This window comes from Vulpes lagopus, chromosome 16 (assembly GCF_018345385.1).
Source record: "Vulpes lagopus strain Blue_001 chromosome 16, ASM1834538v1, whole genome shotgun sequence".
Classification (NCBI taxonomy): domain Eukaryota; kingdom Metazoa; phylum Chordata; class Mammalia; order Carnivora; family Canidae; genus Vulpes; species Vulpes lagopus.
Window position 1 is genome coordinate 55,636,428 of NC_054839.1, and position 136,330 is coordinate 55,772,757.

Here is a 136,330-nt window from a genome sequence, read left to right on the forward strand (position 1 = left end):
TAACCCCACGCAACCACCTGGAGCACCGGCCCTTCCCCCCGCCCCACCCCAAAAAATGTCCCAAAAAGTATGCAAGGAAATGCAAGGGTTGCTTCCCGGCTCCGCTGGCAGGCAGGTGGGACTCTGGCTCTGCTCTTCCCGTGTCTCCGCGTGCGCTCTCGCTCGGCTTCCAAGCCCGCTAGCCTCACGCACCAGCATCTGCCCTTCCCTCGGGGTCACCCCCCAGCCTTGCAAGCCGCGCCTTGAGCCTGCGTAATCCCCACCCCCACCCCCAGCTCCTTACGTTGATCCTTCTCACTCAACTTCTTTTAACTTTTTATTTTGAAGAAGCTGCAGACTCAGCCAGAAGTTGCAAGACATTTAAATTTTCATCATCGTTTCCCCGAGGGAAGGGCTGGAGCCTTACTTCCTTGGTCTCCCTTCCCTGGAAGTCCCTTGGCCCTGTGGCCAGGACACAACCTGAGCAAAGGAGCGATTGGACAGGAGACTGGAAATTTATGAAGGTTTGGGGTCTTTCTTGGAAGCAGAATGATTTTCTATGTATAAATGCATCTGCATAGGGGTCTATTTATAGCGTGTCCTCAGAAGATCATGTTGAAAAGGTAGAGAGCTCTCTCTGAACATCCAAGTTTTTCATTATGGGCCTTTTTTTTTTTTTTTAATCATCGCCGAGTGTGGTACGGGATGAGTTCTGTTTTCCCTTTCTATTGTCTTATTTGTAATACCTGACATTGGCCTCTTCAACAGCTTGTGAAGGTACCGGTTGGTCCTGCTAAGCCTCCAAGAAGAACTCAGATAGAAGTTCATTTTGATAACTCTCCCCCGGGCCTTCCACATCCAGCTTAGGAGTAATGGATCAAAACTCAGCCTGAAAATAATTTTAAAAGGGAAAAAACGACTTTGGTTTTCATTTGCGACAGAGCAATAAGGAAAGGCAGCGCCCTGACTCGAGGAAGTTACCGGATGAAGAAAATCTAATGGAGATCCGAGTCGTGTGCTTAAGCAGTTTGTAAACTCTGGAGAAAGAGCCTTTGGTGAAGTAAACCAAATAATGGGTTTAGTTGTTTTGTTTTTTTTTTAACTCTAAGGGTTTTTTGTTTGTTAAGATTTTATTTATTTATTCATGAGAGACCCAGAGAGAGGCAGAGACACAGGCAGAGGGAGAAGCAGGCCCCATGCAGGGAGCCCGATGTGGGACTCGATCCCGGGACCCCAGGGTCACAGCCTGAACCCAAGGCAGACGCTCCACCCCCGACCCCTCAGGGCGCCCCAATAATTGGTTTACTAAAGGAATCTCACATACAACTAACCTGGCATTTCCTGTGCACGGCCTAGAGCATCCAGGCTTCGTTTCTGGATGAGAAGATGGACTGTCCACCCCCACGCCCCACCCGGGGGCCGGTGTAGCAGGCCCGGAGCCTTGTCCCTTCCCTGCCCCACTGGAACCCCAAATCTGAAGGGTAAGAACAGCAAGTAGAGGCTGACAGGAGGTTGCACGGCTCTGAAGTCTCCTTGTGCTGAGAGCCCGAGAAGGACCTCTCAAAACACTCACTCCCCACATGTATGGATTTTTTTCAGGGAAAAAGGGCTTGTGACTATAAAAGCATTTATATACTCATTTCAAAGAAGCTGGAAAATTAAGATAAGCGTAAAGGGACAAAATCACTTCTAATTCTATCATCCAGAAATAATCGGTTAACTTTTTAGTGTATTTCTTCCCAGTTTTTATGTGCGTGCGTTTACTTACACAAACATCTTAATATCACATACAAAGCTGGACCCACACTACACATATAGTGCAGGATCCTGCTTTCTTCTGTGTCCTAAAATAACCTTGACTGCAAATAACACCAGCTGTACGATATTCCATTATATGGGCATATGGGTTTGTTCATTCATTCTCCTATTTTGATCACGTCATTGTTTCCCACATTTTTAATGATAGGTGACGCCGTAAGGAGTAATGGATCAAAACTAAGTAAGGAAAAATATCCTTGCTCCTAAATCTATCCTCGCTCTTAAATCTATGCCTTTGCTCTCCCCCGACTCTTCCCTCGAACTGGTCTCTGGAAGTAGGATTAGCAGGCGAAAGCAAGGGAACACGTTCTGGGCTCTTGCTGTGTATTACGTGCTGAGCGGCGCCCCAGGACATTTGTACCACTCACCCTTCCAGGGTGTCCCGCAATCCCACACCAAGCGCATGCGGGAGGCTGTGTGCCGAGCTGAAAGTTCCCAGCTTACAAAATAGTCAGCAGCACAGGGGCTTTGACCGCTTCCTCACATGATGTAGCCAGATCAGAAAAGACTGGAAAATTTGCAAGGCGAATACAAAATAAATTAAATAAATAAATAAATAAATAAATAAATAAATAAATAAATAATAATAATAATAACCTAACAAGTAGCCCAGAGCCTTTCCCAGCTCATAGAGTACCTTGGCACAAATTAGAAAAAGTCACACCTTCCCCGAGACACTTTGCTGCCATCTGCCAGGGAATCATCACACGAAATGTCAAATCCACGCTGCCTGCCCCCGAGATGCCTGTCACCGCAGGTCACACGCACAGCAGAACCTGTCCCACCTTCCCAAGCCCACGCTCCTCCCTCTCCTCCCTTTCTACCACCGACCCCCCTGCACCAGCCAGGCCCTGCTCGGTGAGAAAACCCCAGAGGTCCCCTCCTAGCTGCCTGAAAATGACGATTGCCCCCAAGGTGTCTGCTTTCACAGGTGTCCCCGCCTCGATTTCCTGAGCTCGGAGGTTGCTCCATTTAGACGTCCCAGCAGCGCCTCGGGTTTGTCAGAGGAGACAAATCTCATTCTCTCTGCCCCACTTCTCTGCCTCTCTGGGGATGCTTATCATCTTGGGGTTGTCAACAAATCATCCCTTCCCTTCACACCCCACCACTGAGCTGTTGCCAGCTTCTGATTAGTCCCCCTTCCCGTCCCTCCCCTGCGCCACTCTCTCTGCCTCCCTTGAATCCATTAACCCCAATCAGGACATTAACAAGCACAGGTTATGGAAAATTACTCCGGCTTCTGATAGCCGTCAGGTTCACCGTTTCCACCTCCACTCAGTGAACACATGGGATGCTTACAAAATCCCCTGCCCTCCTCTCCACTCCCCCACTTCCAATTTGTCTGTATTAGAGCTTAGAATGGAAAACAGCACTAGGCCATGAAGCACCCAGAGGCAAGAAATAAACGGGGGCGGGGGGGGGGTCACTGCCCTTGGCAAATAGACTCTCCAAGTGTATACATAATCAGAAGGTCCTGCAGATGTCGGCCAACAGAGCCAAGACCCACTGAGGGGGGGGGCAGGGAGGAGGTGATCTCCCCAGGTCCACTCTCAAATGCTGCCAGAACTGGACAAAGCCTTTACAAGTAAAGCCTCCATTTTCCACCTGCAACTCTGTGATTTTGGCTTTCGAGCTTCTGGTGGCAATCCTAATGCAGATGACATTCCCCAAACTAACCTGGGGTTCTGGGGCGGTAGCAGACACACCCAAGGGCTCACTGTTTCCATCTTAAAATCTGAGCACGGGGACTTGAGACTGCTGGCCAAAGAGCTTGGGCCTCAGAGAAAACCTGCTACTGCTCAACCCCCAGTTTGTCCAAACCCCTCTTTTGGGAACTTCCCCTTGGGAAGTCTGGAGAGAAGCCGGGAGGGCAGCCCGAGCTGGCAGGAGCTGCTGTCCTGAGCACTGATCAATGTTTTGCAGCTTGTGACAATAACCAATCCTCTCTCCTCTGTCTCTAATGAGGAGAAAGTTACGGGGAAGAAAAAGGATGGATAGTAAAGGATTTGGACTTGCCCGGAAAGGGGTCTGGGAAGATTTAATCTATGTCATATCTGCTAGGAGTATCTTTCTTTAGGACAGGTGCTGGGCACACCTGACAGTTTTAGGGGGTAGCTGGGCATGTCCGAAAGACCATGTGACTCAGAGTCTGGGTCACTTCGTTATCATTAAGCCTAGAGACTGAGAGTTCAGCCACTTGGGTGATCCATCAACCATGCCTACATAAAAAGCCCCAATTAGGGGCACCTAGGGTTGAGCAGCTGCCTTCGGGCTCCCCATAGGGAGCCTGCTCTCCCTCTGCCTGTGTCTCTGCCTCTCTCTGTGTGTCTCTTGTGAATAAATAAATAAATAAATAAATAAATAAAGCCCCAACGAAAACTAAGATGAGCTTCTCTGGTTGGCAATATTCAATGCTTATTGTCACACACCAACACTGGGAGGGTGACACATCCTGATTCCGTGGAGAGAGAAGGCGATGGAAGTTTGGCACTTGGAACCCTCCCAGACTTTGCCCCATGTGTCTCTTCCTTTGAGTGACTTCATTCTGTCTCCTTTCCCTGTAATAAACCCTAACCATGGTACTGCAGCTTTCACGGAGTCCTGTGGGTCCTTCTGGGACAGCATCAGACCTGAGGGTGGTTCCAGCAAGCCCCTCAAGCTTGCAGTTGGGGCTTAGGGACTGTGCCTTCCAACTTCGCAGGTTGGCTAACTTTGGGCAAACGGGCTAAAAAAGTATAATGTGATCTGGGTTGGCCCAAAAGGAAGCCTTATGACAAAGTTGCCACATTCTGAGGATGAGCTTGTGAGGCCATCTTGAGAGACCTGTTAAAACATTCTCTTCTTCCTACAAAAAAAGTGTGCTTGCTGCTGACCCCAGGCAGAGGGCCAGGCCAGAAGATTCTCAAAGCCCCTCAAATCCAGGGAATCCCATCCTGGGGTAGATCTCCCTCCATGCTTAAACTTCCAGAGATTTCCCAGCACATTGACAATGCAATCCAAACTTCTTACCTGATGTGTGTGTGCGTGTGTGTGATTCCCCAACTAAACTGTAAATCATCTAGGCCACTGCTGGCATATAAGAGACACACTATAAATGTTGACTGAATAAATGAATGGCTTGAATAAAAAGAATATAAAAAAATGTTTATTTTGCCAGCAGGATTTTATTTCTGGCTTACTTTTTATTATTTTTTTATTGAGATGGGATTCACATACCATAAAATTCTGTCTTTTACGGCTGAGAGGGTTTTAGTACATTCACAAAGTGAGGCGACCATCACCACGATTTATCTGGCTTGATTCTAGTCCGTTCCTCCTGCCTCTCCACCGCGGGATTCTAAGGAGGGCTGCCAACCCTAATACCCCACGAGCATCCACCATCAGGAGGGCATCGGGCCCAGGCGACACCGAATTCCTCCCCAGGAACTTTGCAACAGAAATTAGGAAAGGCCTTCCCTCTTGATTGGAGAAGCTGGGCAGAATGAACTTGGGGCTGGGAGTGCCCAGATGCCTTGGAAGCAGCTGGCCTGCAGGGGATGAGAATAAATCTGACTGTGTGACAGAGAGAGAGAGAGAGAGAGAGAGAGAGAGCACTGGTTCTGGTTGTTCTTGAGGCCAGCCACACTACCCCACTTCCCACAGTTGGGTTATATAAGCCTGTGATTCCCTTGGGCCCCAACTAGTTCCAGTGGCTTTCTGTAACTTGGAGCCTAAGGTGTCCCTTAGGACAATACAGTCCTTGTCCGGCTCACACCGCCCCTCAGCACGTTTATTGAGCACTTACTGGGTGCAGGGCGCTGGCCTTGGAGCACATCATGTGGGGCCACGGCAGGTGCGGCGAGACAGAGATGTGCAGAGCCGAGTAGGACCCCTGTCCCTGGCGCAAGGCAGACCTTGGAAGTGACATCTGAGTCAAGACCTGAAGTTAGACAGGAATAAGCATCAGCAGACGGGTACACATGACACGGAAGGGGAGTCCGAAGAGCTTCCCGGTGGCTGGAAAGGTGGGGGAAGCTCCGAGAAGGACACCACATTGGAAGGAAGCCTGGTAGGATGGGTAAGAGGCGGATATTTGGAGGAAGGGCCCAAGAGCGTTTCAGGAGAGGGGACACAGAGTAAAGGCAGACACAGGACCCCGTGAGCAGCTGACGGGGTAGGTTGTGACTGGGAGTAGAGGAGAAAGAGGAGCCAAACGTGCCGGCAGTGGGGACGCTGGTGCTAACGGCGAGGCCGACCGGTGGCCGCCCGCCTCGCCCGGGGCCCAGCCCTTGACACGCACGTTCTGATCTCATCTTCACGATGCCGTGAGGCCGGTCCTATTATTAATCCCAAACTAGAGTCCAGGAAACTGAGGAACCGATGAAGTGATGTCCGTAAACAACACCTGAATGACATTTTAAAAATAAGGAACCAAGCAGAGGCCTGGGAAAGCTTGAGGTCACTTCTGCACAGACGGAGTGTCGGCTGCCCACCGGGGCGAAGCCCAGCCCTGACCTTGGGTTTGACGTGTCGCTGCCAGGTGGCAATAGCCTTACCTACATTTTCTTCATGAGTACACGACAAAGGGCAAAATCCCCGGTGTCTAAGATCGGGATACGGTACCTCGGCTGCTCCCCCCGGCCACCGTGCCTGTCACTCTGTGACAGAAGGAAATTAGATTTTTCCGATAAGCTTTGTTTTCCACAAAGCTATGTGCGATGATTACTGAGGACCCTGTGGTCTTCTAGGTGTTTGCAAATTGATTTTTTTGATGATTTGTTCCAGTGATTTTCCAAGTGTTCAGTGTTTTTCCAAGTTATGCAGCTTTACAACGTGGGGGAGTTAAATTCTGAGTTTGCCTTCCCTTTCCTGTATTAATATGAAGCTTTAGTGTTGTGATCATGGAAGATGTTTCCTGCGTGCAGCATCTCCCTCCGAGGAGCCATACGTGCCAGTCCACAGGACTGCAAGTCTACATGTGGATGGACATACAGCAACCTTCAGGCGGACGCCCTCAGACTTTATGGCCATATGCAAAACTGGAAGCGTACGGAGAACCTGTGGCTGCTGCAAATATCCCAAATAAAGATCCTCACTTTCTAGAAATGTGTATATGACGAATTTTTTAAAACCTCCAAATCTGTTATGACTGCGCTCATGCAGGCATTCTGTGGACACCGACCAAAAGCCAGATACAACAAAACTTAAAAACTCATCTTTTCTGCACCCAATGCCTTTCCCTGAAGCCAGGATTTGGAAAGAGTGGTGTCTGACCAGGATGCCGTGCAGAGATTCCACCTTTTTATGGATAAATCTAAAGTCCAAGACCAAGAAATCAGAGGAATAAAATCCCAGATCCAGTGCTTCATGACTAACACCAGGCGCTCAGTTAAATGACTACTAAGGACCTTTGCACCTCAAGCGGTCACTGAATCTAAAGACCGATTATGAGTATTAGTCATGAAGATCATGGCAAAATGTTTTGCAAAGATGCAAAGCTTTAAAAACACAGAATATAACTCAAACAACCATCTCCCCCACAAACTCCTTCATTTTATTAAGCATGTCCTTAAGAAGTGCCTACTATGGGGGAGGCTGGTTGGCTTAGTTGATAGCGGCTGATTCCTGATTTTGGCTCAGATCATGACCTCAGGGTCATGGGATGGAGCCCTGCACCAGGCTCCATCCCCAAACAGGGAGTCTGTTGAAGATTCTCTCTCTCCCTGCCCCCAGCTCTCTCCCATTCTCTAAAATAAACCCATTTTAGAAGAAAAAAAAAAAAAAGAGTACCTATTACACTCTGAGTCTCAACTATCATAGGCATCTGAAGAAAGCTTTTGTCAAATCCATGAGCCCCAAAATCTAGTTTATGGGAATGAATTATTCATAGGATGAGTACACTTGACAGCCTTCGTGTGAATGGAACTCACTTACTAGATAAAAGCAAATTTTGAAACAAACAAAAAAAGCCTCACAACTCCTCACTGGCAGGCCTCTCCATCAGCAACCCTCCCCCCCACCCCCCACCCATTTAGACCCAGGAGCCCGGAGGACTACCTGCATTATCCTTTGTTTCCCTAAACTGTAAATAAACCTGCAATAAGTGCCTTTATTAAATTCTCTGCTAAGAATTTATCATCAGTCTCCTACCGGGCCCCTGGCTGATAGAGGCATAATAACATTATCCAGTAACAAAATAAGGATTAAATCGAAAAAGGCATGTAAAGCATGTAGCCTGGCTCATAGCAAGCCCTCGATGGACATTACCTAGCAGGATGATGATCGGGCTTTTTATTTTCCTATCAGTCCTGTCCTACTTGATTTCCATAGCCGCGCATCACCGGCTCAGGGTGAAATCTCTCCTCCCAGCCCTTTTAGTAGGAATTTTGAAATAAAGGCCTGTTTCCGCCTCCTAAGTGTCTCTTGGTTTTGCGCCCCTGAGGGTGGATCCCCATAAGGGACCTCACAAGGAGAGCAGATCGCAGAGTCACTGGGGCTCCAAGGCTCTCTTGGTGCTGGTGGCAGTCTGGGAGCAAGGGGGTGGGTGAGGCTTCCAGACCCAGGGAGGGTGGGTGGCCTGCGGGCGCCCCGGGAGGGCGCGGAGGGCGACTGCTTGGGGGTGGCCGGCGACCTAAACCTTGCGCCGCACGGGATGCGCTTCTGGGGCAACAGCTGGAAGGCGCCTGGCGACGGGACTCCTGGTTCCAGTTCAGCGGATCGCGAGTTCTGCGAGGTTAGACTCGGCGTGTGGGATGCAGCAGGTCGGCGGCGGCTCCGCAGTGACCTCCCCGCGCCCCGCCGCCCGCGTCCCTAACCGGTTAGGGAGGCTCTTCCGCTGGCGAGCGCTGCACCTGCGCCGACCCGAGGCCCTCACCGCCTGGCCTCGCGCAGCCCGGGAACCTCCGACGTCCCCAGATGCGTCTTTTCTGCCTTTTTTTTTTTTTTTTTTTTTTTTTCAAAGAAGAGCCCTTCGCGGCCATTGGCTCCGGACCCACCGAGCAGGGAGCGGTCCCAGCAGTGCAACGTGTGTGAGCACCGCGCGCGACCCGTTGTCTTCGCCGCGGTTTAATCCCCTCCCCCGTTTCAAAAGCTGCCTTTCTTAAAAAACTAAAATAAAATAATAAAATAAAATAAAATAAAATAAAATAAAATAAAATAAAATAAATAAAATAAAATAAAATAAATAAAATAAAATAAATAAAATAAAATAAATAAAGTAAAATAAATAAAATAAAAATAAAATAAATAAATAAAATTAAATTAAAATAAATAAAATAAATAAATAAAATAAAAATAAAATAAATAAATAAATAAAATAAATAAATAAAATAAAATTAAAATAAATAAAATAAATAAATAAAATAAAAATAAAATAAAATAAAAATAAACAAATAAAAATAAATATAAATAAATAAAATTAAATAAAATAAATAAATAAAATAAAAATAAAAATAATTAAATAAAAATAAAATTAAATAAATAAAATTTTTTTAAAAAGCTGCCTTTCTCCCCGCCGGCCGCGCCGGCTCTGGGGAGGGAGGCCCCGCGGCCCTTCGAGGCCCGGGCTTCCCTGCTGCTCTGAAATTGGGAGATCGGTTTTTCTTTAAAAATAAATAAAAATAAAACATAAAAATCAAAATCAAAAGAAAAAATAGCCTTCTTTTGGGGAAGGAAGGCGTAAATTGGGTTGTTTAGGGTTTGTTTATTTTTTTCCTAAAAGGTTTGGCGTTCCCACACCGGGAGTCGAACCCGGGCCGCCTGGGTGAAAACCAGGAATCCTAACCGCTAGACCATGTGGGAGACGACGAGCGAGGCGGCCGGCGGAGGTAAGTTGAGTCGCTCGCGGCGGCTTCCGCCCGCCCTCCTCGCCGGGCGGCCGGCGTCAGGCCCGCTTCTGCGCCTGCGGGGAGCCCGAGGCCGCCGTAACCCCTTCCGCTCCCCGCCCGCCCTCGCGTCCTCCCGGAGCGCACCGCCGCCCGTTCTAGACGCCGCGTCCGCCCCGCCCCCCGCGATCGGAGGGTCGGAGTCCGGGTTCCGGGGATCCCGCAGAGCGCGCGGGCCGGGCTGTGAGGCGGACTCGGGGGGAAGCCGGGGAGCCGCGCGGCCGTCGTCCCCCGCCGCAGCCGAGGCCACCGCGGGGCGCGGCCCGGAGCCCGGAGCCCGGCCTCACCCCCACCCACACCCGGGGGCCCGGGCAGGTTCCCGCTGCGTCTCCAGCCCGCGGGGTCACCTCGGGGCGCGGCCCAGCACCCCGAGCCCGGCCACCCCCACCCCCACCCCCCCGGGGGGCCCGGGCAGGTTCCCGCTGCGTCTCCAGCCCGCGGGGTCACGTCGGGGCAAGGCCCGGCCTCCTCTCCCCTCCCCTCCCCTCCGCTCCCCTCCCCTCCCCTCCCCTCCCCTCCCCTCCCTTCCCCACCTCCCCTCCCCTCCCCTCCCCCACCTCCCCTCCCCACCTCCCCTCCCCTCCCCTCCCTCCCCACCTCCCCTCCCCACCTCCCCTCCCCTCCCCTCCCCACCCTCCCCTCCCCTCCCCTCCCCTCCCCTCCCCACCCTACCCTCCCCTCCCCTCCCCTCCCCTCCCCACCCCCACCCCGGGGGCCCGGGCAGGTTCCCGCTGCGTCTCCGGGGCCAGCCTCGGCGGCCTGGAAGCCCGGAGCATCCCGGGGTCTCGGGGACCCAACGGCAAAGGCAGGTTCGCGCCGCCCGAGCAGGCGACGGGGGGGTCTGCGAATGGAGCGGAGGAGCCCGCGGAAGCCCCCGGGTCGGCGGAGCCCTTGGCGGGGAGCGCGGGGCCCTCGGGGCTGGGCGGGCGCACAGAGCCCTCGGGGTGCGGGGTCCCTAAGGCCGCCGGTGTGGCCCCGAGGAAGCGCCCCGGGGGGGGGCCCTAACCCAAGCCCCCGGGAGCTTGATGGGCTCCGAAGAAACACGAGCACCTGGCGCCGGCGGCCTGGCCCTGCAGGGCACCTGGGACACCTGTCGCCTGTGCCCTCCCTGCACCTTTGAGCAGCTTCGGACGCTGGGGTTTGTAATCAGTGAAAGACCCTGGTCGTCCTTGGGGGGGGGGGACATCTGAGGACACGAAAGGCTGCAAAACAAACCTCATGGTGGACGGAAGGCCTTAGCACCCCGCGGTTCTCCACCAAGGGCTGAGGTTTCCCGTGTGGCCTTTCAGGTCCTGTGGCCGCTGGATGACAGTCTTTTTGAAAAAGCCATTTGCAAGTTCTTAAAAGTCACCGAGGTAACCCGCACATTGCACGGACACCATCTTCACATAGAACGAGAATGCCACTCCATTGGGGTTGCTTCCCGGCCCCAAGCTAAAATCTGCTCCGTTTTTCCCCTTGCCACTGGGGACAAATGTGGGCAGTCACGGAAAGCCCTGGGGTCACTTTAGATAATAAAGCAGGGTTGCAGGACACAGGCTTTCCAGCAACTCAGTCTTCCTTCTAGAGAGTTCTGTCCCTCCAGCCCAGCGTAAGCATGACTTCAGGCTGGGAGCACTGGGCTCCTCTCAGCTCAGCAAGGCCACCTGTGGGCTTCCCGCCCTGCGCTCAGTGACATCCCACTGGTAGCCTGCAGCCCGGGGTGGCCATGCTGGGACTGTGACACCACAGGAGCCAAGGGGAGCTGGTGTGCGGCTAAAGAAGAGCGGGGCGCTGCTTAAATATTTACGCACACCGCACTGGGCCCCGTTCACTGGGGGGGGAACAGGGTGCCATCCACTTCGCGTTTCATTTCCTTCTGAGAGTCCCGAGGCCCCCCAAGATCGCAGTGTAGGGAGAGCGAGAGAACGGGGGACCTGCCACTTCCCGCTGGCCTGGTGATGACCGAGGTGGCCGTCCTGCTGCCCGGGCCTGAATGGGTTCTAGGGGCGACTCTCTTTCTCAGTGGCTCTCTGTGGCTTCACCTGGGGCTTCCGTGCTTGGGGCCCTTGGACAGTAGCTCCCAGGAGGCCAGCAGTGTTCCCCCGGCGTGGCTCTTTCTCTAGTGGTACCAGGATCTGCAGTGGCAGTTTAACTGCAGGTTCCAAATCAGAACTTCTGGGAGCAGGGCCTGGCAGTCTGAATTTTAACAAGCCCCGCCCCCTGCGATGATGCGGATGCCACCACCGGACTGTGAGAGACACTGAACAACATGACTGTGAGTTCCCTAAAACTGTAAGTCTCTAAAAGACCATGATCCCTAAAGCACGATGTCCATCATTTCCCTTTCCTGCTCGAAAACCTGAAAAAAAATGGCTTGTAGTTGCCTGTGGAGGATGTGAAAGGTGAAATGAAATGGGGGTCACTTATGTCAAGGCCATTAAGGAGGCGGGCCCTACGCACGTGGAACCACACACACTTTTGAACTGGGCCAAAGTGCAAATATTCTAAGGACTGAGCCCCAATACCTGCTACCGTAAGGAGGTTCACTTAGTGACAGACTCAGCAACCAATTCTATTCCGTTAAGACTAGCTTTCTGCCACCAATACCAATAAAAACTTCTTCGTAAAAAAATAAATAAATAAAATAAAAATTAAAAAAAAAATTATTTGTAAGCAATGTATATAGGCAGGGCCCGTGGGGGGCTCAGTCCGTTAAGCATCTGCCTTCAGCTCAGGTCGTGATCCCAGGGTCCTGGGGCCCTGTGTCAGACTCAGCGGGGAGTCTGCTTCTCCTCCTCCCTGGGACCCTCTCCTTCTGACCCTCCCTCCCTGCCCCCGACTCATGTTCACACTCTCAAATGCATAAAATCTTAAATATATATACAAGCATTCCATTTTTGCTTTAAAAACCCCTGACTTTTGCTCCCTAGTGGAACACTCTTTGGTTTGCCACCCAAGTCTGTGTACCCTAAATTGCAATTCTTTGATCCCAAATAAACACTCTTGCTTAATTATTGCCTCCTGTCAATTTTAGGATGACATGTAAGATCTAGATTCCCTGGCCAAGCCTTCCACACTCTCCATAATCCAGCCCTCCCATACCTGCTAATCCTCCCGCGCCCCTCTTCAGAGACCACTTTCCAGATCACCCTACTGGTCCCACGAGCTTTCCCGCCTGGTCCCTTCGCTCCACCTGTCTGTGTACTGCCCTCCCCACTCTTCTTTCCACATCTGACCCCAACTCCAAGGACATTTCACCCCAACGAATCCGCCTTGGACCCTCCTGGTCACAAGTCACTCCCGTTTCCTCTGAATCCCAAAGCGCAGGCCTTTAAAAAGTGGTGAAGTGCACTGAAATGCCTTGCCACCCTTACTACTTGAGCTATTTACTAGCAAAGTCCATGAATAAAAATTGGACTCCATAATCCCCCTGGGAACCCAGTCCTGCACTCAATCATCCTACCAAATAGTCCTTCCTTTTAACCAACTTAAATGCTTCCTGCCGTACTTCTATGTGAAAGCTGCCCCCTTTTAACCACCAGCGTGAACAAAATGTTCCTGGGAGGAAGAAAAAAACACACACACAAATTTTTGAAGTTTAGCCAGACCAGTAAGCGAGCTGCATTTCTTTAGTTCCGCACACACTAAAAAAGCCTCCTTGTTGACACAAGGAACAGCTATTCCTGTTCCCATGCGTCCAAGGCCGCCTCTCCCCGGCCTCATTTGATACTGGGAAAAAGCCCCAAACATATTGTACTCGCCGGGCATCTCTATCAGCCCAAGTGCTGGGTGCGATTCGGGGCCCTGCCTGCCAGTCGTGCAGGCGTCAGGACGGTTTCCATTTCAGTGGGCTCGGGACATACCCTTTCTAAGGGCGCCAATTAAACCCCGCTCTCCCGGGGAGCGATCCCAGCCTAGGGCACGAAGTCAACCCCGAAGCTCTTTTGGGTAACAGCACCTGCCCCTGCTGACCAGTTGGGGTGAGTTCATCTTCATGGCCTAACACTAGGTTCAGTTTCTAAAACTGGATCTGAGCTCAGGAGGCCACTGGGATGACGGAGTTTCCTCGGGGCTGGTTTAGGTTCTCTCACTCTGCCCTTCACCTTACCCCAAATCTAGCGACTCCTACTCATCCCGTGACTCAGGGCCAATACCCTTGAACTCCTGAAAACGGGCTAGTGCTGTTCCGCGCACACACGCCACGAACCCTGGGGCTGGTGGCCCGCAAACTCCTGATGGCTGAGTCTGGTCCTCATCCTGTTGTATTCCCAGCTTTCTAGCACAGGCCTTGGCCCATGGAACCATTTATCGAATGAATCAGTCTCCTAAAATATCTTTGCTTTTTTTGGGGGGGGGGGGGTGGGAGACCTTCCTTATGTAAAGGTGACTTCTTCCCCTTAAATCAACAAATAACAGGAGGAACCTATTCTTCTTGGGTCAGGCAAGAACACCTGCACAGCATATCTTTCCTGACATGTCCTGACATATCAGTGGTTGCTGACTTGATTCACTTATTCATTCGGGAGCCAGTCAATGAGCCCCAGGGGCATAGCCTTGGTTCCGACACAGCACAGAGGTGGCAAGGCAACTCCGGGTCTCAGGGAGCCATCGTTTCAGGCAGGATGGAAACCACGCGGCTGTTCTGCGAACCCCCTTCCCCACCTCACGGGTGCTCTCGTTTCTTCCCTAATGCCTTCCTTTCGTCCACTTTGCTCACAGAAGACAGGCAGAGCTTTGGCAGACCGTCCTCATACTCGCCTGTCTGTTGGCTCCTGCCAGGGACCAGCCCTGGGACAGAGAGACAGAGCCCTTCTCCTCCTCCTGGAGAACCCCCCTCCAGAGTGGTGCGAGTCCAGGTGCCCCAAGGCCTGGCACTGACAGAACGTGGCCGGCCTTGGCATGTGGCAGCCGCCCAGATACTGAAAGTACGGCCCTCTGAGGCCCTCGCTTAGACCTTTACTTCGCCACTGAAGTGCTAGGTGGGCATCGAGTTGTGTGGGGGCTGAGAACTCTTTCTGGTTCCTTTCTGAGCTTCCCACCAGCAGTTCTGCCTTGAGTGAGCTTCCTAAGCTCATTTTCCCTTTTCCCTGTGAGATAATCTGTCTCAATTACCATCAGTAGATCCACAGCCAGGAGTGATGTCAAATCCAGTGTCCATCGTGGCACCCGGTATGTATCGGCGGTGCTGGATATAAAAATAATACCCGTCACATGGACGAGCCACTACGTGCCACATAATTCTAAACACTTTAGTGTGGGAACAATTGAATTGTCACGACGACTCGCTGCGATTAATATTACACCCATTTTACAGATTAGAAAACAAACACAGGAAGGTCAAGTGATTTGCTTAGTCTTACGACGTATAAAGGGAAGAAGCAGAATTCAAGAATTCCAGTTTTAGGATATGTGCTGCCGAAGGGAGGGCGAATTCAAGAATTCCAGCATCTGAACTCTTAATATCAAACCGACTCTCCTATTATACGTAGTGCATAGGGGGCTGCCACCGGCGATACTAATGACGGCGACGCCTTCAGCAAGAATGATGACTTACATCCTGAGCCCCGATGGCATCTTCAGGGGAGAGTCAAGATGCTATGGGCTCTTCTTAAACCAATGAAAATAAGTATTTCATGACCTAAGACTTCACAGATGCTGACACGGGCCCAGAGATGACTCTCCGGGGTGCCTTCTCGCTCATCATCTTCCCATTTTCAGGTTTTACCACCTTCACAAAAAATAACGTGTTTCCTCTCTCAGGATGAGAAATCTCAGAACCTTCTCCCCTAACCTCTACTCAGAATCATTGCTCACTGTTGGTTGGTCGACTCATGCAGCCACCAACCTAGGCACGAAGATTCGTGAGGCCTGAGACCTCCTGCCCTTCCGAGGCCACGACCTGCTGACCTGCTTGACCTCCGCACACGGGTGACGGATGAGCACCTCCAACTGAACAGGTTTAGAAACTGAGCTCGTGAGCATCCGCCACCCCCACTCCCCGCAACCTTCTGCTGTCTTTCCCGTTTCCGTTAATGGCAGCAACATGCTCCCAGTTGCTCTGGCCGAAACTCCTAGAATCACCCTTGATTCCATTCTCTCTCTTTGTCTCTTTTTCTCCAGCTGATCCCTTGGGAAATCCTGTTGGCTCCATCACGAAACCATATCCAGAATCTGATCACCTCTCCCCATTCCTCTGGCCCAAGCCTCCAACATCTGTCACGTGGACCACTGGGATAGTCTCACTCCTGCTTCGGCCCACAAGCTCCCCATCCCACAGCCTCGTCTCAACACTGCAGCCTCAGGGCTGCTTTTAAAGATTTATTTATTTTTTTGAAAGGTGGAGCCTGATGGAGGTGGAGAGGATCTCCAGCACACTCCCCCACAAGCGAGAACCCGATGTGGGGCTCCACGCAGGCCTCGGTCTTATGACCCTGAGATCATGACCCTGAGCTGAAAGGAGGCTTAATGGACTGAGCCACCCCAGCGCCCCTGAGCGCTTCTTTTAAAACAAATCAGATCATGTCACTTCTCTCTCCACAACCCTCCAGTGGCTTCCCCATTGCACACAGAAGTCAAAATCCCAACAATGACCGACAAGCCCCTCCATGGCAACCGTCCCCTCCCATTAATTATCCCCTCCCATCAGCCAAAAGCATTTGGATCCAGCCATGCTACTCTCTTGTCATCTTCACATCCTCCAGATATGCTGCAGCCTCAGGACCTTTGCACTTGTGCAGGGAGGAAAGCGCTTTCTGTAGCAGGGGAATATCTTCATAACTTGCTTCGTGACCCCACTCTCGGATCCGGTAGAAATGATCTTCTCAGTGAGACCTTCTCCATCCACCCTATCACAAATTTCAGTAGCCTGCCTTTTCCTGCTTTACATTCTCTCATGAAGACCTACTGGCACTTGATATACTATGTGTTTTATGTATTTCTTTATTTATCTTGTTCATTGCCTTTCCTCTCAGGGTGCAAACACTTCTGTAGTTTTGATCACTGATATATCCCCGCCTTGAGCAAAACTGAGAATTTAGTGGGCATTCAGTAAATATTTATTGGGCGAATGCACGAATGAAGACGGTTGCACAGATGAGTGCACGGAAGGGCGCTCTGAGTGGTCAGGACAAGAACCACCATGAGAATTAAGAGGTAAAAGGTCACTTCTGGAAAAGGCAATCACAAAAATGTCAAAAACTACATAGAATCTGAGCTGGGCTTTTAAAAATAAGGAAACTTTGGGGGCAGCCCAGGTTGCTCAGGGGTTTAGTGCTGCTTTAGGCCCAGGGCGTGGTCCTGGAGACCCAGGACCGAGTCCCGCATCGGGCTGCCTGCATGGAGCCTGCTTCTCCCTCTGCCTGTGTCTCTGCCTCTCTCTCTTCTCTCTGTGTCTCTCCTGAATAAATAAATAAAATATGTTTTTAAAAAATAAGGAACCTTTGGGCAGGTGCGGGTAGTGGGGAGAGAGCATGAAGAATGTAACATGAGCAAGATGCTGGAAGCAAATACATGCAGGACACACTTGCGCATGGCCGGTGTCCCTGGAACTAAGGTTCCCGGGGAGGACAGCTCCAAAAAGTTAGGATGAGGTGATCGAGGAAGCTTTGCATGTAAGCCAAAGAGCTGGGGCTTCCACAGGGAGCCCTCCTCCCCACTTCATTTGTCAACATCATCATCATACTTGGTTTTGCACCCATGGCATGTCAAACACCTGATGTGACAGTAAGGCACGAGGAAAGGAGATTTAAGGGTTTCTTCTACCCAAACATCTGGAGGCTGGAATGAGGACTTCTGGCAATGCACATAGCAGAGATATAAAAAAGAAAGAAGAAAAAGAAAGAAGAAAGAAAGAAAGAAAGAAAGAAAGAAAGAAAGAAAGAAAGAGAGAGAGGAAAGAAAGAAAGAAAGAAAGAGAGAGAGGAAAGAAAGAAAGAAAGAAAGAAAGAAAGAAAGAAAAGAAAGAAAGAAAGAAAGAAAGAAAGAAAGAAAGAAAGAAAGAAAGAAAGAAAGAAAAAGAAAAAGGAAAAAAAGAAAACTCAAGAACAAAACGATATGATTTTCCTGTACTGCCTTTAGGCATCTAGGGCTGAGACTCAGCAGATGAGAAAGCAGGCTAAGTAAGTATTGCCCCAAATCTTGAAACAAATGTGATTTTCAGAGGGGCACTCAGTAGAACGTATAATTAACTTCCATGCCGCCGATAGACAGTTCCCAACCATTAGACTCCGTTGAACCACGAGATCTTTCTTTGGAGCCACTCTTAGGATAATAAAACTTTTATAAAGAGGCTTGGGACGTACTACTAAGTACAGGGTAAGTCAACTACTGATTACTGACCCAAGAGGAGTTGAATTTCTCCTTACCCATCCTTTAAAATTAAAAAGCTATCCAGGCCACATCAGAGAGGCACCGTGTCCTAGTGCCTGTTCCGTTGGAGCCCATGCTGTTACCGCCCTACCCAAAAGGAGACCCTCAACAGCATTTCCTAGTGACCCTCAAAAAGCAAACTCCCACCGGCATTGCTGTTAATCTATCTTTTTCTGTTATTTCTCTGGGTCAGATGCCAAGCAAAGGACAAACGATGCTTGTTGAAGTAGAGACAGAAACACAAGGGGGCCGCTACGCAGCAGGTGAGGCCAAAAAAGCAGCAGCAGCCCTCCTGTGGAAGCCAAGGTAAGAGCAACCGAAGGAGAAAAGCAAAGGCTATTTGTTCAGAGCTTGCTGGAGGAAGGTTGTCAGGCCAAGTTGTCACTAGCATTTTGGCAGAGATTCCAAGGCAGGCGGAGGACTGGGAATGTTTTATAGTGACACAGAGGGAAGGCTGCAGGAGTGCCCTGATTGGAGGCTGTTGCCACGGGTCAGCTGGAGTCAGCCTAACTAGAAGTGGCTCATCCTATGTGACTGGGTAGGGGGTACATATTTAGCTTTCTCTGATTTATCCTTAGCTGGAAAAGGAGATAAAATAGGGAAGCTGTCACTTATGAATCAAGTCCCGGCCATTTGGGGCTGATTGCGACAGAGGTTAGTGTTCAGCTTCCTGGATTGTTACTAGAGATAGCAGTCAGTCACCCATCCTGCAAGCCTGACCCGCAGCAGGCTGCCTTCCTGGGTGTCTTATTGTAGAGCCTGGGCTGTTTCCCAGGCAGGCCGCTGCAGGGTGTCACAGTCTCTGATGCCCAAGAGGGTTAGTATCTCCAGCAGTTTCAAAGCACCTCTTCAGGCCAAGACACATAAGCCAGCTACTTCTCACTCCTTCCTTCTGCTTTGCAGACCGATCCCTCACCTAAGGCTCAGCAACACAGACTCTTGCCTTCATTCTGCTGGAACCATCCCTCCTACCCTGCATGAGCAAGAGCTCTCCTTCACACTCAAAACCACTTGGAAATCACCCGATGACAAGCCTCCCCAGAAGGTTCCAGTTCCCCTTCTTGCTGAAATGTTCACGGGCCATTTACTTGTTTCCAGGCACTTGTCCTTATCGTTTGGTGTTAACCTAAACAGCGGTGACTGTGTCCTTCTTCCAAGACTGTCCAGGGCCTGGAACAGTGCCACACCCAGAGTGGTATAGAGTAAATGAATGGCTCTGATGGTTCATGACCTTTGCCTTAGGAGAGCGGAAGGCAATTCCAGTCCACCAGTCAGGGCAGTTACTGGTAACTTAACTTGAGGGGGCATCTTTCTCTCCTCAGGCCCTCTTCTTGTTAAATTTAGAAACACAGCAAAGGCATTTCAGAAGTGTGTGCGTCCTCTATGTTTAGGGGAAAGAAATTTTCCAGCTCTGTTTGAGAAGTAATTATTTATTTATTTTTGTATTATTATATACATAATATTTAGCATATATATTTTAAGCATATCATATATTATGTGTATATAATCCAACTACTGATTCAACTCAATTCTCACTTAAGGCAACTATTACAGTAAAAGTCATAAGACAATATTAATGAAATAGGCCCTTTCCCATAATCCAAAATGACAAAAGAAACTGGTAGGTAGGATAAAGGCTGATAGAACGGCACCCTGTTATAACAATGCCCATTACCTAGATCCAGATTGATGTCTGATTAGCATTTATTTAATATTATTTAATATTATTATACTATTATATTAGTATATATTATATTACCATTATCCACCAGTGAAGTCTGATGTGGCATGAGCTTTTGTCCAATTTCTGGTACCAGCTTCTAAAAGAATTCCATTCAATTAAAATAAATGGAGATTGAAAAGAAAATGTGTATTATTAAACTTTCAGATACTGACATAGTCGAAGTCAGTCCCTGCCATTTTGAAACAGCAACAATACATGGACTAGTGCCCTCTATTGAGATATTTGTCCAATTTCTCTAGGTCCAAATTTTGACTTCAAAAAGCACAGTGAGGAGGGCCATTATTTATAAATACCAAGTCTCCAAAACTCTAAAACTGCTCTGGTGATTATATAAGTTCTGAGATTTTGCTCTCTGTTCTCTTTGTCTCCTCTGAAATCCTCCCTCGGATACAGAAACCTCCCTGGAATTCAGCCAAAGACCAGAAAGAATACAAATAATAAATACCACTTCTCATTTGCATTATGCTTTACAGCTTATAAATCAGCTTATATACAATGAAGTCATGTGGGCCACAAATTATGGGTGAAATATAATCAAACATCTGTGGTGTTCTATCTCTTAAAGGGTATCTGTCATTATCGGGGTGTGGACAGACATGGGTATTGCACAAGCCTATGACAAGCTCATAAAATTGTATGCAATCTAATAAAGTTGCCGGTGGGCCTATCTCTCTGGATCATGTGAACATGTTTCTTCCTGCCTCCATCCAGCATACTCCACAAAATAGGCCAGGTAATTAATTGCACGTGGTACCAAGCAATAATACAGGATGTCCAAGTCAACTGTCCCCGGCTGCTCCCTTCCCCGACCTAAAGATACTAAGTTCAAGTCAATGCTAGAGACTCTTGAGGCGATTGCCCAACTACCCTCAGGTAATGAATTATCTCCTCCCATTTTCTAACCTCTAGTTAAATAGGCTTTTTAAAAATCCCATGCAGGGGGTACGTGGGAGGCTCAGTCGGGTAAGAATGCGACTCTTGGATTTGGCTCAGGTCCTGATATGGCTCATGGGATCAAGCCCTGCATCAGGCTCTGTGCTCAGTGGGAATCAACAGCAGGAATCTGCTTGGATATTCTCTCCCTCTGCCTCTTCCCCCACTCTCTTTCTCTCTCTCAAATAAATCTTTTTTAAAATAAATAAACAAAAATAAAAATCATGTACTGGTTATTTCTATCTTCTGCTATGTGATGCTAGGGTGTCATTCCGTAGCCATGCTCCCTTTGCCAGCTGGCTCCCTGTTTGGCTCTGTAAGTAGGGGGCACTAGAAGGAAATAAGGAGGTGGTCTGTGTCCAGTTCTCGAATGTGACCATGACCGCATGACACGCATTATCGTAGCAGCAGCAACTGCTTCTAATGCTCCCAGAACCAGCCTCATCACCACCACCCCTCCCTGCTCAGAGGCACCCATGTTAACTGGCCAGCATCCCCTCATCAGAGATCTGAGTACAAGCTCCAGTCTCCCTTTTAAGCTCCCAAGGAACCAAGACCAACCAAGCGGATCTTGCCCAGTCTAGAAGTCTGGGCCTTCCACCAAGCTTCTAAGTTTCAAAAACTCCCAGCCTCATACTTTTGTTACCCTAGCCCTAGGGGTGATGGCTGTAGTTCTTACCTCTGTGACACCTCAGCGTCTCTAATACCTGGCTGGCGACCCTTCACATTAAGTTCTTTATAAAAATACCTGCTATGGTTCCTGTCTCCTGATTGGATTCTGACTGATGCAAGTCCGGTGAAGTCCTATCAATGCTTTAAGAACACTAGTGCTGTTGCTATCTTCCAGGAGGTCTTTATCTCTACTAATTCATTCTCCAAGGCCAGGAACTAGTCCTCAATTTGGCAGAATCAGAATTGACAATGGAAGGAGACAAAAGCAAATCAAGGGCAGCCCCGGTGGCTCAGTGGTTTAGTGCCACCTTCAGCCCAGGGCCTGATCCTGGAGACCCGGAATTGAGTCCCATGTCAGGCTCCCTGCATGAAGCCTGCTTCTCTCTCTTCCTCTGTCTCTGCCTCTCTCTGTGTTTCTCATGAATAAATAAAATCTTTAAAAAAAACAAAAGCAAATCAATCCCTCGTGTCACTGTCACAAGGAAAGAGACATCCAAGTCAGCATGACCACAAGTTAGCCAGCCACAGTTGCATGGGAGCCAGAAGACACAAAACTCCTGGATCAGAGACAAAGGGCTTTCTATTCATGGCGATAGTAGTAGCCAGAGTGTCAGTATTTCCACTGGTACCTCAAGCGCCAACTCTCACGTGACACCGAGAAGAGGGCTAGGTGGCACCTGCTTATGTAGTGGGTTGAGTTGGAGGAGAACCCTACATTCAGGGAACCTAATTCTTTTATAATGTGCAGTAAGCATACTTGCCCAGTGCTCCAGAGCTAAGAGGTCTTTTAAGGTTAGCTGCCATACAAACAGTCTTGTAAAGACAGTCTAGAAAAAAAGAAACACAAGACACCCTGGGGGAAACCCAGCATTCATCTGAAACTTGCATGTAAACACATAATTACATAAGAATAACTAGTTGTGTAATTGAATTGCTTATGTTTCCACACCAGCCATTTGTCTACAGGACCTAGAACAGTTGGATCTTTGGGCCAGGGTCTCTCCTTTCCTAGTGTCAATATGTCTCTTCCAATCAATTTTTGTAAACTATAGGCTATCAGTCCCTTTTCTCCTTGAGATAGACGCAGCTTGGATATATATCGTCACTCTGGTCCTGTTCTGGCCAGTAACAAAAGCATCCTGTCTCTATAAAATGAACACACTTTCCAGATGTTGTCACCCCATTGTAAGATGACTATATGGAGAGGGCCATCATGTTTGCAAGTAGTTAAAAATTACCTTATTCCCCTTTGGTACCATCAGCCCCAATCCCAAAATCTACCTCAGAGATCTAGTTTGAACATAAAATTGCATTCTGCTGTTTTTTGTTATATTTCCTTAAGGAAATGCATCTTCTATCTATAGATCATATCTTTGTAACACACACTGGCTGGTAGAAGTGTAGGAAAAAGTAACACCAAAGATATTAGCCGACTGAGATTCTTGACTTCCTACATCAACCGCAAACATGAGATTATAGCTGGTGCCCGACATCTATAAGAAGTACTTAATAAACCGTAGTGGTACCGTCAGGACTCAGGCAAGTAACAGAAACCAAGGAGTATAGTCATGCACGACAGGGAATTAATTTATCATTAGAATAAGAGAGTGTCTTCTAGAAACCCACAGGCAGGAATGCAGTCAATTTGGGAATGCCCACCCTGCCCTTGCAGCTGTTTGTATATGTGACTCCATTCATTCAGCTACTACGTGCCAGGCCCAATGTTTGTGGCTGGACCACAAGAGGAAACACAAACTGATCCACCCCTTTACAGCCTAAGTCCCAGGGCTTACAGTCTAGTAGAGGGAGACAAATCAAGTTATCACACAAGTAGATATACAAAGGCAACTGTGGTGATGCTGAGAAGGGCAGGTACGTGGTGCTGAGTGTGTAAAGGAGGACCTGACCTACTTAGGGAGGTTAGGAAAGGCTTTCTGAGGAAGTGACTGCTGAGGAGAGATCTAAGTTTAAGCAAGCAACAGCATGACACTGGGGAAAAAGAAGAGCTTTCCAGGTCTGGAGAAGAGAAAAGGCCTCCTGGCAGGACAAAAGCATGGCAAGGCACAAGGGCCTGAGCTCCGTGGCTGCAAAGTAGATGAAGGTCCCCGCCCAAGGTCACAATAAATATTACCAGGGTCAAAGCACAGGGATTTCCACCCAGATCTGCACCACTCCTCAGCTATTTTCATTCTGCCACGCCTCCCCAACCAGCAAACATCTTTCTACTCGAAACTCTTCTTAGGGATAGAGGTTCACCAATTAATGCTGACTCCCAAGAAAATCGCCATGTAGAACAGGAATAAGAAATGCAAAGGCTCAAGCCGGAGAAACCTGAGACCTTGCCACAGAATTGTTGCTTTGAGCGAGACCAATCTGGAATTGAGAAGTCTTGGGGAAGATCTATGTCAGTAGTATTCAAAGTGTGGTCCATGGGGCACCTGGGTGGCTCATTGAGCGTCTGCCTTCGGCTCAGGGCTCAGACGTGATCCTGGGGTCCCAGGATCAAGTTTCACATGGGGCTTCCCGCAGGGAGCCTGCTTCTCCCTCTGCCTATGTCTCTGCCTTTTTCGCTGTCTCTCTGAATAAATAAAATACAATCTTAAAAAAAAAAAAAAAAGTGTGGTACCTGGACTAGCAAAAGCAGCATCTCCTGGGAACTTAATAGAATCGTGAATTCTCAGGCCCAACCAGAGAACTATGAGTCAGAAATGGGGCGGGGGGGGGGGGGGGGAGGTCCCAGCAATCTGTATTTTAATCGGAAAGACGCCCAGCAGGGGCTTCTACTGCACACACAGTGGTCTACATCAGTGCTTCCCAAACCTTCAGACCACATTAATCACCTGGGGAACTTGTTAAAATATTCCTGAGCTACAACCTATTATCTACAAAACCCAGAATCACAGGTAGAAACTTATATTCAGACAATCAGCTGGGTTTGGGAGTCCCTGCTTGATACCAAATAATAGTGACTGACACAGTGAACAATTAATTTTCAAATGCCATTTTTCCTTCCTAGGTGATTAAGGGTAATAAATACCGGGCTCTACAAGTCTGATTCAGTACCTAATGTGATTGATACTTTCTTGTTTTGACTTGATATCTCATTTGATGTTTTTTGATGAATATCTCATCTCACAGTTTCCTATCATCACATCCACCAAAAACTGTATGAGATCTAACGAGTGCCTACCAAATTCAAACCTTGTTATTTTAGTTATGGTCTAAAAATCTGTTCTCGAATATGTCCCCATGATTCAAAATATCCAAAAGAATGCACCCAAGCCTTGGAATACAAATATGTATCTAATTCAGAACTTTTTCTTTTTCCTGCCTCTGCAAGGAAGTAGATGTTCTATTACAGTGATTCAGCATTGTTTCAAATATATGTACAAATAAATATGGGAGGAATTGAGCCGATATTGTCTAAAAACAAAAAACAGAAAATACTTTCAGAGCTGAAAGTACAGATATTACCATAGATTCATTTTAATGCAATAACATTCTCAAGAATTTTCCCATTTTAGAATTCTTCGATATTCTGGAATTTATACAATTCATTTGCAAATAATACTGACTGGTCTATTGTAGAGAATTTTACATGTTCTCAGACAAGGTAATAACATATGACTTCTCTCAAGATAGAAGAAGGCCACAGTCCAGTGAGAAAGGACCAAAAAAAAATCAGCAGTCACTGTGACATAAAAAAAGGCCCCAATTATTGGTTATCTTAAGGTAGTTTAGTGGTTAGAACCAGCAATCTTTGTGTAAAATCAAAATTTGTGAAGTGGCTGCTGCTACCACTCCAGTAAGACATGGAATCAATTTCAGTGGTTTTTAAAACATGGCAAAGAACATGGGAAGAAAATGCAGCCTGGATTAAATAAATGTCCATTAAGATATTAAAAAGAAATCACTCTGAAATTAATAATGGATTATTTCCCATTACATGTTATCATCTTCAAAAAAAGAAAAACAGAAACCCTTCTATAGAGCACAGAATCTAGAAGGCAGAATCAAGAAGGTAAACTGTTTTTTTTTTAAGATTTTATTTATTCATGAGAGAGAGAGAGAGAGAAAGAGAGGCAGAGACACAGGCAGAGGGGGAAGCAGGCTCCATGCTGGGAGCCCGACGCAGGACTCGATCCCGGTACTCCAGGATCGTGCCCTCGGCGGAAGGCAGGCGCCAAACCGCTGAGCCACCCAGGGACCCCGGTAAACTGTTTTTTTAAAGATTTTATTTATTTGAGAGAGACAGAGATAGTAAGAGAGAACACGAGTGGGGAAGAGAGGGAGAAGCAGGTTCCCCAGTAGGCAGGGAGCCTGATGTGGGGCTCAGTCCCAAGACCCAGGGATCATGACCTGAGCTGAAGGTAAATGCTTAACCAACTGAGCCACCCAGGTGCCCCCAAAAGGTAAACCATTTTATCTGTAAAAATAAAGGGACTAGAACAGCAAAATAAGTTTAAGTTCCTCTTCTACATTTTTATAGAATAAGGAATTAAGTCACAGATCCTTATCTCATACTATATGCAAAATAGATTAAAGATCAAAATACAATATCACAAAACTATAAGAAAACATATACTTATATGTTTTAGGATAACACAAAGCCATCCCAGAAAAAGTAGCAGAACAAACTTCTCCCCAAATAAAAATGCTAGTAAGAGACTGCAATACTTAACAAAAGATTAAGATCCATAATAGAGTATGTATACAAATCAGAAAGAAAAAAAAAACAAGCAATCAATAGGAAATAAGGAATTAGAACACACAATTCACAGAATGCAATGGCCAAAAAAAAAAGGGAGGAGAAATGTTTGGCCTCTAGTCTCAGGAAAATGCAAAAAAAAAAAAAAAGAAAGAAAAAAAAAGAAAAAGATGCCATTATCTCACCTGACAGAGTAACAAAATTACTCTACTTGCTGTTTGGGGACGTTCTCATTCCTCAACAAGGTTATCTAAGTACAACCTGTTACATGTTGAAAGGTCCAACACTAAGGACCTGCTACTGCTCTGGACCAGTATCTGCTGATGGGACCAACTCCTGGGGTAGGAGTATTTGAAGGAAAGGCACATCCACCCCCACCCCCTGTCCCTGAGGCCACGTGGGATACAGAAGGGGAAGCCTGGGCACCACCTCTTCCTTCTCTTAGAGTTTCATATCCTCTTCAGGCATCTGAATGTAAAGCGGACTCCGTGAACTCTGAGGAAATGTCAAAAAAAATTTTTAACTTTAAAGCCTTAAAGTCTTACAGCACCTGGTGTATTTCATGCATCAGCAAAACCAGTAAAAAGATTAGTAAGAGCGTGGATAAAAAGAACCTCTTGTGAACCTGTCAAGGAATAATTTTCAAAAGTTGGAAACAACACAGTAAACATAGGTCAAAGATTTCATTTCTTACCAAAGAATCCCAAAGGGTGACAAAAGACAATACCAGAAAAGGATAAGGGGAATAAGATTACAAAGTCAAATGATCAATGTCCTACAAGGCTAAACAATTATGACATCCTTTCTACCAGAGAAAATGAACAGGTCATTCTAAAATAAAAATCACATGCGGCTTATCGATATTGTACAAGTTAACACCAGACGTTACACAGTCTGGGCCCTAATCAATCAGTCAAACAAAAAGGGTCAGTTAACCATTAGATGGATTTGTTAGATACTGCTCTAGTACAGTGACTTCCCAAACATTTTAGTCTGAGGACTCCTTCACACTCTTAAAAGTTACTGAGATCTCCAAGAGCCTTTGTTCATGTGGGTTCTATTTGTTAATATACATAGCATTAGAAATTAAAACAAAATTTAAGCATATTAAATCACTTAAAAACAACAAACCATTTACATATTGACATAACTTTTTTTTAATCTCTATTTTCTAATACAAAAAATATTAGTGAGCTGAATGGCATCATTTTACAGTTTTCCAGATCACTGGCATTTCAAAATAATAATTTATTGATGACATTAATTCAATAATTACAAGATTACAAAGACTATAACAGGCATAACTAAAGATAGCTAGTAAGAGTACTGAGAACAACCTGAGTTAAGCTCTAAAAACTCATGTATGTTTATCCTCAATCTACCACTTTTGAAAATTCTAGATCACACACGAATACCCAAGGACACTTCCCATTAGCTGTCACATATTATATAGCATCACATATTATATAGCCTTTGGAAAACTCTATCCAGTCATAAAAAGAATGAGAGTGAAAAAGGCAAATAATGTCCTATAATTATGACAATAGTTTGAATTTCACAGACCCCCCTCTAAATTTAGGGTACACTTTGGGAACCAATGATCTTGTAGGACACTGAAAGGGTATACAGGAATCTATTTTCCTTATTTCAAGTTTCGATATGTTTTCTAAACATATTTTTAATAATGTAATTTAACATAGCCTTTTAAAGGCATTTGACCTGTGAGCCCAAGACTCCTACAGAAATACTCATAAACACACACACACATATGCACACACAGAGTATCACTGTAAATTCTGTAGTGTTCACTGCAGTCTCATTAACATTGGAGAAAAACTGGAAACAAATTTCCCCACAGGGGAATGATTTACAAAGTGAAAGTGCATATATATGCATATGTGCATATATTTACATATATAAAAATATTCATGACATACTGTCAAGTGAAAAATTTGCAAAGCAATATCTATTGGCCACCTCATCACAAAATTTATATAAGCATATTTAGGTATTTGTAAATATATGTATTTTAAAGGTCTGGAAATACACACCAAACTATTAGCAGTGATACCTCTGGGTAATAGGATAAGAATAGTCCAGGGCAAAACAAACCTTTTTTATCTTATATACGACTGGATTATTTGAATTCCTACAATGAGCATATCGCTCTTGTCATAAAAAAACAAGATGAACAAGGCAACTGAGAAACACAGTGACTAAATACAGCACAGTATCCTGAACTTAATCATCAGAAAGGACACAATGGAAGACTGGAGAAATCCAAGTAAAGCCTATAGTTGAGTTCTACAAATTAAATAAAAATATAAAAATAACCAGAAAAATGTATAGACACTAAACTGCAAATACTTGACCCAGGCAATGGTGGTATTGCCCTCAAATAGCCAGAGATAAAGACTGCTGGAAACCACAATAATGGAAACTTTCACACAATCTACGAAAAGGGAAAACTATTATAGGTTGTCCTGGGGGTGCACAGAGACACATTCAAGTCAACAGGTACAAAAGACCAAGAGAAGACCCAGAAAGCGTTCCAAACACTAGCCACAGGTTGTGTTTCACAAGGGTACACTGCACTGCGGGGCACAGTCTAGGGCAACAGCGATCAAGAACAGAAATTTCAATTCAGGTATGTTCTGCATATGTCTTCTTTATTACTCCATTTACTCACATTTACTAGTTTTCTCCTCTCCCAATTTGAAATAATCAATTCGTACGCACCTCCCAAGAAGCCCCCAGCTATGCTAACAGGAGACTGTTTTGGAGCAAGTCTGCCCTCGGAAGCTCCAGCTTCCACATAGTAGAAGGGGCTTCTCTTCTCCCAGAGCGACCAATCAGTCCACATCAGCCTTGCGTATGGGGCAAATAGTTACTGGACAAAGGAAGTCAATAGGGCAGCTTTCTTTTTTTTTTTTTTTTTTTTAAAGATTTATTTTTATTTATTTATGATAGTCACAGAGAGAGAGGCAGAGACACAGGCAGAGGGAGAAGCAGGCTCCATGCACCGGGAGCCGGACGTGGGATTCGATCCCGGGTCTCCAGGATCGCGCCCTGGGCCAAAGGCAGGCGCTAAACCGCTGCGCCACCCAGGGATCCCAATAGGGCAGCTTTCAAATGCATATTAAATATGTGGCAAAACCTGCCCTGGTCTGTTCCTTCAGCAGGAACAGTCTGTTTCTATCTTCCTCCACTCCATTCTCACAACAGTAGTGGCCACAAGCTCTACTACAGCTGGCACTGCCATTTTCACAATTAAATGAAGATATAGCATCCATTTCAGAATTTAAAAGGTCTACTTCTTCATGGAGAAAAGGAAGGTGATAATAGTAAATACAACAAAGGAGTTGAGCAAATATTAAATATGTCCAAAATATATTTTTCTAATTTGGCATTTGTGATAAACAAGGTACGAAATGAAATACACATGATCTCAACTATGTTATCTTAACAAGTTATAAAATTTAATTTGTCTGATTGGATAGCTGATGGTCTTAAGGAATTATTAATTGTAAAGATATGGTGGGGATTTTTTTCAAGTCCTTATCTTCTAGAGACATATTCTGAATTATACAGGAATAAAGTAGTAAGATGCCCAGGCATTTGCTTCAAAATAATCTCAGGTGGGGTGGGGAGGAATAGGTGAGTTATAGATGAAAATAAGACTGTCCACAGATTGATAAAGCATCAAAGCTGCTATCTGATAGTTGGGAAGAGGGGTATCATTACATGACGCTCTATACTTTTACATAGGTTTGAAATTCTCCAAAATGAAATGCTTTCTAAAAAGCCATAAGAAAGGAGAATTTTTTTAAAAGATGCTTACTCTAAAACAGAATATAATGAAGAAATTAAGTTAAAAGTAGATTAAAACAGCTCTTTTTATGTCTCTTTATGCTTCAAATTCCTTGAAGTGGTATTCTAAAAAAAGTGAAGATTACAACAGGGAAGGAGTACAAGATAGAGGGTAATATTGGGGTGCCAGTGGTTTTGAGAAACTCGTAAGTTCCCCACAGTGGTTCTTAAAATGTGGTCCTCTAGACAAACCTCAAAAGCATCACCCATAAACCTGTTAGCAATGCGAATTCACAGGCCACATGCCAACCTCCTTAATTATAATTTTTAGGGGGTAGGGCCCTGCAACCTGGATTTAACAAGCCCTGCTGGTGATTCTGATGTCCATTAAAGGTCGGGAACCACAATAAAGCTGATCAGACTGATAAAAAGCAAGAGTGGAAAGCCTCAGCCCAAACCGGCCCAAGGGACAACCGAAAGGTAAAAGCAATCCCAAGGATACACTAAGCTGAGTGTACACGTGACAGAAAGGTGGACGCCTCCAGCTGTGACCATCAAGTCTTAACCTTGCCCACCTCCAAAACCAAATGGTTGGTGGGAGTGGGAGAGCTCTGCCCTGGAGAGAAGAGGTCTATCCTCAGAATAAGAGGTGAAGGTGAGGATGGGACAAGAGCAGAGATCTGCCCACTTCCCATCCATGTACTCCAAACAGTCTGCGTGAACAAGTCCCCATTTCTCAGTCAAGGTAAACGTCTTTTTTTTTTTTTTTAATATTTTATTTATTTGAGAGAGAGAGAGTACAAGCAGGGGGAACGGCAGGCAGAGGCAGAGGGAGAAGCAGGCAACCCTCAGAGCAGGGAGCCCAACGTGGGGCTCAATCCCAGAACCCCAGGGTCATGACCCGAGCCAAAGGCAGACGCTTGACCGATGGAGCCACCCAGGTGCCCCGGTAAATGTCTTTTGGAGAAGAAGGCTCATACCAATGTGGGGAAAATCCACACCCAATCACCAATTTATTAATCAAGTGAATCTCATATGTAAGAATGATCCTTTAAAGAAAACAAATAGCGTAAAGATAATTAGTAAACTGAACAAATTAAAACGATGGAGTTGGCAATGGAGAATACAAGTAATTGAAGGAATAGAAAATAACGTGGAAATTCCAACTGATATCCTCAGAAACGTAAGGATACCACATCTAAGAAAAAAGCAGTTAGGCCAAGAAAGCCATCTTGAATATTTAAAAAAAATTACTAAACTTAAAATGAAACAGAAGCTAAAATACTAATGTAATGGACATGCCTGAAGAGGGAATCAGTGATCTGGACATTAATATCTGAAGAAGTCTTCCAGAACAGAGCAAAAAGCCCAAGACAAAACATAAATGTCCAGTGACAGAAGATCAAGGCAGGAGGTCCCACACTCAAAAAGAGTTCCGGGAAAATGAAAGAGATAAAATGGAAAGAAAATCATTGAAGAAACCATTTTAGAAACTGTTCTTCATCCAAGAATGGTACAATTCTACAGAGTGAAAGGACCATGGGGTGTGACAAATGTCCCACACACCTAGACACATAATGGTAAAACTTCTAGAGCTCCAAGCATAAAAAGAAAATCCTAAAAGCTTTTCAATGACAGAAAAACAGGTTTTTATCAATAAGTAAAAAGAAAAGGTGAGAGAATTAGATTGGTGTCTGATTTTTTGAATCAGCAATACTGGATGCTAACAGACCATCACATGAATGCTTCGAAATTCTGAAGGGAAAGGATTTTGAACTTAACACCCTAAACTCAATTAAATAAAAAATTCAAATGGAGGATTCAAACTGATGGATTAATTACCTGATGATACACCGCAGTAAACCAAAAAACTAATCTTGGGATGAAAGAAAAAGCAGTGAGAAGGAAACAGTAATACTTGTATTTGTCTAAATAACTACGCATACTATTAAAACACACGCAAACACACACCAAGGTAAGAGAAATGAATCTGAAATAAATCCCACACGATGACAGAAGATGTCCAGGAAGGGAAAGGAAAGTGCTACGATGCTAACAGAGAGAAATGGAAGATAGGGCCACTGTATCTACAGACTCAGAGAAAAAGATAACCACTAAAGGAACAGCAATAGGTTTAATTGTCTCCGAAGCACTAGAAAGAAAAATGAAGAGAGAAAAACAACAATCATGCCACTGAAATGCTGAAATAAGATACAAAAAAAAAAAAAAATGCTAGGACGGTCCCTCCAAACATTTCAACAATTTCAATTAATATAAGTGGATTAAATTCCCCAGAGGCTATTAGACTGAACTCCCAAAAAGCTGTTTTGACTACATTAATTGAGGGAAAATAGGTCAATGCAGAGAGTACTGAGGACAAGAGTATTTCACAGTTATAAAAGGCACAACTCACCACAAGTCATCATATGCTTCCTTTTACATTCAGAAATCAGTTTGTTATACGAACAGCTGGACAGGAATGTAGATGGTATGAACAATTAACAAGCTAAATCCAAAAAAACCTTGTATCCAAGGGCAGGCACCCTTCCCCCTGAAAACACTCACAGAATATTTACAAATATTGACTGTGTATTTCATAAAGTAGAAACCACATAGGCTATATGGTGCTTAGAATTTTTAAATGCACTTGAAGAATTCCTGGGTTAAATATAAAGGCAAATGAATCTGAAATTACCCAATAGAAATAACTGACAGTCACTAGAGCTCAAGACGGCCAGATATAGACAAGGCAATACTCAGAAGAGCAGTTTCAGTCTTAAATACATTTATTAGAAAACAAGAGAAATTGAAAATAAAACTTTGTACAATATACTCTAAAGCAGTGATTGTGAACATCCCTGGAGTTATGGGGGTCTGTGAAAGCAGCCTAGGAGTCTGAATTCATTTAGGTATTTAAAGCCTATGGAATTTGCATGCCAGCCTATGATAAAACTGCAGAGTAAGTCAGATTTTAGGATATCAACCCAGTGTGTAACGCTGGTTACTTCATCCTGATGAGATGAATTGGGTTAAGAGTCACAGCTATGAATAATGTAAAAATTAAACTGAATTCCTTAAAGTCAGGCAAGCCTCATTCATTTTTCTATTTTTAATCCATGTATACTGGTAGCACATAAGTAAGCACTCAACAGTGTTACATAAATTGAATTAAGTAATGTGCTAGACAGATAATTTTCTAAAACATGGGATTCATTGCAGGAGGAGAGTCAAACAGAATAAAAAGGTCTGTATGGTGGGGCAGCCCAGGTGGCTCAGCAGTTTAGTGCTGCCTTCAGCCTGGGGCATGATCCTGGAGACCCAGGATTGAGTCCTAGTCGGGCTCCCTGCATGGAGCCTGCTTCTCCCTCTGCCTGTGTCTCTGCCTCTCTGTCTCTCATAAATTAAAAAAATCTTAAAAGAAAAAAAAAGTCTGTATGGCAGTTACAAAGTTGGGAAACACTGACCTAAATATGAATTTTGATCTTTGGTCTGTAGTATCATAGCGTTATATGCCAGGTGTTCCAGGATTCTGGATAGGATCTTATAAATATAGGAACAAGAGATCTTTCTTCAGGGCTGCCATCAGCTTTCTTGCTTGCCTTTTTCTTGCAGGCAAGACTCATGGACTTCAATAATCACAATGTCAGAAAAAATTCAATTTTTCAACCACATCAGATTAATTTTCTTTTAAATTTAAAAAAGGAAGGCTCCAGTTCTAGCTAGCACAAGCGACTAGGACATAAGATCAAAACCTCTGGTATTGGGACACCTGGGTGGCTCAGTGGTTAAACATCTGCTTTCGGCTCAGGGCGTGGTCCCGGGGTCCCAGGATCAAGTCTCGCCTCCGGCTTCCTGCAGGGAGCCTGCTTCTCCCTCTGCCTGTGTCTCTGCCTCTCTCTCTGTGTCCCTCATGAATAAATAAATAAAATCTTAAAAAAAAACAAACTCTGGTATTAAAAAGACTCAAAAAATATGTTTATCTAAAAACATTTTAAAAGGGTTCAATTAAGAAATATGCTCAGTTTTAAATCTTAAAACTGAGGTTTTACATTATTTCACGAACTACAGTTTTTGCTACAAATTAGATGGACCTCATCAAGTACCATGCTTTACATTTGAGAAATTAAAAAGGTCCAATTCTGAACCATACCAAAAAGAAGCACTTTCAGTGAATCTAAACATACACAGAGGCCTTATCGACATTAATATTCCAAGCATTAAGTATTTGAACTACTTAAATTGTGTCAATAGGTGAATTTCCCAATGTCCTTGGAAATAAACTGGGAAATTTTAAGTTTCAAGACCTTTTGAGTATATTAATTTGATATGGTTTATAATTTAAATAATCCCCCTTGCTACAGTTAAAGGATGATTCTCGTTTTCCTGCATTTAGATGAAATGACGGGGCAGGTCGGGTGGCCTAGTGGTTTAGCGCTGCCTTCAGCCCAGGGTGTGATTCTGGAGACCCGGGATCGAGTCCCACATCGGGCTCCCAGCATGGAGCCTGCTTCTTCCTCTGCCTGTGTCTCTGTCTCTCTCTCTCTCTGTGTCTCTCATGAATAAATAAATAAAATCTTTAAAAAATAATAAAAAAAAATAAAGACAAAATGACTGTACTTCTCTCCGTAACCTACAGCTTTGTTCAATTATGTTTGCTGAATTAAACATTTTTAAGGTCTTTTTCTTTACTACTAACCCAATACCTTCAATTTTTGACTGGTCCCACAGCAGACTTCCTTACCTGACAGCAATAATACAAATAAATATAAGTAAAAATTAGAACTCTACCAGCAAATATTAGGCAAACCCCAACAATAGAGACAGAGTCTTAAAACCAGTTATGTATTTATTTGCATAGATTCAAAGGAAAGAATTAAAAATCCAACATAATATTTCATAAGGTTTACAATTATTAATCCAGTTGTTTGTTTTTTTTTTAAAAAAGGTTTTCCTCCACTAACTTTAGGATGGGCCTATTTCACATGAGTGCTGGTACCTATACATCTTTAGTTTTTGCAGAATTAGTATTAAGTCCAAAAAAGTCCTTTTTGATGATGTACCGAACACACTGTAAAATCACATTTCTTTCATGTCGAATGTCTGGAGCTAAAAGCTAAAAAACAATAAATAAAATGATTAGCTGGTAAATAAAATATATCCAGGAAACACAATCTAAAATATTATATGTACCTTCTCCATATAAAGAATACAGAATAAAGATATATATTTATAATAACTTATATTTATAAGATATATAAATATATATTTAAATCATTTCACTAAAAAAATAATGCAAGAACATTTCCTCTTAACTTACACCAAGACCATCTAGTTTTTAGATACTCCTTTGTCTCTGCCTCTCTCTCTCTCTGTATGTCTATCATAAATGAATGAATAAATCTCAAAAAAAAAAAAAAAGAAAGAAAAAAAAAGTTCTACAAGTCTAGTAAAAATTTTGGAATATTTTTCTATTACCCTTAGTATGAAAGAACTGGATCTTTGAACAGCTTCATGTCCATTACTTAGAATCAAAAGATGTGCTGCTTCCTCTTAAAATGTGAAGAAATAAGATTTTTCAGCACATCACACTGAGAATAAAGCCAATAATGCACAAAATAAACACATAAAAACCTCTTCCTCCTTTTAGTCTGCCATTGTACTTAGCTGTGCTTTCAATGAAAACTTTAAAAATGTCAGTACACCTCAATACATATTTCCTTATCAATTAAATCTACAGATGCTTTCATTTTTAACAGTTTTAAAAAGTGTAATGATTCCACATTTACTAAACATCAGCTATATGCCAAATGCAGCTTCAAAATTAAGATGCACAAATGAGTCTCCAAGGAATAAAGGTCTTTGGTGACGTTAAAAAGCATGCATGCATGAACCCATGCAGAAACCCAGTGGCTCTGGCTTCATCACCTGAGAAGAAAAGAGAGATCAGAATGTAAAGAAAAGTCACTTACCATTTCCAGGAGATATGGATGGTGTGTCCTTGGTTCAAATAAGGTATGATAGTTGTGATAATCTTTTTTCCTCTTAGGGTTTGTCTTTTTAAAACTTTTCTTTGGGCTCCTATAGTTTTTAACAGTCACTTTAACATTGTTCCTTGATCTCTTAGGAGTATTGTTATGAAGAACCTCATCTTCCACCAGAATGTCTGCTTCAGTCTTAATGGGAGCTTCTAAATGTGATGAGAACAAATACAAAAACAATAAAAAAACAGGTAAACTTCAAAAAAGTCATAATACTTTTTTGAAGTAGTAGCCATAATCCCAGTAGCCATAATCCTGGCTACTTATTAATAAAAGCTAGGCATTTTCAATGCAGTACAGTATTTTTCAGATTGGAAATATAACTGCCAATAATTGAAGAGATTACCACAAAGAGCTGCAGGAAGTGATCTTGATGAAGGAAATAGTATCAGATGGAAACTTGCATCTACCCAAAGGAATGAAGAGTGTCAGAAACCGTCAATATATGGATAAATACAAAAAGACATTTTTTTCTGATTTGAAAAAGGTTTTAAAGATAACTGACTACTCTAAGCAAAAATAGAAACAATGTATGTGGGATTCATAACACCTATAAGAAAATCTGATAACAAGATCATAAAGGAAGGGAAGAGGAAAATGTAAGTATATTGCTATAAAATTCTTAAATTACATATATGAAATGGTATAATACTACTGAAAGTATATTGTGATAAACTGAAGCTACATACTATATATAGACCAACTCCTAAAAAGCCAAAGAGATTCAACAAATAAACCCATATTTACACTGCCCTAATAATAAGACAGCATAAATCCAAAGGCAAGAAAGAAGGAAAATAGAACAAAGACAAAAAGAAACAGCCATATCAATAATTACAATATATATAAATAATTTAAACATCCCACTTAAAAGGGTGAGTGGTCAGACTGGGGGAAGAGAGAGTGTGGGGAACGAGATCAACTACATAATGTCTACAAGAAACCAACCTTAAATTGTTGGCTGTTCTTGCTTTGCACAAACAGAACGGAGATGAAATCTCAGTTATCAAGGAAGTATGAAGCAAAGACTGTCTGTGACCAGACACAGATTAAAAGCAGATAACTCCATTATTGAATTCTACAAATAAGACAAAATGGTAGCAATCCTACACAAAGCCTTAAAAAAGAGGTGGAGGAAATAGATTCCACTCATACCAAATCCAGACAAAGTCATGATAAGAAAAACACATCCTTCATGACCATGGAGGTAAATATCTTTAACAAATAAATTAAGATAGTTAATAAATATCTTTTATAAATTATTAGTAAAAGACCAAGTAGATTTTATTTCAGGAATAAAGGTTGGTTTGATACCTGAAAATCAATCAATGTATTTCACCATATTAAGAAGAATAAAGAAAAGAACCATACGATTAGTTGAAAACTGACAAGTTTTAAGGGTCTCCTCCTCTCACTCCTAAAATGGTTATTCTGTATTTCTGACAAGGTGATATGATATAAGAATTCAATTCTAGAAGGTGAGAGACTGGGTTCAATTGCCTGGACAAGAGTATAGGAATCTAATCATATCCCTCAAAACCTTCAACACCCAAGTATTACATAAGACCCAATGTGATAACTACCTTTGAAACAAAGTACAGGGTAAGTCTTAGAAGCATAAATCCTAGTCCCAAACTGTTAGGTTCAAGTTCTAGTTTCATCATATACTAGTTGTGATCTTCAGGCAAGTTACTTATCTCTGCCTAAATATCCTCACAAATAATGGCACCTGCTACATGAAGTTACTGTGATAACTAAATGAGTAAAGCACATAAAACAGGACCTGACCCAGAATCAACACTATATAAAGAATTTGCTATGACAGGGGTGCCTGGGTGGCTCAGTCAGTTAAGCATCTGACTCTTGATTTCAGCTCATGATCTCAGGGTTGTATGACTGAGCCCCCAAGCCAGGTTCTACACAGCATGGAGCCTGCTTGAGATTCGCTCTCCCTCTCTACCCAACTCAAGTGCACATCATGCACACTCTCTATCTCAAAAAAAAAAATAATAATAATAATAATTTGCTATAATGATAGTGGTTTTGATGTGCCCTCAAAGTGATAGAAAAAAGAAAAAAAAATCAGAAATGTAACCATAAAAGGAGCAAAGAATTCAAGTGGTTTATAGAGTTCAAAACTATGAGAATAATAACAAAAGGCAAAAAGAAAAGACAGAGTTCTACTTTCTATTATTCCCTTCCCCTTCAAGTATTGGTCTTCCAATCCAGGAATATAAAAGTCAAATGAATCAGAGCTTACACTGTCAATTTTCTGCTAAGGAACAAGGAACCAGAACCATTTATATTTTTCTTGAGGCTCACAACATTTCCCAGCTTAGTATCATATTTTAATGCAATGTTTATCAATCCAAATAAATTTAAAATATAAGCACTGCACTTTTCCAAACCTGTAAATCCTACTTTTTGGCATGTGGCCTTTAAACATGAGTTTTCAATGGAGGACCTCCAGTCACAGCCCAAATCATTTCGAAAAAACAACAATTTTGGAGAGCTATAAAACTGTGCTTAACTTCTAACATGGCAAAACAAAAACAAAAAACTAACATGTAAAATCTGGAAGAGATTTCAAACTACTTGATTTGGAAATATTACTCATTGAAATTTTCTTTCCTATGTGTAGCTTTTTTTGAAATCCCCAAAGCCAAGCATAGCCTCTTGTTTTGTTTCAGTCTTCCTTGTTTAAAACTGTTTCTGGAAAAAAAGCACAATTCATGTTTAAAATCCTCTATATACCTGTATTAACTTCTAAGTTGAGATAGATATTAACTAAGATGATACAATTGTTTAAATCTGTGAGGAATCAGAATGCTCCCCTGCATTTAAAATCCACTTAAGTAAGGAGCCTTCTAGATGCTATTTCATGGCTCAGAGAAAGCCCACTTTATTTCTTTGGTTTATTTCTTCCAAAGTCCCTATGTGTCAATATGCTATCCTACAGCCCAGAATTTACAATGGAAGTTGGAAACTTGCTAGTGACCTGGATGGCTTAATAAAGCTGAATTCAAACTACATAAAATAATTCTTAGGCCTTAGGAATGTGAAGCAAAGGCTTTTTCCTTCAGGCAGTGCATTTTAGACAATCAGTAAAAATAAATTCATATAAGATAAAATTTATCTTTTAATAGACAATATCTTGTTATCTTTAAGAAAAGGCTATGCATTTCTGTTCAGGAAGACAGTAAATGTAACACAGAGAACGCCTAAAACGAAAGTTGGTGTTTAAGATTTTTCAGTCCCAAACCTAGGCTTTACAACAGCTCTGCCACATACTAACTTTGCAAAGAAGTTAAGCTTAAGGTTCCATAAATGAAGGAGTGGAATCTCAAAGATCCCTCCCAGTTTCCTTTCTTTCTTCTAATTTAAAAATGGTGGCAGCCTCAAAATTAAGACACAAGAATGAAAGTATTAAATGTTTCATCTTAAGAGAAAGAGAGAGAGAAGAGAGCATTAGTGCAACTTGTTTTTATAAGATTCAGTAATCTGGTAATAGCTTTCATTGCTATCACCTGTCATAAATACAAGCGATAAGCAAGAAATATAATATGTGTTTAAAGAATAACTCCATCTTCATATCAGTGTACTGGAAACAAGAGTAAAGAAATAAATACTGTTTTTCTTAAAATTAAAATAAAAACAAGAAGAGGCAACCATCAGTTAAGAAATACTCTGATAAGGCCAAAGTAGTTTGTATTTCAAAATTCAAGTAGCTTTTAACCAGCTACCACAGTAAACCACGGTCCATTAAAAAAAGAAGAAAAATCCCTATGTTACGGATACATCTAAACATTATCCTTCATATTAAATCCCAACTCTTTCTCCTTCAACATCTTCCAACTACAGAGTGATTATCTCTAGTTTAATCAACATTAAAAGTGCTGCCATCTTCATCCAATTACACTCAAATCTTCCTTTCTTTTTACACATTCACTTGCAGACCCTGTACTCTTATCTTCAGTACAGCTCCTACTGTGATTACACATCTTGTACAGAGACACATACACAGGAATTCTCTCATGGTTGGTAAAGCCCAAATAAATTCACCATGCAGAGCCAGGTTTCCAACAGAAGTACACAGACTTATTCATTAAACAAATGCTGATTATTTATATGAACCTTGGGTTTATAATTGATACATTAGATCAATAACATAATAACTCTTTTAGGTGACCCTAAAAGACGCTACATTGAGCTGGTTTATTATCATCTTTAAAGGTTAGACATGTATCCTGTACATCACTGACTCCTCAGAAAAAACCTTGAAGGAATTCCATTTTATCCAGTCTTTGAAACATACAGGCTAACTCAACCACAAGCACAGAGTTATGTGTTCTCCAAATGAGGCAATTTATGTAAATATGCTCTATAAAAAATAACGTTCTATATACATGTAAGGAATTCTACCATCCACTTTGTCAGAAAGGACCTCTATTCATCTACCAAAGGTGCTATAAACATGTTAAGACAAGAATTGAGAGTAAGAAACAACAAATTAACTTTCTTTGCTGTATCTTTTAGAATTGTCTTTGATTCCATTAATGGCATATTATCTCTTCCCCTTCCTATTCTGTCACTGTATTATTTTTGCCCTTTTCTCCCAGACTAACAACACATTTCCTCATTTCTCCAGCTTTCCTTTATCCCATGCTAACATCACTTCTGAATCAAATGAAAAATATGAAGATTAAATAAACAATGCTCTTGATACATTTTGTCCTCAGAAAGACATACATGTAATGATGCTACTGATGCACACTATACATCAAATTCAAAGAGCAATAAAACAAACCTATCAACTGAGGCCATGACTTACCTTCTGGCTCACTCTCTGACCCTGAGAGACTACCATAGCTGCTCATTAGTGAGCACAGGGCTGGTGTCACTTCCTTGGGTATGACCGTACTTTGTGGTTTCTCCTCTTTATCAGATTCTGAAAAAAAAAAAAAGAGGAATGAAATAAAACAGTATACCAAAAACATCCACCACCATAAAAAAGAAAGCTGACAGGTCCCCTACTCCTTATATGTTAGTGAAAAGAAAGTAATTTCTGATCATTTCCTTAATCTTTCCCAAAAACAAAATTCAGGAAACTTGAAATTTTTTCCTTGGTTTATTTACATCTTCATGGTCAGAGAAGCTACTTGCCCCAAAGAGACGACAGAAGGCCAATGGAAGCTATATACAGCTTAGTTACTTACCATGCTTCACACGTTATGGAATTTGAGCCTTCTCTAAGTTAATTATACAGTCTTGGCTAATTAATTTATTTTACCTTATTAGGCTATTATGCTATTAATTAATTTTATTAGGTAATAGGAAGGCCAAGGTCAGAAATTTATTTAACTTCACTGGATTAGGAATAAATAATAAAAAAATATCTACTTTTCTTGTTTTTAAGACTAAGTTTTGAGGGCACAAATAAAATTTAACCATTCTATATATAAAAGCTTAGTCAAAGACTTATGCTGAAATGAATTCACCCAAAGTTTTTATTATTTAGAACTTCTAAGAACTTAAGTAAACAAGCCAAGCCAAAGAACTTATTAGCAAGTACCAAAGAGCCTGCCAAAGGTAAAGCATTTGATCAGAGCCCATGGAGCCTAGTTGTAGCCTCAGGACACCAACTATTACATTTGTTTTTGGCAGCTCTAAAAATGTATTACATTTAGTCTAAACAATCAATAAAAAATAAAGCCTGACTGAAGAATGAAGACAGGAAGTAACCTGTCTATGTAATGTACCGGCTCAACCCCCAAGTAATATGAAACATTTCAAGACAGCATTGAACATTCACCAAGTCAGTCTAGGGGAAAACAAAACATGCTAGTAGAAATTGGGGCTATACTTCTATGTGAATATGGAACTACACATACTGGTGGATGAAGTTAAATCCCCTCTTCTCCACCCATCCACCCTACCGAGCACCATACCCTCCAAAAACTGCTCGTCAATTTTAAGGTAACTTCTCATCTTTTCTTATGAATTAATAAAGAGAAAGAAAAATATGCAGTTTAAATACAAATTACTAGTGGACTAAACAGAATCTACAAAATATTAATATGGAGACTGTTCATCTCATTGTTTATTTTTTTTTCATCTCATTGTTTAAATGATGATAAGCCAAACTATTATTTCTTTCTAAGACTCAAAGAGAGGTACTGAAAAGCACAATATAGTTGACTATAATGCTCTTAAAAGAATGAGTTTGTTTATTTTTTTTTTAATTTTTTATTTATTTATGATAGGAACACAGTGAGAGAGAGAGGCAGAGACACAGGCAGAGGGAGAAGCAGGCTCCATGCACCGGGAGCCCGACGTGGGACTCGATCCCGGATCTCCAGGATCGCGCCCTGGGCCAAAGGCAGGCGCCAAACCGCTGCGCCACCCAGGGATCCCGAATGAGTTTGTTTAATCCTTATGAGGTATCATTTTCACTATTAATTACAGATGATGAAACTGAAATTCAGAGAATCTGAGTAACTTTTTCTTCAGGTAATAAAATTATACAACAATTGGATCAAAGTTAAATCGGGGCTGATTCCAAGTTCCAATTCTTAACTAATGGGCTAGAATATCTCCTACAGATACATAAAGTCCTCTTATTAAAATGAAGCCATCTGGGGGATGCCTGGGCGGCTCAGAGGATTAGCGCCGCCTTCAGCCCAGGGCGTGATCCTGGAAACCCAGGATCGAGTCCCAAATCAGGCTCCCTGCATGGAGCCTGCTTCTCCCTCTCCCTGTGTCTCTGCCTCTCTCTCTCGGTCTCTCACAAATAAATAAATAAAATCTTAAAAAAAAATAAAAATAAAGCCATCGTACCAAAATGTCTCTATGGTCAATAAAAATGCTAATAAATGTCTTCTTCCAGCTATGGTGGCATTTCTCCGTTCCCTGTTACAGCAAAACGATAAACAACTATCTGAAGTACTTAGATGTGAACAAGTACAAGCTATAGGAGAGAAAAGGCTTGGCTTTGTTCAGTACTGTATCCTTAGAGCCTAGAACAGTACCTAAGTGCTGAACAAATATTTGAAGAACAAACTGCTGCATGAATGAGTAAAGACGAGTTCAAAAAGGCTAACTGGTATTGAACGATAGGGCTAGGAAAAGGTGGAGCCCAACACAAACCTAGTTCTGTCTGGATTCAAAGCTCATTTTTTTTTTCTTTTCTTTAATAACATGATTCCATTTTTATTTTTAAAAATAATATACACATGATAAAAAAATATTAAAAGGATATACAACAAAATGTGAGCAGTGGCTGTCTCTGTAGATTAAGAACATAGGGGTTTTTTTAAATGCTCTTCAGTTTTTGTTTTTATAATCAGAACATAACAGAAAAACACTGGAAAATAAACTCTGAAGGAAAATATTTCCTCGCAATTCAAGAAGTGGAGAGCAAGGCTTTAATTGGCCTACATATCACCTCTTTCCCTGTCTTTTTTAAATAACTTTTTATTTGAAACAATTTTAGATTTACACAAATGTTGCAAAGATAGTACAGAGAACTTCCAAGTACCCTACCATCCAGCTTCCCCCTTATATAAGCATGACACATTATCGTAGCTACCAAATAAATTAACATTGGTATAATACTACCAAAACTACAGACTATATTGTAATTTCACTAGTTTTTCCAGTAATACCCTTTGCTTGTTTCAGGATCCAATCCATATCACATTATACATTTAGTTATCGTGACTCCTTATCTGTGTCTTCCCCAAATCTGTGATCAGTACTTCTTTGTCTTTAATGAACTTTAATGAACAAAGTTCACTTTTGAAGACTACTGGTCAGTTGTAGAATGGCCCTTAGCTAGGGTCTGTCTTATGTTTTTTTGATGATTACATGGAGGCTATGGATTTTAGGTAGTGCCCTTCTCATCACATCATATCAGGAGTCCATGACATCAACATGGCTTATTACTAGTAATGTTAACCTTGATCTCTTGGTGGTCTGCCTGCTTTGCTATATAAAGTTACAATTTTTTTGTATTATTGTTTTTTAAAATGATTAAGTTTAGCCCATACTCAAGGGGAAGGGAATTAATTAAGCTCCCGCCTCTTGGAGTAAGGAATAGCAAAGAAATTTAGACATATGTTAAAACCACCACAGTAACTAATATTTAGGGGGAGATACTTTGAAACTATATAAATACTCTGTTTTACCTTAAAGATTTGCCACTAATTTTACCACTCATCAGTGGATCTTGGCTGAAATAATTATTACTGTGGTGTTTTAATGGTGACTTTTTATTTCCTTCACTTCTACAATTATTTATTAGAATTCTTCGTAAGATCCATCCCTTCTTCCTTATTTTTTATTTATATCAGTATGGATTCATGGATATTTATTTTATTCTTTGGGTTATAATCTATTGTTATTTATTTTGTGGTTTGAATTATTCCAACTTTGGCCATTGGGAGCATTTTCCAGTTGGTCCCTATATACTTCTGACATGTTCACAATTCTGATGCTTTCTTGAGCACTTTCCTACCTTCTGGCACTATTAAGATGCTCTAGGTTCACTTTGTATTTTCTCTGTCCCAGCTCTACAATCGATCATTTCTCCAAAAGGCCCTAATTTCTTCAATTGGAGAATGGTAAAACCACAATCTGGATATGTGGTGTATTCATTATCAGGACTGTCACAAAGTTCACTATACTTGAGTACCTCCCCATGGGTAAGAGTTAGGACTTCACACAAGTGAACAAATGCTCTCCTAGGCTGCTCTCCCTCAGTTATGTTTCAGGAATGACCTGTAATAACACTTTGAAAAGAGGTTATCAGTCGTTTTGGCCCTATCAAAACATCCTTTTTAGTGACTTTTCATCTGGAAAAAAAAAAAAAAAAAAAAGGCTGTTCCCAAAGTCCCTTGGATCTACTAGCAGTTCAAATACAGGCATTTTCAACAGCTGGAAAGATTTATGCTGAAGGCACTGTACTGGCTGACAAAATAAGACTCCAGAAAATTCACTCACTTTTTAACAAAAACAGTCAAAACCCCTCTCTAAATGAAAAATGCCAGTATAAAGATGGGAGCAATGAAGATGATAAAATCAGACTTTAAAATGATTACAAAATACCAGCTCAAATAATTTCTCTTACTGTTAAAACCTTAGCAATACCTCTCTATCTCATACATACATATCATATGCCCTCTGACCAAATATATAAATGTATTAATCTAAAATTTATCAACGGACTATGATTTTTTGAAGTCAGAGAGACTTCTCTGAATTATAATACTGGACAAGCAGAATGTAGCACCTCAAGTAAATCCCTACTGAAATGAAAAGAGAGAAAAAAAATACATCTTTTTTTAAGGCCTGCCTAAGTACAAACACTAGTTATAAAAGCTTCCCATCCAGCTTCTTTCTACAACTTATTTACTTGCCTCTCCCCCTTTATCCCCCTACTCTATCTTGTTGCCTTTATGAAGTAAAACACAATTACATGCTCTAGCCTCAAGAAGATTTCTAGATACCCTAAAGAAAAAGCAATCTGTTGAAAAAGTCACCCTAAAAAAAATGGAAACCTTGCTTTCTGCACCCCGATGTTTATAGCAGCAATGTCCACAATAGCCAAACTGTGGAAGGAGCCAAGGTGTCCATCGAAAGATGAATGGATAAAGAAGCTGTGGTCTATGTATACAATGGAATATTCCTCAGCCATTAGAAACGACAAATACCCACCATTTGCTTAGACATGGATAGAACGGGAGGGTATTATGCTGAGTGAAGTAAGTCAATTGGAGAAGGACATTGTATGTTCTCATTCATTTGGGGAATATAAATAATAGTGAAAGGGTATGTAAGGCAAGGGAGAAGAAATGTGTGGGAAATATCAGAAAGGGAGACAGAACATAAAGACTCCTAACTCTGGGAAACGAACTAGGGGTGGTGGAAGGGGAGGAGGGTGGGGGGTGGGGGTGAATGGGTGACGGGCACCGAGGGGGGCACTTGACGGGATGAGCCCTGGGTGCTATTCAGTATGTTGGTAAATTGAACACCAATAAAAAATAAATTTATCTTTTTTTCTTTTTTCTTTTTTCCTTTTTTTTAAAGGTTAGAATTCACTTACTAGTCCTTCCTCCTGTTCTCCCTTCATTGAATCTTCCCTTCCAGCAAGTTCATAACAAATATAATGCTTCTGCTATCATCTTGTTAGATGAGTGGTGGGCCACTACCTCAATGATGGATTTTTTTTTTTTTTTCAATTTATTTATTTATGATAGTCATACAGAGAGAGAGGCAGAGACACAGGCAGAGGGAGTAAACTGAACACCAATAAAAAATAAATTTATTATAAAAAAATTAAAATAAATAAATTAACTAATTTAATTAAATTAAATTTTAAAAAAAGAAACCTTGCTTTATGGTTTCCAACTCTCAAAAACAAACATTAACAATGAACATTCACGACAGCTAATATGCTGGCTTATTCTTATTTTAACATCTATCTTTTAAATACCAGAAGCCCACCTCACTTAATGTCAGTGCAGACACTGACATCCTCCAGTGGGTTCTATGACAATAGCTATATTTATACTATAATGAATGACTAACAAATTGTATCTTTTGTGTTCAGTGGATGCTGAGGCACTTCAGTCAGTGATGCTTGATGTACATTAGTGAGCAGCTCTTCTCTTTCTAGCTCAGACAATGCTTATTAAAACCACGGGTCAGGAAAAACATAAAACATGCTGCATTTACATTTAAACAACAGCAACAAAATAAACATAGTCCTAACTAATGAGATACCAAAAAAAGATTTAAAACAACAACATTGTGAGGACACTAGTTAACAGAACATACAAGGAACTAAAAAAAAATGGTGCCATTAAGAACATCTAGTGAAAACAGGCCATATTCAAAACTGATAAACTGGGAGACTCCAAATGACAGGCTTTCCCTTTGAAGCAGTATCAATCCCCAGTTTAAAGCACCTAATTAATGAGAGTTCACTTACTACCAACTATCACAAAAAATACTAATTTTCTAAGCATGATCTGGTCTGTAAATATCCTGAAAAACTATTGTCTTATTTAAATGTGAATGCTGATATCTAGATAAGGTTCTGAGGTCCCACACCCCCCTACCCCCCATCCAAAAAGGAAAGAAATGTAAGGCATTGGAACATTTTCATTTTAAAAGTGAAATCAGGGATCCTGGGTGGCGCAGCGGTTTAGCACCTGCCTTTGGCCCAGGGCGCAATCCTGGAGACCTGGGATCGAATCCCACGTCAGGCTCCCGGTGCATGGAGACTGCTTCTCCCTCTGCCTATGTCTCTGCCTCTCTCTCTCTCTCTGTGACTATCATAAATAAATAAAAAATTTAAAAAAATAAATAAATAAAATAAAAGTGAAATCAGTGATGAAAAGTACTAACTGCCACCTTAGAGCATGAACAGGGTCAGATCATTACAATGCTGCCCCACTGACAACAACCCTGAATAATGAACACAACTGATCTTAATGCTGGCTCGCTCTGGCCTAAGAAGGAAGTTGCCTCCAAACAAGAGATCAGAGAGTAGGCATGCTGGGAATATTTGGGCATGTGGAAAAATGGTACACATAGTTTTTTGTAGCTATACCTGGAGTGAAAAGTTGAAGAACCAACCAAACTATTGATTTGGGAAATGTAAATATCCGGAAGAAATTCCAGGTAAAGGATGACATGAATTTCAATGAAATCTTTTCTACAAAATTAAGTTACCCTAACTTGATCTTTTTTTTATTTCCTTAAAGAATATTATTTTAAAAAAAGAAAAAATAGTAATATTATAAATCTATAACTTACTTGTAAGATTTTTACATTCACGACTTACATAATTATCTTTGGCCCTCAATATAGGTAAAGGTCTCCACACTGACACCAAAACAAAATTACTTGAGGTCTCTCATATCATTACTCCTAGGAATGTGACTAAACACTTTCTATCACGAGGATGAAAGATACTACTGTTTCTCACATCTAAAGTATCTCCTGAAGACCTAGATACAGGCTTAATAGAGCAAAATATATAATCATCTTTTTGTTGGTATTTCACCAGATTACCATATATTGAAATACTGCTTTAAAAATGAGAAACAGGGACACCCAAGTGGCTCAGTGGTTGAGCTTCTGCCTTCAGCTCAGGGCATGATCCTGAAGTCCTGGGATGGAGTTCCACATCAGGCTCCCCACAGAGAGCTTACTTCTCCCCCTATCTATGTCTCTGCCTCTCTCCATGTGTCTCTCATGAATAAATAAATAAAATATTTTTAAAAATAAATAAAAATAAAAATGAGAAACAGGGGTGCCTGGGTGGTTCAGTTGGTTAAGTGTCTGCCTTCAGCTCAGGTCATGATCTCAGGGTCCTGGGATCTAGCCCTGTCTCAGGTTCCCTGCTCAGCAAGGAGCCTGCTTCCTCCTCTCACTCTGCCTCTATGCTCTCCCTATCTCTTTCTCAAATAAATAAATAAAATATTTTTTAAAATAAAAAATAAAAATGAGAAAACAGAGAGGGGCCTAGCTGGTTCAATCAATAGAACATGTGACTCTTGATCTAGGGTTGGGAATTTGAGCCCCATGTTGGGTGCAGAGATTTATTTTTTTTTAAATATTTTATTTATTTATTCATGAGAGACACACAGAGAGAGAGGCAGAGACAGAGGCAGAGGGAGAAGCAGGCTCCATGCAGGGAGCCCGACGCGGGACTCGATCCTGGGTCTCCAGAATTACTCCCTGGGCCGAAGGCGGTGCTAAACTGCTGAGCCACCAGAGCTGTCCCAAGAGATTATTTTTTTTAAAAAAAGAGAGCAAGAGAGAAAGAGAGAGGAAGAAAACAGAATTACCCATCTACCAAAGCTAACAGAATGATGACTTCAACATTAGAGTCCCTTGAATGTTCATTTAGAGAACTATATGGAGAGTTACATAATTTTCAAATTAGTAACTTACTAATTATAACAGTATTCTTTGTATCTGTGTTTCAAGTATTCTAATGACATGAAAGTTCATATTTGGATATAGATGGTTTTAATCATCAAGGTCATACACTGTAAATCTGAAAAAGTGTGGACTAACATCTTTTGAAGGAAAAAAAAATCAGTGCCCAAGAGTAATCTTGGCCCCAAACATCATCTGCCTTTTCTTTGCTATCAGCAAGGATAAAAAGATGCCTTTTCTAAACTCTCTCCCACATCTCAACTATCCTAGGCTCATACAGTATTTTTTTTAGATAAATTCAAACTTCACATTTAGAAGAAGCATAGTGTCTAGTGGAATCAGACTCCTAAATTCAAACAGCTGGGCTAAGGTAAATTATTTACCGTGTGTCTCTCAGTTCTAAAATGCAAGTAGCAGGACACCTGGGTGGCTCAGTTGTTGAGCGTCTGCCTTCGGCTCAGGGCAGGATCCTAGGTCCGGGGATTGAGTCCCGCACTGGGCTCCCTTCAAGGAGCCTGCTTCTCCCTCTCTCTCTGTACCTCTCATGAATGAATAAATAAAATCTTAAAAAAAATAAATAAAACACAAGTAGCAACAGTATATATGTACTGTAAAAGATCTGATGAGGAAACACATAACTTACTTGTAAGATTTTTACATTCATGACTTACATAATTATCTTTGGCCCTCAATATAGGTAAAGCATGTAGAACACCATTAGTACCTTACTCAATAAGTATTAGTTGGTGTTAAAATAATTTTTTTTTTTAAATTTTTTTTTTATTTATTTATGATAGTCACAGAGAGAGAGAGAGAGAGAGAGGCAGAGACACAGGCAGAGGGAGAAGCAGGCTCCATGCACCGGGAGCCTGACGTGGGATTCGATCCTGGGTCTCCAGGTTCGCGCCCTGGGCCAAAGGCAGGCGCCAAACCGCTGCGCCACCCAGGGATCCCTAAAATAATTATTATTATTCTAACTAAATTATAAGTTGTTATTCTTAGCCAAGATCCTTTCCATCTTAATTCCGTCATTGAATTAGTTATCTCATTTCTTGCCATCCGTAAGTTTAATAATTTGCCATATGTTTATCATAGAAGCCACTATCTTCCAAGCTAAACAGAGCCTGCTAGCATCGGTCCACTCACTTATATCCTTTCTTTGCAGAAGAGAAAACACATTCAGTAAGATAAAGCCTCATAATGTTATTGGAAGGAAAGGTAGTAGAAATATTTACATCTACATTTACATTTTGCGGAAGGGAAAACGGAGCCTCAGAGGCTGGATGATATCTATGTGGTTAGCAGCATTTTGGTCCTTTAATTTTTCAACTTATTAAGGCAGAGTAAGGGAATTCAAAGCTAATATAAATATATTCTATATGCTGAGGAAGAACAGTATCAATTATAATGAAACAGTATTATTTACTCAGATCTTATTCATGCTCAGCAGCATAAATGATAACTGGCTTCCGTTGAAAAGCTTCATAGGTGGGGAAAAATTAACCTAATTGAGCAAATTTGAATCTATAGCATCAATATATTGAAAACAATCTCTTTTTTTAAAGACTTACTTATTTTAGAGAGAGAGCACGGGAGTGGAGGGTGGTGGGCAGGAGGGAAACAAAGGGAGGGAGAGAGAGAGAGAGCATCCCAAGCAAACTCCTCACTGAGCATAGAGCCTGACATGGGGCTCCATCTCATGACCTGATCATGACCTGAGCCAAAATCAAGAGTCGGATGCTTAACTGACAGAGTAACTAACCCATACACGCCCATACAAAACAATCTGAAAACAATTTCCAAGGTTACACCATACAATGGGGGCACCTGGGTAGCTCAGTTCGTTAAGTGTCTGCCTTCAGTTCAGGTCATGATCCCAGAGACCTGGGATCAAGCCCCACGCCAGGCTCTCTGCTCAGCGAAGAGTCTGCTTCTCCCTCTCATTCTACCTCTGTACTCTCCCTCTCTAATAAATAAAATATTTTTAAAAAGAGTATACCATACTATGAAAATTAGCCAATAAATATAATTTTTACCATATCCTGCCTGCTTCACACACTCATTCCCCAAGATTCAGAAAAGATATCCTGAAATGAGGGTTTTGACAAGACACTTCTTTTTTTTCTTTTTTTTTTTTTTGACAAGACACTTCTATTACAAATAAAAACGAGAGCATTATCCTATTTTTTTTTACATATTTGTCATTAAACTCTCCACAAATGTTCTATGCATTTGTAAACAGGCGGCTTTCCTGTTTAGCTTACCAGAATCAGTGTTTACTAAAACACCCAGAGGGTCTGCATTTGCTTCAGGTGGATCTTCAGGTTTCGAATCACGCAAGCAATTGCCAGATCCAATGGCCGCTTTCTGTCCAACACGGTCATTTTTCCATTTGTGATGCCTGCCGGGACTTCTGATCTTTGCCATCTGTGAATGTCTGGACATCCCCTTCATCTTGCTGGAGTGAGAAAAATGCAACTCTTAATATGAAAGGCAATGACCTCTCAAGAAAAACCTAAAAAATACTGACCACAAAAGAAATTTAGCTGCCGTATCAATCATTTGTAGCCTAGTACATTAAAGAAATCAAAATAAATAAACTCGATGGCTTCCAAAGACAGAGAACTTTATGGTAGATCTTTAAAAGAATAATACACCACAATATATTATACTTTTATCAATTCTGAGATGCACATTTCCTCCCGTATTTTAACCCCCCTGAAAATGGTCCACGTTGTATGATGAACAGCAGGTGAATTTAATGGGCAGAATTCTTTCATTCTGATTGTACATAAAAGTGTTATTTAGTTAACTTTCATCTATTCATTCTCTAAGAGTCTTAAAGTTTCTAACGCATTTACAAATACTCTGCCTTGTTTGATCTTCATAACAACTCTTTGAAATAGATTCGACAGGTAACTATTCTCTTTACAGGATAAACTTAAAGATTATAAACTGAGCACAATTTCACAGCTACTTCAAATCAAGTGCCCTCTCAACAACTATAATTACTCCTCTTAGGAGAACAAATGCTTATATGAGCATATTCTAGGGTAAACTAGGTGTAGGAAAAAATTTCAAAAAAAAAGGTTCATTATACAATCTCAGTAGACAACAATACAAGGTATCCTTTGGTAGGGCTGAGTTTTCATAAAAATACATGTTTTTTTTCTCATTTGTCATTTATCAGCAGAATTTTTTTCTTCATTAATAATGGAAGCTGCAGTTAGAAATACAGAAATTAGGACTCTGGGTTTAAATCCCAATTTTGCCACTTACTAGCTGTGCCTCTTGGACAATATTAATATCCAATATTAATGTTTGTTTACTCTCATTTGTAGAAAGGGAATCTTAGAGACATAGATTTAATATAAAGTGCCACAATGAGTCCTTAATAAATGGTAATTATTACTATAACATTCTCTAAAAATTTGCTAAACCAACATATTCAGTTAGTATTTGTATAATCCAAAGGTTCTTAATCCTTTTTAGGGTGGCCATAACCCTTACAAGTCTTGTTCCAAAAAGTCATATATATACTCCAAATTTTGCAGAAAGCCATAGACCAATTTCCAATGTTCCAACCATGGAAGGTAGGCCTCAACAATGTCATCACAGGTAAAACAAGTAGTTTCTGCCTCTGGCCCACCGGCTCCATGAGGATAATGCTTTCGTTAGACGCCATTCACAGATGCCTTCCCTGTTTCCTGCTCCAATGGCACCTGACCACAGATGGCTTTTAAATGATCATCTTTAAGGTATTCACTAATAAGCAATGAGTTAGAATGACATTTTTAAAAGATTTTTTTAAAGTAATCTCTACACCCAACATGGGGCTAGAACTCACAACCCCAAGATCAAAAGTCTCATGCCATACTGACTAAGCCAGCCAGGTGCCCCTAGAATGACCTTTAACTGATCAGATCAGTAAGACTTCGTTGAAAGTGGTATATCTGGTATTTGCACTACCCCTACCTTTGAGGGAGGAGTTCCTTTACACCGTTGCTTGACAATCATTTAAAAGGAAAAGTTTATTTAATCAACACTTAAAAATACTTATACAAAGTACAGATTTACATGAATGTGAAGTGGAGAGATTAAGGAATAATTATAACTAAAAAGCTAACAGGGAAGTAGAATATCAAAAAATTATTCATTCAGTTAATCCAAAAGAAGGCAAGGGGGGCACCTGAGTGGCTCAGCTGGTTAAGCGCTGAACTCTTGATCGCCACTCAGGTTTTGGTCTCAGGGTCATGAGTTCAAGATTCATGCTGGGGCTGGTCATGGAGCTTCCTCAAAACAGTAACAACAAACAAAAGAAGGCAAGGAAGGAAATAAAAGAAAAAAATAGGACATGTTAAAAAAAGGATAATGGGAGTAATGGGAGAGTGAAACCCAACTATATTAATTACTTTAAATTTCATGAAAAGATAAAGATCATGGACTTAGATAATAAAAAATAAAACCAGATTATATATTCTCTAAGAAATATACTTTTTTTTTTAAGAAATATACTTTTAAATACACACATATGAAAGTCTAAAAGGAAAAGGTGGAAAACTATCCTTTCCCTAGGTACCATATTGCCACCAGTCCCAAGTCAGGTGACTGCTTTCCAGAGGATCTTTTTTGGACTCTATTCTGTTCTATTTACCTATCCTTGGACAATACCACACTACTTCCATCTCTTTCTTAGCTGTCCAGATCCTTTGGATTTTCATATAAATCTTAAACTTATTAATACTAACCCCTTCCACTACCTACAAAATAAAACAAAATTAAACTAAACTAAACTAGCTGGGGTTTTGACTAGGATCAATTTGGAAAAATAATCATATAGAGTCTTCTAGTCCATGAACATTATGCATATCCCTCCATTTACTAGGTCTTTATTTTTCTGAGCAACATTTTACATCTTTTAGTATAGAAATATTACAGGTCTTTTATTAGATGCATTCCTAGGTATTTGATATTTTGATAGTATTGTCAATAGTATCTTCTAAATTTTCATTTTCTAATTGTTGTTAGCATGTAGAAATGCAATGGATGTTTTTTTAAATAGTGACTTTATATATATTTAGCACCCTTGCTAAATTCACTTTATTAACTCTAATTACAGATGTTTGGATTTTTTTTTTTTTTTTTTTTTTTTACATATACAGTCATGCTGACTCTTAACAAAGGACAGTTAATTCTTCCTTTTCTTTTTTTTTTTGAAAGATTTTATTTATCTTATTTATTTAAGACCCTAGAGAAACCAAGATACCTAAAGGATCAAGCTGTTTCTAAGTACTTTAGCTGTGTTCCTAGAAAAAAGTCCAAAAATATTTTTAGTAGGGATGATGCCTGTGTGGCTCAGTGGTTTAGCATCTGCCTTTGGCTCAGGTGTGATCTCAGGGACCTGGGATCAAGTCCTGCATCAGGCTTCCCCCACTGGGAGCCTGCTTCTCCCTCTCTGCCTATGTCTCTGCCTCTCTTGATATGTCTCTTGTGAACAAATAAAATCTTTAAAAAAAATTTTTGTAGAAATATGAAAATATGCAACAAGTTCCTAATGTCTAGTATCCAATAAAAAATTACCAGGCCTGAAAAATAAGGCAGAAAAATATGACCCATGATAAAGACAAAAATCAATCAAAACTAATCTAGAACTGACACAAATATTAGAATGAACAGAAAAATAAAAGTTATAACTATATTCCAAAATGTTCAAAAATTAAGTAGAGACATGAAAGATATTTTTAAAAGATCCAAAGCAAACTTAAGATGAAAACTGCAATGTCTATGATGAAAAAAGGCAAAATATACACCAAGAGGTTAATGAAAGATAAGATACTGCATAAGAAAAGATAAATGAACATAAAGGCATAGCTATAGAAACTATCCAAAATGAGACAAAGGGAAAAAAGAATTTTAAAAAGTAAGAAGAGCATTACCAAGCTAAGGGACAAATTTAAGCAGCCTAATATGAATCTAAATGGAGTCTCAGAACATGAGAGACTCCTAACTCTGGGAAACGAACGGGGGGGGGGGGGGGGGGGGGGGTGGTGGAAGGGGAGGTGGGCGGGGGGTGGGGGTGACTGGGTGACAGGCACTTGATGGGATGAGCACTCGATGTTATTCTATATGTTGGCAAATTGAACACCAATAAAAAAATAAATTTATATTAAAAATAAATAAATGGAATCTCTGAAGGGCAGAGATAGAAAAAAATATTTGAAGAAGTTATGATCAAAATTCTTCCAAAATTGATAGAAATCATAAACTCATTTACACCAAGAATTTCAACAAATCCTAAGCACAAGAAACATGAAGAAAATGATGCAAAGGCACGTCATTATCAAATTGTTTAAGCCAGTGATAAAGAAGAAATATTAAAGTAGCCAGCAAAAAAAAGCATTTTATGTAAAGGAACCAAATAATGATAACAGCAGATTTCTTTGGAAACAATGCAAATGAAAAGACAATGGAGCAAAATCTTTAAAGTTAATTAAAAAAGCAAAAACTAACTAACTAAAACTAACCAAAAAAATCTGTTAAACTAGAATTGTGTATTGAAGAAAAATATCTTTCAAAAAGGACAGCAAAGAAAGATCTTTTTCAACACACAAAGCTGAAGGAATTCACCTCCAACAGATTCTCACTACAAAACATCAAAGAGTCTTTTAGGCAAAAGGAAAATGCTATCAGATGAAAAGATGGATCAACACTAACGAATGAAGTGTACAGAAATGGTTAACTATGTAGGTATCCCAGCCTTCAGCCAGGCTAGATTAGTCATCAGCTAACCAATCCCCAGCTGTGACTGACCCTTGTCAAGATCAGCAGATATGTCTAACTGAACCCCAGCTGACCCTAGATGTCTGAGTAATTAATACTTACTACTATATAGGGGGAGGGGGAGAGGATACTCATTAAGAGAGTAAAAAGGAAAGTCACAAATTATGAGGGTATATTTGCAATATATATGCTCTACTCAAGAAAGGATTTGTGTCCTAAGTTAATAACTCCTAGAAATCAAGAAAAGCAATCCAATTAAGAACTGGTCAAAAAACTTGAACTGGCACTTCATGAGAAAATAACAAAATGCTAATAAGCATATAAAAAGGTGCCCAACATCACTAGTCAAGAGAGAAATGGTAGGACATGAGGAAAAGGTGCAACCAAGCATTAACCAAAGAGACAGAGCAATTAGATGCACAATCAGTAGGAGTGTAAATTGGTACAACTGTTATGGAAAACTGTTTGGCTTTATCTATTAAACCTAAATATATAGATGCCCAATGATCCAGCATATACATATATATGGGTGTGTGTGTATATATAGATACATATACACATATATATATGACCAGTAAAAATGGGTACTTATGTCTCCAAAAGACATGTAAAAGAATGTTCATCGCAGTTTTATTCCTTATAACCCAAGCTGGAAACAACCCAAATGTCCAACAGTAGAATGGATATTCTCAAAAATGAGTTCTTCACGAAAATAAGAACAGTTTAGAGCTATACACAGTATGGATGAATACGACAAAACAATTCCAAATTACAGAAATCACAAACCAAAGAATATACATTATATGATTCTACTTATATAAGGTTCCAGAGCATGCAAAATAAATCTATGATGACAGAAATCAGAAAAGAGGTCATCTTTGTGGGGAAGCAATAAACTAGAGACAGCCAAAGAAAGAGTTATGAGGTAAAGCCTCTGCCTGTGTCTCTACCTCTCTCTGTGTGTCTCTCATGAATAAATAAACAAAATCTCTTTAAAATCTTTCAGTAAAAAAGTGGAAAAAAATTCTATGAAGGTGAGGGATTGGGAAAAATAGGGTGTCTCACTCATTGCTAGCAGGAGAGTTAACTATGATAGTTATTTGGCAGTTAGCCATTAATATTACAAATACACATACGTCAGGGGCACCTCAGTGGCTCAGTCAGTTAAGCTTCTGACTCTTGATTTCAGCTCAGGTCATGGTCTCAGAGTTGTGGGATCGAGCCCCCATTAGGTCCCGCACTCAGCAGGGAGTCTATTTGGGATCTCTCTCCCCTCTTCCCCATGTTCTCTCTCCCTCTCGCTCTCTAATAAATAAATAAATCTTAAAAAAAAAAATAGTAAATTGAATTTAAATTAAAAAAAAAAAATACCCGTACATCTTTTGACTCAGCAAATCCACTTCTAGGAATCCATCCTCAGAAATACTTGTATCTGTGTAAAATGTATGTACAGGGTAATAATGACAAATTTTTATTAGTAAAATATTGGTAAGAACTTATGTATCTGCCAATAGGAAATTAATTTAAAAAAAAAACCCTGGGCAGCCCCGGTGGCGCAGCGGTTTAAGTGCCGCATGCAGCCCGGGGTGTGATCCTGGAGACCCAGGATCAAGTCCCGCGTCGGGCTCCCTACATGGAGCCTGCTTCTCCCTCTGCCTGTGTCTCTGCCTCTGCCTCTCTCTGTCTCTGTCTCTCTCTCTCTCTCTGTGTCTGTCATAGAATAAATAAAATCTTATAAATAAATGAATGAATGAATGAATGAAAATTAAAAAAAAAAAAAAGCCTGTGGGAATCCTTAGGGTTCTACACATCCTTGAAGAATGAGGACACTAGTTATGCATTAATATCTCCAACTATATCATTTGGCTAAAAAAATAAAATGTAAAATAATGTCAAAAAAGGGGGAAAAAAGACTATTATCTGATGTGCTGTATGCAAATGAAGTATCTCTGGAAGGATAAAATGGGTTGTCCCTGGGAAGAACTATTAGCTAGGAAACAAAGACAAAAAATTTATTAGCAATAGATCTTTCTGAAAACCACACTTAAAAATATAAAGAAATTTGAAGTAAAAAACATAAAAGCAAAGATTTTAGAATTAGGAGTGTAAAATTTTAGGATTTTGTTATATTCTCTTGTTTATTATTTATTTGTAAGAATACTCATTTAAAATAAGCATAGAGGGCAGCCCAGGTGGCTCAGCGGCTTAGCGCTGCCTTCAGCCCAGGGTGTGATCCTGGAGACCCGGGATAGAGTCCCACATCGGACTCCCTGCATGGAGCCTGCTTCTCCCTCTGCCTGTGTCTCTGTCTGTCTCTCTCTCTCTGTCTCTCATGAATAAATAAATAAAATCTTTAAAAAATAATAAAACAAAATAAACATGGAGAATGCAAGCAATTTTAAGGAACTTACCCATACTGTGTTGTTGTCAAAACTGCTCCTCTCTTTTCCTTTTCAAGTTTTAACTTTTTCTTTCTTTCAATATTGGCCAGTGTTGGGTAGTTTCTAGAAAATAGTAAGTCGATTATAAAAGGGTTTTAAGAGTACAAATTTAATTAAGCAATCAAACAATTACTGCATTTAGCAAATTTTATTTAATTAATGACTAATATAATAAATCATTTTAAACCTTTAATTCTTTCTAGAATTTTTTTTAAAGGAAAAAAGTATACTGTGACAATGCTACTCAAAATATAAACCAGATTTCAGTCCACAAGCTTTGCTACCAGTCTGTGAGGTGAGGCACTTACACTAGAATTTGAATCAAATAGATCATAAAATAAAATGTGCTCAAACTGATAGTTCATTTATATGCCATGTACCCATAAATACTATTAAAAACGTAAGTCTATGCAACTACTTATTCAAATACATACTAGGTACACCCAAATTTACCAAAATGAGGAAGAAAAAGTTCACAAAAAAAGTAGTCTGATAGAAGGATAAGAAAAGCACACAAGGGCAGCCCCGGTGGCCTAGCGGTTTAGTGCCACCTTTGGCCCAGGGCATGATCCTGGAGACCCAGGATCGAGTCCTGTGTCGGGCTCCCTGCATGGAGCCTGCTTTTCCCTCTGCCTGTGTCTCTGCTTCTCTCTCTCTTTCTCTCTCTCTCTCTCTCATGAATAAATAAAATCTTAAAAAAAAAAAAAGCACACAAATAACTATAACAAAGATCAAAATATAATATAAGCACCCCAAAGAGTATAAACACTAGAACGTGGGAGGAAAAGATTTTCTCTAGCTGGAGAAAACCAGAAATTCAGAAAAGGAAGGAAGGAAGGAAGGAAGGAAGGAAGGAAGGAAGGAAGGAAGGAAGGAAGGAAGTCGGTCTTACATGGTTTTAATAAATAGAAATTAGATGGAAAACTTCCATGTTCTTTTTTTTTTTTTTTAAGATTTTATTTATTTATGAGAGACACAGAGAGGGGCAGAGACACAAGCAAAGGGAGAAGCAGGCTCCCTGAGGGGAACCTGATGCAGGACTCGATTCTAGGACCCCGGGATCATAACCTGAGCCAAAGGCAAATGCTCAACCACTGAGCCACTCAGGCATCCCAAAGCTTCTGTGTTCTAAGCAGAGCAAACAATACAAACAAACCAAGGCCCCAGAAGGTGCACAAAATATCCAGGGAATGGCAAGTGGTTCATTTTATGTAAAACAGTTATAAGCAATCAGACAGAAAGGGAGCCTAAGGCCATTAAATGTCCTTGAATAGGAGATTAGAAAATTTATATTTAATTCAGTGGCAATGGGGAGCCACTGAAAGTTATGAACAGGGAGAGCTATGTACAAGGCAGTGATTAAGATTAAATCTGACAGCAGTGTGCAAGGTGAATTGCTCTGACAAAGCTTTCTTTATTCCTTGGCACAGCTGTGTGGTGATGCGAGCACCAAACGTTGGTGGTGGGGGGAACAGATCCTAGGAGTATAAGAAAGCACAAAGGGAGGGGAAACACAGACAGCCCTCTCTACCACTCAGCTTGGGGGGTCATCAGAGTAAGTTTTAAGAAAGATCAACAAACTGTATTCTCCCATTGTTACTAGGACACTGTTTCCACCCCCTTCTTTTTCCTTCTTAACATTTGCATTGCTGACTTGAATGGCACAGACAATATGAAGCCTTTGGGTTGACCACACTGGAAGATAAGCATAGAAATGACATTGAGTAAGTGGTGAAATAATTAGGGAAAAAAGGCAATGAATTTCAATGAGGACAGTGCAAAGCAATCCAGCCAAGATCTATCCAGCCAAGAAAAGTAAACTCCATAAATAAAAGATGATGAATATACAAGCTATAAATAAACATAAGAGGAAAAGATCAAGGTCATAGGAGATAAAAATCTGACGGCCAGTCAGCACCATATGACTGGACTTTTGGAAAGCAAACATAATCTAAGGTTATGTGAAATGGAGTCTGGCACATGTACAAGTGTGAAATCTTCCTCTCCCAAGACTCAAAAGTGGTCAGAAACTCTCAGCGCACTGTGTTCAGTTTTGTGCTTCTAAACTGAAAAGGAATGTTAAGGAAAAATAAAACTTGGAAGGGATTCAGAAGAGACTCAAAGATGATTAACAGCATGAAAACTAAAACCTCTGAGGAAAGATGAAAGGAACTGGAACTATCTGCAGCCTTTAAAAGAGGAAGAGAAGTGACAATAAATGCTCTTACAGAAAGGATGGTAGCCAGCTGGTTTCAATCTGAAGACAGAAATATGCAGAAGCAGAAATGGTGAGAAAAAGTGATGACTTTCACAGGCCCCACACTGTCTAGGCGTGTAACTCACAGCTACTCAACACCCTTCACCTCTCCGAAATGCACTTATTCTTACTACTAGGGTCTCCAACATTTTTCTTCTGAGTATTGAAGACCCTAAACATGTTGAGCCACATGCTGAACAATAAAGATCTGCTACTACGGTGTACAATGTACAAGTGAGCAGATGCTACCTAAGTGCTTACCAATGGTAAGAAATCTAAGTGTTATAGCAAGTGGATTTAATGTGAGATCTAAGAAAGAATTCCTTAAACAAGACATCAAGGATGTTTTGCAAATTCCTTTGGTGGAAATATTTTAGAACAGCTCACTTTCTCTTTCTGGCCAATTAAAGTAACACTTCCTAAAAGGTAAGGGATCTTTCGATATCCCTTGCAAAGCAAAGAGATGTCATTTTTCAGTGCTTAAATTATAAAACCCTCTTCCAAATGTACACCATTCTTATTTACATAGAACCTAGAGACTAAAAACTAGGAAAAACAAAGGCCTGCCTTTCCACTGCCTTTGTGGAAAGCAAATGATCTAAAAGAGAAAGAAACTAGAAACACAAGACCTTGTTACATATTAAAAAACAAAACAAAACAAAACAAAAAAGCAAAAACCACCACCCAACCAGAAAGCCCTTTCCAGCAACACAATAGTAAAATATAACACAAAGAAAAGTCTGGAGCTTTGATAAACAAAAAAAACAAAACAAAACGTAGTTAAGGTTCCTAAAGTACACCTGAAATAAGTCCAAAGACTGTTAAGGAAAAAAATCACAAACTGTCTTACATTACACAATTACATACAGACAAAATAGTTCAGTGTCTCCTGTTAGAGAATGGGTATTATGAACTTATAAAACCCGTGACAAGTGCTATTTTCACAGCTGGTTTCTCTGCTTTTACCTGCAAAATCACTTTTTCCCTGTACTTCCATCTCTCCCCAGTACTCCCCAAGGAACTGACCCTGAAACCATATGTCTTTTCTCCTTCTCCTCCTTCTTTCATGTCTTCCCAACTCCTTGCCCTCCCCTTGCCTAAGCCTTAAGCCTTCAGTGACAATCCTTAAGCACTACCATTGATAAACGGGCAAAACTCTGCCAACTGTGATCTTAGCACATACCATTTTGGTTACATTATACTCTGACTCTTTCCCTCTCAAATCACCACCCGTTTATTGACTTTTCCCCTAGGATGATTCTCCATAAAACCACAATCCCCCTACTGGCGTTGACCCACAACTGCTTCAACACCAGCTATACCACTGTATTTTTATTTCAAAGTCTTTCTACATTTCAAAAAGACATAGTATTTTTTAGAAGCCTACCCCCTCTGTTGGAATTCTGAAAGAAACTGGGGATACAATTTTAAAGGATTTGCTTGGCACCACAATAAATATTGAAAAATGTATCACAAAACTACTCCACCTAGTGGACTCATATTTACTGTAAAATATGTTTCAGCGTTTCTAGCAAACTTCTACCACTGTTATCTGTAACGCCAAATCATACAGCATTTGTACCTCACGGGTCCGGAATTAAGAAAGAATCACTCCTGGCAGGGTGAGGTGGGGTGAGGGGTGGGCTGAAAGTGGTTAGTAGAAAGCCTTAAAGCTTTTAATTAAACACAACGGGCATCTCTGGATTTGGCTAGCTAAAGGAATAAAAAAGCAAAGATGTGTTTTCTTTAAAGACAGAGGACAAAACACCAAGTAAATCTTTAGCATTTTCTTCCAACTCTAAAACCCCTACTATATGAAAGTCTTTAACAAGGTTTTCTAACACAGCAGTTACTTACATACAGACCTTATCTTTCCTGCACGTTAAAGAATATAATGCTTCCCTCAGAAGGTGGCACTCAGATAAAATTCAAGACATGAGGGCTATTCTGCTACATCAACATGAAATTTATTCTTTTTAGGCTTCAAATAACATTTTTTTAACTGAATGATAGATATTTAGACAGCAAATATAGTTTTATAATGGGTTTTTAAAAATCTGCTAGTGGAGAGAATGTTAATATATTGTTGAGAAATCTATCCAATGTGCCAAAAGAGAAATGTCTCCCATGCTTTTTATTGATAAAGTACATTTATAGAAATAACGTATGGGCATGTTAAAGCAAAAGAACTTCAGAAACAAGATCTGGAATAACCTCAGGGGAATCAGCAAGTGCCAAGTGATGATTTCAGAGCACAATATTAACAAGGCAACATCACAGGTACAAGTAAACTTCATCCCAAATTGTCACCCTCACCCAATTTCCTCATTCTCTTTAAACATCTCTAAATTTCATAGATCTGTAACTTCATTTATTTGCTTCAAAGGTTTTTGCCCATTCCTCTTCCGAGAGATTTCTATCCACTATCACAGTATACCTTCAGTCTACATTCTAGAAACTAGAACTACACTCCACCCTATCCCCCATGTCTTCACCTATCTTACATAAAAATCATCACTAATAAGCATATTAAATCCCTGCTCAAGTTTTATCCTTTATTGGGGCACCTGGGTGGCTCAGTGGCTGAGCGTCTGCATTCGGCTCAGGTCATGATCCTGGGGTCCTGAGATCAAGTCCCGCATCAGGCTCTCCACAGGCAGCCTGCTTCTCCCTCTGTCTATGTCTCTGCCTCTGTGTGTGTGTGTCTCTCATGAATAAATAAATTAAATCTTTAAAAAAAAAAAAGTTTATCCTTTATTCAAGATAGACCTGCTTCCAAATACCACTTAAGAGTTTTGAAAAACAATGAGCTTTAAACTTTGCCACCAAGCAATGAGGCACACTGTCTATTCTCCCCCTGTTCCTTAACAATTTTGTTTGGGAAGTTCCATCAGCTCTATTGTCACCAAAGGTGACCAAGCAACCAATGAGAGCTACAGGACGTCTCCTGGTTGGATCTAAAAAACAAAGCTATTGTTGTCCCAATGAAAAGAGGCAAACTCAGCTTAGTGTGCCTTTTGCCTTTTTCTCATCTCCTGCCTAGAATGAGGGCTTAATATTTGCATATGCAGGAATCTCCTTGTGGACATTAAGACAAAAGCCACTTATTAAGGAACAACAAGCAAGAAAATGTGCCTAATGGTATTGCTATGCAGCAACAGTAGCCTTGGACTTTTTTCTACTTGGGAAAATAGACCCCTTTGTACTAAACTAAGGTAGTAAACTCATTGTTTCATTTCCTGAAACAGATCCTAACTGATACAAGCACCACTGCATCCTAGCCATCCTCTAATCTGAGTGCTGTCCAAGCCCGACTAGGAATATCTTGATTTAAAAACTTGCTTCCTGGGCAGCCCAGGTGGCTCAGTGGTTTAGTGCCGCCTTCAGCCCAGGATCTGATCCTGGGGCCCTGGGATTGAATCCCACATTGGGCTCCCTGCATGGAACCTGCTTCTCCCTCTGCCTGTGTCTCTGCCTCTCTCTCTCTGTGTCTCATGAATAAATAAATAAAATCTTTAAAAAAATTAAAAAGAAAAAACTTGCCTCCTAGAAGCAGTTTTTTTATAAAGTTAAATATATGCATCTTATGAAGTCATACATATACTTACTATGACAAAACAATCCCACTCCCAGGTATTTACCCAAATAAAAAAAAAAAGCCTAAATAAAACAGAAACCTGTCTATCAATGTTTACAAAAGTTTTACTCATACTCATCATATACTGGTAACATCCCAAATGTCCCTCAGTTGGGAAATAAATGCACAACTGTTACATCCACATAATGGAACAGAATAGTAACATATAAACAGTATCTTTGTATGTTCCGTAAAGATATGAATATAGGAGCAAGAAAAAGATCAGTGGTTGTCAGGGGCTACAGCTGGGGGTAGAAGGGAATTTTGGGGGGTTAATGGAACAGTCCTATATCTAGATTGTGGTAGTGATTACATTATATACATCTGCCAGAATTATGTATTAAAAACGATGGATTTCACTATATGTACAACATACCTTAAAATAAATGGGGAGGACAGTGGGTGGGCACTATCCCTCCTACAAGAAGTCTTGCAAAACAAATTAGTAGCCCTGCCTTCCAAAGATTTCAAGTACCCCTTGACCAGACATTATTACCCCTTCATGGCTAAAATTAATGCTTGAGTTGCCTGTGGCCTCATGGCTACCTCATATACGCTGATCTTATATCTCACATTAGGGTAAGAGTCTTAAAGGCAAGTGTCTACTCCTATATGTTTTTGGTGACCTCATTCATATATAACAAAATCCTTGCCTTTTCAAATACTGAATGTTTATCTCTAATTTTTATGCTAAACGACTGTCAAATTAGTCAAAGATATTATACATTAACATAAGGTATCATAACAAACATGTTGTAATTTACATTAACATAACAAATTCAAAGTTCCTAAGATTTCTCACTAATTTTAGAAAATCAAATTAGCCTTCTATCAAAGCTTTTACACTTGCTACCTAAGCTGGGTTCTGTTTTCAAATATTAATATACCTTAAATTTCTCTAGCCAGTGCTTTTTTCCTTTAAAGCACTTTTTACACAAAACCACAAGAGGGCATAGTTCATAGTTCATATGGGGAATGCTACTTTAGAAAGTAATGCATTCAAACAGATCAATTTGGTTTGCCTAGTGATGGTCTGTCCTATGTGGTGAGAATTTAATATTTAAAACAACAGCAGTTTAAGAACCATTAGCTATTATTACTGATTTCCAACCACAATTATTAATCAGATCAATATACCTTTACTCTTCTTTAAAAACAACAAAGGTAAAAAAAATAAAAAATAAAATGACCAATGTATCATTTGAAACATGAATTAAAAACTTTGAGTCTCAACAAGATATCTACAACCACTTACTTGGGTATGTCAAAATAGAATTACATCCATAAAAAAAAATTATACCATAATAAAAACATTTTCAAGCCCCATTTACCTATACCAACATTTACAAGCATCCCTTCAATCTGTGGCACCAAGGAATATAAACAGTCACATAAAAAATAATTCTTATATTTCTAAGACTATAACTTAGATTTTTTTAAAAAAAGACACATATGCAAAGTTCATTAACAGGATCATTAAGGCCATCCATACTAAAGTAGCAGATGGAAAAGGATAACAAGATATTCCTTTAGCCAGAAAAAAAAACCCTCTAGCAGCATGATTTCAGCTAGTCTAAGGGCAAAACTCATTAGATGGAGTGGGTAAGATTTTCTAGAAGCTAGAGCATGAGCAACTGAGGCTGAAAGGTCAAAAAACCTATTTGGTTTTGGGATATGCTAAATAACGAGTCTGGCTAGAACAAAGAACTCTTATGAACAAATAATGTAGGAATAATCAGAAAAGACATGTTAAGCCCACATTACAGAATCCTGACTGCCAGTTTAAAGGAGCTGTTTTCACTGGCATTTCAGTTGGCTAAAATAAATAGTTTAATGACTTTATTTTTAAATATTATACTACTTAGTTAATAGTCACCTATGTAACTAAGAAATATATGCCTACTGAAGATCTAATTTTGCACAATAAAGAACAAATACAAAGAAAACAACAACATTCTCATCAGTCAAGCCAGTTCCTTAAGTGTGATAGCACTGCTGAGTATTTGTGCGAAAAGAACACTTCAACTGAGTGATTTTCTTGAACAGCACTTAGCAACTGAGCCAGAGCTGAGATTTTGCCAGTTAGGTGCAATGAAGGATGAACGAATAAGGGAGCTGGCATATTGACCAAAGAAGCTGAACTGAGTGAAACTGGGTAGAGAGAGGTGCCTTGGGGCTCAGTCGGTTGAGCATCAGACTCTTGGTTTTCGGCTCAGATCATGATCCCATAGGTCATGAGATCAAGCCCCAAGTGGGGCTTCGCATTCAGTAGGGAGTCTGCTTGAAGATTCTCTCCCTCCCCCCATTCATGCATGCACATGCGCATGCTCTTTCTAAAATAAATGAATTTTTATTTTTTATTTTTAATAAAGATTTTATTATTTATTCATGAGAGACACACACACCCCCACACAGAGAGAGAGAGAGAGACAGAGAGAGAGAGAGAGAGGCAGAGACATAGGCAGAGGGAGAAGCAGTCTCCATGCAGGGAACCTGACATGGAACTCAATCCCAGGACTCCAGGATCACGCCCTGGGCCAAAGGCAGGTGCTAAACCACTGAAGCCAGGGATCCCCAAATCTTTTTTTTTTTTTTTTAATAAACAAACAGGGTAGGGAGTTAAAGACAGAAGCAGATGACAGAAAGGGGTAAGATATCAGAGGTCTCAAATAGTCCAAGAACACACAGAGGCGATAGTGAGAGCTAGACAGAATGGAAGTTATGATCAGAGAGAAGTATGCCCAGAGGAATCTGGCTGGCTCAGTTGGTAGAGGATGTTCGTAATCAGGGTTGTGAGTTCAAGCCCCACACTGGGTGTAGAGATTACTTAAAAAATAAAAAAACTTAAAAAAAAATTTTTTTTAGAAAGAGGAGTATGCCTAACTTTAAAATTTCCATTGCAAAAAGTCCAGAATAATAGGATCCAGACTGTGATCATGAAGTAAGCAGCTAAAATTGCATAGAAGTGAAAGACACCATAAATCCGCATATAAAAAGGTCCTGAATGAAATATTGTAGCTATGAGTTTCAAAAAGTCAGGGGAATTCCAAGTATACAAGCTTCTGTTGGAGCATCTACTATGTATGCCAAGGGCAGATGGCAAAGGCAACTGCAACCCACTGCAACCCATCTTGTTACCAATCACGGGGGAGGCTGTTTGAACTGCAGAGAAATAAACAAACAAACTGCAGAGAGCTGTGTAGTCAGAGGGCAGGAAATTCAAAGAAGGGTGAAGGAGCAATGATCTCCATCCACATCAAGGAGGCCCTAGGTGTCACAAAATCAGTCACTCTTTGTTCTTGTTTTAGTTCACCTTTCCACAGCAAACTACACTGCTACTACTAAACCACATCTTCCTTCTTGAAATCCTCCCCTCTACTGGCTTCCATGGCATGTCATTTTCTTAGTTTTCTTCTACCTCTCTCTTGGCAGTATTACTGGTTTTTTACTCTGGTAGGCTGTCTTCTCCTTTAACTCCATCCTCTCTCTGTGGGGAATGTCTTTACATTTCCAATTTCATGATTTAAAAATATCTATCCAGCCCAGTCTGGTCCAAGTCTCAATGTCTATGGAACATCTTAAGTAAGTATCTCAGAATCTCCTTATATTCAACAATGTCTAAAATCAATACCTCCAAACCCTCTTTCAGGATTCAGCTCTCAGAGGTACTCATATCAGGAACTTGGAAGTCTCCTCAAAACCTCTTTCCTCCTCAACCTCATTATCATTTAATGCCAAATAGTGCCCATTTATCTCCCAAATGTTCTATAGCCACCTAGTTCTTTCTGTCCACACCACCACCATCTTTTAAATTCTTTTTTTTTTTTTTTTTAATTTATGATAGTCACAGAGAGAGAGAGAGAGAGAGAGAGAGAGAGAGAGAGGCAGAGACACAGGCGGAGGGAGAAGCAGGCTCCATGCACCGGGAGCCCGATGTGGGATTCGATCCCGGGTCTCCAGGATCGCGCCCTGGGCCAAAGGCAGGCGCCAAACCGCTGCGCCACCCAGGGATCCCCTCACACCACCACCATCTTTTAAAAAACTTCTATCATGTCTTACCTATACTCAAGTTCCTAGAACATCTGACACCACACTATGCTCTCCTTCATCTTTTCCTAGTTAGATCTGAGCTCAGATCTAACACCACACTATGCTCTCCTTCATCTTTTCCTAGTTAGATCTGAGCTCAGCTCAACCTTCCTATGCCAAGGAATACTGCACTCCTCCAGACTACATGAGATCCTTCTCTTATATGCTGAGAAGGAGGGAAGGATTGTGAGAGAGTGAAACAGCTAGACTTGTAGAACAGAGTCGTTGAAGGTGGGGATCATTAATAGCAGTCTAATTTTCCCAGAGTTCAGGATTCAATTTATACAGCCACTACAGAGAAGAGAACCAAAGCTGGCAAATCAGAAACTCGGACCTTTCCTACTGCTTTAAGTGAACTCAAGACTTGAGAGATTGAACAACTAAACTAAGTTTTGCTTAATTTCTTAGTTGCTTTATAATCTTTGCTGACTGGCAACCATTGTCATCCTCCCCAAAAGAACTAAACATTCATAAGAGGGGCCTGGCAGCTGAGCCACTGATCAAAGTCAAAACTAGGTAGCAAGGAGAATAGCGTAGTGTTTTTAGCAGTTAGGTCACTTCCATCCCAGTTAATAGAACACTGTCAGCATCCGCTCTTCGAAAACTTAAGTGTCAGACAGGAAATGGGAGTTAATTCTTCTTGTTTATTATTCCTCTGTGTAAAATAATAAAAAGATATAACCAACTGACAAAAACAAAAAAGCAAAGCAAAAAAACATATAAAGAGTTGTGAGGAAAATAAACTGTATCTATAAAGAAGCCAGTTAAAGGGAGCGAGGTGCTTCAATATGCCTTGCTTCAGAATTCTTAAGTCAAGCCATATTGTGGTCCTGACTATTCTGCTAAGTTTGACCATGCAATTGGCTAAACTCCCTTCAAGTCGAAATTCAAGTCTTCCTACCCTGCACCCTTTAACAGAAATCCAATCGACAAATATTTATTCTCTACACCCTAAATTCCAGGCGCAGTGCAAAGTGCAGCAGAACCAAAGATGTCCAAGCCTAGGGTTAACTATGATACAATGCAACAGATGCTAAAGTTGTATTCAAAAGCTACATAGTCACAAATGAGGTAGTAAATAGTATCTTAGGGTAGGGTGGTCTGTGGATTGGCAGCCAATCCACACACAATCCACACACTGATGCCAGAGTATAAATCAACTATGTTACTAAGTAAAATATTTAGATCAGCTACCATCTTTTTCCTAGCAAGATTTTTCTCTCAATAAAAAAAGTAATGTTTAAATTTACATTCTGGTACAAGTTCCTTATCTTATTACTGACAAGCACTCTGGCAGCACCAAGATAAAGAAAATAAAGATTAAGGAGAGAGTGACAAATCAGGTGACATTTAAGACTAGTATTTCAAGATAGCAGTAGTCTGCCACGGAAATACAGAGAAAAGGCATTCTAGTACACCCTATTTCTGATGGCCTGAACTTCTTCATTTGTTAGCCAAAGATGTGACTGAAACTCTATTAAATCAACCGAGTCCATGCTAACTGGCTAGACTCGACTTGCTTAAAAATTAAACTCTTCTGCGGGTCCTTTCACCCTCATCCATCTCTGCACACAGTATTCATAACTGATACTTATATATACGTCAACTAAATTCTGTTTGTTCTCAGTTGGTTCTAAATCTTTATGTTTATGCTTGCCTCCCTCAAAATTACCTTTAATTTAATTTAATTTAATTAATTTAATTACAGCTTTAAAGGGCAGTAACTAACTTTTTCACCTAATGGTATAACACCTGCCACAACACTATATATATAAGTGGATTTAAACTAAAAATGTAAGATACTATGGATAGACCTAGAGGGGAATTATGGTAAGTAGAGTAAGTCGGAAAGAGAAAGACAAAAACCATTATGATCTCACATATGTGAAATCTGAAAAATAAAACAGGCTAAATAATAAACAAAAAGCAGAGTAAAACCAATAGATACAGAGTACAAACTGATGATTACTAGACAGAAGAAGGTGGGAAATGGGCCAAATGGCTGAAGGGGAGCGGGAGACACAGGCTTCCAGTTATGGAATGAATAAGTCACTGGGATAAAAGGCTCAGCATAAGAATATGGTCAATTGGAATATGGTCAACTGGAATATTACACCAGTGTTGTACAGTGACAGACTGCAGATACACTCGTGGTGAGCACAGCTTACCATATAGACTTGTGGAATTACTATGCTGTATACCTGAAACTAATATGACATTGTATGTCAACTATACTCAAATACTTTTCAAAAACACAAAAATATATATTGTAAGAGGCTTAAAAGTGAGAAAGTGCTGTATAAAAGCATTAAGATGCGCTGCCATGTCTTTCATTGTACATTTACTCACAACCTCATGTTGGACCCAAGGCACGTATAAATGAACGAATAAAACATGTCATGTTTTATTGTTTGCTGGGCATCTGATCAAGCTTATCTGACTCACATATTGAAGACTTTGAGGATGATGACTGTGGTGATAATACCTATAATTTTACTAACATCTTCATAAAGTCCATATGGTTTCAAGTTATTTGTTACAAACAAAAATGTTGAATTTAAAAATAAACTAAAAAGTTAAATTAAGAACAAAGTAAAAATTTGACTTGCCAGTCAAGAGTTCTAAGTATTTTTCTTGACCTTGGAAGATAACCATCCTTTCTTCATCTCAGGCTCTCCTCATTTTTTTAATTCCAGAAAAACATCATTTGACTTAAAAATGCATCTCACTATTCTAATAGTTCTACCTAGTTTCGGCTTCAGGACGAGCTGTCATATTCCTTTTTAATAAGACAGTAAAATAGTGTCCTACTGGGATTTTTCCTGAGGATATTCAAGCTAGACATCTATTAAACTTTCTTCTCTGATAAGCATAAAGCTACAAGACACCTGGTAAGGCTCAAATTTCTTAGACATTACTTATAGAAAAAAATTCCTGGTCTTTTAAAATTAAGGATAAACCCATGTATCATTGCTATATTCCCTATACCTAGCATACTTCAGTCGTTCAACAAATTTTTGTTGGAAAAAAAAAAAAAAGAAAAACATAGTAAAGTATTATGTATTGTTTTCATAAGAGTACCCGCTCATTAAAAAAAAAAAAAAAAAAAAAAAGAGTGCCCACTCATTATTGCCTGAGCACTGAACATCTAACAAAGGTGGCATGCAGGAGCTCCCTCAAAGAGTAGAGTACAGTCCCATTATGACTGGTTATTTACAAAGAATTCTTACTAGGTTCTCTTAAAACTTATTCAATAATAGCCTCATGTAATATAGCTCACAGCCCATTCCCTAGTACCAACATTATAAGGGAATTCAATGACTACACTAATAAAAATTGTATACTTCTTTTTAAAACATCAAGTAACAACCTCAAATTCACTATATACCAAGTCTGAAGAACAGCAAAATTAGTACTAGTCATTTTCAGAGGAATATTTGTAATGTTAAAAAAAAAAAAACCAAATTTAAAAAAAAAAAAATTTCCTTTTTCAAATCACTCATTAGGCCAGAATGGTCATTATTTGGAAGTATTCAGCCTTGCCACAGTAAAAGAAAAGTTATTTCACTAGTTCTGAACTCTTGACTCACTTCCTTCTTTCTTCTCTCCATCTTGCAATCTCCTCTGGAGTGTCTAACTTGATCTTCTTCATACCAGGAGCATGCATCTAGGGAGAAAAAGCCTGCTGAACATCAGGAAGCATATTGTATGTATTGGTTTTTTTTTTAACTTTTTGTTTTTTAAGTAGACTCCATGCCCACATGGGGCTTGAACTCACAACCCTGAGATCAAGAGTCACATGTTGTACTGACTGACTCACTCAGGTGCACCCATATTATATGTTTCTGATAAATTTCAAGTATCATGGGTGATGATGGAGACTCTGTACTCAACATTAAATTTACTAGCAGAGAAAATTTTAAAACTAAGTAAGCGGGTTTTACCCATCCATTATGACTTCTCCTTTAAAGGAAAAGGAATAATTTCTTGAGTGTTTAGATTGGTGCAACTGATAAAGAGAAAAGGAGTAACATAACTTTGGTTACGAAGTAGGTATATGACCATTTCTCAACTGACATCAAATACACAAATGAATAATCTAACCAACCAAAACTGATTGAGGTAGCTGAAGAAATAATGATACACAGAATGATTTGAAGCAGCACCATGCAGTAAAACAAGCATAGAATTTGTGGTCAAGAAAATCAAGTACAATAATCAGTTCTAAGGCCCTGGTTAAGTCATTTTTTTAAAACCTATTAACTCTGGCCAACATTTACCTGATATTTCACATAGTGGTTCATGAAGATAAAATTGAATACAAAGTACAAAGTATTCATGAATGTTACTTATTATTAGGCTATATAAATGAAGAGCTGTGAGGATAACAAATCAATGAAATAAAAAGCATGAATTTTTTTAGGAAAAAAAACAAAAATGCAACAAGAACTTACATTTCTCCAATGGAATTGGACAATCTTCTCATGTGCACTAAAAGAACAATCTACTTCAGGACACTGCAAGAATTTAAAAATATATATACGTTCAATATATTCCATATTAAATTTACCCTACTACTACATATTCAAACATAATCTCGTTGAATTACATAGTTATCCCATCTATGTGCTGTTATCATCCCATACTTATGTCAACAGCAAAACAAAAAGCACTCCAAATCGGGACTGTATTTAAAAAGGAATGATATTCACAAAGCATCCAGTACAGCAACATATCATTTACTTCTCCCTAAATGCAGGACATCGGCAATGTTACAAAATTTTTTTGATTCTGTAAGTTGAAGGAGCATTTTTATAAACTGAACCTTTCCAAATTAAGAACAATTTGATTAAAAGAAATTTTTAAGTACTTAATAAGGTCCAAACCATCCTTTGAGAGTGATGGGCCATGGCAAATTACACAGTGTGATTAAATGGTCAAGGGTAGCCTTAAAGCAGAAAAACCACACAAAGGTGCATAGAGCACCTGGAGGTGAGGCCCAGGACTCTTACAAAGCAGAAGTGATACACACACAGCTGTCAGACCTCTCTTCTTTGCTGCCATCTAGCCTCTTCCTGAAGTAGTGGGCTCCCCACCCTCACACCCCAAATCCTAGGGTCATTGTCTCAATTTATCAAGTCATCAAACAACTTTTCTATGAAAACTATAAACTTTTAAGGAAAAAAAGTTCAGAATTTCTACCAAATATACCCATTTTGCTAAATAAATTTCAGGACAGGGGCAGCCCAGTGGCTCAAGCGGTTTAGTGCCGCCTTCAGCCCAGGGCATGATCCTGGAGACCCGGGATCAAGTGCCACGTCGGACTCCCTGCACGGAGCCTGCTTCTCCCTCTGCCCGTGTCTCTGACTCTATGTGTCTCTCATGAATAAATAAATAAAATCTTAAAAATAAATTAATTAATTAATTTCAGGACAACCAATAAAAACCTACTTTCATGTGTTCAGACATGTGTTTATCATACTTTTCTTGATTTTTAAAACCACGATCACAGGTATCACAAAAACAATGAAAAACTGGTTCCTTTCTTTTCTGCAAACAAAAACAGAGAAGCATTAGGCTTTTAATAAAAAAATTTTAACCAAGAACAAAAATATAACCATCCTTCCAGTAGTATGTACTTTGATTTTTCATATTAACCCCTGTATGTGGGAGAAACTTCTGAATACATTTCTAATGAAGGGATAATTCTGTTTACTTTATTTTTAGGAAATGTATTAAGAAAAGCCAGGCATGATAAAGAAATTTTAGAGCCACCGGGGTGGCTCAGTGGTTGACCATCTGCCTTTGGCTCAGGTTGTGATCCCAGGGTCCAAGGACTGAGTGCTGCATCAGGTTCCCTGCAAGGAACCTGCTTCTCCCTCTGCCTGTGTCTCTGCCTCTCTTTGTGTCTCTCATGAATAAATAAAGTTTTTAAAAAAAATTTTTTTTAACAGAGTAGAACTAATACAATCTGTGAATAGATTTCAAATTGGTAATCTAATTAAGAGCACAGCATATGAGGATGCCTGGGTGGCTCAGTCAGTTAATTGTCTGCCTTCAGCTCAGGTCATGATCCCGGGGTCCTGGAATCTAGCCCCACATCAGGCTTCCTGCTCCATGAGGAGCTGGCTTCTCCCTCTCCTTCTGCCTGCCGCTCCCCCTGCTTGTGTGCTCTCTCAGTCTCTGTTAAATGAATAAATAAAATATTTAAAAGAAAATAAAAGAATCATTTAGTAAAGGTCAGTTATTTATTCCCAATTTGCTATTTTTATGCTTAAACAAAAAACAAAAAAGATTACAATGACACACTATAGAGGAAACCGTCTTCCATTGTTTAATGCTGGGATTATGTTAATACATTATACACGCACAATATTTTGTTAGTGTTACTCAGTTTTCATGCCAAAACGAAGGACATAATTTCAAGCTGTAGACTTTATTCAACTCATCCTAAATTAATGACATTTTATTTTTTAGATTTTATTTTTAAGTAATCTCTACACCCAACGTGAGGCTCAAATTTACAATGCCAAGATCAAGAGTCACATGCTGTACCAACTGAGCCAGCCAGGCACCCTGACATTTATATACCTTAAAACAGACCAGATTCATCAGCTTCATCAGAATAAAGGAAGCTGGGTGGCTCAGTTCATAATATAGGGTCCTGGGATCAAGCCCTGAGTCAGGCTCCCTTCTCAGTAGGGAGTATACCTCTCCTTCTTCATCTGCCTCTATGCCCACTCATGCTCTCTCTTTCTCTCTTTTAAAAATACATTTAATTTTAATTGAATTTGAAACAAAAAAAAAAGAAACCGCTGCAAATATTTTTTTTGATCACAGAAATATTTGTTCCTCAAATATCCCTGTGACAAAACAAAAAAGATTATAAAAAATAAAAGATTTGCGTCATTGTAATTTGTTCTTAACTCCATGTTTTCAATTTTACAGGAGAAAAAGTCTGGATTTCCATCCTTCTCCCTAAATTCCATCCTTCTTCCCTCAATTCTCTAATTATGTGTGTGTGTACGTATATATACATATTTTTTTTTAGTTTACCAAGGTTTGATAACATTTACATTTACTTGTAATCATAATTCTCAATTTATTCAAGAAAATATACTGAAATGGACTATTTTCTGCTTCTACAATTTCTTCATTTATTTCTCAAAAAGATTTTGCTTCAAGTTTTTACTTAAAGCTAAGATCCTTAAAGATCCCATTATAGTTAAGGCCTCACTGTGTCAATTATGGACGCAAAACACTGAGACAGTTATGATAGAAACACAAGGAATAAAACAGTGACTTAGGGACCCAAGTGTCACATTCAAGAATATCTTTAAAAATACCTTTTTTTTCTGTTTTCTACTGGGAGGGAGGTTGACATCAGTGAACTTTGCATCATATTTTCGTGGAAAATAAGAATGATTAACTAAAAAACAAAAAGAAACCTGTAAATATTTGCAACTATACAATTTTTAAATTTTATTTGTTCTAACATGTCACAAATACTTGAGTAAAAACTGCTGCTTTTAAGAAGAAAAGTAGTTCAAATTAACAAAGATTAAGACTAGTCTACCAAATAAGTATTTTTCAAGTAAATACGTTGTTACATATTTACATGTAACAATTTACACGTCCATACATGCTTTAGGTGTCAAAGTAAAGAAAGAAATGGCCACTCAAACCTGATAAAATTTGTTACAGTTATTTCAAACATTAGAAAGGTAAATAATAAAATTCCAATACAGCACTTTCAGCATCAACTTTACAGCAGGAAAACAGAGTTGTGAAATACATTTTCTCCCACGTTCTTTCCTCTCTTATTGCCAAGACCCAACTCTGAAACCTTATCTTTCACCTAGGTTACCAGCACAGGCTTCCAGACTGTCTTCTAGTTCGCAAGCCCTCTCTTCCAACAGACTCTACACATTTTCACCACAAAAATAATCCTCCAATGGTCACAATCCTGGAAAACCTATAAATGGCTTCCCAGAGCCCTTTAATGAGATCCCAGTTTATTTTCTCATCCTACTCTTCCCCCATACCCTCCACTTACTTTGCTTCACTCACACAAGAACAGAGCAGTTCTCAGAACTCCCCTTGTATTCACACCTCTTTGCCCCTACCTAAAAAGTATCTCTTCCTAAACCCTACACATCTCCCAACGCACTTGTTCCAAGAGCCTTCCCCAAATTCCTCCACATGCCTCCATCACCAGTCATGCTGTGCTGTGACTTATATTTATGAACCCGTCTCACCGGACTCAGGACTGTCTTAGAACATTCATATTCCCGGCATTTGGCAAGCAGTAAACACTGATTTGGATTCGAGCTGATGTAAATTAAAGCTCATGCAGAATTGGAGAAGGGTTTTAAGTGAACGATCTTGTGGCTTTAACTATGCCCTATATGCTGTTGACACCCAAATTCACAGTTCCAGACACCAATCTCCCCTGAAAAGTACAACCTAACAGCCTCTTCGATATCTCCATTTGACACCAACATATTCCAAGCTCAACTCCTGGGTCTTCCTTCCAAATCTGTTCCATTCCCATCCTTCCGCTTGTTTGGGGAAACAAAAAACAAAAAAAAAACTTTGTTATTCTTGTCTTGACCTCACACCTTACATCTGATCCTGGAGCAAACCGTGTTGGCCCTTTCCTCCCCTCCAAACAGATCTAGAATCCAACACTTTCATCCATCCCCCGAGCTCCACCCTGGTGGTCCGAGTCCCCAGTATCTCTCACTTGGGTAACTCCAATACCTTCCTAACTCCTTTCCCTTTAGATCAATAACCCTTAGCAGCCACATTAATCCTTCTAAAATGTAAATCAAGTCACGTCACTCCCTTGCACCACCCCTATCACAAGAGCAAAAAGTCAAAGTCCCACGTCTACAAGGCCCTAGCAGGTCGGCCCTCTTCCCCGATCTTCTACAGTTCTGTCCCCAGGCTTGTTCCTCTTGGCTTCGGTTCTGATCTACAGCTCCCGCCTCCAAGTCTTTGCACTTGCACTTCATTCTGCCTGCATCCCTATTCCCCCAGATGTCATCCACAAATGTATCCCTCACCTCCCTGTGGCCTTTGCTCCGAAGCTGACTCTTCACGACTGACACTTATTTTATTTATTCTTTTTTTTTTTAAAACGACTGACACTTAAAACTGCACTCCCTATCATTCCCCTTTGGCTCTCCATCTCGCCATGGCCCTCACTGCCTTCTAATACACACTGCTTTTATTCCGTCTTCCTCGGCCAGGAAACGTGAAGCTCCATAAAGGTAAGGATTTTTGTTATGTTTCGATCACTGCTATATCCCCAGTTCCTGCTACACAGCTGGAGTTCGATAAATAAGTCCTGAACAGGGGATGCCCGGGTGGCTCAGCGGTTTAGCGCCTGCCTTTGACCCAGGGCGTGACCCTGGAGACCCGGGATGGAGTCCCACGTCGGGCTCCCTGCATGGAGCCTGCTTCTCCCTCTGCCTGTGTCTCTGCCTCTCTGTGTCTCTGTGTGTGTGTGTGTGTCTCATGAATAAATAAACAAAATCTTTAAAAAGAAAAAATAAATAAATAACTCCTGAACCGGACTGAATAGGCGGGGAAAACGTTACTGTACCACAAATTGTGAGACGTTGATGAGCAGACAGACTCCAGGACTGCAGGACAGAATCAGAAGTAGAGAAGAGGAAAAAGGGGAAAGTGGGAGAGGAAGGAAGGGGAGAAAAGGAAAGTAAAGGGTGGTAAGGAGGGGGCGGGGGCAACAGCCTACCCGGAGTCTTCTGATGCCCCCGAAAAGCACCAGACGACTGTCTCCAGTACCATGATGTGGAAGCCTGGAAGTTCCAGGACGGCTGACCGTTGAGGGGAGGCTGAGCATCAAGGGGGTACTGGGCGTCGAAGGGAGGCTGCGCCCCGGGGAGAATCTGGGCGTCGAAGGGAGGAGGCGCCTCGGGGAGCGCCTGGGTCTCCCGGGAGGGCCGCCCCTCCGAGGAAGGCTCCGACCCTCCCAGAGAAGGCGACGACGAAGGCGGCGGCGGCGGCGGCGGCAGCATTGCCCAGAGCATCCAGTTGTCCCGCAGCGAGGCAGGGTCGCTCAGAGGCCCCAGCGCCGGGGTCAGCTCGGACGACGGAAACCAGCCCGCAGAAGCCACGGAGTCGCGAGCCGGCTCAGCCATGCCTCCCGCCAGGCAGCGAGCCGAGCGTGCGAATGCGGAACGGGCTTTAGGCGTCACTTCCGCTTTTCGCGACTTGCGCGGCTCCGCCAACCACAGGCTGCTACGTCATCGGCAGGCGCCGGAAAAAGGCGTGCGGCAAGTGCGGCGCGGGGAGCCGGGGCTGCCTCTTGGCCAGCGGGAGTCTGTGTGGTGAGAGTCGTAGGGCCGGACGGGTGTCCGCCCCCGCGGATGGCGAGGGATCTGATCGGGCCGGCGCTGCCGCCCGGCTTCAAGGCTCGCGGGACAGCGGAGGAGGAGGAGGAGCGAGACCGCAGCCCCGGTGAGCGGCGGCGCCTGACGCTGCCCGCCTGCCCGCCCCTTCCCGGGCCCGCCGTGAAGAGATGTCCGAGGCCTCAAAGGGCGGAGCAGGGGCAAGTGGGCGCGGCCGACCGCAGCTAACCTGGCTTCTCCAGCGGTAGCGGGAGGCGGAGGGGCGGGGGGGGGGGGGCGGAGAGGGGGGCGGGGAGATGCTGGGAATCGTTACGACGATGATGTCTTACTTAGCTCCTGATGGGCTGGAGCCTCTGCTGACGATCCGTACACACTGTCGCTTCATCCTCCTAGCGACTGCGTCAGGTGGTTATTATATGTGTAAGATGATATCGTTAGGAAGTTAGATTGTTGTTATTTCCATGCCACACACGGGGACCCCGAGGCCCGACCGCCGGGGCTCCTAACCTCCGTGCCCTTTGCCTTCCGGGGTCCTTGCAGAAGATGCTCTGCAGAAGATGCTCCGACCCGCCCTCCTAGCCCCTCTTCCTGTCTTTGAATCCGACACCACAGTCCAGTGCTGAAACCAGGCCCGAGTTGCTCTAGGCTCTTTCCGGCCTCGCTCCGCTTCTTGACACTCTCAGCCAGACTCCTACCCCGATCTCCAAGGCCCAGCGTGAATGTCAGCAAAGGCCTCAGGGAAGCTTTTCCAAACTCTCCCAAGAATTGACACGCCTTCCTTTTTTTTTTTTTTTTTCCCCTCCCCATGGGGTTTTCTTCTACTTAATTTTTTTTTAAAGATTTTATTTATTTATTCATGAAAGACACAGAGAGATGGAGAGAGAGATGCAGAGACACAGGCAGAGGGAGAAGCAGGCCCCATGCAGGGAGCCCGACGTGGGAGTCGATCCCGGGTCCCCAGGATCACGCCCTGGGTCAAAGGCAGGTGCTAAACCGCTGAACCACCCGGGGATTCCCCTTAACACACTTTTAAAAAATGACTTGTGTCATATCTTCCTGCACCGTTTACAGTAGGATCCTCTCGCTGTAACACACAGAGTGGGCACTTGCTATTTGCCAAATAAACGCTTCCTATCTATCTCCTTTAATGTTTGTTCTAATTTGCAGACTGGTTTTGACACCAAAGTTGGAAAAGAGTAAAGCCGAAAGAGTAACCCTCCCGTTTTTCTTTTCTTTTCTTTTTTTAAGATTTTATTTATTCATGAGAGACACGGAGGGAGAAGCAGGCTCCATGCAGGGAACCGTATGCAGAACTCGATCCCAGGACCCCGGGATCACGCCCTGAGCCAAAGGCAGATGCTCAACCTCTGAGCCCCCCAGGCGTCCCTACCCTTTTATTTCTTAATTTATTTTCATCCTTTGATGAAGGGGGGCATGTTTCCACCTAGAGCTTTTTTTTTTTTTTTTCCCAGATCTCCTTTCTGTCATAAGGGCTATAAAGTCATGTTTTTTACTTTTTGCAAGGAAGAATCCGTTTAACTCAAGTTGAAGAAAAGTGGGGTTAGCCAGGTTTTTTTGGTTGGGTTTCTACATGCATGTTGTTTTGGATTCACCGTATTTCCTGATTTTTAAACCAAGGCAGGATTTGCAGGTAAATAACCACTATTTCCCAAATAGGTACTTCTATTTGATTCGCTTCCATTATTCTACAGCATTTATTTCAGGTACTCCTTTCTCTGTCCATTCTTGTTGCTTTTGTGCATTCCTTGTCTTCTCACCCCCCATGTTCAACACTTAACACTGTGTGTATGTACCCTCCACTATCTTTTTTTTTTTTAAGATTTTATTTATTTGAGAGAGAGAGAATGAGTGAGTGCTGGTGTGCGTGCAGGCAGGGGGAGGGGCAGAGGGAGAAGCAGGCTCTTCACTGAGCAGGGAGCCCAAGGAGAGGCTCAATCCCAAAACCATGAGATCATGATGCAAGCTGAAGGCAGCTCCCTAGCCAGCTGAGCTACTCAGGTGCCCCCCTTCCCCAATCCTAACCAAGTTTTACCCCCGCCTGGCACATAAAAGATCCTTGGTAGATATTTGTTGGCTTCACTTCTTCACCAAGCACAAATTCTTGCACACAGCCTGTCATTTTTAACACAAAATATGCCCCCTGCTGTAATTCCATTCCCTTCATAACCTCCTGGAATTCTGATCCTAAAACTGTTGCCCAAAAAATGTTTGAGATTTTTTTTTTCTCATTATGCTTCTGTCTGGTTTCTTAAGAAGTTTATGAGTACCAGTATCCTTGAAACGCACTCTGTGACACCCTAGACGTTCCCTTTGTGCTATTCTCCAGTCACTACCTGCCTCCCCATCCCTTTTTCCACCAGAGGGTAATTACTATCTTGACTTATGATTAGTTTTGTGTGCTTTAAGTAAATGGAAAAATACAAAGATGAACTCTTTTGCAACTGGCTTCATATTTTGGCATAACGTTATTTTGTGAGATCCATCATGTTGATGAATTATTGTGGTGGTTATTACAGATCGTTTATTGTCAGAGCTACCCAGCAGTGTATTAGGGGGATTTTCTGCAATTTCCTTACCTAGTTTACTCTCATGGACATTTGAGTAGTTTCCCCTTTTTGGCAGTTAATAAAGTGCTGTTATGCATCACAGTACACGTCTTTCAGTGAACACATGGTGCATTCCTTTTGAAATTTTTGGATCATTGGATATGCATATATTCTGTTTTAGTGGACACTGTCAGTTTCCAAAGGAGTACCAGTTTGCACTCATTCCATGTTCTCACTTAGTTGTTTCTGTCTTTTTAATCTGATGCTTTGCAGCAGTATCTCCTGGTAGTTTTAATTTGCAGTTCTCTGATAACAAATGAAGTTGACTGCCTTTTTCAGATGTTTTTTGGGAAATGTGGATGTGTGTCAGTCTTTGTTCATTTTTCCACTGATTTGTCTGTCTTTCCTTACTGACCTGTTGGGTTTGTTATATATTCTTAACGGGTCTTCAGTCATGCGTGTTGCAAATATCTACTCTAATTCTGTGGCTTACCTTTTCACTTTCTCATTAGTAGGTTTTGATGAACAGAAGTTCTTAATTTTAGCACATTTTGATTTTTAGTTTGTTTTCTCTTATAGTTAGAGCCTTTTGTATCCTATTTATTTATCTGCGAGAGAGTGGGTGAAGTGATGGCTCGTGGCTCCTTTAAGGCTACAGAGTTGTTCTTCATTCTGTCCTACCAGTGTTATTGTTTTAGCCTTCACATATTTGCAGTCCATCTGGAATGCATAGTTGTGTGTGGTGTGAGGTAGGGGTGAAGATTTATTTTTTTCCTCACAGATATCTAATTGATCCATCACCCTCCCTTCTCCACTATACTATAATGTCACCTTTATAAATCATGTGACCATGTATGTGCATCTAGTTTTTTTCCTTTTCATTCTGATAAAATATACATAACATTTGCCATGCTAACCATTTTTAAGTGTATCGTTCATCATTAAGTACATTCACTCTGTGCAACCATCACCACTATCCATTTCCAAAACATTTTTCCTCTTGTAAAACTGAAGCTCTGTACCCATTAAACAGTGAGTCCCTGTTCCCACTTCCTCCAGCCTCTGGCAGCCACCATTCTACTTTCTGTCTCGTGAATTTAACAACTCTAGGTCTTTCATGTAAGTGGAATCATACAGTATCTATCTTTTTGTGTTTGGCTTCTTTCACTTACCATAATGTCTTCAGGGTTCATCAATGTTGTAGCACGTGCCAAAATTTCCCTCAGGTGGGGATTCTTAAGCTCAACCAGATATCTGCCCGTGTTCTGCATACTCAGCTACCTCTCTGAAAGAGCTCACTGACAGAGTTCAGAGGAGGGAATGAGCACACAGGTCTGAGATGGAACAAATTAACTTTATTCAAATAGTCTAGAATATTGAATGCTGAGGAATGTCCCCTCAGATCATGGGGAAGATGTTTTCTCAAGACCAGTCCTTATACTCACTCCTACAACTGCTTTGTGGAAGCTAAGTGGAGCCTTAACTATTTTGACTCCAACTCCAGATTCCTCATGTACAATGACCTTCACCTCCACTAATTTCAGCTGTATTTGGAATCATACACTGGACTCTTTCATCTCTGAAAACTTAAGTTCAAATTTCATTCAGAGCAGGAACCCGTTATTCAGCCATCATTCTCACTCAGTTATTCCCTTTATACTTGGTTTTTTATTTTTGTTTTTTAACGTCATTGAGATATGCAGTCTCTGCCCTCTGTGTTGGTCTCCTTCTTTTAATCACTTCTGCCCCTGCATGACTTAGACTTCACGAGCCATCACTTCATCCACCCTCTTGCAGTATTTTCAACTGCTTTACCCATTAGGTATCTGTTAAACCTGTCTGGCCAAACCCCAGCTCTGGATGAATCCAAATGTTGGCCTCTTGTGAGCCTACAGCTAGCCTTCCAAAGCTGCTGGAAAAAACTTCAGACCTCCACAGGCTAATGTTATTAAAAATTATAATCTCCTCCCTACGTGGGTTCTCAGCTCTGCCCAGCAATCCTCAAAGGCTTCTCACATGCAGCCCTCTTCCCCCGTTATCAACCATGTTTTCTTAAAAGCCTCTTTCTCTTTCTTAGACTATCTCTCCCTCTACTTTGCTGAGCGGATAAATGCCATCTTAAAAGAACTTCCTCGATTTTCTGTCACTATGCCTAAAACTTGCATGAATCTTTTTGGTCTTCCTTTTGATTACTGTAGAAAAGATGCACTGCCTTCCTTTAAGGTTAATCCTTCATTTTTACTCTGAATCCCTTCGCTCATTTATTCTCAGGGCTCCTAGCCCATGGCATGTGACCAAAGCATTCCAATCTTTCCCGTCTTTACGAAAACTCTACTTCACATCCCCCTGTAGCTAGTGTTCTCTCTCTGGATCCTCTCCATTTTCTCCTTACCTTTTGTGTTGTAGCCTCTTAACCCACTACATTCTGGCTACTGTTCTTGGCAGTCCACTGAGAATGTTGTCACCAATTCCACTGCGGTAATAAATGAAGACCACCCAACAATTGTTTTTTAGCACATTTTGCTAAGTCCAAGGCACTCTTTTGAGTCCTGACCTTACTTGACCTCACAGCAAGCAATCTAACCCCATGAATCCCTCCTTTCTATCCATTCTTGGCTCCAGTTCCCTGGTTACATTTCAGTTTTTCTACATGTGCTAGGCCCTTATGCTTCCAGGTTCTTGGAGATGCTTTTGCCTCTGTCTGGACTGCCTTTCCTCCAATTCTCACCTCTTTTATCCAGGTAACTCACTTGAATCTTTCAGCCCCATCCCAACCATCACTTTTTCTAGAAAGCATTCTCTGACATAAGTAACTATTCCTTGCAAAAGACTGGGTTGGGTTCTCCTTATTGATATTTCTGTGCCTAATCTCGTCACAGGATCAGCAATCTTTTCCTATAAAGGACCAGATAGTAAATATTTTAGGCTTCGCAGGATAACAGGCAAAATCAAGATTAGTGTGAAAGTACAATAAGAGAGGAAACAAATTTCCATAAATTTTTATTGTTGAAATTCAAAACAAGGGATCTTGGGTTGCTCAGTTGGTTAAGCATCTGCCTTCGGCTCAGATCATGATCCCAGGGTCCTGGGATTGAACCCTGCATTGGGCTCCCTGCTCACAGGGGAGCCTGCTTCTCCGTCTTTCCTTCCCTCTGCCTCTCCCCATTGTTCATGCGCGCTCTCTCTCTCTCTCTCTCTCTCTCTCTCTCAAATAAAATCTTAAAAAAAAAAAAAAGATTCAAAACATAAAGGAATACAATTTCATTGTAAATAATCTAATGAGAAGAATGGTGGGAATAACATTTTGTTTAATTGGGGTTCTAAGTTGGTGTTCTCTATTATTACAATCCATTCCTGATCTGTAATGAGGGTTGTTTTTTTATTGTTGTTTTTTAGAGACAGCACAAACGTGTATGTGTGCACCCATACACATGAGGATGGGGGAGGGAAGGGATAGAGGGAGAGGGGGCACAAGGAGAGGGAGAGAAAGAATCCTAAGCAGGCTCCAAGTCCAGTGCAAACCCAATGCAGGGCTGAATCTCACAACCCTGCAATCCTGATCCAAGTGGAAATCTATAGAGTCAGGTGCCAGGTACTTAACCAATGGAGCCATGCAGGTGCCCCTGTAATGAGGTTTTATGTACTATACTGAGTACATTTTTTTCTGTGCATAATTTTGTGTTACAGATACTACAGGGGACAAATAATGAAATATAAGGCATAACTCCTATTTTCATGGAATTTATTATTTATTTGTAAAATTATCACTGCAGTGGGAGAGCTACTTTTATAATTATAGGATAGCATTACTGTTTTAGGACAGAGATGAACTAGTTCATTACAAATGCCTAAAATAATTCTGAGACCATTTATACACCTCTAAAGAAGGATACCTATAAAAAAGTGAAGCCAAGTATGCCCTTAGTTTTATTAGATAAAGTCTATTGTGTGGCTTATATCAACTTGTATTTTCAATATTCTTTTTCCTTTTTAGGTCACTGACTCTTAGTATTCTGTTACTTCAGTATGTGTATAAAAATTACTTCTTTTGATTCAACTTAAGTGGAATTTCACTCTTTTACATTATTTTTCCTGTGATCATTTTGAAAAAATAAGGCTTTGCATTCTTCTCAGATGAGTTTTATCTTCATCTATGTAAGTGTTCTTTTTATGTACCCCACTTGTTCCTTTAAAAATTTAAGGCAAATTAATCTGTTAGTTATAATACCAAGGACAGCATATATTTAGACCATTTAGCCTTGTAATCATTTGAACTATATAAAAGAATAGTACATTTTTTCTTTTTTTTTTCAGGTTTTATTTTTTAAGTAAATGATGCCCAACATGGGGTTTGAACCTAGAACCCCAAGATCAAAAGATGGGTGATCTCTAGACTGAGCAGCCAGGCACCCTATAAAATCTCTTCTTGATCCAAACCAACCCAAAATTAGCCAGTTAGTGTCAAATTGACAAATTACATTGGTAAGAGTTTCATATAAGAAAAGATGGAAGCAAAAGAGAATATATATATTCTCTTTAATATGTAGAGTGAAGAGGAAGATGTAAGAACCAATCACTGTGGAAGGGAAATGTAATTCCTCCAGTCTTTTTGATGATAAACTGTGACCTCTAGAATTTTGAAGAAAGGGGTATTTGTGGAAGGTGGTATCCTCCCCTTCTTACTATAGTCTAAAAGGTGTTTTCTCTGGCAATTAATATAAACAAAGAGATAATTAGAAATTGGTAAAGACATTATTCATTACACTTGCAAATCAGGTATGATCTCCATGTATAGTTGGGAAACACATACTATCTATTCAATCTTTTTTTTTTTTTTTTAAGATTTTATTTATTTAACCATGAGAGACACAGACAGGCAGAGGAAGAAGTAGGCTCCTTGCAGGAAGCCTGATGAAGCACTCAATTCCAGGACCCTGGGATCACAACCTGAGCCAAAGGCAGACACTCAACCACTGAGCTGGTTGAGTGAACAGAAATTGGAGATACAGATCCTATCCCTTAATTCTTAATGTTTTCCTCTATTTGCTGTCTAATCTTTTCTAGGCGTGCTATATTACTAGTTTAGCATGTTCTAAAATTCCTACCTTTATTTAATGATGTATAGAAGAATATTGAAAAAAATGCATCAAGTTTTTTAAGATAAAAGTTTGGATTTTTAAGCCAATTTACTGTGAATTGTGTATATGTTCTATAGAAATAAATCCAGAGGAGATAGGAAAAAAATGTTCAGAAATAGACCAGGTGTTCCAAAACTGGCCCTAACTTTTCCCCTGAGCTTTATACCAGTTTACCCAAGTACCACTGATACTGCCACTGACATGTTTAGTAAGCATGTTAAAATATTGAAAAACAAACTCTTGGGGTGCCTTGCTTCTTCTGAGTCAGAAGAGCTTGCAACTCTTAATCTCAGGGTTATGAGTTCAAATCCCATGTTGAGTATAGAGATTATTTAAATAAATAAACTTTAAAAAGAAAAAGATGTGGAAAACAAACTCTTGACTTTTCCTCCAAACCTACTTCCCTCTTAGTCTTCCACGTATTAGAGAAGAGCATTACATAGAGAAAAGGCTGGAGTCCAAGATGGCAGAGGAGTAGGAGAACTTAGTTTCTTCTGGTCCTACGAATTCAACTAGGTAGCCATCAAATCATTCTGAACACTTGCAAACTCAGCTGAGGATAGAATAGCTGCAACTCTACAAGTAGCAAAGCTACCACTTTTCTGCAGGAAGGACAAGACAGATAAACTCACTTCAAAAAAGAGAACATGAGGCAGTAATGACTGCCAGACACCTAATCATTATGGATGTAAGTAAGATGTTGGAACTAGAGTTCAGAATAACAATTATAAAGATACTAGCTGGGCTTGAAGAAAGCATGGAAGACACTAGAGAATCCCTTCCTGGAGAAATAAAAGAACTAAAATCTAATTAAGTCTAAATCAAAAAGGCTATTAATGAGATGCAATAAAAAAAATGGAGGCTCTAACTGCTAGGATAAATGAGGCAGGAGAGAGGATTAATGATATAGAGGGTAAAAGTGGAGACAATGGTGGAGAATAAAGAAGCCAAGAAAAAGATAAACAACTACTGGATCACGAGGGGAGAATTCGAGAGATAAGTGATACCATGAAGTGAAACAATATTAGAATAAATGGGGTTCCAGAAGAAGAGGAAAGGGGGGGAAAAGATAATATTGGAGCAAATTATAATGAAAAACTTCCCCAACCTGGGGAAGGAAACATTCAAGTCCAAGAAGTACAGAGAACCCCCCCCCCTCAAAATCAGTAAAAATAGGTCAACACCCTGACATATAATAGTGAAACTTGCAAATCTCAGAGACAAAGAGAAAATCCTGAAAGCAGACAAGAGACCCATAACCTACAAGGGTAGAAACATTAGCTGCTAGCAGAACTATCCACAGAGATGTGGCAGGCCAGAGAGGACTGGCATGATATATTCAGGGTGTTAAATAAGGAAAAATATGCAACCAGGAATACTTTATCCAGCTAGGATCTCATTCAAGATAGAAGGAGAGAGAAAAAGCTTCCAAGAGAAACAAAAGGATTTGTGATCAATCAGCCCCACAAGAAATATTTAAAAGGATCCTTTAAGCAAAGAGAAAGCCCAAAAGTAACAGACCAGAAAGGAACAGAGACAATATACAGAAACAGTGACTACGGGTAATACAATGGCACTAAATTCATATCTTTCAATAGTTACTCTTAACGTAAATGGGCTAAATGTCCCAATCAAAAGACACAGGGTATCAGATTGGATAAAAAAGCAAGAACCATTGATAGGCCATCTGCAAGAGATTTGCTTTAAACTCACCTCCAGAATTAAAGTGAGGGGGTGGAAAACCATACTAATTTATCATAATGGATATCAAAAGAAAGCTGAACTGGCAATCCTTATTTCAGACAAATTAGATTTTAAACCAAAGACTCTAATAAGAGATGAGGAAGGATACTATATCATAATTAAAGAGTCTACCCAACGAGAAGATCTAACAATTATAAATATGTATGCCCCTAAAATGGGAGCAGCCAATTATATAAGCCAATTAATAACAAAATTAAGAAACACATCAATTAAAATACAATTGTAGTAGTGGACCTTAATGCCCCACTCACTGCAGTGGACAGATCATCTAAGTAAAAGATCAACAAGGAAACAAGGGCTTTGAGTGACACACTGGACCTGTGGACTTCACAGATACATTCAGAGCATTCCATCCTACAGCAACAGAATACGTATTCTTCTCAAGTGCACATGGAACATTCTCCAGAATAGACCACATTCTGGGTCACAACTCCGATCTTAACTGGTACCAAAAGATTAGGATCATTCCCTGCATATTTTCAGACCACAATGCTTTGAAACTAGAACTCAATCACAAGAAGAAATTTGGAAAGTACTCAAATACGTGTAAACTAAAGAGCATCCTACTAAGAATGAAAGGGCCAACCAGGAAATTAAAGATTTTTAAAAATTCATGGAAACATGAAAATGAAAATACAACTGTTCAAAACCTTTGGGAAGAATCAAAGGCAGTCCTAAAAGGGAAGTATATAGCAATACAACCCTTTCTCAAGAAACAAGAAAGGTCTCAAAAACACAGCCTAACTTTACATCTAAAAGAACTGGAGATGGGACACCTAGGCGGCTCAGCGGTTGGACACCTGCCTTTGGCTCAGGGCGTGATCCCAGGATCCGAGATCAAGTCCCACATCAGGCTCCCTGCAGGGAGCCTGCTTCTCCCTCTGCCTGTATCTCTCCCTCTATCTCTCAGTCTGTGTCTCTCGTGAATAAATAAATCTTTTTAAAAATAAATAAAGGAACTGGAGAAAGAACAGCAAATAAGCCCAGCAGGAGAAGAGAATTGATAAAACTTGAAGCAGAAATCAATGAAATAGAAACCAAAAGAATAGATCAACGAAACTAGGAGCTGGTTCTTTGAAAGAATTAATAAAATTGATAAACCCCTGGCCAGACTTATCAAAAAAGAAAAGAGAAAGGACCCAAATAAAATCATGAATGAAAGAAGAGAGAGCACAAACACCAAAGAAATATAAACGATTGTAAGAACTATATGCCATACAAACAATTATAAGCAACTATATGCAACAAATTAGGCAATCTGAAAGGAATGGATGCATTCCTAGAGATGTGTAAACTACCTAAACTGAAACAGGAAGAAATAGAAAACTTGAACAAACTCATAACCAGCAAGGAAATTGAAGTAATCAAAAATCTCCCAACAAATAAGAGTCCAGGACCAGATGGCTTCCCAGGGGAATTCTATCAAATATTTAGGGAATTCGTACCTCTTCTTCTGAAACTGTTTCAAAAAATAGAAATGGAAAGGAAATTTCCAAACTTGTTTTATGAGGCCAGCACTACCTTGATCCCAAAACCAGACGAAAACCCCACCAAAAAGAATTAAAGACAATATCTCTGATAAACATGAATACAAAAATTCTCATAAAAAAAATTTCTCATCAAGACACTAGTCAATAGGATCCAACAGTACATTGAAAGGATTATTCACCACGACCAAGTGGGATTTATTCCTGGGCTGCAAGTGTGGTTCAACATCCGCAAATCAATCCATGTAATATACTACATTAGTAAAAGAAAGGAAAAGAACTACATGATCCTTTCAATCAATGCATAAAAAGCATTTGACAAAGTACAGCATCCTTTCTTGATTAAAATTCTTCACAGTGTAGGAATAGAGGGAACCTACCCTAATATAAATGCCATCTACGAAAAGCACACAGCAAATATCATTCTCAATGGGGAAAAAACAGTTTTCACCCTAAGGTCAGGCAGGGATGTCCACTATCACAACTGTTGTTCAGTATAGTACTAGAAGTTCTAGCCTCTGGAGCACCTGGGTAGCTCAGTCCGGTGGGTGTTTTCTTTCAGCTCAGATCATAATCCCAGGTGTTGGGATCAAGCCCACATCAGGCTCTGTGCTCAGCAGGAAACCTGTTGCTCCCTCTCCTGCTTGCTGCTCCCCCTACTTGTGCTCATGCTCTCTCCTTCTCTTTGTCAAATAAATAAGATAATGCTAAAAAACTAAGAAATAGAAGACCTAGCCTCAGCAATCAGACAACAAAAAGAAAGAAAAGGCATCCATATTGGTAAAGAAGTCAAACTCACTCTTCACAAATGACATGATACTCTGTGGAAAACCTAAAAGACTCCACTCCAAAATTGCTAGAATTTATACAGGAATTTAGCAAAGTAGCAGGATATAAAATCAATGCACAGAAATCCATTGCGTTCCTATAGACTAACAATGAGACAGAAAGTGAAATGAAGGCATCAGTCCCATTTACAATTACACCCGAAACCATAAGATACTTAGGAATAAAGAAGCAAAAAATCTGTACTCAGAAAACTATAGAATGCTCATGAAAGGAATTGAGGAAGACACAAAGAAATGGAAAAGCCTTCTATGCTCATGGATGAGAAGAACCAATATTGTCAAAATGTGTATGGTACCTAGAGTGATCCATACATTCACTGCAATCCATACCAAAATACCATCAACTTTTTTCACAGAGCTGGAACAAATAATCCTAAAATTTGTATGAAACCAGAAAAGATCACAAATAGCCAAAGGAACGTTGAAAAAGAAAACTAAAATCGGTGGCATCACAGTCCCTGGACTTTAAGCTCTATTACAAAGCTGCAGTCTTAGGGACGCCTGGGTGGCTCAGGGGTTGAGCATCTGCCTTCAGCTCAGGGTGTGATCCCGGAATCCCAGGATCGAGTTCCACATCGAGCTCCGTGCATGGAGCCTGCTTCTGCCTGTGTCTCTGCCTCTCTCTCTGTGTCTCTCATGAATAAATAAATAAAATCTTAAAAAAAAAAAAAAGCTGCAGTCATCAAGACAGTAAAATACTGGCCCAAAAACAGACACACAGATCAATGGGACAGAATAGAGAACCCAGAAACGGACCCTCAACTCTGTGGTCAACTAATCTTTGACAAAGCAGAAAGCATAACCAATGGAAAAAAGTCTCTTCAACTGGTGTTGGAAAAATTGGACAGCCACACGCAGAAGAGTCAAACTGGACCATTTTCTCATACCATACACAAAAATAGAATCAAAATGGATGAAAGGCCTAAAATGTGAGAGGAATCCAAAAAAGCAACTCAGATTATGTCTCTCCAGAATTAAAACCTCTCAGTGACTACCTGTTATTAAAGCCCAGACTCCTTACCACATCTCATATCAGTATGTATTGAGTGCTTACTATATTCCACCTACTGTGTTAGATGCTTTGCATGTGTTAACATAATCTTCACAATGGACTTGTTATATTGGAAATATTAACTCCATTTTATAGAAGAGTATATTGGAAATATTATTAACTCCATTTTATAGATCAAGAGTATGTTATGGGCTCCTGGGTGGCTCAGTTGGTTGAGCAACCATCTCTTGGTTTCAGCTCAGGTCGTGATCTCAGGGTTGTGAGAACAAGCCCCATGTCCGATTCCTGCTCAGTGTGGGGTGGGAGGTGTCTGCTTCAGATTCTCCCTCTCCCTTCCCCTCGCTGTGTGTGTACGCACACGGGCTCTCTGTCTCTCTCTCTCAAATAAATAAATAAATCTTAAAGAAAGAGATAGAAAGAAAAGAAAGATCACACAGCTGGTTACCAGCTAAGCTGGAATTCAAAGCCAAGGAGTCTGACTCCAAAGCATACAGTCTGGCCCCTTTAAACTATCCCAACTTCATCTTGTTTTGCTAACTTGACTTTAGCCACACAAGTCTTTTTGTCCTTCAAGCATATCAAGCTTGTTTTCTCCATAGGACTTTTGCAATTGCTATTTCTCCATCTAGAATGTTCTTCCCTCAGATTGTTGGATGGCCACTGTCATCTCACCATATAAGTCTTCATTCAAATGTTGTTTTTTTCTGAGAGGCCTTCCCTGACATCTGTCTTTAAAATTATTTTCCCACATATTCACGGTCCCTCTTTATATTTGCTTACTTTTTATGTTGTTTTTGTGGAAGTATTTACTCAGCAAGTATTTGTTGGATGGATGAATGTTGACTGTTTGCTGAATGTTGTTTAGTATAGTGACTAAGGGTATAGTCTCTGAAATCACACTCCTGGATTCATATCACAACTCTCCTATTTAATTGTGTGATGTTGAGCAAGTTGCTCTCTGCCTCAGGTTCCTCATTTCAAAGATAGAAATTATGACACTTCCCTAATAGAGTTGTTAGAATCAAATAAATTGATGGTTAATGCATGTGAATCTATTTTTTTTTTAAGTAGGCTCCACACCCAACATGGAGCCCAACACAGGGCTTGAACTCATGACCGTGGGGATCCCTGGGTGGCTCAGCAGTTTGGCGCCTGCCTTTGGTCCAGGGCGTGATCCTGGGATCCCGGATCGAGTCCCACATGGGGCTCCTTGCATGGAGCCTGCTTCTCCTCTGCCTGTGTCTCTGCCTCTCTCTCTCTCTCTCTCTCTCTCTCTCTCTCTCTCTCTCTCTCTGTCTTAACTCATGAATAAATAAATGATAATGAAAAATATCAGAAAAAAACGTATGTCAGCGAGGGGGTTCATTGAAATAGTTGTGGCTAGTTAGGACTTATACAAGAAATTTTCTTTAGTTGCAGGACCAGCTCTGCCCCCTAATTATAAAAGCAGTAGCTCGGAGTCCTCAGACAGCGATGAAGACAGTAGTTCATTGTACGAAGAAGAAAATCAGGAATCTGAAGAAGATGACACTGGTCCAACGGCAAGGTCAGTCACTTAAATGATAAACCAAGCTCCAAACCTAGTATTCGTTGGCTGGATCAGGTAGCCAGTCAGAGAACACCATATCTGTATTTTTACTGCATGGGAAGAAATCCTTTCATACAGTATTGCCTCGTTGAGCTATACATTGGAGAAAGAAATTTATTCTAGTAGTAGATAGCTGTAGAGATACCTAGAATTTCAATTAAATTCTTAGAGAAAGGATTTTCCTGAAGGTATTACTGAAGTGACTACATATTCTAAGTAAACCAGAGCATTTCTTTTAAAAAATGTTAATGCAGTAGATGGTTCTTGCTTAAGTAGATGATTGGTTTCCCTCTAACTACCTTACTTACTGTAGGTACATGTAAATAAGTGAAATCTTTGTTTAGTATTGGGTAGTTTTTTTGGTTGCATTTTAAAGATCTTAAGAGAGAAATAGCAACTTAAAACTCTTCCTGAATGAGATTAAAATCCAGGGTCATTATCTTTTTTGTTCAAAAACTTATAGCAAGTAGACTGTCTGAAACCTCAGCAAGTAGAATCTTTAACAATGTAGAAAATACAGAAAAGTGATACAGTATTCCTGGTATAGAGAATTAACCAATCTCTATCCTCGGCCAAAAATAAATTCCAGGAAAAGGTTAGTATAAGATCTACTGTGGTATCCATTTGTTCTTATTGGGCAAGATTAATTTATTGTTCCAGTATTTATACAACTAGTTGGAGTTAATGCTTCCTTTAAAACCTAAAACTTCTCTGTGAAATAATTTGCATAAAATTGCACTACTGTGTTTTTAGAAAACAGAGGAGAAATCAAGATGATGATGATGATGATGATGAAGGATTTTTTGGACCAGCTCTTCCTCCTGGATTTAAAAAACAGGATGATTCTCCTCCAAGGTGATAACGTAAAATAAATAGTTCAAGCCTGTCTCTTCTAAATATTTCAGTTAGTGCTTGTTAATTCATTAAAGAGTTATCTGAAATTGTTGTTTAACTTACAAATTTATATAACATTTGAAATGCATAGGAAAAAAGTAGTCATTTCTTATAACAAAAATGGTTATTTAATTGCATATAAATACTTCTATAGTTTATAAAAACTTCCGTATCTCTTAGTTGATGCTCACAAGAGTGTTTTGTAGTAGACTGATTGGAATGTTCTCCTCCTTCTCCTTTTTTTTTTAGAGAATTTTTTTTAAGATTTAATTTATTTATTCATGAGAGACACAGAGAGAGAAGTAGAGACAGGCAGAGGGAGAAGCAGGCTCCATGCAGGGAGCCCGATGTGGGACTCGATCCCGGGTCTCCAGGATCACGCCCTGGGCAGAAGGAGGTGCTAAACTGCTGCGCCATCCGGGCTGCCCCCCCCTTTTTTTTAAATAGATAAGGTTTTGCACACATAGTGACTGGTAGACCTGGGGCTGGAATCGTGGTATTTGACTTTAAAATCAGATGCTGTCTTAGTTACTTCATGATAGAAGAAGCAATTCCTTTGTGCCCCATTAAACAATTTGACTTCTCTGTACTTCAAATTTGCCATCTGAAAAATAGGTTAACAAGTAGCTTTCAAAATTATTGTGATGATCGAGATTTCGTATTTATATATATATACATACGTGTGTGTATGTCTCTTTCATCATGCCTGGCCCCAAGTATATAGTCTTCTTCTCAGACTTGTACTTTTTTTTAAAAAGATTTTATTTATTTGTTCATGAGAGACACAGAGAGAAAGCAGAGACATAGACAGAGGGAGAAGCAGGCTCCCTGCGGGGAGCAGGATGTGGGACTCCATCCCAGAATCCTGGGATCATGCCCCGAGCTGAAGGCAGACCCTCAACCACTCAGCCACGCAGGCATCCCTACACATTTTAAATCTTTTTTTTTTTTTAAATAATTTTTTTTTATTTATTTATGATAGTCACACAGAGAGAGAGAGAGAGAGAGAGAGAGGCAGAGACACAGGCAGAGGGAGAAGCAGGCTCCATGCACCGGGAGCCCGACGTGGGACTCGATCCCGGGTCTCCAGGATCGCGCCCTGGGCCAAAGGCAGGCACCAAACCGCTGCGCCACCCAGGGATCCCCCTACACATTTTAATATTCAAACTTTATAATTGCATTTGTCAGCTCCAATTTTCACATGACTTTAGTCCTTTTAGAATTAATAGGGAAGACTACTGATTTTGTATGGCCCCCAAGCCAAGAATAATCTTTAAAGGGTCATTTAAAAAACAAAGACAGGCATGCCTAAGAGACCCATAAATGGCCCTCAAAGCCTAAAATGTCCTATCTGGCCTTTTGCAGAAAATTTGCTGACTGCCAGGGCATAACATTCAAGAAAGCACATTATTAGATGCACAGCAGTTTCTTTCTTGAGAGTTATACTTTGGCTATTAAATGGCCAGGATCAGAACCCACACCTGCTGACTCTCAGTACTGTTTTTCCTCTGCCAGGAACCTCGTCTGTGAGGCTCTAGTTGAACACAGGGCAACCTGGAAAATTCAGCTCAGTGCCATGTTGGTTGGTAATACTGGCACAGTGATGCCTCTGGGAAAAACACATATGAAAGAAAGGACCAAGAAACTTGAAAGCACGGAAGAGAGTAGAAAATATCTGGTTTCTATTGTTTTTTCCCTGATGTAAGGCTTTCTCTTTTTAAGACCCAGATTTTAGATACTACTCCCATTTGGAGTGATGTCAGTTCCCTCAGAAATGTGGCAGTAGGTCAGCTTGAAAAAAAATGAACTTTGGCATCACGGAGACCAGGGTTCAAACTCTAGCTCTGCCACTTACTCATCTGTGATGTCCTTGGGCATTATTTTGCTCACCTGGAAAATGGAGTGACTTACCCCAACTAGGGTTGTTTGGAGGAAACAGAGAGGTGCTCTGGTTGACGTGTGTTTAGCACAGCACCTTTTCCCTTGTCTGGAGGTCTCTTACATGACTTATGTTCATTCTTGTACACCTCCACGTCATTATTAAACTACTAGTGAGGACAGCGTTTAGGTTTTTATACTACCATGGCACAGGTAACCATAAATTGCCAACATCTGTTGTCTGCGTGCACTGTTTATGTTTTTAGAAGTCAGTTTCTAATTAAGGAGTTCTGACCATTTTCCCCCTAAAGAGTGTGTTGGTGGACAGTGACTATCAAAAGTGAAAGCCTATTTTCCCCCTAAAGAGTGTGTTGGTGGACAGTGACTATCAAAAGTGAAAGCCGGGCTCCTGGGTGGCTCAGTGGTTGAGTGTCTGCCTTTGGCTCAGGTCGTGATCCCGAAGTGCTGGGATCAAGTCCCACATCAGGCTCCCCACAGGGACCTGCCTTTCCCTCTGCCTGTGTCTCTGCCTCTCTGCCTCCCTCTCTGTGTCTCTCATGAATAAATACATAAAATCCTAAAAAAAAAAAAAAAAAAAAAAAACCTGAAAGGCAAGGCACAAAATAGAAAAAGATCTCCACGGGCTGTAATTCTTAATAAGGGCTTTTATTATTTTTTTTCTTAATAAGGGCTTTTTAAAAAATTGTTATTTTTATTTAATGTAGTTCTTTTAGGAAGTGGGTTTAACACTACTGCCACAAAGATTGAAAATTACTGGCTTAGTATCTTAGCATTGACTAACAACTAGAAAGTAAAAATGAGAAAATCAGATATTTTTAAGATACTACTAAGTGGAAAAATAGGTTATAAAAAAATAATATGTTAAATAAAATTCTCATTTTCAACATTTGTTATTATTTGGCTTTTTGTTATATTTGTGAACTTCTGTTCTAAAAACTGCTTTTTGAAGTCAGGGAGAATGGTAATGGTACATTTTATTTTTCAGGCCGTTAATAGGTCCTGCATTACCACCCGGTTTTATTAAATCTACACAGAAAAGTGACAAAGGCAGAGAAGATCCAGGACAACAAGTATCATCATATTTCAACTCTGAGGTTTGGAAAATTTCTGATTAAAGAATAAGATGTAGCAAACTCAAGACTTTATAGAATAACTATTATTGTTCTATATTATTATATTCTATATTATATTCTATATTATTATAGAATAATAACTGTAATCACTTAGTTCAAATGTAACAAATATGCAGTCCTATTCACATTAATCTAGGATTGTAAGGTAGATAGATGAAATCAAAAGCTTGTCCCAGAACTGAGATGTTAGACAAATAACAAAGCAATAACATGTTGACAAAGGTGTTACCTATTTGTGCTTCTCATCCTTGAAGAGAAGCTTTAAAGTGCTAGGAAATAGAACATGATGAAAAGTTTACGAAATTGTGATTTGACCTGAAAAAGAGAAAGCTGAGGAATTTGTTGACAATGATCTTTGCTATAAAATTAGCTCTTACCTCTACAGCTCTGGTGCCTGTATATAACAAAGCTGGGAGTTAAGTCATTTTATGAAAAGATAGGTCAAATGATTTTAGAGTCAAATATGAAAGCTGTTTTCTTGTTAGAGGCCTGGCCCTTAACAATAGCTGAGATTTGTAGAGTACTTTATAACTTGTAATGCTTTTTCCCCATATATGGAGAGATATTATTTTTATCTTTTCTATGTAATAGATATGATCCACCATCTTACAGATGCTAAAAATGATAAAAATTAGGTAACTTACCCAAGATTGAAATTTGTACTTATCAAAGCCAAGTCTTAAACCTAGTTTGTTTTTTTTGTTTTTTTTGTTTTTAAGATTTTGTTTTAAGTAATCTCTACGCTCAACTCAGGCTTGAATCCACAACCTCAAAATCAAGGTCACTCACTCTACCAACTGAACCAGCCAGCACCCCTTAAACCAAGTTCTTAAGACTTTAGATCACCTGTCCAGCCTGTTATTCTACAGTAGCTTCTTGTATGTTCATCTCTACTGAGAATTCAGCAGTTACACTGAGGTTGTTACTAAGAAAAATATAATGCAGGCGGTAAGACCATATACTTCAGAGTCATTTACTCCTTCCTTAGAGATTTATAGAGCACCTACAGTGTATCAGGCACATAGTCACAGAAGTGAATCGGCCAACAAATCTTGTTCCTACCTTCAAAAGACATTCATAATCCAGCCATTTCTGCGACCACCCTAGTCTAAGTCAATATCAGTCATATTTCACCTGTTTTATTGATCTTGATACTGTAGCCCTTGTTTTTATGCTACCTCTTCTCAACACAGCAGCTACAGTGGCCCGGATAAAATGGAGTCAGATTGTGTCACTCACACTCAAAACCAAACCCTGGGGCCCCTGGATGGCTTAGTCAATAGAGCATGCAGCTCTTGATCTCAGGGCCATAACTTTGAGCCCCCTGTTGAGCGTAGAAATTACTTAAAAAAGAAAAAAATGATGGGCAGCCCGGGTGGCTCAGCGTTTTAGCACCACCTTCAGCCCAGGGCCTGATCCTAGAGACCCGGGATCAAGTCCCACGTCGGGCTCCCTGCATGGAGCCTGCTTCTCTCTCTGCCTATGTCTCTACCTCTCTCTGTGTGTCTCTCATGAATAAATAAGTAAAAGTAAAAAAAGGTAAAAAAAAAAAAGAAAAAAAGAAAAAAGCCAGAGCCCTTATGGGGCCCTCTACAATCTGGTCTCCTTTAGCTCCTGATTTTGTCTCTTACTTTAATCTGACCACGCTGTGCTACTTGCTGTACCTCCTCCCACACACAGAGAGGTTCCTACCCCTGAGTTTTTATACCTGCTAAGCCTCTCCAAAATGGCCTTCCCTTGATATCTATGTGGCTTGCCTCCCAGAACTTCAGTTTTTGGCTGACATGTCACTTTAATGAGGTCATTTCTGACCTCCTAATTCAGAATTGCTAACTCTTCCCCTGATTCCCATCTCCTTCCCTCCTTTAATTTTCTCCAGAGCATCTATCACTACCTCAAACACCATTTATTTTACTACTTCTTTGTGTTTATTGTGGACCTCTCCCCACCATAATGTAAATTTGTTGAGGACAGAGACTTTTGTCTTCTTTCTAGTAGACATTCAGAAGTATTTGTTTAATGAATGAATGAATAAATAAATAAATTAGACATACTCCCAGCTAATCACACCTGCAACATAGTGGGGAATGCAGACATTAAACAAACATCTAACATTATGAGTGATTCAAAAGGTGAGACCAAATACAGTGGAACTATGGCAGATGACTCAAAACTAATCTGAAGAAACAAGAAAGTCTGTCTCTGAGAAAATGTCTAAATTAAAGATTGATGAGTTGGAAATATCTCAGCAAAGAGGGCAGGAAAAATTGTTCCAGAAAATACAGATAGCTTCTCTGAAGGCAAAGAGTGTGGAGAGGGAGAGTTAGAGTTTAAGAAGTCCAATGTGGGGACACCTGGGTGGCTCAGCAGTTAAAGTGCCTGCCTTAAGTTGAGGGCGTGTTCCTGGAATCCCGGGATCGAGTCCCACATCGAGCTCCCTGCACGGAGCCTGCTTCTCCCTCTGCCTGTGTCTCTGCCTCTCTCTCTCTCTCTCTCTCTATATATATATATATATATATCATTAATAAATAAAATCTTAAAAAAAAAAGAAGAAGAATTCCAGTGTGGTTGGAGTGGAGAGAAAGGAGAGAGAAGGCAAGAGCCACTTGAGCTTTGAATCCTGGGTAAGCTTAGTTTCATGTCAGTATCACGCCAGTTGTTATACTTACCTTAGCGTGTGGTTGCAAGGATTAAATCAGAACAGTAGGTATTCAACCTGTAATAGCTCTCATCATTGTCATTATTCTTACCATCTTCACTCCTCATGCCATGAGAGTATCTTTGAAAAATTTAGTCTAAGGAATCCTTCCAGCAAGGTTGCTAAATACAAGAATAAATTACCAGGGAACTAACCTCCAGGCACACGGAAGACTGAACTGACATGGTCCTATGGTCATGCTCCCATCTCCCTGCCACAAACACAAAGAAACACAAGGGGAAAGTAGCAACAAAGCTAATATACAGCAAAGCTCAAAAGAAAGAAAGGAAAGTCCACAGGTATTAGTGACATTGAGAGAATTCAAAGCTAGAGCAGTAAACACAAGCTGATGTGGCAGAGGACCAGGGCAGTTTTAGGGAAGCCAGCCATAAATCCTAGAGTTGGGCTTGGGGACCAGAGCTGTAACTTTAGCTGTGAAGGCAGAGGAGAGGGAATTGAGGTCTCTGGATAAAACCTATAGCCTCAAAGTTCCACTCTGTCTGCAAAAGAATGCTGGAGACGTAAAACCCACAGCCCTTGGAAAGTGGGCAGGAAGTTTCATGCTCTCCATAACCTACTTTCAGGTGATTCCCAATATGTCTGTCTATCGCCTCACACAGAGAGGGGCAGGGAAGTGGGGAAAGAAGGAGAAATATGGTAAAATGTTAGCAGCTGATGAATTTGGGTGAGGAAACATGGGTGTTAGTAGTGAACTACATTTTCCAAAACATTTGCCAAAGGTGTAGCATAATTCACCTTGACTCATGCTTGGAATTTTGTCCTAGCTCACCTAGACAGCAAATGGATAGTTTATGCAATTCCCTGGTGGTATCTATCCTATATTTTCTACTTCCCTTAGCAAAAGGTGAGGGGTTACAACAAGGCAGGGACTATATCATTGTAAACCTGTTACAGGTATACTTGGCTCTGAATTATTTGCTTTATAATTTCCCTCTAAACCTTTTTCAAAAGATACTTTTTTGTTTTCATGTTTTCCTTTCTCGAAGAGGGGCTTCTCTTAGTTTCTCATTCACAACATATCCCCCTATATAAAGACATGCAATACTAATAGTCAACATCTGTTGAGCAATTACTGTAAGGCTGACACTGCAAAGGACAATGTAAACATATATTTGTTGTTTACATGACTTAATTATATTCCCAGGCCAACACAATTTTAATCGAAACAACAGTCCTGGGAAATGGTGTGTCAGCTAGAAAGCTTTTAGCTGCAAATAACAGAAAATCCTACTCAAGGGCAGCCCAGGTGGCCCAGCAGTTTAGTGCTGCCTTCAGCCCAGGGTGTGGTCCTGGAGACCCGGGATCGAGTCCCACATCGGGCTCCCTGCATGGAGCCTGCTTCTCCCTCTGCCTGTGTCTCTGCCTCTCTCTCTCTCTGTGTCTGTCATGAATAAATAAATAAAATCTTTAAAAAAAAATCCTACTCAAAATGGAACTTTGTCTTAACCTCTATAGTTAGCAAATGGTTGTTTATATAACTGCTGGGGTGATATATAATCTACATTCACAAAATAAGGAAAATGTGTTTCATATGTAACAAAAGGTGTAGAACTAGGGTCATTCTAGATTGGTGAATTGAGCAGCTAAATGATACCCAAGACTGCAGCTTTTTTTTTTTTTTTTTTTTTTTTGCGGCTTTTTTTTTTACTTTCTTCTCTGTCAGCTACAATATGTCAGTTCCTCTTAGGTGACCTTTTGTTATACCAGGAAGCCTGTCAAAGCTCTGAGATTCACACACACATGCCAGTGTCCAGATGCATGAGGGAATGATCCTACCCTGTGCCCCTTTTGTAGAGAAAGGAACACCTTTGCAGGTTTCCTATAGACCTCTTCTCGTGTTTCTTTAGCCAGATATGGATCACATGCCCATCCCTTGGCCAGTCAGGTAGGCAAGAGGAATTTGACCAAATTGATTGGCTTAGAATTATCAACATTTTCCCCCAGGAGCTAGGGAAGTTCCCAGGTTCCTAAGAAAGATGTGGCTCCAAAGAGGATGAACAAAACATGAGGTTCTCTTTAAAAATAGAGCAGTTACTGGTTGGAACTGTTATAATCCTGATCTAAAAGACAAAAATCTGGGACACCTGGGTGACTCAGCAGTTGGGTGCCTGCCTTCAGCTCAGGTCATGATCCTGGAGTCCCAGGATCGAGTTCCATATCTGGCTCCCTGCAAAAAGCCTGCTTCTCCCTCTGCCTGTGTCTCTGCCTCTCTCAGTTGTGTCTCTCATGAATAAATAAATAAATCTTTTAAAAAAATAAAATAAAATAAAAGACAAAAATCTGGAACACCTGGGTGGCTCAGTTAGGTAAGCAGCTGGTTCTTAATTTCAGTTCATGCCATGATCTTATTCCCTCAAGGTTTAGAGGGAAATTATAAAGCAAATAATTCAGAGCCAAGTTAGGCTCCACGCTCAGAGAAGAATCTGCTAGAGGATCCTCCCTCTCCCCCTCCCCCCATCTCTCTCTCTCTCAAATTAATAAGTAAATCTTAAAATATATGAATAAATAAAAGACATAAATCTAAGGCCTAAAAAGGCTAAATAGCACATCTGAGGTCACAGAGCTAATACAATGGCAAAGTGAGGCCTTGGAACTAGTTCTAACTATAGTCCAAAGTATAAACTAGTAAGGTATATAATTTCTACTGTATTTCTGGATAAAATAACTCACCTTTAAAAAAAAAATTTTACCAGGACACCAAAATGATTAGGCATCTAGATTAAATTTGGATTATGATTCCAGTTTTCTTTTTTCAGTTTAGTGTGTTGGGCCCAATTTTCGGTTTGCTCCCTTACCCCTCAGTTAGTTTATAACTCCCAACACCCTAAGCGATTTTTATTTCTAAAAATTCCAGGCATCATCCTACCACGATGTACAAGATGTGCCATATTCTATCTTTATAAAATCATCTCTTGTTCTATGGAAGTAAAAATACCATTTGCATATCCCATCATCTTACATTTCAATACTATATTGATATCATGCCTCTTATAGTTGTAAAAGTTCATTATATTTTTTATATTGTGTCATTTTATGATGTCACCAAGTATCATTTTGTAAGTGCTATAAATATGTTTAAGATAATGTCTTTGAAAAAAAAAAGATAATGTTTTTGACATCAAAGAGCTTACCTTTGTAGAGATGAGCTATAAACACTTAAGGTTAAACATTAACAGTTGAAATTAAAAAAAAATAGAGGGCATTCTCTGGTGTAAGTAGAAAACATACTAGCCTCAATCTTAGAATATTTTCATCTTAAATACCAGTTTTATAACCTTGAACAAGTTGTTTAACCTTTCTAAATACACTTCTCTAAACCTAGGTTTCCTTCGAAAAGAAAACCGGAATAATAATGCCTTTTCACAGTTTTGTTACAAGGATCAAATGGTGCATTGTATACCAAAGTCCATAGTTAAGAGAAAGTGAGTGTACTTGTGTGCGTAAGTGATTTAGAGTAAGCCAAGAGATATGTAATTATCTAATTATTTATACCAATAGCAATTGCTTTAAGGGTGCAGAGAAGAAACCACAGATAGAAAGTTACCACTGAGTATCTAGTGGGGAACATGTAAACAACACAAATGAGCTTGATCCTGATAGTTTGAAAAAATAAGAGCAAGAAGCTGCCCATCAGAGCTGAGGACAGATGTCTTATTATTGTTCATCTTAACCATCTCCTCCTTGAGGACAAAGGACTGCTTCAAGCCCTAGAATATATAGCATTTAACACAGAGTCTTATACATAAACTCTTTATTAAAATGATTTATTCTCTCACTCTCAAATAAAATAAAATAAATAATAAAATAAAAAATAAAGGGATTTATTGAGGATGCCTAAGTGGCTCAATCGGTTGGGCATCTGCCCTCAGCTCAGGTCATGATCCTGGGGTCCTAGGATTGAGCCTTATGTGGGGATCCCTGCTCAGCGGGGAGTCTGCTTCTCCCTCTCCCTCTACCCCGCCCCCTGCTCGTGCTCACGCTCTCTTTCTCTCTCTTTCTCTCTTTCTCAAAATCTTAAATAAAATGATTTATTGAAAGCAAATTGAATTCACTTATTACAATACTATTATATCTGTACAGTAAGGGGGATACTTTGGGAACGAAGTTAACTCATTTGGGCCAGTATTTGTGAGGCTGTTGCACAGCATTTGTGTTTCAATGCACTGTGCTGAGTCATGAAAGTTCATACAGTTTCCAAGAATGTCTTAATTGTGTGTGTCTTATTCCAAAGAGTTCTTTCTGTACCAGGAACGAAAATGGTTTCAACTTGTGTCATCTCTGACCAGTTGGTAGTAACTACCTGGGCCAGTACATTAGGAGGAACTGTGAGGCCACATCTGTATCCATCAGGAGGAAAGCAGAAATAACTTAATGAGGCTTGCCATGGACATGGGAGGGTGGGGACAATCCACATTCTGTGATTTTGTCATCTCTGTTCTCCGTACTTTAGGAAGGCAAGGCAAAGGCCCTTGTTGCTCAGCAATTAACTAGCAATATATTGTTTGCATTTTTGTTTTAGTGTCTCTGGGTAATCAGTTTTTGGTGAAATTTTAAGCAATTTAGGATCATTTTCTATAACCTGTAGCTCTGCTCCTGGTTTAAAGGTAATATCTTATTTCAAAGGAAACAGATAGTAGTGAAGATGAGGACATTGTTGGACCAATGCCTGCAAAAGGACCAGTTAACTATAACGTCACAACAGAATTTGAAAAAAGAGCCCAGCGAATGAAAGAAAAATTGACCAAAGGAGACAATGTAAGTGTTAAAAAGACTGTACTCTGAGAAATAGGCTAAATGAATTAAAAATCTAAATTTTCCAACATTGCTTCTTTCATGAAAGAAATATATGCATATATGTATATAAAGAAAATTTAGGAGTAAGGTAACCCAGAAGCTGGAAAAGGAAAACACTGGCAAATTTGCCTATCTAAAAATTTCGATATGGCAGAAGATAACAAAGTCAAAAAAATAATAAATTAGACAAAGGTATTTGTAACATACGTGAAAAAAATCAATCCTTTATATTAAATTCTTTCTTCATAAAGTGTGTTTTTTTTAATGTTAAAGCCTCAATTAAGAAACATGCCCACTTACAGAATATTTTATACACACACACACTCTGTCTAGGCTCCTTTTTTTCTTTTTCCACTTTTTACTTCTCTTAAAGGATTCATCTAAACCAATTACAAGAGAGTCATGGATGACTGAACTGCCTCCAGAAATGAAAGACTTTGGTCTTGGGCCCAGAACTTTTAAGAGAAGAGCCGATGACAAATCTGGAGATCGATCGGTCTGGACAGACACTCCAGCGGACAGGGAGAAGAAAGCCAAGGTGAGAGGGTTGGTTTGTTCCTGTATTTCTGCCCGTGTTCACTCTATTTTGAAAAGATAAAAGGCATAATTATTTCAAGGTACTATTTTTAAAATTATGATTCCCAAGGGAAAATACAAATTTCCCCCTGAAAGAAAATAAGGAAAGTGATCCCAGTTGCTTACCATTTCCCAGTGAGCTGTCTCATTTAAATCTCAAGAAAACCCAGAGACATGGACTTACTGACTTCATTTTATAGAAGGAAAAACTAACTTTTATGAGGTCAACTTTTCTGGAACTAGAGGGCTGGTACATAATGAACAGTAGTTCTGTTCTAGAACTTCCTATAACTCAAAATCCCCCAGTGTTTATATACAACATCACACTCTCCATGAAACCAAAGCCACACATTGGCCTAGCAAGTTAAGTGATGCATAGAGACGCTCTCTCAAACTTACCTCAGGTGCATTAAGCTTTGCATTACTGTCAAAACAGGCAAGAAACGCTCTTATCAATAGTGCTGAATACTGTATGATCTCTCTTATATGCGGAATCTGAAAAACAAACAAAAAAAACCCAAGTTCATGGATATGAAGAACAGACTGGTGGCTGCCTGAGGTGGGGGTAGGCAAGGTGGGTGAAATGAGTCAAAAATACAACTTACCAGTTGTAAAGTGAATTAAGTCGTGGGGATATAGTGTACAGCACCGTGGCTATCGTTAATAATACTGCATTGCATATCTGAAATTAGCTAGGAGAGTGGATCTTGAAAGTGCTCATCATGGTGGAAAAAAGTGTTACTGTGTTTAGTGATGGATGATACCTGGACTTATTTTGATTATTTTACAATATACACAAATAACGAGTCATTATATCATACACCTGAAACTAATATAGTATTTCATCGATTACACCTCAATTTTTTTTTAAAAAAAGAAGCACTTTCATTAGTACATTAAATAATTTGGGAAAAAAGAAAAAAGTATGGATAGAATACATTATTGACTATTTCTGCTTATTGCCAAACATTCTATTGTAAATTAAGAATTGAACCATTGTAAATTAGAAATACCCCGCACTACTTTTGAAATTTACTCCATCTGAAGGCTTAATTCCCTTTAATTCAAATTTCAATGCTTGAATAATTGGTACCCGAGGGTTATAGCTTTATCAGTTTTGAGTAGTTCCACACTTCATTTCTGCCCCTAACTCTGTTTTAACTCATTACTGTCCATCAGTAATGAGAATTATGAGGCTTTCTATCTTCATTCTGTAACAATAAATCAAATACCTTCTCTGCCAGAAATTCTGTTGGGTGCAGGTAATAGCAAAATGAAAAAAGCTTCTTAAGGAGCTCTCATTTTTGTGGAAAATTGGTTGTAAGATGCACAGTGTTTTTCTTACAATGTGGATGATATGGTGAGGTCTCCAGACTTTAACACCCTACCTTGTATATGTGGCAAAATCACAAGTTCTCTTTTGTCCAGAAGATGAAGGTTGTAATAGACAGTTGAGGTGAACCGACAGGTGATTTTAGGCCCTGTGATTGAGTTCTTTAGATCCTCTTCTTTTCGGCACTGAAAGTGTTTTGCTCAGTATTACAGTGAACTCATAAAGGGGCTATTAATAACTCCTTAAATTTTACGCTATACTATATTAAGCATATGGTACCACAGACTTAGATTTATGGCATAAACTACACAGTATCAGAGAGCTATTCATTTTCTTGTATATTTGATCCTGTGTATAGTTTATGACTAATTTTTGTTATGGAAGCTCTTAGCCAAATTTCCTTTTTGACAGGTTCTCTCAACTCATCTTTCTTTTTTTTTTTTTATTTTGTATTATTCCTATGGTACCATCTTTTTTTTTTTTTAAGTTTTATTTAAATTCCAGTTAGTTAACATGCAGTGTATATTAGTTTCAGGTGTACAACATAGTGATTCAGCACTTCCATACCTCACCCTGTGCTCATCACAAGTGCCCTCCTTAATCCCCATCACCTATTTCCCCATCCTCCACCCACCTCCCCTCTGGTAACCATCAGTTTGTTCTCTTCAATTAAGAGTCTGTTTCATGGTTTGCCTCTCTCTCTTTTTTTCTCCATTTGCTCATTTGTTTTGTTTCTTAAATTCCACATTATGAGTGACATCATATGGTATTTGTCTTTGACTGACTTAACTTCATTTAGCATAAAACTCTCCAGTTCCATCCATGTTATTGCAAATGGCAAGATTTCATTGTTTTTTTTTTTATTTCATTGTTTTTTATGGCTAAGTAATATTCTGTGTGTGTGTGTGTGTGTGTGTGTGTGTGTGTACACACCACCTCTTCTTTATCCATTCATAAATTGATGGACACAGGCTGTTTCCATAATTTGGCTGTTGAAGATAATGCTCCTACACACCAGGGTGCATGTACCCCTTTGAATTAGTATTTTTGTATTCTTTGGGTAAATACCTAGTAGTGTGATTTTTGGACTGTAGGATAGTTCTAATTGTAGCTTTTTGGGAATCTCCATACTGTTTGCCACAGTGGCTGCACCAATTTGCATTCCCACCCATAGCCCACAAGGGTTCCTATTTCTCCACATCCTCTCCACCACTTGTTATTTCTTGTGTTTTTTATTTTAGCCATTCTAACAGGAATTTATCCATTTCTTCTAGATTCTCCAATTTGTTGGCATCTAGTTTTTCATAATATTCTCTTAAGATTATTTCTATTTCTGGGATGTTGGTTGTCATTTCTCCTCTCTCATTTGTGATTTTATTTTTTTGGTTCCTTTCTGTTTTCTTTTGGATAAATGTGGCTAGAGGTTCATTAATTTTATTAATTTTCTTTTTGAAGAACCAGCTCCTGGTTTCATTGATCTGTTGTCTTTTAGTTTTTGGCATTTATTTCTGCTCTATCTTTACCATTTCTGCTAGCTTTATGCTTCATTTGTTGTTCTTTTTTCAAGCTCCTTTAGGTATAAAGTTAGGTTCTTTATTTGAGATTTTTCTTGCTTCTTGAGATGGACCTGTATTGCTCTCCACTTCCCTATGAGGACCACTTTTGCTGCATTACAAAGGTTTTGGACCACTGTATTTTTGTTTTCATTTTTTCCATGTATTTTTTATTTCTTCTACTCATCTTTTTTTTATTTAAAGATTTTATTTATTCATTCATGAGAGACAGAGACACACAGAGAGAGAGAGGCAGAGACACAGGCAGAGGGAGAAGCAGGCTCCCTGCAGGGAGCCTCAATCCCTGGTCTCCAGGATCACACCCTGGGCCGAAGGCAGCAGTAAACCGCTGAGCCCCCTGGGCTGCCCTCTACTTATCTTTCTTTTTTTTTTTTTAATAAATTAATTTTTTATTGGTGTTCAATTTACCAACATACTACTTATCTTTCTTTTTAATATTTGACTTCCCGGCATAATCTCCCATGCCACTAAGTCTCACATTCACTTAGCCAACATGGCCTAAAGAGGTAAGATTGCTCTTTAGAAAATGGACGTGTTCAGTATAAATTGACTGACATCTATTATGTTCTCATCTCCCTTTTTTTTTTTTAAGATTTTATTTATTTATTTATGACAGACACAGAGAGAGAGGCAGAGACACAGGCAGAGGGAGAAGCAGGCTCCATGCAGGCAGCCTGATGTGGGACTCGATCCCAGGACCCCAGGATCAACGGTGGCTGAAGGTGGCATTAAACCGCTGGACCACCAGGGCTGCCCCCTCATTTCCCAATCTTGACTAGATATATTAACTCTAGATATATTAACTCTATTAGATGGTCAAGTTTTTTTTTTTTTAAAGATTTATTTATTTATGATAGACATAGAGAGAGAGAGAGAGAGAGAGAGAGAGGCAGAGAGAGAAGCAGGCTCCATGCCAGGAGCCCGACGCAGGACTCGATCCTGGGTCTCCAGGATCGTGCCCTGGGCCAAAGGCAGGCACCAAACCGCTGAGCCACCCAGGGATCCCTAGATGGTCAAGTTTTTGTCTCTATTTACCATAATATCATTGTTCTCTTAATATTTATAAATGAGAACATCTGGGCAGCCCAGGTGGCTCAGCGGTTTAGCGCCACCTTCAGCCCTAGGCCATGATCCTGGAGTCCCGGGATCAAATCCTGCGTCGGGCTCCCTGCATGGAGCCTGCTTCTCCCTCTGCCTGTGTCTCTGCCTCTCTCTCTCTCTCTCTCTCTCTCTCTGTGCCTCTCATGAATAAAATCTTTAAATAAATGAGAACATCTGTTTTCTAGGAAAATTTTATAAGAAAATAAGAACTGAGCTATTTCTGTATTTTTAACATACTTCATTAAATACGGCATTGTTTTTAAGTAGGCTCCACATCCAATGTGAGGCTTGAACTTACAACCCTGAGATTGAAAGTCACATGCTCTACCAACTGAGTTAACCAAGCACTGTTTTGTACATTATTAAGATAAAAATTGCAGATGACCTCTTTGGTTTTCTTAAGCAGATAACAGCAGTATAAAATATGCTTGAGAACAGTGGTTTTCAATGGTCTTTTTATGAGCTGTTATCATTCCTGGTTGGAACTATAGTCTCTAGAATCTTTTTTCTAATTAAAATTTGTTGGAAATTTACCTAAGTACTTCATCTTGTGTACGCACTGTTGTTAAATTTTCTTTTAAGTTCATATCCCAATTGTTCATTGTTGGTATATATTGTATATTGACCTTGTATCCTTGCAGCTTTGCTGTAGTGTTCCAGGAGTATTTTTATAAATGCTTTGGAGTTGTTTTTTTTTAAGATTTTATTTATTTATTCATGAGAGACACAGAGAGAGAGAGGCAGAGACACAGGCAGAGGGAGAAGCAGGCTCCATGCAGGGAGCCAGATGTGGGACTCGATCCCGGGTCTCCAGGACCACACCCTGGGCTGAAGGTGGCACTAAACCGCTAAGCCACTGGAGCTGCCCTGGAGTTTCCTATAATCACGTCATCTGTGAGTAAAGATAGATGTATTATTTCTTTTCCAAACTCCTTAAACCTTGTCTTTTTATTTTTCTACCTGAAAAGTGACTTTACTAGTTTTAAAAACAGATAATATAGGATTTCTTTATTAAGAGTTTATTTTTAAGTAATCTCTATACCCAACGTGGAGCTCAGACTTACAACCCCCAGATCAAGTCACATGCTCTACTAGCTGAGCCAGGCAGCTGCCCCTATAGGATTTCTTTTAAAGTTTAATTTTCTCTCTTTTTTTTTAAGATTTTATTTATTTATTCTTGAGAGACACAAAGAGAGAGGCAGAGACACAGGCAGAGGGAGGAGAAGTAGGCTTCATGCAAGGAGCCTGATGCAGAACACTATCCCGGAACTCCAGGATCACGCCCTGAGCCAAAGCAGATGCTCAACAGCTAAGCCACCCTGGCATCCCTAATTATTCTCTTTGCCATCATTGTTTGTCAAACTCCTTTGTGAGTTTGATAAATAAGGAATTTCTTCCAGTTACTTGATTGAACAGGTTTCTTCTTGTTTTTAAGAAAATCATAGAGTAGAACTTGAACAATCCCTTATCAACTATATGTATATATATTCCTATTGGGAAAAGATTCATCAATCTTAGTTCAGTCTCTTATTACTCAGTCTGAATAAAAATAATAGTTGTTTTTTTTTAGTTTTTCTTAACTATATAGCTCAATAGTATATTATCTGTGTTCATTCTTCAGGAAACACAAGAAGCAAGGAAGTCATTTAATAAGAAGGATGAAGAACATGTATTGTCAGGAAGGGAAAAGAGGTTGGCTGAGCAGGTGTCCTCATACAATGTAAGTAAGAATAAAATATATACGCGTTTATTCTTTTTAAGAGTGGTCATAAGTTTTGTCATTTTTTTTAAAGATTTATTTATGTATTTGAGAGAGAGAGTATGTATTAGTTGTGGGAGGGGCAGAGAGAGAATCTCAAGCAGACCCCACACTGAGTGTGGACCCCAACTTGGGGCTGGATCCCACAACCCTGAGATCACAACCTGAGCCAAATCCAAGAGTCAGATGCTTAACTGACTGTGCCACCCAGGTGCCCCAAGCTTTTTTTTTTTTTTCTATCCTTTAGTATTGTCTTTCTTGTTTCTCTTTCTTTTATACATCTTCCTTTTTACCTCGATCTTTTTCTGCATGTATGCCCTGAGAAATATCCCACTTTGTTGTATTATATATATTTATCTTAAATCCTTTTTATAGGATTTTGGTAGGATTTTTTTTGTATTCATGTAATATTTTCAATTTGTATTTTTTTTTAAGATTTTATTTATTTAATCTTGAGACACAGAGGAAGAGAGAGACAGAAGCATAGGCAGAGGGGATCCCTGGGTGGCTCAGCAGTTTGGCGCCTGCCTTTGGCCCAGGGCGTGATCCTGGAGTCCCGGGATCGAGTCCCACATCAGGCTCCTTGCATGGAACCTGCTTTTCCCTCCAGAGGGACTGCCTCTCTATGTCTATCATAAATAAATAAATCCTTAAAAAAAAAAAAAAAAAGAAAAAAACATAGGCAGAGAGAGAAGCAGGCTCCATGTGGGGAGGAACTCGATCTCAGGACTCCGGGATCACGACCTGACCCAAAGGCAGACACTCAACCACTGAGCCACCCAGGTGTCCCTTTCAGTTTACTTAAGTTATATATCAGAAATTTAATTTCTAGAGATTAGTAACAGATGATCAGAAAACAAGAGCCCTGGCCTTGCAGATACTACCACCCAGAGCCGCCTGCGCCACCCAGCCATGGTCAGTCCCACCATGTTCTTTGACATCACTGTGGCCTGGGAGCCCCTGAGCTGCATCACTTTTGAGTTGTTTACAGACCAAGTTCCAAAGACAGAAGAGAACTTTCCTGCTGTGGGTACTGGAAAGAAAGGATTTGGTAATAAGGTTCCTGCTTTCACAGGATTATTCTAGGACTTACGTGCCAGGGTGGTGACTTCACACACCATGACACTTGTGGTAAGTCCACCTGTGAGGAGAAATTGGCTGATGAGAATTTCATCCTGAAGCACATGGGTCCTGGCATCCTGTCCGTGGCAAATGCTAGACCCAACACGAATGATTCCCAGTTTTTCATCTGCACTGCCAAGACTATGGTTGGGTGGCAGGCAGGTAGTCCTGGCAAGGTGAGAGAGAGCATGAATATAATGGAAATAATGGAGCAGTTTGGGTCCAGGAGTGACAAGCCCAGCAGGAAGATCACCATTGCTGACTGTAGATAAATCTAATAAATTTGACTTGTATTTTACTTTAACTACCAGTCTATTCCTTTGATAGCTCAGGAAAGCACTCCTTTACCCTCATCTGCTCAAAAAATCTGATAATCTCTATGCCCTCACTGCAGTTCAGTGGATTCCATATTTTCCTTACTCCCTTCCCAAGTCTAGCTGGATTGAAGAGTTAAGCTTATGATTGTGAAATAAAAACTAAACAGCAATAAAAGAAAGCAAAAGCCTTACTAATTCCTAGAGATCCTCAGTTCATATTTTATATTATAAGCAGATTTGGAATATTCAATGTGAACATTTAAATATCGGAGAAAAGAACCTAAATTTATAAACTAAACAGTTTAGTATTCATTTGGCATTTTGTTATTTCATTATATTCTCTTACTTTAAAGAAAAAAGCAAGAAACAAAAACTGGTGATTGTTCTAGCTCAAAGAATAAATGTAAATTACTAAACCTTTCAGCCCTGCAGTGTTCAGGTATTTAAGGAAAATTACCTGTTCTCAGTGTATTAGTTAATGAAAAGTTCCATAAATGTTAAAAACATAGTTAGCATGATTAGTTGGACAGTACACAAACAGTGAGCATACATGAAACATTCTTGGAAACTGACCAAAACCTCCACTTACGCGGGACATTTATGAAAACTGATCAGCTAAGAATCACTATCATTAAAGCCATGTTCTCTGAACTCAAGAAATTTAAGTAAAAATTCAGAATAATTTAAAAGACTTATACAAGTGGAACTTAGAAAAATTCAGAATTTGAATTTTGCATGAAAGACAACATGAAAAAAATGGAAAAAAAAAGACAACATGATAATGAAAGTTAGAAAATACCTAGACATGAATAACACAAAAATATGACATATCAAAAAATGTATGCAACGCACTATCGGGTGGTACTTAGAAACAAAATTTATAGCCATAATGAGTTCTGTTAGAAAAGAAGAATAGCTGAAAATCAATAAGCTGGGCCTTTTTCCAAATAGGCATTTCTTTTTTTTTTTTTTAATACATGGTTTAATACCTGTGCTTTTATTTTTTTTTTATTGGAGTTCAATTTGCCAACATATAGCATATCACCCAGGGCTCATCCTACCAAGTGCCCCCTCCCCCCAGTGCCTGTCACCCAGTCACCTCAACCCCCCACCCACTTCCCTTTCCACTACCCCTTGTTCGTATCCTGGAGTTAGGAGCCTCTCATGTTCCATCACCCTCACTGATATTTCCCATTCATTTTCTCTCCTTTCCCCTTTTTTCCCTTTCACTACTTTTTATATTTCCCAACAAATAGGCATTTCCTATACTACACCTCCCCTGTGACCCTACAGCATCATCCTGGGCATCTACTTAAGGCAAATGAAAACCTAACCAGCACAAAGATTGAATATGCTTTATCCTTAATGTCTTCAAAAAGACTTCTATGAGAAGCTCTGCCTCTGAAACTAATAATACACTATCTGTTCAAATAATTCAAATAGTTGAATTTGAATTTATTTTTTTTAAACTTTTTTTTTTAAGATTTATTTATTCATGAGAGACAGAGAGAGAGAGAGAGAGAGAGAGAGACCGACCCTCCTCCTGTGTCTCTGCCTCTCTCTCTCTCTATGTCTATCATAAATAAATAAATAAAATAAATCTTTAAAAAAAAAGATTTATGCATGTAAATTTACCTTAAAGGAGAAAATTGTGAACAAGTGTGGAGTTCTAGCTAATGAAATGAATGCTAAAGTACTTAGGGATTGTGTAATGATGTCTACAGTTTACCTTAGAATGCATCAAAGGGTGCCTGGATGGTACAGTCGTTTAAGCATCAGACTGTTAATTTTGGCTCAGGTCATGATCCTCAGGATCCTGAGTTGGAGCCCTCTGATGGGTTCTGTGCTGGCTGTGGAGCATGCCTAAGGTTCTCTGCCCCTCCCCCAGCTCCCCTTCTGTGCTCTGTCTCTAAAATAAAATAAGGCAGCCCAGGTGGCTCAGCGGTTTAGCGCCACCTTCAGCCCAGGGCGTGATCCTGGAGACCCGGGATCAAGTCCCACATCGGGCTCCCTGCATGGAGCCTGCTTCTCCCTCTGCCTATGTCTCTACCTCTCTCTCTGTGTCTGTGTCTCTCATGAATAAATAAAATCTTTTTAAAAAAATAAAAATGAAATCTGTAGGACAGGCCAGATCCTGTCTTGGATTTGGCAAAACCTATTAGGGTTTGTAAAAGCCCTCCTTAATGTTCGTTCATCATGACTGCTTAATCATTTTGCTTCATGATCATATTCTGTCCATACTCTGCACAAGTAAAGATTTTCATCTCTTCCTCTCCCCTAGGAATCAAAAAGATCAGAATCTCTTATGGACATTCATCATAAGAAATTAAAAAATAAGGCTGCCGAAGAGAAAAATAAGCCCCAAGAAAGAATACCATTTGACCGTGATAAAGATCTCAAAGTTAATCGGTTTGATGAAGCTCAGAAAAAAGCTCTGATAAAGAAATCTAGAGAACTAAACACCAGATTTTCACATGGCAAAGGCAGTATGTTTTTATAAGTAAGTATATCTCAGTGAGGTATATTTTCAAACTGATAAATTTAAACTTTTCTAAATACGCTGTTATCTATAAGTAATTGTGTGTAAAAATTTATTTCCTTTTATAATAAAGTAGATTATAACCTGAAAATCTTTTTTGATAAGTCAACCATGAGTTTTTGAATATTCAGCCCTGTGGGATAAAAAATGTAGTTAACTGGAAAAGTAGCCTTGTCTTTAGGCATTGCTATTAACCAGGCATTGCTATTAAAAACACTAAAATTAAATTTTAGTTTAAAAGAAATGGCAAAGAAAAGAATGGTTTAAGGTTGGGTAAATATGCATGCTTTTTTAAAAAACAGAGAAAGGAGATGTGTTTATCATTTCTGTGTTAAACAAGGTCACAGTTAGAAAACGTTCATTGCTTTGAAAGCTTCTGTTTAAGTTAAGGTTTAAAATCATATCCTTCATCCAAGCCCAATCTGACCAGGGTTCATAAAGGTGAGTAAGGAATTACATAAAAGCTGAGGTTGCTCCTTAAAATCTTTAATTGTATGAAACCTACATCAATATTAAAATATGGCTTTAAAGGAAAATACAGGGGTGCCTGGCTGGTTCAGTCGGTGGAGCATGTGACTCTTGATCTCAGTATTGTGAGTTTGAGCCCCATGTTGGGGTGTAGAGATTACTTAAAAATCTAAAAAAATTAAAAATAAAGGAAAATACGGTTAAGGTTAGAAACATTTCCAACTTACTAAACTTTCTTATTCTTACTTCAGGGGGATTTCCCTGTGCAATGAAGAAAAGTTGAAGAACAGTCTTTTGTCAGTCTGTCCACCTTTATTCCTTTGTTTTGAGTTTCTTAAAATTAGAGATTACTTTAGTCTTAAAAACCATACAAACTTACCTTGTGCTGTATGTCCTGTAAGTCACGTGGAAACCTAAAGTCAGTATTTCTTATGTGGAATAGAATTTTATGTGTCTTTGGCTTCTGAGGAAGTGTGGGCTTTTCTTCAAATAATTATTTGAGGGCAGCCCGGGTATCTCAGCCGTTTAGTGCCACCTTCAGCCCAGGGCGTGATCCTGGAGACCCAGGATCGAGTCCCACGTCAGGCTCCCTACATGGAGCCTGCTTCTCCCTCTGCCTGTGTCTCTGCTTCTCTCTCTGTGTGTCTCTCTCATGAATGGATAAATAAAATCTTTTTTAAAAAAAATAATTATTTTGAGGATCTCCCACCTATTCCCTAATTTTTGTGGTGTCTCCCAAGTATTGTGTAAGATCTGTTCAGGACTATTTGCTGAATCTCCACCAGTGTAGACCTCCTCATCAGCTGTTCCTAACCTGCCCTGGAGTAAGTGTGTTGAGTCCTTGCAGTAAATCCATGCATCTGAAATTGTTCGGGTTTTCCCTCTAAACTGCAGCCAGTGAATACACATTTACAAATAGAGGGCTTGGAGATTTTGTCTGTTTTGTTGACGTTTTGCTTGTTTGGGCAACCAGGGCTTTTCATTTCTTGTTTGGGTTTTTTGTGTTGGTTGGTTGGTTGGTTTTTAAGAAAGAAGGGCCTATATGTTATCTCATGTACTAAGAAAAACTAATTTGATTTTTCCAACTTTGATAAGTACTTCTAGGAGAGGCGATCTAAGGGACAAAATATGCCATTAACCATTAGCGGTGTGAAGTCAAAGACTTGATCTCTCTGGGCTCAGCCAAAGCTTTCTAAGTCTTTAAACTTTGCTTTGAGATTATCTTATTTTACCCATTTATTTTTAATAGATTTTAGCTAATTTATTGGGGACTGATCTTTTATATCAATCATGAGTAGTCTTTTTTAAAAATCAAGTTCATAATCTTGAAATACAAAAATGTGAATGGAAACTCTAATCATAACCACTCTAATGAGAGTACGTAACTTGGTAATGCTTTGAGGCACTGTCTCTTAAGATGTTAAATAGAACATTCTAAATAGTTAAAGCCTAAATTCAAATTCTCTTAGTTATGTTTTCTTACAGAGTCATCCTAATTGTTCACTAGTTCTGTGTTCTAGTTTTGATAAAGCATGAGGGGTTTTGTTTTTTTGTTTTGTGTGGGGGGGAAAAAAGAACACAAAATGAGAGACTAGGTAGGAGGTGGGAGGTTTTAATGGAAAAACATTTCTGATTCTTAGTTCATTTAGGCTTTGTGAAAATTGAGTACAGTGAACTGTTGAGATTATGGCACAAGTTATTCTTCGTTGCTCTTTTATGATATCAGCGTAAACAGTAGCCTACTCAAGGAGTGTAGCTTTTAAAGAGATGAATTCTCCTAAGCAAACTGAAACAGCTTCTTGTCTAAGCAAAATTGAACAGAGCTACCATTTGACTAAAGATGTCATTTTTAGTAATGTTTTCTGAATGCAGAACATTGTGCAAAAGCATCCATTGCTCTCATTTAACCTCGTTATAATTTTTCCTGGATGAAAGGAAGACATGTTTTCTAGTTCCTCACCCTTCTATAAATTTCTAACATACAGTTTTGGGAAACTTTGTATTTTTTAAAGTAAAAATATCACCTTTGGTTACTTCTTTTTCTTTGTTTTATTCATCTTAAAGGGATAGGATATTTCTGCATCACATAGTTACTTGTTTTTCCCGTCCCCTTGAAGCGTCTTTGTCCTCTGCAAAAAAGAGAAAAACTTCTCTCTGCCTGATACTTTCCATGAGTTACCATCTTACTGCTCCCTTGGGTGTAATGCTCTTTCATGCCATCCCAGTTTTAATCAAACGTGAGGCCAGACCAGAGGTTTTTATGCCCTTCGGAGAGAGTAAGCCCAGTAGAATAGCATTGATAATAAAAGAACAGAGTTGCTATTTACACAGAATGGAAAGGTGCTCAGGACAGCCCCTCCCCTCTTCCAAAGTGGTAAAAAGCCTAATTAATTCAAGTCTCCATTCATCTGGCAGAAAATTAGCATCATTGACATCTTCTAATAAGACCTTTTTAATTTCTTGTATTTCTTGGCTAAGTCTTACAGAACTGTGGCCTCCTTTGAAACTTAAAAATGAAAGGAAAAATTAAAAAGCAACACTAAGTTCAAAAGATGAAGCAGGGGCAGCCCGAATGGCTCAGCGGTTTAGCGCCTGCCCTTGGCCCAGGGTGTGATCCTGGAGACCCGGGATCAAGTCCCACATTGGGCTCCATTCATGGAGCCTGCTTCTCCCTCTGCCTGTGTCTCTGCCTCTCTCTCTCTCTCTCTCTCTCTGTCTCTCATGAATAAATAAAATCTTTAAAAAAAAAAAAAAAAAGATGAAGCAGATACTGTAACTTTCTTTTCTGTTGAAGGTGACATCTAAGTTCATTGTACCTGAAATTACATGATTTTTGTCCACCTCTGTAAGTTGTCATCTCAGATAGACTGAGTTACTTCCATGAATAACCACATTACTGATAAATAAATGGTGGCATTAGCAGGGAGGGGATTGGGAGTGGGAACAGAAGATGAGAGATGGTGGCTACGCCATTCATTATCACGTAAATTAGAACCTTTTTATATTAGCAAAATATTGTAAATTAAACCATTGCTCTTTAAAAAAACAAAACGACAACAAAAATCATGGTCTTACTAAGAGGTTTTCAGTCATGTTTGGATATAGCAGCCATTTCGCATTTAATTTATCTCTTGAACTTTTAATAGTTCTTTTAATTAATGAGTTTTTTTAGAAGCGAGGTTGAGATTGACATGGTACCAAAACTTCCTTGCTCCAGAATAGATTAATAGTTATTCTATAAATTATTTGGTCCCCAAACATCACGGCACTTTTTATTTCTTATATGGGGTAGATCATGTTAATATTATTACTCAGAAACATATAATCATGGGAGATAGGTTTTTTAAACTATAAGAGTCCTTGTCTTGTGTCTTTTATACTTCTTTCATGGGGACGATAAACATTGTTAGAAAAAACAACTGTCTGTTGAGTATTGTACCTACGAGGAAGAATTAACATGGAGGAAAGTGATTAGAGATAGTGCCTGTGTAATATCTGTGCCAAGTCTTCTATTTCGTGATATTAATTTATTTTACTTTGGTTTTTTACACCATCATGAGGTCTAAGTCTGCAGTTACAGAGGTCATGCATTTCCTGCTATAAGAGAGGTATATTTTTTTGCAGCTTCAAAAATTGTTTAACTGTGACTGTGGTTTGTAAAATACTATAAAGAGCTATACACTGCCCCTTTGAATCTTTTCATTTTGAACTTTACAATAAAAGACTGTTTTTAGAAAAGAATTCCTGATGTATAATTTTTTATGTATAAATAAAGTTTCATCTCTATCTGAGAAGCTGCGGTCGTTTCTTTTTCTTCTGTTTTAATATTACTAACTCATCTGAAGCAGGCAATCTTGGCAAAGAGAATATTCCACAAAAATACATTCTGGCCAACCGGATCATTTTAGGAAGACAGCTCACTTGCCAAGTTTTCATTATCCCAACATAATTACAAACAGTAACTGTTTTCTTTAGACCTGCAAGACAAATTGGAAATGCTCTTAAGAGCACCATGGCACAAGAGGGCTAGCACTGGTTTATCACCAAGATTCCATTGTTTTGGAACGGTCGGTGGGTGCTTTCAGGAGTGTTTGATTATCAGCTTTTTTCTTTCCTTTCTCTACTTCCCAAATTCTTTCAGAACACATGTATTCTTTTATCATTTGGGGTGGAGGGATTATCCCCCCCTTTTTTTGTTTAAATCCTAATTTTTTATTATATAGGGTTAGTTGAGGATGAGAAACTTTTCAGGTAAAAATGATAAGGAACGTCTTTCTGAAGAGATGTCATTTAAGCTAAAACCTAAAAAATGAAAAAGATGCTAGCAGTGTGAACAGTGACTGACCACACATGCAAAGGCCTTGAAGCATTAGTTCTGAGGTGTTTGAAGAACTGCACCAGGGTGGACGGTATGTAAGAAATACAGGGGCTCAGGGTTGGTCCTTGCTACTGATGCCAGGAACCCAGATAAAGGCATCTGTGCAGTTAGAAGGTGAAAGGAAGCCTCCCAGAGGAGAGTATACTTTGGCCAAGTCATAAACAACACACAGGAGTTAGCCAGATGGGTCCTAACACCAAAGATCTGTCCTCCTGGCCTTCGAGGATTCCCAGCCATGTCTGAATTGATCCTTCAGGCCCTTGCTCTGAAGACTGCACGTACTCCACTAGTGTCAGCAGCAGAAAATAAGTGCATTGAACGTCTGCCTATACTTGTCCCCAAAACTACTTCAAGCGCAGCCGGGGCCGTTTGTCTATCTTTCAAAATTTGTCATAAATTATTGTTCATTTTCTCCCCATAGGCCTAATTATTAAGGATTATATACATTCTCTTTAAGAGCTAAATAGCACCGGGTACCAAATGAGTAAATGAATCTTTAAAATTCAGGGCTTGGAAGGAGATTTTCACATTTCTATTTCTTGCGATCCTTGGACCGCCATCAGACTCCACTGAGGAGATTGAATAAATGCAGGTTCCCAGGCCCACCCCTCTGGGAATCCTTGAGGTTAGAGCCCAGAGAATCTCTGCTTTTAGCCATCTCTCAGGTCATCCTTTGTAAAAAGTTTGAGAATCACTGCACTTACCATACCCATGATCATCTTAGGTCGCACAGCTGCAGCCACTAGTACCAGCAATAACTCACATTAGGAAGAGTAGGTTGTCCTTCCTATTGGGGGAACTGATGCCTAAAAGGGTATATTCTTCAAACATTTTGACCAGCCAGGTACCACGGGGCTCAAGATTCTACTGTCAGTGAGAGTTTGGTTTCATTAGATTGCCTTCTCGTAGGCTCCTTTTAACATGGAAGAGTCTTCAGGAGGAGGAGTGGGTTATAAGATCTTTGGCGCTGGCTGGTGGCTCTCAGGAGATCGCTGAGTACCCTGGAAGCGCAGAACACACGCGTGCGAACCACGAACTCCAGAGGTGGTCTCTGCCTTGGGACTTTTCCTTAGCAAAACTCACCAATGTTGAGGTCTGAGATAACTGTGCCTTGACAGCTAATTATTTTAACTAAAGAACGTTGAAAGCAAGTGAGTTTACTTTTTGGATACCAGTTTCTACATTTGCTAACAAAAGAACAATGACAGAGGCTAAAGGAATGTCAAGGAGAAACAAAGGGGCATGATTGTTTTAAAGCTGAAAATTTTCAAGGACCTATGCTAGAATATTTAAAAGAACTGCAGAACTCAGTTCAGGTCTCTGATAACCGCCTCTCTACATCCAACCTTTCCATTTGGTCTCCTTAGGATGAGGTAACGTGGGCCAAGCATGTGAGGAGTTATTTAGTCCTAAGTTTTCATACCGTCAACGCTCTGAGATGAAAACAGATGTGCTCCTTTTATCACTGGGCACAAGAGCCCTCATTAACATAGGAGAATTAGTGATCCTATGCTAATTAAGAGCATAAACATTGGAAACCAGCCTGGAATGGAGTCCTGGCCCTGCCACTAGCTGTGAGGACTTGAGAAAGTTCCTTAACCTATCTCAGCCCAAATAGGTCTTAAAATGAGACCAGTAATACCTCAAAGGGTGGCATGAGGATTACAGAGATGACACATGCCAACAATTAGCACAAAACCCAACAATAAACGGTGGTTATCATTGTAGACCCCTGGGTGAGAAGCCCGCTGAGACAACTTCTGTAGACATATCCACTCATATAATCTCAGAGTAGTCCTATATTTATCAGGGATCTTGGCAGCAAGTGATAGAAACCTAATTCAAACTGGCTTAAGTGAAAAAAAAGATCGTTTATCCCCTCATGTAATGAAAAGTACAGAATGTAGCCCTGGCTTTGGGTACAGCCGGATCTGAAAGCCCAAATTATGCCATCAGGATTCCTGTCCCTCAGCCTGCCTTCCTCTGTGTGGACTTCGTGGCTAGGTGGGCTTCCTAGTTGATGACAGACGTGGATAGCAGCACTTCTAAAGTGACATCCTACCAGCTTGGCCACCCAGTGAAAGGAAAGCTTCTCCTTCCCATTAAATTCCAGCCAGAGCCCAAGGACTAATGCTAACTGACTCTGAGGACAAGCTTTGGTCATTTGTTCACCTGTGAGTCCATCGTGGTCAGGAGACACAACACCCCGCAACCCAGGCTGGTTCCCATCCCCTTCCTGTGGAGCCAAACCTTACCCAACCACACAGACTTCAGAGTTGGGGGTGGGGGGGTAGTTCCCTAAAACAAAGTGGAGGTGCTATAACTGGCAACAAAGTAACAGGCAAAAACAGCTGATGCTTCCATTAGCCCCCATCCCAGGTTTCATTCCCACCTCTTTTCTAATGAGAACACCAGCATTCTGTTTACCAAAATGAGAGATCACCCCCCTACCTGTCAGTCCTCCCCCGGTTATCAGTATGACTCCTTGGACATCGTGCATCTCCTTTCCATTAGGAATATTCTGGCGCAGGTAGTGGGGTTCCGAGCCCGTGTGCAGGGAAGCGTGGGAGGGGGCACACACTGAGAGCAGCGCAGATGCCTGTGCCAGGTGAGGTCCCACCCAGTGATTGCTCCTACTTTATTGGCTTCCATCAAGTCCTGATGCCAAGAAGCACACTGAGCACGAGGTCGATGGGAAACGAAGCCCTCACCGGATCTTCAGCTGCGACGTGTGGCTCACGATACAATCCAAAATGATTGATTCAGCCTTTCTTTCTACGAATGACAAGAAAAAGGAAAGGGAAATGACAAATGATGAAAAGTTGCCAGCTGCAACCCAACCAATAGCAAGGAAGCTTGCCCGACCTTGCCAATTAATCACGGATCTGGGATAGGAGGTGTTCAGTGTCTGAGGAAGCTCTCGAGAGGGGGTAGCCAAAGTGAGAGCCACACCCCCCAGATCATAAAACTAGGTGGAAGCAAGAGGAGGGAGGAGGGAGTCTCAAATGTCTCTCCCGAGCACCTGGAGGACTAGGCCTGGAGAAGACTAGGTGCGGACTAGGCCGCACAGTGGCCCCCAAAAGGCATGTCCACCCAGAGTCTCAGAATGTGGCTCATTGGGAGCAAGGGTCAGGATCTCAAGATGAGATCATCCCGGATTTAGGGTGGGCCCTACATCCAACCACTGGTGTCCTTATCAGAGAAAGTTATATTTGCCACAAGCCAAGGAACTTTACAAGCCCCCACAAGCTGGAAGATGGGAGGAACGACTCCGCCCTGGAGCCTTCAGTGGAAGCCTGGCCCTGCTGACACCCCTTGATTTCGGACTTGTGGCCTCCACAACTGAAAGATAAATTCTGCTGCTTTCAGGTGCCAAGTCAGCGGCAGGTTTTTGGGGTTTTGCAGCAGCAGCAGCCCTAGGCAACTAGGAACAAGATGGGAGCTGGATTCATCTTCACTTTCTCAAGGTGGCCTCGTGGTAGCAACTCCTAGGCGGCCCCTGGCACTGTGAGGGCCCCGACGGGCCCTGGGTTTGTCAGACGCTCTGCCGGTTCTAGTCTCTGCGCCATGAAGTACCCCTAAAGGGAAGCGGAGGGGTTTTTACCTAAGGAAGGGAATATATCCTACCTAGGCAGGCAAGCCTTGAAAGCAAACACCCTCGTCAGTAAAAAGCCTGACACGGAGTAGTTGGAAATGGATTTTTTTTAAGTGTTGTCAAGTGGAAGTCGTTCTGTAATAAATTGTTGTTTAAAATTAGCAATCGGGGGGCAGCCCGGGTGGCTCAGAGGTTTAGTGCCGCCTGCAGCCCCGGCTGTGATCCTGGGGTCCCGGGATCGAGTCCCATGTCGGGCTCCCTGCGTGGAGCCTGCTTCTCCCTCTGCCTCTGTCTCTGCCTCTCTCTGTATTGCTCATGAATAAATAAATAAAATCTTTAAAAAGAGAGAGAGAGAGGAAAGAAATACGAGGCGGGGGGAAAGTGGTGCTACTTCTGGACAAACCTATGGTGGGTCTCCACAGAAAACTGTTTCTTGGGGCACCTGGGTGGCTCAGTGGCTGAGTGTCTGCCTTCGGCCCAGAGTGTGACCCCGGGGTTCTGGAATCGAGTCCCTCCATGGGCTCCCTGAAGGGAGCCTGCTTCTCCCTCTGCCTGTGTCTCTGCCTCTCTCTGAATAAATAAAATCTTTATTTTTTTACATTTTTTAATTTAAATTCGATCTGTCAACATACAGTTGCTCATTGCAGGCTCATCCCATCCAGTGTCCCCCTCAGTGCCATCACCCAGCTACCCCCCACCCACCTCCCCGAATAAATAAAATCTTTAGAAAACAAAAAACCGACTTTCCCATTCTGATTTCAATACCTCAAGAAAAGACATAACATGTAAATCAATAAATACTTTTGATGGTGGGGGTGGGAGAAAGAAAAGAAGAGACAGAGGAAGGAGGCCTAGAGCAGAAGGAAATCCGTGAGCTCCTGCCTACACCTATGCGTGGAGCTCCCGCGGCGTGCGAGACGTTGGCCTAGAGGTAGAAATGTAGGATGGTCGCGGTCCCCAGCTTCCCGGGGTCCCAGGGGGGACAGCACGACTACGTCAGGGCGCAGGGACAGGCACCTGCACAGCCGGGGGGGCGCCGCGGGAGGGGGCACCCAGGGGCGTGGGGTGCGCACCCAGGGGCCAGGCCTGCGGGAAAGGAAGGAGCCCGGGGGCGGGGGTGGGGGTGGGGGATGACTCAGAGGAATAATCAGGTGGAAAAGGCTGGGGTTCAGGGTGACGCATAGGGTTGGCTTTGAAGGAAGGACGAGGACGCCCGCCGCCCTCCAAAGGCCGGGGAAACGGGGATGCGGATGGTCCCCATCGGTGAGTGTTCCCGCAGCAGGAAAACGCTTCTACCGGCCCCCCTCGATTTGCTGAGGTGAGGGTCTCTGAACCTCTCGGGGTGTTGAGACTGATGAGCTCTGCACCTGCCACACCTGCCACACCCGCCGCACCTGCTGCACCTGCCTCCTGCCGCACCTACTGCACCTGCCACACCTGCCACACCTGCCGCACCTACTGCACCTGCCACACCTACCGCACCTACTGCACCTACTGCACCTGCCGCACCTACTGCACCTGCCGCACCTGCCGCACCTGCCACATCTGCCGCACCTGCCGCACCTACTGCACCTGCCACACCTGCCGCACCTGCCGCATCTGCCGCACCTACTGCACCTACTGCACCTGCCGCACCTGCCGCACCTACTGCACCTGCCGCACCTGCCGCACCTGCCACATCTGCCGCACCTGCCGCACCTACTGCACCTGCCACACCTGCCGCACCTGCCACATCTGCCGCACCTACTGCACCTACTGCACCTGCCGCACCTGCCGCACCTACTGCATCTGCCACACCTGCCGCACCTGCCGCACCTGCCGCACATGTTTTCGGGGAACCGGTTTCCTGGCCTCCTGAACCCCCCCACCCCGCGGACTCGGGGTGCCAGGGGTCATTTGCTGGGAGGAAGGGGTTAGCACCCCGGACGCTGGGCACGCTCGCCAAGGTGGCGGGGGGCGGGGGGGCAGGCGAGAGGGACCCGGACCCAGAGGAGCCGAAGGCGACGTCCAGGCTGCCCTGCAGCCTTCCAGAAGGACGGAGAAGGTCGGTGCGGGAGCGCTGAGGGGAGGAGCGCGAATTCCATGCGGGCTGGGGAGGGGCACGAGGTGGCAGCCAGGGGCCCCGGGAGCCCCCCACCCCCCACCCCGAGGATGCAAACCTGCAGGCACCGCCGCCCCTGGGCCCTTGCCCCCGTCCTCACCTCCTCTCCCTGGAGGCCCCACTGCACCCCCTCTGCACTCGCCTTTCAGGCCCCTCTTCCCCCTCCAGGCAAACATACTCAAGGCCCTCCTGTATTCAAAAATAAAATAATAACAGGGGCACCTGGGGGGCTCAGGGGCTGAAGGTCAGCCTTCGCTCAGGGGTCCTCGGACGGAGCCCCCATTCAGCCTCCCCGCAGGGAGCCTGCTTCTCCCTCTGCCCCTGTCCCTGCCCCTCTCTCTGTGTGTCTCATGAATAAATGAATAAAATCCTAAAATAATAACAGCAACAACGACAACTTTCCTTCGAGGATAAAGTTGGGAATGGGATGAAAGCTCATCTGTCACAGAAAGTTCTGAAGCAGACACAGATACTAAAGGAGGCATTTCACATCAGTGAGAGGGGAAGTAATTATCCCACAAATGGTGTCCAGACTTCTCAGTAGACACGTGGACGGGAAATGAGGTTGGATCTCTGTCTCATGCTGTAGATCAAAGCAAACTCCAGACAGATTATATGTTTAAAGGAGAAGAAAAAAATGAAACCATAAATGTACTGGAAGAAAATGTGAGAAAATTTATTTCCATGATCTCAGAATGGGCAGGGACTGCCAAAAGATAATGTGACATCTAGAAGCCCTAAAATAAAATGTTGATAAACTGGATGATATTAAAAGAAAAATCCTGCATAGAAAGCAGTCAAAAGACGAATGAATATTTGCAACTCACATCACAGACCTAAGTGTGATTTCCTTAGCATTTGATTAACTGATAAAAGTGGAGAAGAAATTCAACAACAACAAGGGGCACCTCCTGAAAAAAAAACAAAAAAAACAAAAAAAAAAAAAAAGGGGGCACCTCCTGAGTGGCTCAGTTGGTTAAGCAGCCGAATCTTGATCACAGCTCAGACCTTGATCTCAGGGCTGTGAGTTCAAGCTCTGTGTTGGGCTCTAGGATGGGCACGGAACCTACTTAAAAAACAAAACAAAAAAAAATCGACAACAACAACAAAAATGAACAAGTCAACAGATAAATGGGCAAAAACTAGTACAATTCATAGAAACAAAGCAGTTGAAGCTTAAATATTGGAAGAGGAAGTCAACCTTGCTCATAAAAAAGACATGCAAATCAAAACTACACTAAGAAACCACTTTTCAATTAATAGGTTCGGAAAGGGTAAAAAAAAAAAAGATGTTAAAACGCTCTGTTGGCGAGAGTGGTAGGAAATGTGTTCTTCACATTGTTAGAAGGACTATAAACTGGGGTGGCCTTTTTGGCGATTTGTGACTATTCATAAAAATCACATACAACAGGGATCCCTGGGTGGCCCAGCAGTTTGGCGCCTGCCTTTGGCTCAGGGCGTGATCCTGGAGACCCAGGATCGAATCCCATGTCGGGCTCCCGGTGCATGGAGCCTGCTTCTCCCTCTGCCTGTGTCTCTGCCTCTCTCTCTCTCTCTCTCTGTGACTATCATAAATAAATAAAAATTTTTTAAAAAATCACATACAACAGAACTATTCCACTGCTAGAAATTGATCCTACAGGTAAACCGGCACGAGGAGAAAATGACATGTCATTTTACATTGAGCGTGTCTGCAAGAGCAAGAGATCAATGCCCAGCCTAGGGGACTGGCTATAAAGAAATTGAAACGCTGCTATTTAAAAGAATGAGTCAGGGGGATCCCTGGGTGGCTCAGCGGTTTAGCGCCTGCCTTTGGCCCAGGGCGTGATCCTGGAGTCCCGGGATCAAATCCCACATTGGACTCCTGGCATGGAGCCTGCTTCTCCCTCTACCTGTGTCTCTGCCTTTCTCTCTCTCTCTGTGTGTGTCTCTCATGAATAAATAAATAAAATATTTTTAAAAAAGAAAGTCCTGCCCCCCCTCAAAAAATGAAGTCTCTAGGCAGACGGCTTTCCTTCAGCCCGTTGCTTGCTGGACATCTCTACTTGATGCTCACAGGTCCTTCCCACACATGACCAACCAGGATCCGTTACCTGCTTTAAATCAAAATGTGTTTGTAGAAGCAAAGAATACGTCAGAGAGAATCTATAAGAATCCAGTAGGCGCGGCTGCTGTCCTCTGACCCCTTCTAGATTGCCTGTGAACAGGCCCCTCATGTTAGGCCCCCCAATCCCGAGTGCAGGGGTCATTCTTGAACTTAGCCATGACCACAAGGCCGTAGATAAGCACTTCGTGATACACCAACCTGATTGTGTTGCTCCCCCCACATGACATCTTGCAGTGACACCGTGGCCTCCAAATGAAGGGGCCACGTCCTCCCGGCTGCAGCTGAGGCTGTGTGGGAGCCTCCCCCCAGCCTCTGTGTGCGCCCCTGGGCCCACCCGTGCACCCCCCCTTCTGCCCCGTGATCGGGCTGGTCCTTCCCAGGCCCAGGCCCAGCACCCACGGGGCTGTATTGGACTCAGCCTCCCCGGACACCTCCTTCCCAGGTTGTCCCCTCTCCCCGCGCTCTCTCTGTGTCTGTTTCTTTTTTTTTTTTTTTTAAAGATTTTATTTATTTATTCATGATAGACATAGAGAGAGAGAGAGAGAGAGAGAGAGAGGTAGAGACACAGGCAGAGGGAGAAGCAGGCTCCATGCAGGGAGCCCGATGTGGGACTCGATCCCGGGACTCTAGCATCACCCCTCAGGCCGAAGGTGGGTGCTAAGCCGCTGAGCCCCCCAGGGGTCCCCCTCTGTGCCTGTTTCTGACCTCAGAGGAGCAAGCACATGGACCCAGATAAAGATGGGCTTGCTGCGTGTGATGCTCCGGGGTGTGTTGATGACACAGCCCCCTGTCGATGAAGGACTGTCTTCATGTCCCCTTTCAACGTGGAGGGACGTGGTTTTTGAACATCCGGCCCAACAAAGTCTTCTAACTTCATAGCCGACACGCTCTCCCCAGCCAGGGGGTCCCCCCTCTTCGTCCCACTTGCTCTTAGGACTCTGAGGCGCTGCTCACTTGCTCTGTCCCTTCCCCACCCCCGGACTGTGAACTCTGAGAAGGTTAATAGCCTCTCGTCTGCTGTAGTCTTTCTGGGGCCTAACTGAAATGTAACGGGAACCCCATAGAGTTTGTGGGAGACGAGGAGCCAAGGAGGGACGCACTGATCCATGGAGAAAGACTATTTCTGCCTCCTAAGTACCAGCAGGTGTTTGTTGTCTGAATACCAGGGGTTAGGAACCCCGGCTTGGGGCTGGTTTCCTGGAGGCTGAGCTGGAGCTGGAAATGTTAGCGATGCCACAGGGGGGCACCACACTTCCACTGGGCTCCCTCTGCCAAGCAAGGCGGGATCCAAGGACGCGTCTTGACCCGGGCTGGTGCCTTGTTCACAGATGCCCGGTGGAGCCAAAATAGGCCTAGAAGACGGTTGGAAATGAGGCCTGTGGGGGAAATCCGTGCAAGGAGGCGACGGCACCAGGAGGGGAGCCCCCGCTGCACAGGGACTCTCACGTGAGAGAACTCCCCCTCCACTCGGGGCAACATCCCCCTGCCCCCCGGAGCCAGATCCAGACACCACCACTGTGCACACCCCCTCCCCAGTTTTCATCCTCTGCTAATTAAGCAAGACACCGGGGTTGGTAATAGGGCGATATATTTCTCCACCCACACTGGGTCCCCACGGGATCCTTTCTGCCTCGCTCAATGATTGATTACGGCTGTCATCAATATTATCACCGTGTCCCCCCTTTCCTTCCCAAGGGGTCGCTGAAACTTCCATCTCAGCCCTTCGAACCCTGGATTTCTGTGTAGGCTGGCAAGAGAGGGGGAGAAAAATCCTTTGAAATCTCAGATACGTGTATGTAACTCCTGCGAGGGACTGGGAAATGTAACCATGGCAACCGGCGCATGCCTGTAACCATGGAGACCCATTTAAACCAGCTGGGCCATTGCCTCTAGAAGCTGGTGGGGCTTGGCTGTTAGGATAGTTAATATGGTCGAGTGATTTCAGTTGTTTAGGTGAGAACCATACAGACATTTTAAGCAATTTTAAGCAAACTGCCAACACTTAAAAGTGTTAGAGGAAAAGCCGTTTAATAGGACTCCCCTCTGTTAGACTAACCTCTGAGAGACCCCCCAGATCCCTTCCCCGCCCTAATCACATCCATTCAGTAACCACTGTGGACTGCCGGTGGATCCCATCGTATGCGTCCCCCGGTAATAGGAGTTACCTGTTCCATTGGCTTTAATGCCGAGCCACCAATAAAGGGTCTGTTTATGGCCTCTTTCCCAGAATCCATCAGAATTTGGCCTTGTGTTTCCAGCAAGTGAGATGTGAACTAACCTTTTTGGCATTGAGAAGTAAACTTCCAGCAGCTGAGGCCCAGAAGTGCTTCCCGGAGCCAGATGACCTGTCATGCGCGTCCTTTGCCCCGACCCCACCGACCCCACTGTCGCCCCGCAACCACAGCTGCAGAAGCCTGGTGACAGTTTGCTGTGGCGCTGCTGTGGTTAGAAGAGCCCTGGGGCGCATCCCTTCCCAGCATGGACCCCCAGGCCGGCCCCTGGGAATTCTCGAAACCTCAGGTTTTCTCCCCTGCAAAAGGGCAACAGGCCCCTCTCTTTAGGTTATTTGAGGATAGCCTCCCACAGCTGGCAAGACCGCCACTGTCACGGTGCTGTGTGTCCTGGTCCTGTCTGCACCCCCCCACCCTGCTATCACCCAAACCTTCATGTGCTTCGGTCCCCTTCTAGGTGACCCCACAGCTGGCCCAAACCTTTCCTCCCTCCAACCATGCACCGGGGCCGTGTGGCTCGGCAGGGTGACCGTGGGGATGACACCACTGGGACAGGTGGTACCGACCCAAGCCCACCCCCCCAACACTGTAGCCCACTTCACCCTTCCAACAGCCCACAGCGGATTCTTCTCCTCTGCATGGTACAGATGTGGAAACTGAGGCTGGATGGTGTCTGGGTAAATTTGGGGTCACAGCTAGTGATGGCAGGAAGAGCACGTGAGCCCCCGGCTCGCCTCCGGAGTCTGCTCTGTCCGCTACTGTGGGCCGTAGTCCTTCCTAAGGCCCGTGTCCCCCCTGCCCACTGGGGATGGAATCCACGGGTCCCCCCTCCGTCCCCTGCTCAGCCTGTACCTACGGCCTCCTCTGGGCTCCCCAGGGAGGGAGCAACTTTCCTCCAACCCTCCACCCACCCCCACGTCAAGTTCCTTGCTCCCCCAATTATTCCCTTTGTCCTGATCCTCAGGCCTCCCTCTCATCTGGCACTTTCCTCTCAGCCTGTCACTGGATCCAAGTCTGTCCTAGCTCATTAAAATCAAATCTTTAAAAATGTGACTCTCTCTGCTTGTCATCCTCTCTCCTTTTCACAGCCAAACTTCTAGAAAGTCTTCTACCTCCATGTCTAGGCTTCCTGACTCAAGGCTCCGCTGCAACTGTTCTCCCCGTGGCCCCCCAACGTCTAACATAAATGGTCTTGTGCCTTCCCTCCTCCCGCCCCTCCCTTCCTTCCTGTCACCTTCCTCCCTTTCTTCTTCCCATCACCCTTCTCCTCCCTCTCCTCCTCCTCCCTCTCTCCCTCTCTCCACTTCTCCTATCTCCACCCCTTCTGTCCAGAAACAATATAATATAATATAATATAATATAATATAATATAATATAATATAATAAATATAATATAATATAATATAATATAATATAATATAATATAATATAATAAATATAATATAATATAATACCTTGTTAGGGTACCGGGTCCTGCTCCTCTTTGTAGGACTTTATTGATCAAGTTCTCCCCTTTAATACGCTCCCTAAGTGTGACCTCCTGTTCTCCTACTCCCTGGCTCTTCCCTCACCACCTATTCCTTACATCTAGTGTCCCTGGAGGTCCTTGACCTGTGAACCCGCGTCTCCTCTCTCTAGGGACTGTCGGTGACATGTCTGTAGGTTTAGCCACAACTTTTTTCTGAGTTTCAGAGCAGTAGATGAAAATGAAGATTAACCATTGTGAGGCAGGCTCCTCCTCCCCAAGTCACCAACTGCCCTCCACCCAGGGGCCCATCATCATCCTCCAGTCTCTGCCTCTCACCCACCTCACCAGGACCTTGTATATCCTAAATATCTCTTCTTCCGCTCCTTGTCCCATTCCCCTCACCACTGCTTTGGGCCAGGCCCTTGTGCTCTCCTGCAATATTAAAATCACCTCCTTATCCTATACCTCAACCTCTATCAAGCATGATGGTATCAGCTGGGCCTTTCTTTCTTTTTTTTTTTTTTTTAAAGACTTTATTTATTTATGAGAGACACACAGAGAGAGAGAGAGAGGCAGAGACACAGGCTGAGGGAGAAGCAGGCTCCATGCAGGGAGCCTGATGTGGGACTTGATCCCGGAACCCCAGGATCACGCCCTGGGCTGAAGGCGGCGCTAAACCGCCGAGCCACCAGGGCTGCCCCAGCTGGGCCTTTCTAATACACATACCCAGCCTAGCTCCAAGACCCTCAAGCCAACATAAAGAAAACGAATTCCTCCCTCTTCTTGTGTCTCTGCCTCTCTCTCTCTCTCTCTCATAAATAAATAAATAAATCTTTAAAAAACGGGGGGGTCTCTGGGTGGCTCAGTGGTTTAGCGCCTGCCTTTGGCCCAGGGTGTGATCCTGGAGACCCGGGATCGAGTCCCACATCAGGCTCCCTGCATGGAGCCTGCTTCTCCCTCCTCCTGTGTCTCTGCCTCTCTCTCTCTCTCTCTCTCTCTCTCTCTCTTTCTGTCTATCATAAATAAATAAATAAATCTTTAAAAAAAAAAGAAAGAAAATGAATTCCTTTGCATAACAAGAGAGGCCCTTCAAGACCTGACCCCTGCCTGTCTCCAGCCTCCTGTGCTGCCTCTCTACCTCCCTCACCACTGCCTTTCTAGCTCTGTGGCCACAATACTGAACTCCAAATGTAATAATAATGGCCCCAAGCATTTCTCTCACACTTCCTTGCTTGGCACATTCCATCATTCTTTCTGGAACTGCTTTCTCAATTGGCTCATCACCGCCATCAACATCAGAAAGCACACACCAAAGCTATAGCAATAGCTTCTGCCTTTGGCTCATGTTGTGATCCTGGAGTCCCAGGATCGAGTTCTGCATCGGGCTCCCTGCATGGAGCCTGCTTCTCCCTCTGCCTGTGTCTCTCATGAATAAATAAATAAAACCTTAAAAAAAACAAAAACCCAGGGCCTACAGGCATCACCAATTCACACACCAGGTGACAGGTTGTACTAGGTGGCTCGTAGGGTCTCTTCAAATACTGACATTCTGTAAGCAAAGGCATGAAACCAAGACATCCAGTCAAACCGACCACATATGAGTGCCTATTGTGTGCAAGGCTTTCAGCAAATGTTATAATAAATGAGTAGGAATAGACCCTTACCGGTATCTAGATCAAAGATAAATACAATTAAAGGCCATTTGGATGTGAGATTGGGAAGGTTAAACAGGAAAGACAAAGGAGAGAGCTCGTTTGTTCAGCTAACACTTGTTAGGGCCCAACTCCTCCAGGTTCTGGGTCAGGAGCTGGGGTATAACGATGAAACCCCGTGCCCCCTGCCCTCAGTGTGCTCGAGGCCCGGTGAGGCAGACCGACAGACGGCCATCAACTGGAGGCAAGAGGCAGGAGGCAAATGGTGCCTGGAGGGGTGCCTGGGTGGCTCAGTCAGCTAAGCATCTGCCTTTGCCTTGGGTCATAATCCTGGGGTCCTGGGATCGAGCCCCAGGTCATCGGGCTCCCTGCCCAGGGGGAGTCTGCTTCTCCCTCTGTCTCTGCCCCTCCCCTGCACTCATTCTCTCCCTCTCACTCTCTCTCTCTCAAATAAATAAATAAAAATCTTTTAAAAATAATAATAATAATTCTTCCTGGAGAGAGAACACAGGATGGAGCATAGACCTCAATAAATCTCCCAGTTGTGGCATCTGGTATGGCTCTTGAAGGGAGAGTTCCGCAGCGAGAGAACAGAATGAACTGAGGAAGCACAGAGTTTGCAGCTGAGGCACCTTGGAAACCATTGATTTTCTCCAGGATGCACACAGCAACCGCTGCGCGACTTGCTCAGAGCTCCAGAGGCTCTTCCAGGGCCGGGGTGGTGATGGGTGATGGGCATCCTGTGGGGCTGGAGCCTGCGATGTTGGTTGGGAAGTGGGGAAATACAGCAGGATCACAAAATGCTAACACACATTTTTGGGATATGCAGAAGGAAAACTAATTTTTAGTTTAATTTAATTGAATCCATCACTAACCTAGTCTTCCTTCTTGGCCCTTCCCACACCTTTGCCTGGAACAGAAGCAATACCGAGGCAGCTAATACAATAGTTTCATGATCCATGCGGGTAACATGTGTCTCCCAGATAGCTCACCTGGCCCTCTGCTTCTCTTCCCAAGAGAGTGCTGAGGATTATGGTTTTTCCAGCCTCATGATGTCCAGGAACAGTTAACCTACGACAGCTCGTTTTTCCCCTTGGGTGCTGCCTACCATGCTGGCATTTGAGGCTGAAAGTCTGAGGTTACCTTGGTCTAACTTAGCTGGACTCAACCAGCCAGCAGCACCCTATGGACTCTGAGCCCTCATTGCCCCCCAACCCCCCCACTCTGAGGTCTGTGACTCCCAATCGACTCTTGCTCGGACACTCTTCCCTGCACAGGACTTTGCTTTAGAACAACATTTTCACCATATGTTGAGCTCCTCAGCTGAACTCTATAGTTTATTGGTGTCATACTGGAATCAAGGCATCTTTGGCCATTGAAATCAGAAACTCCCACTGCCCCACCAAGAGAAAATGGTTGCAACCAGGAGCAATTCAAAATATTTAAAAGCAAAAAAAAAAAAAAAATTAAAAGCCTTTGAAGAGATACCTGCATTCTCGTGTTTATAGCAGTATTTTTCACTATAGCCAAGACATGGAAGTGACCCAAGTGTCCATCGATGGATGAACGAATAAACTGTGACGTGTACATACAATGGCATGTTATTTAGCCTTTATTTTTTGTTTTTTTTTTCTTTTTTTTAATAATAAACTTATTTTTTATTGGTGTTCAATTTGCCAACATACAGAATAACACCCAGTGCTCATCCCGTCAAGTGCCCCCTTCAGTGCCTGTCACTCATTCACCCCCACCCCCCTCCCTCCTCCCCTTCCACCACCCCTAGTTCATTTCCCAGAGTTAGGAGTCTTCATATTCAGCCTTTAAAAGGAAGGAAGTCCTGTCACGTGCTACCAAATGAATGAACCTTTAGGGTATCGTGCTAAGTGAAATAGGACAAATACTATATGATCCTACTTGTAGGATCCAAAGTAGTCAGAATCATAGAAGCAAAGGGACTGCAGGGAGGGAGGCAAGGGGGACATCTGTTTAGTAGATATGGAGTTTCATACTTGCAAGACTAGTAAGTTCTGGAGATCTGCTTTATGGCAATGTTGAGTACTTCATACTACTGAACTAATGTTAAGATGCTTAATATTAGGTTATGTGGGATTTTTTTTTACCACAATTAAAAAAAATTAAAAACAAAGAAAGAAACCCAAAATATTTTATAAGCCTGTAGAGCGTAAGCACAGCACAATCTAAGTGGACCCTGGTCCTTACGAACCCAATCAGGCAACCAGAACAGGCTGTGAACCCCCAGAATGACTCGGGTAGGGCAGATGGACACAGGTGCACCCTCTAAGAAGGCCTCCGTCCTCCCTAACTTACCTATATTCTGCTCCCTCTCCAAGCACATTTTTGCCCACTCTCTTCTCCTATCTCTTCTGTCGCTTGCTCTTCTGTTCTTCTCTCCACAATTTCTCATGCCTGAGAAGGCCTTTATTTCATTTATCGCTCATTGATTTTAGGTGCAAGGAGCAGAATTGACTCTGGCAGAGTCAAGGGACAAAAGAACTCACCAGAAGGCATTGGATAGCCTGCAGGACCCTTGGGAGGGCCAGAACCAGGTACCAAGGCTCTGCAGTGAGGAACAAGGCTCACAATAAGGCCTTAGAAACACCGCTGTTGCCATCGACACTGGACCCCACAGGTTCCTCCACTGACAACACTGGGCACAGGACGCAGCCGAGGTCACTGTCGTCACCCAACGCCGGAATAGTCTCTGTGCTACACTTGCTTCTTCCAAATCCCAGCTTTCAAATCAAAGTCAGGGAAGATGGATCTGACTGGCATGTGCCTCACTTATTTTTAAGGGAAGCTAGGAAAGCAAGTATCTGGTATTTTCTGATTCCATAGTAGGTGCAGGCTCTGCTCAAATAGAGAACAGGGCTTCAAAGTTTGTATGGTCAGTACGCCTGGCATGCTCTAGGTTTCCCTCATTTTCCCTCATTTTCCTACTATTACTTGCCTGGTTGTCCTGGAAATTAGGGACAGGCTTGCCAGGCTTAGCAAATAAAAATACTAGATGCCCAGCTCAATCTGAATTTCAGCTAAACAGCAAATAATTTCTTAGTGTAAGTATGTTGCGTGCAATATTGAGAACATACTTACATTTTAAAAGTTTTCATTAACTACTTGAAATTCATATTTAACAGGGCACCGTGCTTTTTATCTAGCAGCCCTCCTTGGGGCTGTCTCGTCTATATGTCACCACGCTTTTTCTACACTCCCTGGTTCTGGGGACACACTCAAGATGCTCACCTGCAAAATCCATATTCAAGACAAAAGCCCCACTGTCTAATCCTGGCTATAAATGCCCCAAGTTGGAAATGACCCAGTGTTCCTCTTTGCTTTCCTCCCATAACGGATTTTCACCTCCTCCAAATCAGATACATGCCTAGAACCGACTAAGGGGAAACTTATGTCCTTGGGAAAGTGAAGGAGAAAGGCACATTAATATTCTAAAAACAATTACCCAGTTGCAACAAGGAAAAGTAGAGTAAGCAGTGCAGAAAGATTTCATGAATTTTTTATACCGGCCTCTCAAATTCTAGGACCTCAGGTTTACTATGACTCACACTTAACAGGGCTCTAATAGGAGGTGAAACTATAAAGTAATGAAACGGATTTTCGTGTGCTGGGTATGGAAATGAGCCTCTGTGAGTCAACGATTACTGTAGCTCTCACCTCCCACGTGGCAAGGTGGATCCATAATCCAA

The 136,330-nt window shown here is 41.4% G+C and overlaps 2 protein-coding genes, 1 long non-coding RNA gene and 1 other non-coding gene across 4 annotated transcripts; 1 reads left to right on the plus strand and 3 right to left on the minus strand.

Moving 5' to 3' along the window:
* Positions 1 to 5,043: 5,043 nt before the first annotated feature.
* LOC121477056 lies at positions 5,044 to 10,994 on the minus strand. Its single transcript, XR_005984086.1, has 3 exons — positions 10,875 to 10,994; positions 5,582 to 5,716; positions 5,044 to 5,324 (listed from the first exon to the last, which is right to left on the minus strand). It is a non-coding gene; the product is annotated as an uncharacterized LOC121477056 (long non-coding RNA).
* On the minus strand, positions 9,505 to 9,576 carry TRNAE-UUC. Its single transcript has one exon. It is a non-coding gene; the product is annotated as a tRNA-Glu (tRNA).
* A 23,714-nt stretch (positions 10,995 to 34,708) lies between the features above and the next one.
* Positions 34,709 to 78,280, minus strand: NUFIP1 (nuclear FMR1 interacting protein 1). The gene is made up of 10 exons (XM_041731206.1): positions 77,832 to 78,280; positions 75,415 to 75,497; positions 73,520 to 73,618; positions 72,523 to 72,585; positions 71,659 to 71,735; positions 58,056 to 58,148; positions 51,129 to 51,322; positions 40,745 to 40,861; positions 35,845 to 36,062; positions 34,709 to 34,988 (listed from the first exon to the last, which is right to left on the minus strand). Exons 1-10 carry the CDS (start codon positions 78,235 to 78,237, stop codon positions 34,872 to 34,874), a joined length of 1,467 nt encoding a protein of 488 aa, XP_041587140.1. The 5' UTR covers positions 78,238 to 78,280; the 3' UTR covers positions 34,709 to 34,871.
* An 80-nt stretch (positions 78,281 to 78,360) lies between these two features.
* On the plus strand, positions 78,361 to 115,999 carry GPALPP1 (GPALPP motifs containing 1). Its single transcript, XM_041731207.1, has 9 exons — positions 78,361 to 78,556; positions 92,677 to 92,809; positions 93,605 to 93,706; positions 96,630 to 96,738; positions 104,120 to 104,251; positions 104,664 to 104,828; positions 110,496 to 110,594; positions 114,354 to 114,572; positions 115,331 to 115,999. The coding sequence occupies exons 1-8, from the start codon at positions 78,466 to 78,468 to the stop codon at positions 114,570 to 114,572; spliced, it is 1,050 nt and encodes a 349-aa protein (XP_041587141.1). The 5' UTR covers positions 78,361 to 78,465; the 3' UTR covers positions 115,331 to 115,999.
* Positions 116,000 to 136,330: the final 20,331 nt, after the last annotated feature.

What these genes read in the sequence shown, in the direction of transcription:
- NUFIP1 (XM_041731206.1), bottom strand. Translation starts at nt 78,237, where the DNA reads ATGGCTGAGCCGGCTCGCGACTCCGTGGCTTCTGCGGGCTGGTTTCCG. An exon ending in GTAGAAAACAGAAAAAAAAG is followed by an intron (nt 73,619 to 75,414) that starts GTATTTTTAAAG and finishes TTTTGTTTGCAG; the next exon opens with AAAAGAAAGGAACCAGTTTT. An exon ending in TTTAGTAAACACTGATTCTG is followed by an intron (nt 40,862 to 51,128) that starts GTAAGCTAAACA and finishes TTTTTTTTTCAG; the next exon opens with AATCTGATAAAGAGGAGAAA.
- GPALPP1 (XM_041731207.1), top strand. Translation starts at nt 78,466, where the DNA reads ATGGCGAGGGATCTGATCGGGCCGGCGCTGCCGCCCGGCTTCAAGGCT. An exon ending in GGAGCGAGACCGCAGCCCCG is followed by an intron (nt 78,557 to 92,676) that starts GTGAGCGGCGGC and finishes AATTTTCTTTAG; the next exon opens with TTGCAGGACCAGCTCTGCCC. An exon ending in CAGGATGATTCTCCTCCAAG is followed by an intron (nt 93,707 to 96,629) that starts GTGATAACGTAA and finishes TTTATTTTTCAG; the next exon opens with GCCGTTAATAGGTCCTGCAT.